At 40.1% G+C, this 144179-nt stretch overlaps 5 protein-coding genes across 14 annotated transcripts in view; 2 read left to right on the top strand and 3 right to left on the bottom strand.

The window, feature by feature from the left end:
• DCLRE1C (DNA cross-link repair 1C) overlaps positions 1 to 38632 on the top strand; it is a 44149-nt gene extending 5517 nt beyond the window's left edge. For 2 of the 10 annotated variants that reach the window (XM_047065303.1, XM_047065304.1), the window contains 12 exons: positions 4449 to 4455; positions 8514 to 8573; positions 11349 to 11404; positions 11956 to 12057; positions 12455 to 12527; positions 12710 to 12850; positions 16508 to 16609; positions 19732 to 19868; positions 20394 to 20448; positions 24949 to 25037; positions 25730 to 25824; positions 36803 to 38632. In XM_047065303.1, the coding sequence (XP_046921259.1) occupies positions 4449 to 4455; positions 8514 to 8573; positions 11349 to 11404; positions 11956 to 12057; positions 12455 to 12527; positions 12710 to 12850; positions 16508 to 16609; positions 19732 to 19868; positions 20394 to 20448; positions 24949 to 25037; positions 25730 to 25824; positions 36803 to 37719 (1834 nt within the window). In that variant the 3' untranslated portion in view covers positions 37720 to 38632. Of the gene's footprint in view, positions 1 to 4448; positions 4534 to 8513; positions 8574 to 11348; positions 11405 to 11955; positions 12058 to 12454; positions 12528 to 12709; positions 12851 to 16507; positions 16610 to 19731; positions 19869 to 20393; positions 20449 to 24948; positions 25038 to 25729; positions 25825 to 36802 lie in introns of those variants that run through there. The other 8 variants (XM_047065299.1, XM_047065302.1, XM_047065300.1 and 5 more) reach the window with 5 other exon arrangements.
• Positions 38633 to 40369: 1737 nt separating this feature from the next.
• SUV39H2 (SUV39H2 histone lysine methyltransferase) lies at positions 40370 to 48242 on the bottom strand. The gene is made up of 4 exons (XM_047067223.1): positions 47580 to 48242; positions 45068 to 45214; positions 43634 to 43763; positions 40370 to 42636 (listed from the first exon to the last, which is right to left on the bottom strand). The coding sequence occupies exons 1-4, from the start codon at positions 48240 to 48242 to the stop codon at positions 42530 to 42532; spliced, it is 1047 nt and encodes a 348-aa protein (XP_046923179.1). The 3' UTR covers positions 40370 to 42529.
• Positions 48243 to 69134: 20892 nt separating this feature from the next.
• HSPA14 (heat shock protein family A (Hsp70) member 14) lies at positions 69135 to 112826 on the bottom strand. The gene is made up of 14 exons (XM_047066489.1): positions 112683 to 112826; positions 111344 to 111424; positions 111188 to 111270; positions 102775 to 102823; positions 102535 to 102640; positions 101413 to 101503; positions 100579 to 100683; positions 98980 to 99141; positions 97903 to 98058; positions 91537 to 91639; positions 75266 to 75478; positions 74691 to 74864; positions 71672 to 71742; positions 69135 to 70812 (listed from the first exon to the last, which is right to left on the bottom strand). Exons 1-14 carry the CDS (start codon positions 112737 to 112739, stop codon positions 70734 to 70736), a joined length of 1530 nt encoding a protein of 509 aa, XP_046922445.1. The 5' UTR covers positions 112740 to 112826; the 3' UTR covers positions 69135 to 70733.
• Positions 104626 to 111272, bottom strand: MSANTD7 (Myb/SANT DNA binding domain containing 7). Its single transcript, XM_047066490.1, has 3 exons — positions 111188 to 111272; positions 108444 to 109172; positions 104626 to 107930 (listed from the first exon to the last, which is right to left on the bottom strand). The coding sequence occupies exons 2-3, from the start codon at positions 109003 to 109005 to the stop codon at positions 107407 to 107409; spliced, it is 1086 nt and encodes a 361-aa protein (XP_046922446.1). The 5' UTR covers positions 109006 to 109172; positions 111188 to 111272; the 3' UTR covers positions 104626 to 107406.
• A 402-nt stretch (positions 112827 to 113228) lies between the features above and the next one.
• On the top strand, positions 113229 to 133551 carry CDNF (cerebral dopamine neurotrophic factor). Its single transcript, XM_047066996.1, has 4 exons — positions 113229 to 113331; positions 125171 to 125298; positions 126602 to 126743; positions 132369 to 133551. Exons 1-4 carry the CDS (start codon positions 113229 to 113231, stop codon positions 132545 to 132547), a joined length of 552 nt encoding a protein of 183 aa, XP_046922952.1. The 3' UTR covers positions 132548 to 133551.
• The last annotated feature ends 10628 nt before the right edge of the window (positions 133552 to 144179 follow it).

Genomic DNA, 144179 nt, shown 5'->3' with positions numbered 1-144179 from the left:
GCTGCGTAATGAATTACTCCAAACAACTAATCATATATTCTGTGGGTCAGGAACTCTGATGGAGTGCAGTGGGGGTTGCTGGTTTCTGCCTGGCAGGGTGTCCTATGGGGGCTGCCATTATCCAGAGGCTTGTTCATTCAATGTCTGACACCCAGGCTGAGAAGAACCAGGCAGCTGGGGCTTTGGGGCATCTCTGTCACTAGCAAAGATCTTCAGCATGGTGGTTTCAAGATAGCTGAACTTCTTAAAGAGAGACTCGGGGCTTAAAAAGTGTATGCGCCCAGGGAAAGTTAGCAGGTAGCCATGTTGCCCAGAAGACATAGCCTCCAACGTCCGTGCAACCTTCCTTCATCACGTTCTGTAGGTTACACAGGCAGGTTGAAGGGGAGGTTAAAACAGACCCCTCCTGTCAGTGGAGGGATTTCCATTTTGGAAAAAAGACCATGTACGGTTGAGATATTTATTAGTGTGGCTGTCTTTGGAAAATATGGTCTACCGCAGACTATAGTTTTCACCTCTGAGCTTTGCTTTCGAATTTTTAAAGTTTATCATGAAATTGATTTTTGCTCCCTAAGAAACAGGCTTATATGAAGTTAAACACGGAAGCCTTCTGTTCCCCACAGCCGTTTCCATTCTTGAGAGGTAGCTTCATTTGATGGGATCTTGCCGGACATATCTGATCATGTACCTTTCACCGAAGAGTGATGGGGAACGGCTTTTGAAGAGGTCGGAGGGCATCATAGTTTCTCATTTGCTGCTTCCCTGTTGTCCCTTTGCACTTTTTTTTTTTTAAACTTCTGAAATAGTTTAATTTAGGGATGACTACTGGTACATTTGGTAATTGGGAGGAATTTCACTTAGTAAGTACATAATGCATGCATAATTAATTTACTTTGTGTTTGCATGCTGGGTTAAGGATCTTAGTTCTCATGAATTTGTGTTCATTAAAATGTTTCATGTTTATTAAAATTTAAAAGAATAGTCTTTTGATTTATTCTTTGGCCATGCACATTCGTTTTATTTTATTTTACTTTATTTTATTATTTTTACTTTATTTTTTTAACTTACATCCAAGTTAGTTAGCATATAGTGCAACAATGATTTCAGGAGTAGATTCCTTAATGCCCCTACTCATTTAGCCCATCCCCCCTGCAACAACCCCTCCAGTAACCCTGTTTGTTCTCCATATTTAAGAGTCTATTATGTTTTGTCCCCCTCCCTGTTTTTATGTTATTTTTGCTTCCTTTCGCTTGTGTTCATCTGTTCTGTGTCTTAAAGTCCTCATATGAGTGAAGTCATATGATATTTGTCTTTCTCTGACTGACTAATTTCGCTTAGCGTAATACCCTCCAGTTCCATCCATGTAGGTGCAAATGGCAAGATTTCATTCTTTTTGATTGCCGAGTAATACTCCATTGTATATATATACCACATTTTCTTTATCCATTCATCCCTGGATGGACATTTGGGCTCTTTCCATACTTTGGCTATTGTTAATAGTGCTGCTATAAACATGGGGGTGTGTGTGCCCCTTTGAAACAGCATCCCTGTATCCCTTGGATAAATACCTAGTAGTGCAATTGCTGGGTTGTAGGGTAGTTCTATTTTTAATTTTTTGAGGAACCTCCATACTGTTTTCCAGAGTGACTGCACCAGCTTGTGTTCCCACCAGCAGTGCAAAAGAGATCCTCTTTCTCCGCATCCTCGCCAACCTCTGTTGTTGCCTGAGTTGTGAATGTTAGCCATTCTGACGGGTGTGAGGTGGTATCTCATTGTGGTTTTGATTTGTATTTCCCTGATGATGAGTGCTGTGGAGCATTTTTTCATGCGTCGGTTGGCCATCTGGATGTCTTCTTTGGAGAAATGTCTATTCATGTCTTTTGCCCATTTCTTCACTGGATTATTTGTTTTTTTGGGTGTTGAGTTTGATAAGTTCTTTATAGATTTTGGATACTAATCCTTTATCTGATAATCCATTTGCAAATATCTTCTCCCATTCTGTCAGTTGCCTTTTAGTTTTGCTGATTGTTTCCTTTGCTGTGCAGAAGATTTTTATTTTGATGAGGTCCCAATAGTTCATTTTTACTTTTGTTTTCCTTGCCTCTGGAGATGTGTTGAGTCAGAAGTTGCTGTGGCCAAGGTCAAAGAGGTTTTTGCCTGCTTTCTTCTTGAGGATTTTGATGGCTTCTTGTCTTACATTGAGGTCTTTCTTCCAATTTTGAGTGTATTTTTGTGTATGGTGTAAAAGTGGTGAAAAAAGTGAAAGTGGTCCAGATTCATTATTCTGCAAGTCGCTGTCCAGTTTCCCCAGCACCTTTTGCTGAAGAGACTGTCTTTATTCCACTGGATATTCTTTCCTGCTTTGTCAAAGATTAGTTGGCCATATGTATATGGGTCCATGTCTGGGTTCTCTATTCTGTTCCATTGATCTGAGTGTCTGTTCTTGTGCCAGTACCATACTGTCTTGATGATTACAGCTTTGTAATACAGCTTGAAGTCTGTGCACTTTTTCTTTTAAAGCTTTTTATTTTATTTTATTTTATTTTATTCTTATTCTATTTATTTATTAATGTTTATTTTAGAGATAGAGACAGCATGTAAGTGGGGGAAGAGCAGAGAGAGAGGGAGATGCAGAATCCAAAGCAGGCTCCAGGCTCTGAGCTGTCAGTACAGAGCCCGACATGAGGCTCGAACTCACAGACTGTGAGATCATGATCTAAGCTGAAGTCGGATGCTTAACAGACTGAGCCACCCAGGTCCCCCTTATTTTGTTATTTAAAAAAAAATTGTTTTTAATGTTTGTTTATTTTTGAGAGAGGGAGGGAGAGAGACAGAGCACGAGTGGGGGAGGGGCAGAGAGAGAGCAAGACTCAGAATCTGCAGCAGGCTCAGAACTGTCAGCACACATATCGGACAAAGGGCTAGTATCCAAAATCTATAAAGAGCTCACCAAACTCCACACCCGAAAAACAAATAACCCAGTGAAGAAATGGGCAGAACACATGAATAGACACTTCTCTAAAGAAGACATCCAGATGGCCAACAGGCACATGAAAAGATGCTCAACGTCGCTCCTCATCAGGGAAATACAAATCAAAACCACACTCAGATATCACCTCATGCCAGTCAGAGTGGCCAAAATGAACAAATCGGGAGACTATAGATGCTGGCGAGGATGTGGAGAAACGGGAACCCTCTTGCACTGTTGGTGGGAATGCAAATTGGTGCAGCCACTCTGGAAAACAGTGTGGAGGTTCCTCAAAAAATTAAAAATAGACCTACCCTATGACCCAGCAGTAGCACTGCTAGGAATTTACCCAAGGATACAGGAGTACTGATGCATAGGGGCACTTGTACCCCAATGTTTATAGCAGCACTCTCAACAATGGCCAAATTATGGAAAGAGCCTAAATGTCCATCAACTGATGAATGGATAAAGAAATTGTGGTTTATATACACAATGGAGTACTTACATGGCAATGAGAAAGAATGGAATATGGCCCTTTGTAGCAACGTGGATAGAACTGGAGAGCGTTATGCTAAGTGAAATAAGCCATACAGAGAAAGACAGATACCATATGGTTTCACTCTTATGTGGATCCTGAGAAACTTAACAGAAACCCATGGAGGAGGGGAAGGAAAAAAAAAGGTTAGAGTGGGAGAGGGCCAAAGCATAAGAGACTCTTAAAAACTGAGAACAAACTGAAGGTTGATGGGGGGTGGGTGATGGGTATTGAGGAGGGCACTTTTTGGGATAAGCACTGGGTGTTGTATGGAAACCAATTTGACAATAAACTTCGTATATTGAAAAAACAAAACAAAACAAAAAACTGTCAGCACAGAGCCCGACGTGGGACTCAAACCCACAGACCGTGAGATCATGACCTGAGCCGAAGTCGGATGCTTAACCGACTGAGCCACCCAAGTGCCCCTAAGATTTTTATTTTTAAATATTCTCTGCACCAGACATGGGTCTCTAACTTATAACCCTAAGATTGAGTCACATGCTGTGCCCACTGAGTTGGCCAGGTGCCCCTTTTGCAGCTGTGATGGGACTGAGATAGTCACAGTTGGTGGGATGTTGGGAATTTCTCTCATGCTTTTTTTTTTTTTTAAGTTTATTTGTTTATTTTTGAGAGAGAGAGAAAGCAGCGGAGGGACAAAGAGAGAGGGAGACAGAATCCCAAGCAGGGTCTGTGCTGTCAGCACAGAGTCCATTGTGGGGCTTGAACTCTTGGAACTGTGGGATCATGACCTGAGCCGAAATCAAGAGTTGGACGCTTAGCCAACTAAACCCCCCAGGTGCCCCTGCTCTGATGCTTTTTAAGCCAGCTTAGTTTCTGAATGATTGGAGATAACTGATAATATGATGAAATGTATTTTCTGGTTACCCAGATGGTTCCTTTTGGATTGTACTGAAACAGCTTTTCTAAATTTCTTCCTTTCAGCTTGAAGGTTTGTTTATACTGTTCACCTGTTACTAAAGAGTTGTTGTTAACTAACCCGAGGTACAGATTTTGGGAGAAACGAATTGTAAGTTTCATTTTTCAAATGGCACTAATTCCTTTTCTCAAGTGGGAAATATTTTTCAAGGTAGATTGAACAACATGTTGGGATTATTCACAGCGCAGTTCCTCCTACACTACATTTATCCGCATTTATTACAATATTGATGTTTAGTCTTAGTAATTCATCAGTTTAGAAGAGGTCGACATTTTATTGTTGCAGATTTGTTTTTCTTATCTCTGAACGGTTTGATCTGGGGTCTTAGTTTTATTGGTTTAGTCTCATTAACTCTTGCTAAGTTGTATTTTATTTATTTATTAAAAACATTTTTTTTAATGTTTATTTATTCTTGAGAGGGAGAGAGACAGAGTGCGAGTGGGGTAAGATCAGAGAGAGAAGGAGACACAGAATCCGAAGCAGGTTCTAGGCTCTGAGCTGTCAGCATAGAGCCTGACGCAGGGCTGGAACTCACAAGACATTAGATCATGATGTGAGTTGAAGTCAGATGCCTAACTGACTGAACCAACCAGGTGCCCCTTGCTGAGTTGTATTTTAATACTTCAAAGTATAAAATGTTTACTGACGCAATTGATAAATCCTTTTATGCAGGTCATGGCATGGTTTAGGAAAAATGAACATAGTTTGTGGGTTATCATAAGGGACGATGACTGGAGTGAAAATAGGACGGGCAACTTTGAATCTGACAGGGTAAATTGGATCTGTCCAATGGAAGGTCGATAGTAAAGGGGGAAGCAAAACAATGGTATGTGGAAAATGTGAAGATGACAGGAAAAGTTCTGTTATAACAGTAATTACTGTAAATATGTCTTCAATTCTTGCTCAAAATACAGTTTTCTCAGTTTGGTTTAACAAAAATAAGCAAGATCCATCAGTGTTAGTCTACAAGAGACTTAGATAAACCAAAAAGATAAATGCAGGTTGAAATGGAAAAAAAAGAAAAGAAAAGATGTGCTAAACAATTAGAAACTAAAAATGCCAGGGTGGCAATTTGTCTATCATACCAAATAGAATCGAAGGCAAAAAAGACCTTAAGTTTCAAGGGGGATGTTATTTGCTGTCACAAGGAACAATGGACCAGGAAGACGTGAGCTTACATGCAATTGACAAAATAGCCTCAAAGTGGATAAAGTCATAACTGATCACCCGGGGCTCGATCTGAGAGAGAGAACCGCAGAGGGGGAGTGCATCCAGGGTTCACTGTATGGATTAAGCCTTAAATAATTGTGGGAGCTCGCAGAGAAGTCTGAACAGATGTCAGCGAGTCTGTTTGATGTTTGTCTGTTGACAGCTCTCAACTCTCACATCCTCTTTCCACGTCTGCCCCCGCAGGCTGATGAAAGCCTGCCCCTCCCTCCGCGCTGACCTGAAGTTGAAACCACGCAAGCCCCGGCACACCCGCTAACCCCAGTAAAAGCAGGGCCACTCACTCCTATCCCCTCTCAGCCTCAAGAGCCACTTCCTCCCAGCTGGGGGCACTGCCGTCCTCTCCCCAAAAAGTGTGTCCACACACTCTTGGTGCAGGCGTGGCATCTTCAGCCTCCACCTCTGACGGTAGCTAGGGTGGGGTCTGTCCCCACTCCGCAGGGGGACACAACAGCAAGGCTGTAACCTTGGCCTGAGTATTAAGCCTGGGGTTGTTGTGGTTCACCCCTGCCAGCTGTGGGGAAGGGGAGCTGAGCAAGCAATGAAGAGCGGAGAGACGCTGGAACCTACAAAGACAAACTGGAACCCCCGTCTGTCTTCCACTCCTCCCAGCCCTGTAGTGTAGCCGCCCCTATTGCCGCCGTGTTGCACACTCCTGACCCGGGCCCCCCAAGAAGCGGAGGATATGGAGCCGAAGGCGGGGGTTGCCGCGGTCCTGCCCTGCGTCTGCGGGTTGAGCCGTCAGATCCTCAGCGTGCATGAGCTGAGTAGAACTTCTGGCAGCTTCAGAGCACGAAGAAATGGTTGCTGCTTCTCTTTGGCCTTCCAGATCTCACGCGGAAGTTTCTTGGGGCCAGCCCCAAGCTGGAGGCGCACATGGAAGGGACTTCTAGGACAGTTCCCACTCAGCTGAGTTGATGTGGTACAAGGGCCGCCTCCCAATCTGGGGAAGACCAGGCGGCCCCACTGTTGTAGCTGGAGCACTTCCCACGCGGCTCCGAGAGACTGGAGATGAAGGAGACAGGAAGACACAAGATTCGAAGGACATGATGAATGGGAACTAATAGCAATCCATAGCTTTACACCCACAGGGAAAACAAGATCTTTGGTGTACGTGGAACATTTACAACAACTGACCACATCCTGTGTCCCAAAAGAAGTAAGAAGTCCTAGCGATCTGTGCTCTGACCACAATGCAGTGATGCTGGGAGTCACAGATAAAAAGGACAGCTGAAATCATCCCACACACATGAGAACTAAATGCATACAATAAACAACCATTAGGTTCAAGAGGAAATTGTAAAGAAAAACATCCAATACTTCGAACTGATGGACAGCGAGAACACGACACATCAAAGTGTGTGGAACACTGCTGAATTAGTGCTTGAAGGGAAATTGATAGCGTCCAGTACATTTCCGAGAAAACAAAGACTAGAATTAAATGAAATAGGACTTCAACTCAATAAGAAGGAAAAGGAGCAACAAAGCAAATGTAGGGATATGTGGAAGAAGGAAATAGTAAAGATGAAAGGACAAGTTAGCGATACAGAGACTGACAACCACCACAGAAAATAAAAGGGAAGATTAACAAAAGTAAACGCTCATCCTTAGAGGAATAGAGAGATATTTCCGCCAAGATTGATTTAAAAAAAGAAGATGCATATACAAATATGATAAAAAGGAAAATAACTATTAATAGCAGTAATGCAGTTTTTGAAAATTAATGACAGTATGATAGTTTAGACAGAGTGGATAAAAATCTAGATAAGCAGGAAAATACCAAATTGAGGCAAGAAAAGTGGAGAACTTGAATAAACATCGAAGAAATTAAAACAACTTACAAAGATCACTTCTTCAAAAAAGCCCCAGGTCCAGATGGTTTTATAGGTGCATTTTGCCAAATGTTCAAAGGACAGACAGTCCCCATACTAGATGAGTTTTTATAGGATATAATAGAGAAGCTGCTCACCTTGCCGGCAAAACTGATAATGATAGTGCATGGGGGAGAAAGGCCATTTGATATATGACCATGTGAGCATCCTAACTAAGGTAATAGCTACCTGAACCTAACAGTAGTAGACAACAGTGCATTGTGGATGCAGCGTGTTTATTCCAGAATGCAAGTATATTCTTAACATCCAAATCTCCCATCACTGTAAGTTTTATGAAAAATTATGTTAATTCATTTGTCAGCTTCTTACTGAATCCCTCTTGTGCTAGTTGCTGTTCTAGTAAACTGTGCAAGGGCACCGTGGAGCCCTCTGCCCTGTGGATTAGGCCAGTACCTCATGGACTGACTTGGGGCTGGCCCCAGGCTGAGTTCGGCAGCACAAAACCTAAACATGTAGAGCACATGACCACATGTTTTACAAAGATTCAAGTTCATAAGGAGTGGGGAACAGGAGTTTAGGGATGGGGAGGTGCAGGGAGAAGAGTTGTATTCTCTAAAAATTTTTATTTTCAATGTTTACTTATTTTTGAGAGAGAGAGAGTGGAGAAGAGGCAGAGAGAGAGGGAGACAGAGAACGCAGGCTCCAGGCTCTGAGCTGTCAGCACAGTGAGAAGAGTTGAATTCATGGAAATAGAATTGCTGCGTCAAAGGATATTTAACTTTATAAGGCATTTAATCCATGTTGCCCTGTGAGCCATGAGAAAGGCAGTGCTTTAGCTCTGTCATTTCCAAGCTGTTAAAATGTTTCGCATAGTGAAATAAATCAGAAATTGTTGTGCAGAGAGGCTTAGGAACTTCTCTTTGTCCCGTTTTTGTGTTTGAGATGTCAAAAAGCCGTGAAAAACTGTGAAAATACTTAGTATGATGTCTGTATGATCTCTTATTTTAATAGATATCAATTGAAATTGAAACTCCTACCCAGATATCGTTAGTCGATGAAGCATCAGGCGAGGTAAGTATATATTAAATACAATTTAAAAAAATTATTGAGTGCTAAAATGATTATCTTCTTCTGTGATTTTGAATGTTCATTTAACTATAAGTAAAAATTACAGCAATTGAATGAGTTTGTAGGGGGAAAAATTTGTGATCTTTTTGTCTTCTCCATCCAAAGCTTTGGACACGACTTGTGTCTGATTCGTTCCTTTCTAGTAGTACCTGCTAATGGTGAAGACTCCAGCTGTTGATATTTCTACGTGATGTCATGGTCACGTTTATTAAGTTGATCATAATATTCAGGATATAAAATGGTGCTTAATGCTTTTGTAGCAAATTTATGTATAGTTTGATTTTTTTTTTTTTTGACTCATTTTGTTATTTAAGAAAGAGACCCTGTCCAGGTGGATCTAATGTATTTTTTTGTCCTTAAATTTAGAAGCAGGTACTTTTGTGTTGTGAATGTATTGTTTTAATAATAAGCACGACTGCAGATGTACTGTTTATTTGTTTATTGACATGCATGTGGGGGAGGCAGAGAGAGAGAGACAGAATCCCAAGCAGGCACCCACTCTGTCACCGAGCCCAACGCGGTACTCAGTCCCACAAACTACAAGATCATGACCTGAGCTGAAATCAAGAATCAACGCTTTGGGGCGCCTGGGTGGCTCAGTTGGTTAAGCGTTTGACTCTTGGTTTCAGCTCAGGTCATGGTCTCTAGATTCATGGGTTCAAGCCCTGCATCGGGCTCTGTGCTGAAAATGTGGAGCCTGCTTGGGATTCTCTCTCTGCCTCTTTCTACCCTGCCCCACTTGCTCTCTGTCTCTCTCTCAAAAAATAAATAAACATTAAAACTATTAAAAAAAAAGAGTCAGCACTTAACTGACTGGGCCACCCAGACACCACCCTTTTATTTATTTATTTTTTACTTCAAATTATTCCTGGGGCCTGGAGGTATTTTCCTCTTTTGTGACAACTCTAATTAATATTCCATTCCATGGTCTGGGTATAACTGCTTTGTTCACACGGGGAACTCTATAGGGTGTCTGTTGTGTGACTACCACCAGGCAGGGGCTGACTTTTCACATTTCCTCTCTGGAGGAGATGGGGCCTGGAAAGTAGTACTCATTGAATTGTTGCCCGAGGGACGACTCTGTGAGACTTAGAAGTCACCAAGATTTGTTTCCTTTCTCGGGCTGAAAGGAGGGAAGAAGGAAAGCCTGAAGGTTCCTAACAACTCGGTTGACTGACACTTTTCCGAGACTCCTCTAATTGCCTCACTGCCTCGCCACTCCTGTGGGTGAGAGGCTTTCTCAAAACGGCACGGGACAGCTCTTGTTGACCAGAGTCTCGCCGTCCCACCCTGGTCTTCTTGTGTGCTGTGGCTTTGCGTATTGTGTCTCCAGCACTCAGCACAGGACCATGCTTTAAAGGGGCCACCAGAGCGAATGATGGTAGACTTCTGATAGCGAGCCGGTGTGTCCAGAGCTCTGCCCAAATAGGACAGTACACTGGACAGTGGTGACCGGGGGCCAGGCTACATCAGGTGTTTTCTATTTCCTTTTTTTTTTTTCAGTTTAGTAATAGCTTTATTGAGATGTAATATACCATACAATTTATTGAGATATCATATACCATCCGATTCACTGGCTTTTTTTTTTTTTCTAACGTTTATTTATTTTTGAGACAGAGAGAGAGACAGAGCATGAACGGGGGAGGGTCAGAGAGAGGGAGACACAGAATCCGAAACAGGCCCCAGGCTCCGAGCTGTCAGCACAGAGCCCGACGGTGGGGCTCGAAGCCCGGACTGCGAGATCAAGACCTGAGCTGAAGTCAGCCGCTTAACCGACTGAGCCACCCAGGTGCCCCTCACTGGCTTTTTTTAAAAGAAGATAGAAGTTCATTACTTTTTTTTTTTTAAGTTTATTTATTTTGAGAGAGATAGAGAGCGAGTGGGGGAGGGGCAGAGAGGGAGGAAGAGAGAGAATCCCAAGCGGGCACCACACTGTCAGCACAGAGCCGGATGCCGGGCTTGATCCCACAAACCATGAGATCATGATCGAAGCCAAAATCAAGAGTCAGACCCCTAACCGATTGAGCCACCCAGGCGCCCCTGTCACTGGCTTTCAGTGTATTCACAGAGTTGTGTATTCATCACCCCAATCAATTTTAGAAAGGAATCCCTGTCCCCATTAGCAGTCATTCCCCATTTCTCCCTCCCCAGCCCATGGCAACCCCTACTCTCCATCTGTTGGATTTGCCTAACCTGAACATTTCATATGAGTGGAATCGTACAATGTGTGGTCTTGTGGTCTCGTGTGACTCACGCCTTTCACTTTGCATGATGGTTTCAGGGTTGACCCATGTTGTGGTATGTATCAGTATTTCGTCTCTTTTTGTGGTCAGATAAGACTCCACTGTGTGGATAGGCCACATTTGGTTTATTTACTCATCGGTTGATCAATATTCAGGCTCCTACTAGTCTTTGGCCAGTATGGATAGTACTGCTGTGAACATTTGTGCGTGGGTTTTCATGTGGGTATAAGTTTTCATTTCTTTCGTGTGTGTACTTGAGAGTGGAATTGCTGGGTCATCCAGTCACTGTATGTTTAACTGTCACTTTGTGGGCAACGATTCCCCTTGTGTCCAGGATTTGGTGCACGAGGAAATCAGAAAAGGCATACCACGTTCTTGAGAACTACTTGAATATATTCTGTTAAGGAGGGCTTTTTTAGGCTGGGTCCTAACACTAACTTCTGTTACTATTATTTTTTCTTTATTTTCTTTTTAGAAGGAAGAGATTGTTGTGACTCTCTTACCAGCTGGTCATTGTCCAGGATCAGTTATGTAAGGGGGCTCATCTACTTCACCATTTTATTTTACGTAGATGTGTGTTGTATTTATGTAAATGAATCTTTAGGGCCCAGAAAATAGTATGTGCAGGGAGATTTCTTGACTTCTTTAAAATGTAGATGGCAATTTCTTTAGTCTTCGTTTCTAAATTGAACTTGGGGGACTGAAGCAAAGATCGAGTTTGAAATGTGGCTTCTTATAATGGAAGTCTTCAATGGCCATTTCTCCGTTGACTTTGCATTTTCCTACCACATGGATTTTTCTCTCTGTGTGCAGGAAAGATCTCCTGTAGTTGAGAGGGCTTACATATTTCAGGGGATTTCTATTGCCACTGCAGTAGTATTCCAGTATGTGCTTTTTTCCTACCCCAGGGGAAAGGTGGCCGCTGAGTGCCTGGTGTGGTTTAGAGCTACTGACATCCCATTAACCCTGTATCGGAGGTGGCTATGTGTGGCAGGAAACATTTGCTATGGATTTAGTGTTTATTTGCTTTATTAGGATTCTGTATGAGACTTAGAAGTCACCAGGATGTATTTCTTTCTCAGGTTTTTATTTCAGGGCAATAACGGAACGGTCTTGTACACGGGAGACTTCCGATTGGCACAGGGGGAAGCTGCCAGAATGGAGCTCCTGCATTCTGGGGGCAGGTACTGGGCTTCACGTAATCCTTGAATGACCGAACCGTCTGCAAAGTCATATTCCTCCTCCCCCCACCCCCCAAATGCAAGCCTTTGTTTCCATTAGAAATCACAGTTTATTATGTGTCACAGTAAAGCAAGTTTTTCTTTTTCGGGTGGGATGATGGCAACATTCTGTGTGTTGATTGGGGTAGTACTTATGTGAACTTGTCAACATTCATTGAACCTTATGTATAAAATCTGTGTATTTTATTGTGTGGCAATCATTTCCCAACATAGTTGATTTAACAGAAAAATTCCAAGTGGAATGGGACACCCTATAAAATAACTGAGAGTTTAAAGTTTACGTATATTTTATTTCACAGTGGATGGTTAATACGAATTGTTGCTGTTGCTGTTTTTCCAGAGTGAAAGACATCCAAAGTGTATACCTAGATACTACTTTCTGTGATCCGAAATTTTACCAGATTCCTAGTCGAGTAAGTCTCCTTGGAGAAGTAGGGTGGTGACTGGACCGTGGCCATTATTTTTAGTAGGAAGTTTGTAGAATAACAAGTCAGATCATAATTGTCCCCGTTGGCCTTAATATCTGTGACTGTTGGGAATGGAAGGGGTGACGATGCTCTTAAAAGTGTCCAGTGCCTTTTAAAATCCCGCCCAGGAGGAGTGTCTGAGTGGAATATTAGAGCTGGTTCGCAGCTGGATCACTCGGAGTCCGTACCATGTCGTGTGGCTGAACTGCAAAGCAGCTTACGGGTATGAGTATCTGTTCACCCATCTGAGCGAGGAATTTGGAATCCAGGTACGGTGACAGCTCTTTCTTTTCTGTTGTTCCTTCCAGCCTCTCCTCTCCTCCCCCAGAGACCAAGCCCAGTAGCAGAGGGAAGCAGCCCGTCACAGGGCGTGTGTGGCGCAAGTTGGAAGCCCCTGTGAAGTAGGATGTCACCTCTGTTTGTCCACCTCCTCAGGGGAGGAGCCTACGGCAGCCCTGGTGGCAGAGAGGAGCCCACAGAGGAAGTATTTTTTTTCAAAACTGTGGGTCACACAATAAATTTCGTGATTGTGATGAGCATTGAAAATAACTTGGGGAGCACCTGGGTGGCTCAGTCGCTTAAGTGTCCAACTTTGGCTTAGGTCGTGATTGTAGTTCGTGGGTTTGAGCTCCGCATCAGGCTCTGTGCTGACAGCTCAGAGCCTGGAGCCTGCTTCCAATTCTGTCCCCCTCTTTCTCTGCCCCTCCCCTGCTCTCACTCTGTCTCTCTCTCTCAAAAATAAATAAACATTAAAAAAAAAAGAAAGAATCTCGAACTAGAAATTATCTGAGTGTATAGCCAGAGTGATTATCGTTTTGTGACAGTTTATGTAGGGAATCAGACACATGCATTTACATGCATTTACATGCATGTCTGTTGTGTGTACTGGGAAATCTATTTCTTACTGAAGGTCACGGTCAAGGTATGTGAAAACCACTGTCCTAGAGCCCCGAATCCTGTGGGTGGATCCGTGTCAGATGAGGCTGGCGGGGAGTTTTCACCTGTCCCCTTGCCCGTGGTTCTGTGTGCCGGGCTCTGGAACCGAGCAACAGAGCCCGGCGTGGGAATGTGGCTGCTAAGCACGCGGCTGGTGCTCTCGTCCCCTCAGAGAAGATGGAGGTTTGGGAAAGGCTCTGAGTAAAACAAAGTGCTGGAGCTAGTTGGACTTTTTTTTTGTTGTTGTTTATTTATTTATTTTGAAAGAGAAGAGAGAAAGAGAGAGCACAAGCGGGGGTGGGGGGGGTGCAGAGGGGGACAGAGGATCCCAAGCAGGCTCCACACTGTCAGCTCAGAGCCCAGTGCAGGGCTCGAACTCACAAACCGTGAGATCGTGACCTGAGCCGAAGTCATTTGCTTAACGGACTGAGCCACCCAGGCGCCCTGGCTAGTTGGACACTGAAGTTCCACTTTGGTTTGGGCCTCGTAACATGGATCCCCCAGCTGACAAACGTGTGCCCGGAACTTAATTATACACAGAGTAATTCAGTAAAATAAAAAAGATCTAGCTTTTCTGCATTTGAGATTTAAAACATTCCTCCTCACTTCCTCTATTAAGTCTTGACTCCCTTAGTCCTTCTTTCCTTAATTTTGTCCTTCCTTAGGTCCTTCTGTCCAAATACATTGGTGTAAAGTTGCCAATTCTCCATTTTGGGAAGGATTTGCTTTCATTCTGAGATTGTCCTTCCTGTTGTTTTGGTGTTAAAGTGTCCCTTCAGATTAATGTTTATTTTTGAGGTAGGGGAGGGGCAGAGAGAGGGAAACACAGAATCCGAAGCGGGCTCCAGATTCCAAGCTGTCAGCACAGAGCCCGACGCAGGGCTCAAACTCACAAACTGTGAGATCATGACCTGAGCTGAAGTCTGACCCTTAACTGAGCGAGCCACCCACGCTTCCCGGCTTTTTAAATTAAAATCACAGCGATAACAGGTTGTGTGTGTACGCACGCACTTATCTATATTATCTGCCGTATATGTCTCCTCGTGTCCTGTCTCGGCCAAATACAGAGATGGCAGCTGCTTCTCAGTCCCTAATTTGTCTCGTACATTTTCGTGCATGTGAAATAGAGGAGGCAGGAAGCTCCTGGTCAGGAGGCTGAGGAGTGGCCAGGGAGGGGGGAGAGCAGCCTCTGGTGGTGACCTGGTGACCTCAGAGTCACCTGGAGTGAGCCCTCTCTTAGGCTCCTTAATCCCTCTGTAGGGGAAGGAAACAGTTTCATACCAGGAATTTAAAAAGGGGCAACAGGGAGGCTTCAGAGATGATCTGTGGCAACTTTTCAGGCCCCTTTATTTTTGTTGAGGATCGAAGTTTCTGTATCTCTGTCTATACATCTCAAAATTTACCCCTTTTAGTCTCCTACTTAGAGAGTCCAGAAAAGCAAATTTGTTGTTACTTCTTGTTAGTCATTAGTAAACAGGGAGGGAGCAGAATAGGCCACAGGATAAGTAAGCAATTGTGCTTGGATTCTTTTTATACTTGTCTTGGTATAAATTACCCACAGTGATTTGACATTATCCTAATCTGTTGTTAATCAGACTTCAAAATGAGAGTACTTTTTTTGCCATTTTGTAGTCCTAATATCAACTGAGGTACATGTTACTTACTTTGAAGAAGAGAATTTTTTTAATGTTTATTTATTTTGAGAGAGTGTGGGGGAAGAAAAGAGAGGGAGAGAGAGAATCCCAAGCAGGCTCTGCGCTTTCGGCATTCAGAACCTGAGGCAGGGCTCGAACTCGTAAACTGAGATTATGACCTGAGCCGAAATCCAGAGTCGGCTTAACCGACTGAGCCACCCAGGCTCACGTGTAGAAGAGTCTTCCACGAAAAACAGACACACTGGTTTAACAATTTAAAACAATAAAGACTACCTTAAAATTCTACAGGTGGCTCAAGTTTTTTTTGTTTTTCTGCATCTGCCCCTCCCCCTGTTAATCCAGTAAAGGGGCGTGTCGTAAGGGGCTTCTGGGTCTCTGCTTCCCACTCCAGCTGTGTTCCCCCCACCAACTGCCCTTACTCACCATGGCATGCGGGGGATGTGTCTTCACAAGTCAGTGATTCTTGTTTTCATCTGCTGTGTTCATGCTATATACCTGATATTTAGAATTAAGCTTGACACATAGTAGGCGTACAATAAATATTATTTGAATGACTCTTGATGGATTGAAGGACAGTAGAGTTGACCTTGAACAGCACAAGTTTGCACTGCACAGGTCCATTGATGCGTGGGTTTTCTTTGGTAAATACAGTATTGTATCCCAAACAGTAATGTATGGTGACAGATGGTAGCTATACTTGTGAACATAGTATAATGTATAGACTCACAGAGTTGTCTAAGCACTTACATTGTACGCCAGAAACTAATGTAACGTTGTGTGTCAACTATACTTCGATAGAAAAATACAGCACGGTACTCTAAGTGTATTTTCTCTTTCTTACAATTTTCTGAATAACGTTTTCTTTTCTCTAGCTTGCTTTATTGTAAGAGTATGGTATGTGATACATATACGAAATGTGTGCTAATGGACAGTTTATGTTACTGGTAAGGCTTCTGCTCAACATCAGCTGTTAGTAGTTAAGTTTTTGGGGAGTAGAAAGGTATGTGGATTTTTGACTGTGGGGGCTGGCGCCCCGACCCCTGTGTTGCTCGGGGTCAGTTGCATCAGCGTGATTCAATGAAGTCCACCAATTGGGCGTCCAGAATTTTTTATTACCACCACCAATAGGCGCTAAGGCTGACTGGTGTGAATATGATGTTTGTACTTTGTTGACGTCCTGACAGGATACCAGGGTGCACTGAAATAGCCAAAAACTAGGTTTCAAGAAAGAAGAGAGAGTTCGCTAAGTGGATAATTTGCCGTAATTAGCCCTGAACAACTTCTTTATAGAAACTACAACTCAAACAACATGCTCATCTGTGTTATTTTCCTCAGGTTCATGTGGACAAATTAGACATGTTTAGGAACATGCCCGACATTCTTCATCACCTCACAACAGACCGGAATACTCAGATCCATGCCTGTCGCCATCCGAAGGTACAGAGTATAAACTGTGTTTCTTATTGTTGGTGTGATGCATGAAAAGCAGAATTTTAGGTCCAGAAGGCACCCCTGAAATCCCATTTTCTAGGCCCTTCAGTTTACACATGTGAAAACTGAGGCAGAGATCCGACGGCGTTAGCCTGAGGCCGTGCACTGAGACATTCCAGTGCTCCTTGCCGTGAACCACGTTAGCAAATAGACACAGACCCAAAGGGTTTTTTTTTTTTTTAATAATGTTTATTTATTTTTGAGAGAGAGAGAGAGAGAGAGAGAGAGAGAGAGAGAGAGAGAGAGAGAGTGGGAGCAGGAGAGGGGCAGACAGAGAGGGAGACACAGAATCTGAAGCAGGCTCCAGGATCTGAGCTGTCAGCACAGAGCCTGATGCGGGGCTCGAACTCACAAACTGTGAGATCATGACCTGAGCTGAAGTCGGACGCTTAACCAACTAAGCCACCTGGGCGCCCCCAGACCCCCAGGGTTCTTAATGAAATATATCCATATACATTTGATACATATTTATTTGTAATGAGTTATGTAGTGACTAATGTATTTATCATGAAATTAATATGTTAGTGCTTATGATTTAAGAAAACATTTATAATCCATTACGATATATGTTTGAGACTCATGACCTATGTGCACATTTGTAAACGACTTTTCTTCTACTCATTTGAGATAAATAGCTAGATATAACTTTGCTTCAGATTTTGAAATAGTTTTATCTCTTACTAGTCCAATTTCAAATTAGCATTTCTAGGTCTTTGCAACTCATTTGTTATTTATTTTTGTTATTTTTTAAATTTTTTTATTTTTTAAAATTTACATCCAAATTAGCATATAGTGCAACAATGATTTCAGGAGTAGATTACTTAGTGCTCCTTAACCATTTAGCCCATCCCCCCTCCCACAATCCTTCCCGTAACCCTCAGTTTGTTCTCCATATTTATGAGTCTCTTCTGTTTTATCCTCCTCCATGTTTTTATATTATTTTTCTTTCCCTTCCCTTATGTTCATCTGTTTTGTCTTATAAAGTCCTCATATGAGTGAAGTCATATGATTTTTATCTGTCTCTGACTAATTTCACTTAGCATAATACCCTCCAGTTCCACGTAGTTGCAAATGGCAAGATTTCATTCTTTTTGATTGCCGAGTAATACTCCATTGTGTGTGTGTGTGTGTGTGTGTGTGTGTGTGTGTGTGTGTGTGTGTGTATACACACACATATATATATATATATATATATATATATATATATATACATATATATATGTATATACTACATCTTCTTTATCCATTCATCCCTGGATGGACATTTGGGCTGTTTCCATACTTTGGCTATTGTCGATAGTGCTGCTATAAACAAGGGGGTGCATATGTCCCTGTGAAACAGCACACTTGTATCCATGGATAAATGCCTAGTAGTGCAATTGCTGGGTCGTAGGGTAGTTCTATTTTTAGTTTTTTGAGGAACCTCCAAACTGTTTTCCAGAGTGGCTGCACCAGCTTGCATTCCCATTTTTGTTATTTATTTTTGAATGCCGCCCTAGAACTCCCTTCATTTATTAAAAGCCCTTCTATTATTAAATGTCAGGTATTAAATTTCGGATTTGCCCTCAACATTTTGTTTCATTTCATTTTATATAGTCATTCAGCATCGCAAATATTAAATCATGATCTTCAGAAGCTGGGGTTTGCATCATCATAATTTTCCCCTAAGATTTCAAATATCTGAGCATTCAGATGCTGAATAATTTTTATTTTAGTAAACACTGCATTTATATACTTACATACTCATTGTGGTAGTAACATTGGCTCCATCACCCGAAAACCTAATGTAAACTTGATCGGCCCTAAAGTAAAGCATAATGTAAAAAAAAAAAGAAAGAATTCTTATCTACAGCATGGAATATTCTACTTCAGACCACTGTAGGATAGCTACAAGGTAAGAGATTATTTTGATAATTGGTAAGCTGCATATTATAACTCGAGTCATCAGTTTCATTCTTTTGTTTGTGTGTCTACACACACACACACACATACTCATTGAATTTACGGATGGATCAAAGTCATGTACATACAGAATAGCAACTATTTTGTCCCTTTTTTTTTTTTTAAGTTTATTTATTTATTTTTTGAGAGTTCACAGGGGAGCGAGATTGAGAGAGACTCCACATTGTCAGAGCAGAGCCCGATGCGGGGCTCAGACTCACGAACCATGAGATCATGACTTGAGCTGAAATCAGCAATCAGGCACTTGACTGACTGAGCCACCCAGATGCCCCTTATTTGTCCCTTTTCTGTTGGACTTGTAGCCTCTGGTCCTTACAAGCCCTGTAAATTGGCATATTTCTCTTTGCTCTGAGTTTTCTTGTATCCCATGAAGTAGCTAAATTGGCAACGGTCACTCCTGCCACTTCCCGCATGGCTACCTGCCTTGAAACACTCCTAGCGGCTTCGTTCTTAGGTCACGCGGCCTCGGGAGTACTGCTCACGGCTCGGGAGTACTGCTCACGGCTCAGGAGTACTGCTCACGGCTCGCAGAGCCCTGGTGCACCCCTGCAGCCCTCCTCCTCCTCAGCACACGCACCAAAGGCCCTTGATGACATTTGGTCTGCACTGAGTGCTAATGGTTTTGCAGGACCCCTGTCTAAACGTGATGTCTTTGGGAAAATAGTCCCATTGTCTTTCAGCTTTTTTTTTTTTTTTTTTTTTTTGCTTTATTCTCTAACTGTATTTTGAAAAAATTGGATGATCGGTAGCCTGTATTCACAGTTCCCCCAGTTGTATAGTAGTGTCCTGTTTTTAGTGTATGGAGGGGGAGCCGGGCACCCCTGGTGAAGGTCACAATGTGCGTTGTGGTTACTGTGGCCTCATTAGTCTCAAGTGTAGATCAAATCTCCCACATTTTGTTTTTCTTTCAGGACATTGACATTTTTGAAGAGTCCAGGCCAGTTCCGCAGAATGTTTCTAAATTTGGAATTATCTGATTATCTCCTCATGTCTGCTTTTTTATTTCATGTCTGTAAACTTATCACAGCGTTTGTTTTTGAGACCCTGCCCACAAACAGATTTGTTGAAAACGTGGAACTGTTTTTCGGTTTTTGAAATCTTTTTAGGCAGAAGAATATTTTCATTGGAATAAATTACCCTGTGGAAATATTTCCAAAAATACAATTCCACTCCACACAATCAGCATTAAGCCATCCACTATGTGGTTTGGAGAAAGGACCAGAAAAACAAATGTAATTGTGAGGTAAGAAAGCAATATCATAGGTCTTTTGAGAGAAACCTTGCTTTTGAGGCAAATTATGTGCTTTATTTTAGTTTAAATGCAAATCTAGCCTAACCCAAAGAGGGGGATGTATTATAATTGTGGAAAATAACTTCTGAAATTTAAACGCTAAAGAGGTTCTGCTTCCAAAACCTGTCTCCTGTCTAAATTTCCTGAGGTCTGCTCCAGTTGGGTGGCTCGAGAGTGAAGGCATCTTGTTTGGCCTCACTTGGGAGTGAGTTGACATTGTGGGGAACTAGAAGCCCTTGGTGGAGCTGAGGGGCATAATGATCAGCATATTGTAGCAACACTTCCTTAATATTGGGTATTCACAATGTCCACAAATCTTTATGTTTCTGGAAAGAGGTCCCTCTTGTCCCAGGGAGAAACCCTTGATTATAGGGTGATTTCATACCGGAATAGTGGAAGATGGGAAGGCATGAAATTTAAAACGTAGCTTAGTTTTGATAAAAGACCTCTAAATTTTGTGTTTTCCTTTCCTTTTAGGACTGGAGAGAGTTCATACAGAGCTTGTTTTTCTTTTCACTCTTCCTACAGTGAGGTAAGAGGATCCCACATCCTCAGAACCCCATTGCCAACTACTTCGGTGGCATTCATGTTGGATGGCAGCAGTCTAACCCCTTGGCTGCCAGAGGGATCTCTTTTTCTGTTGCTTAAGATTTGTTGTGGCTTTTCTGAAGGAAATTTAGGGAAGATATCTCAGTAGATGAGCTGTGTTTACCAAGCACAAAGGAAATTGCTATTAGCACCTGTTTTCAGCCTAAACACAGAAGAATTCGTATGATTAAGGTTTTCTTCCTGTCTTGCTTCCTGCATGTATTTTAACTTCCCCACTTCAATTGTTGTTTTCAGTCGTCATGAGAGGATCATAAATCCTTTTTAATTTTAAAATTTTATTGTTATTTTTTAAAGAGGATCTATAAAGCTTATCCGAAGGAGCACTATAGATAAAACCATTATGGGTGGCCTTAAGGTGCTGTCCAGAGTTTTGGTCTCTTCTAAAATTTGCGCTGGAAAGCTATTTAAAAAATAGTCCTGAACATTCAGCAATTGGGGAAGAATCAAAGTGACTGAGATAAAAACCTTGTCCTTAAGAAGGATGTATATTGTATTAGAATGACTCAGTTGAAGAAGGCCTATTAAATGGTTTTGTTAGGATCCTCTTTATATAGGAAATTGACCTACTACAGTGGAAGTTGATACGTGTGATTTATTTGCAAACTCCTCACGCACTTCCAAAGTAAATGCTAGCGTCTTCTAAGTGCTGAGTTTTAGTAATTTTGTGTATGTGTCAGGAAAAAAAAGGTATATAAAAGCAGACTTTGAATGACACTTTAAGTCACACATGATTTTAGTTTGACCATTGCAGCACTTAAAGATTGATTTCCCTGGGGGCTCCTCGGTGGCTCAGTTGGTTAAGCTCCGACTTTGGCTCGAGTCATGGTTTCACGGTTTGTGGGTTTGAGCCCTGCGTCAGGCTCTGTGCTGACAGCTCAGAGCCTGGAGCCTGCTTCGGATTCTGTGTCTCCTTCTCTCTCTGCCCCTCCCCAACTTGTGCTCTGTCTCTCTCTGTCTCTCAAAAAATAAATAAATGTAAAAAAGAAATTAAAAAAAAATTGATTTCCCTGGTAACTATTATTTTTGTATTTGGGATATGTGGTTACAGCACTGCAGCACTGAGCCGTGGATGTGTTAATGATTTGAACAGGTGGATTCTTCCAGAGCTCCAGGTAGTGGCATTCTTATCAAGTCAGCCATAGTACTGTAAATGACTAGCATATTATCAAAACATCACAGGGGCGTCTATGAAATATCTGACCTTACCTTTCAGGTGCAAATAGGTTATCCAAGAGCAGCTTGGAAGGAATTCACTGTGATGATAGATTTTAGTTAATGTGTTCTTCCCCCATTTTATCCTGAAATCTCATGTTGTTGTCAGAGTCCCCTCCTGGGGATCTGTCTTTGGTTGGCATCGGGCTCAGCATCGGGGTCCCTTCCTGTCCATCCTTCAACGGCTGGTATCCTTGCTGTCTCAGCCACGGGGCAGGTGTCTCGTTGGTGAAGAGTGTAGGCCTTACTTCTCACTCGGGGCTACATCTGGCCCCTTTCACTCCTTCGGTGTAGTTAGCACCCAAGTTGGGAAGCATAAGCATTCCTGGGATTTGATGCAATTACGTCCCAATAAGGAGATATTTCCCTGGTGTGTAAGCAGACACGAAGTGGCTGAACGCCCTCGCCCCTCCCCACTCCCCCTGGGTCAGCACCAGTGATCACACACAGCGGAGGGTCGCTTTGAGCTCTGCGGTGGGGAGACCTGCTTTCCTGAAAACTCTATTCATAAGCCTATATCCTAAGTATAGATCATGCTGAATTAGATTTATAAACATAAATAGATTTAAGGATCATTTCCTGTCAGTTTTGTTGTCTAAATACAGCTGATTCTCCTTATTTGTGGATTATTTCCAGGTTCACCTGTTCACTAAAATTTGTGACCCCAAAATAATAGTCACAGCACTGCATGGCTGTTTGCAGACATGCCTAGCAGAATGGTGGGAAAGGGGTTAACGACATGCATATTCCCAATTTCGGAATTGGGTGGTACTTACCCTCTCCGCTCAGCTCAGGGCTAACAGGTGTCCTTTTGCAGTCGGTTTAGCGCTGTGTTGAACACACTTCTGTGCTTTCTGCTGGGGACTTCCTGTTTAGAACAGCCCCTAAGTGCGAGGCTGGGGTGCTGTGTAGCGTTCCAAAGCATGCACAGAGGCAAGGGTGGGCCTTATGGAGAAAATACGTGTGTTTGATAAGCTTTTACAGACAGGAGTTATGGTGCTGTTGGGTATGAGTTCAATAGTAATGAATCAACAGTACGAATTAAGTAGGTGTCTTTAAACAGAAACCCACAGAAAACAAGGTGATGCACTGATGGGCTCACAGAGACACTGTGACCAGAGGTCCACTGGAACCTTGTCTTTTCCTCAGGAGCGTGGTTCAGTGTTTGCTAATTCTAATGTTTTTTAAGTTTATTTATTTTGAGAGAGAAAGGGGGGAGGGAGAGAGAGAGAGAGGCAGAGAGACAGGGTGAGAATCCCAAGCAGGCTCTGCACTGTCAGCACAGAGCCCAATGTGGGGCTCAAACCCATGAACTGGGAGATCGTGACCTGAGAGGAAGTTGGATGCTTAACCAATTGAGCCACCCAGGTGCCCCTAGTGTTTGCTAATTCTAGACCTCGAGAACATAACCCCTGTAGGTAATGAGAATGGACTGTGTTTGTGAATGGTCTTAAGGCAGGCATCTGATGTGACGACATCAGCTTGTACAGGTGACAAACGGTGGCTCTCTAGTGGGTGTCTCTTGTCTCCTGTGGCCACTTCATTTCTAAGTAGAAGCGAATCATTTCTGGTATAGGTTGACATTACTTTATCCCTGTTGCCTTGACAAGCCTCAGATTTCTGCTAGCCTCAGCTTTGAATTAATTATACAAATCGTAAAAGTTGTGGGCCGGTAAATAATAGTTTCTGTTTGCATGCCTGCTCTGAAAGTGCAGGAGAATTTGCTTATGAAATCTATCTGAAGAATGAATGGGTCTTGTTTTCCTCTCCTGTTTTCAGTAAGGTAGCCACTTTATTTTAATACGGAGTTATTGATAATTCCTAGATTCCTACCTCTTTTGATTTGGTTCTTTATTTGAAAAAGTTGTTCTGGGGTGCCTGAGTGGCTCAGTCAGCTAAGTGTCTGACTTCAGCTTAGGTCACGATCTCACGGTTATGGGTATGTGCTGACAGCTCAGAGCCTGGAGCCTGCTTTGGATTCTGTGTCTCCCTCTCTCTCTGCCCCGCCCAGCTCTCTCTTTCTCTCTCTCAAAAATAAACATTAACATTTTTTAAATAAAAAAAAAAGTTGGGTTCTAATGATTACTTAGAACTCAGTCTCCCCATTTGCAGAAGGGAATAAAAAACCTTTGTGTTGTCATTATAATTTTTTTAATGGATAATTTTTTTTAATGTGCTTTCAGAGTTTTGTTTGTTTTTTTTTTTTTAATGTTCATATGTTTTTGAGAGAGAGACAGAGACAGAGCACAAGCTGGGGAGGGGCAGGGGCAGAAGGAGACACAGAATAGGAAGCAGGCTCCAGGCTCTGAGCTGTCAGCACAGAGCCTGACGCGGGGTTCAAACCCACAGACTGCGAGATCACGACCTGAGCTGAAGTCGGACACTCAACTGACTGACCCACCCAAGGGCCCGTGTAATGGATAATTTCATTGAATGTTAAATATATGCCAGCTTGGTAACAGGCCAAGCACTTGACATGCGTTATCTCATTTATACTTCTAGATGAAGACCCTAACACTTAGAGACTTTCGGTAACTTAACCAAGATCACAAGGTCACCAAGATCTAATAAATGACAAAGCTGAAACTTGTCTGGGTTATGAGGAATAGCGGCAGAGTTTCTCTGTCGAGCATTCTGAGCTTTGCAGAAAATCAAGGTATTCATGAAATTTCTGCATGTAGTTGTCCTCTAGAGAAAAACATTACAACAAATCAAGCATCCTGGAAGATGTAATTTTCTTATTTTATTTGTTGGAGAAAAGAAATGTAATTCGACGAGCTTGCTTTTTTGTGTGTACTGAATACTCCACTTAATTCTAATTTACTTGAAGGGAATTTGTTAATTATGGGTGACTTTCTTAGACAAGGAAACTAATGCACTTTAAAGAAACAGAGAATCTTTGAGTTCCATTAGTCAGTGATTCTTAGTCCTTTCTGTGGAACAGAATCACCTGAAGAACATTTCAATATCCTGAATCCCAGGCCCCACTGTAGCTGAGTATCAAAAGGACTTTTGGGCATGGGGTCTCAGAGTTGGAGATTTCTTTCTCCTCTAATAGAGGCCCCCAGGTGATCCCCATGTGCAGCTAGTAGTGAGAACCACACCATGAGAAAGTTCTGCTCTTTCGCCTGGCCTCCCTTTTGTTTCCGTCTATAATACCCACATTTTTCACTGCAGAGATAATCGATCCATTTTATTTTCCTTCTTCTAGGTTAAAGATTTCTTGAGCTACATCTGTCCTGTGAATGTGTATCCCAATGTCATTCCAATAGGCACAACTATGGATAAAGTTGTAGAAATGTGAGTAATTGCTACTTGTGGAACTTGTGTCGTTGAACACGATGGATGCAGAGGATAGTTTCGGGTCTGAGAACAGGGGCCAGGACATAAGATGGCTGTAAATACGTGTCTGGTTGGGAGCATGATGGCTTTCTTCCAGTGGGTATGTTATAGATAATCCTAAAGGCTGCTGGGAGTCTGGCATAAGGGCACAGTTGGCATTGAGGCCCTCAAGAGAAAGGGCAGGCTGTATTTACACACTCTTGTATTTTATCATCACTGTGCCTTAGCTTCCAAACTCTAGAGTGAAGAGATCAAATTTATGAGATTTTGTAAGAGATAAGTCAACCCCATTAAACAGGTGAGAGTAATCAGCTAGCCATACTGTATTCCCTGAATGCCAGGTGTCACTGTAGTACTTAATAGTCTTGCAGAATAGGGAACTGCTTTTCTGTAAAGCAAGAGCAAATACATGGGTTTTGCTTTCCCTTAATCCTACAATTAGATAGCTATGTACCAGGTTGTATTTAAGTGCTCATATTTACCACTTAATTATAGTGAAGTGGTTTTTTAATTATTAAACATGGCTCTTTGGTTTTTAAAAGTAGTTATATGATTTTTCCCATGGCCAAGTTTTTATAATCTCTATAAAGTATGCTTACATTCCAGTAGCTTTCCCAACAGGAAAAATATAATGTTCATATTCGTTTCAGCTTAAAGCCTTTATGCCGATCTTCCCAAAGTACTGAGCCAAAGTATAAACCACTTGGAAAATTGAAGAGAGCTAGAAAAACTCACCTAGACTCAGGTAAGAAAATGACCCTGGATTCAGAGGTGTGGGTTTCAAGGCTACTCTGGCCTGGTGAAAGCAGCATTGGGCAGGGGTGGGCCTGGGACTGCTGTCACTCAGACTTGTTCCCATGGTCTCAGGAAGTGCTTTGTCTTTCTCCAGCCTGTGAAATCAGGAGTCCAATCTCCTTCACAGGTTTAAAACTGGTGACAGAGAGAACTGTGCCTGTACTGAATGGTGTTCTCAGCTTTCTGAAAGTAGGCCTTGTGGTTTGTATAGGCCATAAAGACAGGCTGGGCTGTTAATCTTGGAGATTTCCTTCAAGATACTAGTAAATGCTGACAGTGGAAACTTTTGCCATTTCCAACCAGATTGACCAGCAGAGCTTATACGAACAGATTTTCTGTACTTTGTCACCTTCTTCCATTGCTACTTTCATTTTCCAGGGAAGAGCAAAGGTAACCTCTGAGGAATTTAGAACTTGAGATTCCAAATAAAGATCTGCTGCTTTACAGCAGCCAGATTTTGTGGTTAGGATTCTGAATTTGCATTGCTTTGGCGGAAAGTCACTTACTGTACCATGTAGCTAATAATACATGACCAAACAGATTAGGTAACAGGATTGTATTTATTAAACAACTACTGTCTATGGCAGGTATTGTGCTAGGTCCTTTACATACACTACAGCTAAACTTCAGCCCACCCAAGGGGTATCATCCCACTTTTTACTAACAAGGAAACTAAAGTTTAGAGGTGAAGGAAGTACCCCCAAGGCCTAGCCAGAAGTAAGTGATGGGGCTGGGATTCGAATCCAGTCCTGTCTTTCCCATCTCCATTTCAGCATTTCCTCTCATTTAGAATCAAATCAAAAACATTTAGATGCAAATTCCAGTACTGATTCTAGAAAACCAGTTGTATTTTTAGATGTTGTATCTATCATGTATGGCATCGTATAATCCTTCTCATATGTAAACTTAATTGTAGGGTTTTTTTTTAAAGCTTTACCAAAGTATAATTGATATACTATAAATTGCATGTTTAAGGTGTCCAATTTGATACTTTTACATATGCATATATGAGAAGCCATCACCATAATTAAGATCAGGAAAATAGCCATTACCCCCAGGTTTCCTTATGGCACTTGGTAATTCCTCCCAGCTGTCCCCCACCCCCTGCTGTCCTCTTCCATGCCAAGGCAACCACCGATCTGCTATCTATCACTGTACATTAGTTAGCATTTTCTAGAATTTTATACTAAATAGAATCATACAATATGTCTGGCTCATTTCACTTAGCACATTTTGAAATTTATTGATATTGTTGGATGTATCAGTAGTTTCTTTTTTACTGATGGGTAGTATTCCACTGTGTGGATATACCAGTTTGCTGATCCATTCACCTCTTGTACATTCGGGTTGTTCGCAGTTTTTGGTCATTACAAATAAAACTATGAACATTCAAGTACAAATCTTTGTATGGATGTATGCTTTCATACCTAGGAGTGGGTCATACGGTAGTTGTATCCTTAAGAAACTGCCAAATTGTTTTCCATAGTGGTTGGACCATTTTCCATTCTTGCCAGTTCTCTTGTTCTACTTTGTTGCCAGTATTTGGTGTGGGTAGACTTTCTAATTTTAGATATCCTAATGTGTGTGCAGTGATATCTCATGGTTTTAATTTGTATTTTTCTAATGTCTAGTGAGGTTGAACATCTTTAATGTTCTTATCTGCCATCCGTGTATTTTCACTGGTGAAGCATCTGTTTAAATCTTTATCCATTTTTTTTTAATTTGTTGCTTTTTTATGGTTGGGTTTTGAGAGTTTCTGGATGTAAATGCTTTATCAGACTCTTAGCAGAGTCTTTTGAAGAGCAGAAATTTTAAATGGTGTTCAATTTACTAATGTTTACCTTTTTTTTTTGTATTGTAGCTAACTAAGAACTCTTTGCCTGACTCATGGTCACAAAGATGATTTTCTCCTCTGTTATCTGGTAGAGGTTTTTGTAGTTTTAGGTTTTACATTTAGGTCTGTGGTCCATTTTCTAGTTATTTTTATGTATACGGTGCTAACTACATATTCAAGGTTTTTTGGTATTTGTTTTTTTCCTACAGACATTCCAGACATTCTAGAACCACTTGTTGAAAAGACTTAATCTTTACTGAATTGTCTTTGACCTTTTCTTGAAAGTCAATTGACAATATATTTTTAATTTTTTAAATGTTTTTATTTTTGAAAGAGAGAAAGAGAGACAGAGTGTGAGTGGGGAAGGGGCAGAGAGAGAGAGACACAGAATCCCAAGCAGGCTCCAGCCTCTGAGCTGTCAGCACAAAGCCTGACGCTGGGCTCAAACTCACTGACCGTGAGATCATGACTTGAGCTGAAGTCGGACACTCAACTGACTGATCCACCCAGGTGCCCCAATTGACAATATATTGAGGGTTTACTTCTGGACTTTTTGTTTGGTTCCATGATTTCTATCTTGACATCAGTACTGCCCTGTCTTGATTATTGTACCTTTATAAATTCTGAAGTTAAGTGATACAAGTGGTTGAACTATTTTGTTAGTTTTCAAAGTTGTTTTGGCTATTCCATGTCCTTCACATTTCCATATGAATTTTAGAGTCCGCTTGCTATTTGTATAAAAATGTCCACTAGACAGAGTTTGGGATTGTATTAAATTTGGGAAGAACTGACAACAACATTGAGTCTTCAGATCCATGAAGATGGTATCTCTCTCCATTTATGTAAGTCTTTGATTTTGCTCAGCATTATTTTCTGGTTTTCAGTGTATAGGTCTTATATGTCTTTTGTTAGATTAATCCCCAGATATTTCATTTTTTGGATATTATTGTACATTATATTCCTTTTCACATTTCAATTTGTTACTGGTATATAGAAATACAATTGATATTTGTATTTTGATCTTGTATCTTCCAACCTTGCTAACCTCACTTACTAGTTCTAGTGATTTTTTGGGTAGATTCTACTTCATTTCTACATAGATTATCATAGTGTGTCTGAATATAGATAATTTTACAGTCTGGATGCTTTTATTTCTTATTCTGATTGAACTAGCTAGACTTCAACTATAATATTTAATAGAAGTGGCAAAGGTTGATGTCATTGCCTAGTTCCCAATCTTGTGGGGACTGGGGGAGAGGGAAGCATTCATTTTTTCACCCTTAAGTGTGATGTTGTGAACTTTTCATTGATGTTTCTCATCACATGGAGGAAGTCCATTCTATCAGTAGTATTCAGAGACTTTATTTAATCAGGAACGGATATTGGATTTTGTCAAATATTTTTCCTGCATTTATTGAGATGATCATACAGTTTTTCTGTTTTAGTCTGTTAATATGGTGAATCACAATGATTGATTTTTAAGTATTAAACCAACCTAGCATTTCTGGAACAAACCCCATTTGGTTGTGATGTATTATCCTTTTTAGCTATTGCTCAACTTGATTTCCTAAACTTGTGTTAAGAATTTTTTTCTTCTGTGTTCAGGAGTGATATTGGTCTAAAGTTGTTTTGTCTTTTTCATGCAATATCTTTTGTGGTTTTGGTATCTTTTGGTATCTGGATACTGTTGGCCTTCTTGTTGTGAATTGTTTCTTCATACTTTATTTTCTGCAACAGTTTATAAAGAATTAGCAGTATATCTTTCTTAAATGATAGGTAGAATTTACCAATGAAGCCATCTGGGCCAGGAGTTTTCTCTGCAGGAAGGTTTTTAACTACAAATTCAATTTGTTTAACAAGTCGAGGGCTATTCAGGTTATTTTTTCTTGAGTAAGCTTTGGTAATTTATATCTTTCAAGGAATTTGTCCATGTCACCTAAGTTGAATTTTTTGGCACAAACTTGTTCACAATACTCCCTTGTTATCCTTTTAATATCTGTAGAATCTGATGATACCAACTGTCTCACTCCTGACATTATTTGTATCTTAGTTTTTCTCGATCAGTCAGAGGTTTGCCAGTTTTACTGAGCTCAAAAACCCAGCTTTTTGTTTCATTGATTTTTTCTTTGTTGTGTTGTTTTCAGTTTCACTGATTCCCACTCTGATCTTTGTTTCTTTCATCTGCTTGCTTTTGGTTTATTTTGCTCTTTATTTCTAAATTTCTTAATGTGGAAGCTGAGGTTATTGCTTTGAGACTTTTTTTGTCCCTTAACACAGGCACTTAGTGCTATAAGTTTCTCTCTTTAGTTGTTATCTCACAGATTTGACTTGTGTTTTCATTCAATTCAAAATATTTTGATTTTTCTTTTGATTTCTTCTTTGCATGGATTATTTAGAATAAATGGGTTACTGAGTTTCTGAATTTTGGAGGATTTTCCTGAGATAATTTTGTTGTCTGATTTAATTTTGGGGTTAGAGAAAATGCTGTTATGATTTTTACTGAGATTTGTGGTCTGGAATAATGGTCTGTCTTGGTAAATGTTTCACTGTACTTGAAAGAACTATATATACTGCCGTTGGGTGGAGTGGTGTACAAATATCGGTTAGGTCAAGTTAGCTGATAATGTTCAAATCTTCCATATCCTTGCTGATTTCCCTGGTCTACTTTGCCCTGCAAATTATTGAGGGAAAGTTGTTGAAATCTCCCGTTACAGTTGTGGGTTTGTTATTCCTTGTAATTCGATCACTTTTCGCTTCATCAGTTTGAAGCACTGCTATCAGGGACACACATGTTTAAGATTGTTAAGTCCTCTTATATTTAGGAAATGACTCTTAATCCTGGTAATATTCCTACCTTTGAAATATACTTCACCAGATGTTAATATAGCTACTAAACTTTCTTCTGATTAGTTAGTATATGTTTTTCCATCTCTGTATTTTTAATTTGTCTTTATATTTAAAGATGGGTTTCTTATAGGCAGCATTTTGGGTCTTGTTTTCTATAGCCAATCGGGTAACTTCTGTCTTTTTATTGGAGTGCTCGGTCGGACCATTTATGCTTAATGAGATTACTAATATGGGCAGCTTTAAATATACCATCTTGCTGTTTGTTCCCTCTACATTTCTTCTTTCTTTCTGCCTTCCTTTGGATGGAGTAACGATAGATTATATTTAATTTCTTGTTGGTTACTGGCAGTAACTATTTTAGTAGTGTATAGTATACATCTTTAACTTACCAGAGTGAAAAGTTAGGACAAGTCTTATTCTAGTATCATACAGTATAAGAAACTTAAGACACTGGTCCCACTTCCTCCTCACAGTCTGTGCCATTATTGCCATACATCTTATTGTTAAAAACCCCACAATACTTATTTTTTCTTCAACCTGCCAGTTTTTTAAAGCTTTATTGCAGTATAATTTATATACCATAAATTTCACTCTTTTTTGGTGAACACTTCCATGATTATTACTAGCAGACTTGTGCAGCCATTTGCCACTAATTTCAGAGCATTTCCATTACTCCAAAAAGAAACTGCCCATTTCAAGTTACTCCGCATTACTACCTCCCGCTTTAGGCAACCACTAAATCTATAGATTTGTCTCTTCTGGACATTTCAGGTAAATGGAACCATACAACATTTGGTCTTCTCTGCCTGGCTTCTTAGCATGTTTCCAGAGCCCATCTGTCTTATAGTATGTATCATTACTTTTTTTTTTTTGGTCACATTTTATTTATCCATCCACCAGTTGATGGACATTTGGGTTGTTTCTGCTTTTTTAGTTATAAATGATGCTGCTTTGAATATTTGCAGACACGTCTTTGTGTGGACATATGATTTATTTTATTTGGGGTAAATAACATGGGAGTAGAATTTCTAGGTTATGGTGAGTGTGGGGAGGGTGGTCTCAGTCTGCCTGAGCTGCCATCACAAATACCTCAAACTGGGTGTCTTAAATAACAGACATTTCTCATAATTCAGGAGGCTAGAAGTCCAAGATCAACGTGCTGGCAAAGTGGGTTTCATTCTGAGGCCTCTTCTCTCGCTTGGCTTATTGGCCACTGTCCTGGTGCTGTGTGCTGACATGCCGTTTCCTGGGGAAAGGCATGTGCTGGAGGCAGAGGGCGGTAGGGGGAGAGGGCTCTCTGATGTCGCTTATAAGGACACTAATCCTATTGGATCAGGGACCCATCCCTATGAACTTACTTTAATTACTTCCTTAGAGTCCCCATTTCCAAATACAACCACACTGGGAGTTAGGGTTTCAACACAGGAATTTGGGGGCAGGCACATTTATTCTGTAACATACACACAATAAATCTGTTTTAGCATTTTTTTAACAAGGAGAAATTATTTTCCAAACTGAACACACTTTTTGCTCCCACCATCTATAAGGATTCCAATTTCTCTGCATTGTAGCTCGTACTTTTCAATTATAGCCATTCTAGTGGATATAAAGTTGCATCTCCTTGTAGTTTTGATTTGCATTTCACTCCGGATTTCAGCTTAAGTCATGTGCTTTGATGCTCTTGGCTGAAATGTCCATTTCACATCTTTTGTCCATTTTTAAATTGGATTATTGGTCTTATTACATTGTAAGATTTCTTTATATCCTCTGGGTATATCCCCTTTGTCAGATAGGATTTGCACATATTCTTTTCCAGTCTACACCTTGTCTTCACTTTCTTGATGGCGTCTGTTGAAGTGTGAAAATTTAAGTTTTGATTAAGTCCAATTTATTTCATTTTTGTCTTGCTGCATGAACTTTTGCTGTCCTAAGAAACTACTGCTCAATCCAAGATCATGAAGATTTATTCCCATGTTTTCTTGATCATTTCAGGATTTTGGCTTTTTTCTTATTGACTGTATTTTCTCCCCTTTCTGCTTGTCTGGTAATATTCTGTTGGATGCCATATTTTCTGAAGTTTACCTTGTTAGGTTCTGCATAATTTTGGATTTCTAAGAATATTCATGCACTTTGTTCTGGCATGTAGTTAACTGGCTTGGAAGCTTGGAACAGTTTGATCCTTTTGTCTTGCTTTTTATCTTTGTTAGGTAGGAGCAGGGCAGCATTTAGTCTGGAATGAACTCTCCCCACTCCTAAGGCAAGGCCCTTTTAGTACCCTTACAGACACCCTGTGAATCGAGGGGTTCCACTCTGGCTGTTGGGAACAGGCACCCTGGCCTCAAGTAGTTACCTCAGTAGGATGCACCGATCAGTCTGCCGAATGCTAGAGGGCCTCTCCGGGCCTCTGCTCTGTAGACTCCAACCACCTTGGCTTCCTGACTCCCAGTCACCTCCTCGACTAAAGTGCCCATGGGCTCTATCTGGGTGTACCCTTCCTGCCTGGAAACAGTCACCAAGTGAACCGGGGCAGTCTTAGAACTCACGTCATTTGTTTCCCACGCTCAGGTGTCATTGTCCTTCACTGCCTGAGGTCTACTTTCTTGAGAGCCTTTGCTATATTTTGTCTGGTTTTTTAGTTGTTTCAGGGGGGAGGTAAAACGTAGTTCCTGCTATTCTTTCTTGGCTGAAAACAAAATCATTTTTAGCTTAACATTTTGTCCCTTTATGCACCTACCCAGATGACACATTTTTGTTGAGTATGTATTTTTTTTTTTGATTGGGCCACTAGTTTGAGTTTTCAAATTGATGTTTGTTTTTCCATTTTACTGTTTTAGCTTTTTTCCTTTTGTTCCTTGTTGCTTCCTTAGTGTTTTTATTCCTTGTTAATATAGTAATTTTTATAGCTTTTATTTCTACAGGTCTAGGTCTCTGGGCAACTCTTTGGCATCAGTCCCTCTAGTAGGTGTTTGCAGATGTATTTTGTAAGCCACTGGGGCCATGTTCGCTTCAGTCCACATGTGTCACTGACTTTGGAATTCCATCCTGAGTGCTTTAAGGTCTGCGGTGCTCTCTAGTGTGCTGACCAGTTTTTCCAGTTTCTTTACTTTCAAATCTTGGGGCAAACCCAGGAGTCCTTGTCAGCCTCTTTGAAAAGCATTTCAATAAAGCGCTTCGTGCTATTTTTTAAATCTTTACATAATTTAGTAGTTATCAGCTATTACAATTATTCCCCTAGACCAGTTTTATAAAATCAGTTTTTGTTCTTATAAATTAGCAGCTACCCATGGCAGCTAATTGAGAAAATAGTTATATAGAACCTCACAACTCTAAGTTACTTTGAATAGTGTTTTAATGTATTTCCTCCCCCTCCTTCATATATATAAATATCTACAGAACTCAGAGGGACATTAAAAATGCTTAAAAATGGGGCACCTGGGGGGCTCAATCTGTTAAGCACCTGACTTTGGCTCAGGTCATGATCTCAGGGTTTGAGTTTGAGCCCTGCATCGGGCTCTGTCAGCATGGAGCCTGCTTGGGAGTCTCTGTCTCACCCCCTGCCCCCCCACCCCCACCTCTCTTTCCCTCCCCTGTTTGCACTCTCAAAAAAAATTTTTTTTATGTGTTTAAAAAGAGGTGGACAGCAGTCCTGAAGTCGGGACCAGGGCAGCTTACGCAAGGGCTGTCTACCACCTTCTGTAAGAGCAGATAGATGCACATAGGCTGAAATAAACTTTTTTTAAAAAATTTTTTTAATGTTTATTTAGAGAGAGAGAGTGAAACAGAGCTCGAGTGGGGGAGGGCCAGAGAGAGGGAGACACAGAATCTGAAGCAGGCTCCAGGCTCTGAGCTGTCAGCACAGAGCCCGACGAGGGGCTCGAATCACGAACCGTGAGAATGTGACCTGAGCCGAAGCTGGACGCCCAACCGACTGAGCCACCCAGGCGCCCCTGAAAAACTTTTCATTGGGAAATTTTTGTTATTGTTCAAAAACAATTTAACAGCTGCATACTTTGCATTATGGCTATATAATGATGTATCGGATCTTTGTACGCTTAGGTTAACAACCTATTTTTAACTTTTACAAATATTGTGATGAACAACATTGTACATAAATCTGTTTCACACTTCTCATTGGGTTAAATGGTAGAAATTAAGGTGCTTGCGAGATGATGTCCAGTTCTCCAATATGGTTATACCAAGTTATACACAGATAGATACTATCTGTGAATTATAACATTTGTCCTTTTTAACATTGGGTTTAAGTGTGTTTATCAGCTTGTATAAATACTACTAAGGATTTTAACACTTCTTAGTGTTCTATACCTTTCCGATTTCACAGAGAAATCATTGTGTCAGAATTAACTTGATAGTATAGTATAGAAACTTGCTTTTCAATACATACAGATGGATTGATGGTAAAAATGTACAGATTACCTTACAGCTGAAACACACCGTGATACTGTTAAACTTAGGATACAAAAATATTTCCTAAAAAGTTAACTTTGGCTAAAACAGATCTATAATCTGTATGTTGCAATGAAGCCCCCTATCTTAGAGATCAGGCTGATTCCAAATACAGTACTAGACATCTTAGTCACTTTAAGTCTTTCAGAAAAGGAGAGCAATAGTTGCTTAAGAATTACACAGAGCCAGGAACCATACTGATCTGGTTTTGACCTAGTGTATGTTGACCCGTCTTCTCCAGACCTGTCTCCTTCGGAACATGGGAGCAAGATGATCCATGGGAGCAGGACTACTCTGTGGTCCATTTTTTAAAAACCAGCTCTTAAAAATGTAGTGTTTAGCTACATCCTTGTATCACTGGGAACACTTATCTTTTTAGGTGGGTAGTTATAAGACAATACTAGAACAATTAAGTTGCCATAGACTGTCTCATGAGCATTTAATCTCCTTCTCAGGTGCCATTAAAGACCAAGAAAATACTTGTTTTCCCCCGTTATAAGCCTTCTCAATTTATGGTAATTTCACTCTCCAAGTAAGGTTTCCTGACTTTAAGATTTTAAGTGGAGGGGTACCTTTGGTGCCTCACTCGATTGGGCATCCGACTCCTGATTTTGGCTCAGGACGTGATCTCACACTTTGTGGGACTGAGCTCCATGTGGGGCTCTGGGCTGAGCAGGGAGCCTGATTCCCTTTCTCTCCTTTGGCCCCTCTCCCTCCTTTCTCACTAAAAAATAAAAATAAGTAAAGAAAGTAAGTGAATTGGGCTCATTATATTGCTAATGCAACATGCTTTAAAAAAAAAAGTACATTTGTTGACTTTGTTCATGACACTAAATGTGCCTTATTCAAAGTAAACCCCATTTGGCACATTTAGTTGAAGTTGATCTAATCCGCATTCCCCTCAAGTATCTGTCACCCAGCAGTGTGCACTTAGCCGACTCAGGCTGCTATGACAAATACTAGAGGCTGGGTGACTTAGCAAGACATTTCGCACAGTTCTGGAGACTGGGATGTCCAAGGTCAGCGTGCCAGCAGATTTTGGTTCTTGGAAAGGGCCCACTTCCGGGGTTGCAGACAGTCTCTCCTCCTCAGTACACACTCAGGAGCCTTTCCACAGGCTGTCCATGCATGAAGAAGGAAAGTGAGAAGTTGGTCTTCCTCTTCTTACAAAGATACTAATCCCATCTTATATGCAGTCTCCAAATACCATGACATTGGGGCCAGCGCTTCAAATTAGGAACTTTGGAGGACACAGCCCATGACATGTACCAAGTAGATATCAGTAAAAACTAGAAAATGACTTTTTATTAAATCAGCCAACTCATGATCTACTTTTTGCAGAGCATACAGTTTGCAAACCTGGCTGATGAACAGAATCACATACAGAACTTAAAGTGAAAATTAAATTACTGGGTCCCACCTTTAGGGATTCAGTAGATCTGGAATGGGATAGAAAGCTGTGTTTTTTTTTTTAAAAAAGCTTTCCAGATGATGCTAATGTTCAGCCAAGTTTAAGAAACACTGTTACAGGCATTGTGGCCTTATTTGGGGAACACAGATCAATATTCTCAACCTTAAAGTCCGGCATTAGTTGAAGGGTGGTAAATTGTTCAGATTACGCTAAGAATAAGGGGCCTTTTTCTTAGAAGAGGGACACGTTATTTGCAGCTCCACCAATTGAAACTACAGCTACGTGCTACAAATTGGATTTTAAATTAAAAGCACAAATTGATTCCCTTTGCATTCTGTGTTTCCCATACATCTGTTGTGTTTTTTCCCACAGAGGAGGATGACGACCTCTTTGATGATCCTGTGCCGTTACCGCTAAGGCACAAGGTTCCATACCAGCTAACTCTTCACCCTGACGTGTATCTGATGACTGCAGCTTCCCCAAGCCAGCCTGAACAAGAGAGACAAAGCACAGGGTACAAAGAGAGTATGCACACCTTTCCTTTGGCAAACTTTATAGAATGTGAAGAATCCAACAGCGAAGGTGAAGAAGAAGTACAAACCCCAGCTTCATCTCAAGAAGACCTGGGTGCTCTCACACATCACCAGCAAAAGGCTGATGTAGAAGTACCACAGTGGGAAGTGTTCTTTAAAAGAAATGATGAAATCACAGATGACAGTTTGGAAAACCTCCCTTCTTCCACAGAGGCAGGGGGCTCTCAGTCGCCAAAGATTTTTAGTGACTCTGATGGAGAGTCAACTCACATCTCTTCCCAGAATTCTTCTCAGTCAACACACATATCCGAACAAGGGAGTCAAGGCTGGGACAGCCAATCGGACACTGTTTTGTTATCATCCCAAGAGAGAAACAGTGGGGATATTACCTTCTTGAACAAAGGTAGCTATAGACCAAGAATCAAAGAGAATATTCCTGCCTCTCAGATGGAACAAAATGTACTTTGCCCAAAGGATACTTATTCTGACTTGAAAAGCAGAAATCAAGATGCAAATATGGCTCCTAGTGTTGGAGAAATAACCACTCTAAGCAGTGGGAAACACATACCTCAGGAAAAAAGGCTACTAAATTTTAGCACCAATGCAGATTCCCAGAGCTCCTCTGATTTTGAAATTCCCTCCACACCAGAAGCTGAGCTACCTAAAGGAGAGCATTTACAGTATTTATATGAGAAGCTGGCAACAGGGGAGAATATAGTCACTGAAAAAAGAAAAAGCTCCTTCTCAGATACTTAAAAATGAAAAACCTTGCATTCTAGAGCAACCAGTAGAAAACCTACACAAAGAGGTAATGGTCAGAATCATAATGGACACGTCAGAATGGAATATTTAAAAATGTTCATGTAACCTAAAACAAGGCAGTAAAGGGGAAAAAGAACGAAAAATAGAGGTAAAAAGCAGAAAATAAGGTAGAACTAAATCCAAACATCAATAATTACATTAAGTGAAAGTGGTCAACACACACCAGAAAAAACCCAGGGAAAGAAACAGAACGTTTTTATATGCTGTCTCTAAGAAACTCAATGCAAATGATGCAGGCAGGTTAAAAGTAAAGCCTGGAAAAATATATCTAAATACTTCCACTACTTAAAGCTGGAACGACTATATTACCATCAGACAAATTTCTCACAAAAGGTCCAGTTCACTAAGAAGACACAATCCTACATGTGTATGTTGCTGCAACAGCTTCAAAAGAGACAAAGCAAAACCAAAGGAGAAACACTAATGCACAGTCGAGCTGGGAACTCTACCTGTTCCTCTATCGGTAATAGAATTAGCACACAGGAAGTGAGCAAGGCTATGGAAGAACTCCATGGCACCATTAATCAACTGCAACTGACACAGAACATTCCACCCAACAGAGAATGTTCTCAAGCGCCATGGCACATTCACCCTGATAGATGGCTGCATCCTGGGTCATAAAAACTCTTAAAAACAATCAGCCCCTTATTTATCTCAAAAGGTCACTTCTGAATGCTGGTTTGAACACAAAGGTAAAATGAAAAGGAGAGAAATTAGGACCCAAAAGAATGAAATGGCAAAAGTGTGTGTTCTAGTTGTTGGATTTCCTTAAAGTCTGTCAATGGATTATGTTTTTATACAGCTATATATGTGGTTTAATAAAGTTCTATTAACAAATATTCATCAACACTTTGGGTATGCTGACATTTTATAGATTAAGGAAGCAAAGGCACAGATTTTCCTTAAAACAAATTTAAGTTGGAGTCTCTAAATCAATTTGCAGGTCAATTAAACCAACAATGATATGCATTATCACCCTGCTGCACTGACCCCTTATTTCTAACGCCACAGATACTCCCAGTTTTTGATTAAGTATTCTCCAGACTGTGTGAGACTGGCGTAGAAATACAGTTATCCCATTTTACCCATCTCTCCTACGAGTTCTACAGCCTGAAAGCAAAGTGAATATAAAATCACTAAAGAGACCAGTAGAGATTACAGATCACTGAGTTTCCAGTCGTAACTACAACAGGCCTAATACACAAGCCCAGAGACTTCATTTTTAATCTGTAGTTCTAAAAATTAGTTACACTTCATTAATAAGTCATGTAATCAAATATAACTAATTTCACTGACACTGAAGACCTCATCTTAATAGTATAGCTTATAATCCAAGGTGGGGACTCAATACATGCCTGTAAACATCCTTCTGAATATATTAGCACTGTATAATCACATCATCCATTTAATATTACATACTGCCATATTTTGTGTTATGAGAACCTGGCACAATAAACGCCAGGTGAATGAATTTAAGCACTAGAACAGACTTTTGATTAAAAAAAAAAAAACTTGCAGGGATCACCAAAGACTACAAAAGTACAGGTTTACAGTACAGAATTACAGCAGATACTTACATGTGGTGCTTACTCTGTGATGATAGTTCTTTTACACACTGGATATTAACTCCTTCAATGCTCATCACCACCTTTTGAGGCAGGTTAAGTTTATTCTTCCCACTCACAAATGAGGAGGCTGAGGCACAGAGAGGTTAGTTCACATAGCTGAGAAGGAGTGAAGTCAGGACTGAAAATACAGGCAATTCAAGCTCGAGAATCCATGCTCTTAGCCACTATGCAATAATGCCTCTCAAAAAGAGCACAGGTAGGGGTAGGATTAATTATAGTGGCTACTCGATTTTTACTCTAAGAACTGTAAAGTATAAAGGAAAAAGTGAAAACAAGTTTCAAAATGCCAAGATACATGACAGAAGAAATGCAGTGGCTAGCCACATTTGCCTGAGAGAGGAATCCAAGACTTACGGTTTGTTTAAACTAGCAGTACGAAATAGAGTCCAGTATAAATAGGTGGTTTACTGCCCCCGAGCCACGTGATCTTGGGTATGTTCATGTTACCTAACCAGTCCTGACCCCTTCCCTTTGCTGCGCTGTACGGCTGGCAGCACCGGCCTCATGGGTTTATGAGACGCACAGGAACGCAGATAAAGGGCCTGAGACTTGCTCCAAGAATAGGAGCTTCAAGTCTAACATTCCCCTGTGGTTCCAGGCAGTGTTTACTTATTTAGCATAATGTGTTTAAGTAACCTGGTGACTCATAATGCTCAAAATATTTTAGAAGTATCCATCCACATTATGCTATGTAAAATTCTTTAATATTCAAATGGACCAACCATGACAATAATAAACTTTCTTAAAAGGCAAATAACATTTAAAGTGATGGTATAATAACCTTTGGTTAATCTCAAAAGCAAGTAGTCAGGAATACATTGGTTATCTTTTTGCCCCTTTTGTAGCTTACTGGTAAGGAAAATAAAATATTCAATAACAAAGCTAAACCACCATAAATAGAAAATCAAATGCCAAACTAAATTTATTTTGCTAAAGAAAATTGAACTGTAAAAAAAAAAAAAGTGCAGTCTAGATTTTGCACATATGGGGGAAAAAAACCCTGAGATTACAACTGTATCATGATCCTCAAGTAGATCTTGAAAACAATGGTATTAATACAACTTGCAGAGTAGATTAACTTACGGTTTAAACTTCATGTAAACATGGCCGTTGAACATAGGCTTCATATTGAGAGAACAAATTCTGACAGCTTGAGAAACCAAAGAAGCTAAATGTTGACTTAAAATGGTTAAAAGCTCCTAACAGCCTCATGTAGAGAGCTTCTATTTTGCTGATTTAAGTTCAGCTTTGTAATCAAACAAGGGTAACACAGGTAACTAAAATCTCAAAGACCCATTAAATGTCTATTACTAAGGACAGTACAAAACAAGTTTTGTGAAAATAGCCATTCTTCCCTTTGCTGTCCTGTTTTACATTTTTTTACCACAAAAAGACAAGATCAAAAAACTGGACAGTAAAACATTAACTTTTTAAGAAGAATATTAGTTACATTTTTTAAACCTGTGAGAATCAGAATTCAAAGTAAGCTTGGCCATTGGGAGCACCTGTAAATCTGTGATGCTTTCTCACCACTGACACCATGTGACTATTTCCTCATAAAGAAAACATAAGAAACGGCACTAAGAAATGTATTTTTCCGTGACACCTTCTGCAGATTTTGGTTAATACGCTGTGAGACTCCAAACATGTAAAGAATTTATCCCATATTATGAAAGAGCAAATCATGTGGTAGCAATATAATGCATAATAAAGTGTAGCTTCTCCCAAAAAAGAGGTTAAGGATTAAGAAGGTATTTGAAGTGCTGGATTCTTGCCATCAGTGCAATTTTACTCAAACTTATTTTAGGTCAGTAAAGCAATGGGGCAATCAGCTTAGGTAAAATTTAATTAGGAATACTGAAAGCTAGATTTACTTGCTGCATTTACCTTCATGTTGGACACCATGATTACAAATCCCAAAATCACAGAGATGAAAACATAGTTGTTCCCAACTGAGGTTTTACTATGCAGAAAAACAGAAACAAAAACCAAACAACTGTATTCCATTTCAGTGTTCATGGTTCAAGTAAAAATGTTCTCATAATTCAGAAACACACTTTGGCCAAGCCAAGTTTAACTTTATCACATTTAAAAAATTCATGTATAAAAAATAAGTATCAGTTCAAAATATAGATTATTTCAAGAAGAGCTTGCGGGGAATATAAAAATAATTAAATTTGGTGGAAATGTTAAAACCGCCCGAAATTCAGAAGATGTAATATTCGTGTATTGTATGAAACACTGTTAGGTGCAGATGCACTCAGGAGTATCTTGTTTTGCTGTTTCTGTTTAGACCAGGTATGCAACATGGATCTCTTAATTTGTGTTATTAAGAGGGGCCCTGAAAGTGCTCCATTTCCCCACTTCCAAGAAACCCTCCCGGTCCGAGTGCCCCACCCTTTCAAAGCAGCATAATGGCCATCCGTTCCAGAATTTTAGAGCTTTTTGGAAATTATTCTTTTACAAGGTTAAAAATCTTTTAAGAATTACTGATTCAGACATACATGCCTCATAACAGTCTGGATTGCTTCAAAATATGAAATCAAGCTGTAATTAAACCTATTTACACTGAATTTTAGACCTTAAATTTCTGTATCATTAAGATCCCAGTATTTTAATGAAAGTAGAAAATAGAGTATAATTCCGTATCACCTATTTTTCTTAAATACAAGTACAGTGAGTAATTAACGGGAATGACAACATAACAAAAATAGCACTTGTATGTATTTGACCAAATTAACTCTTTCTCTAAATTCAAGGTGTATGGCAGGTTGAATATTTGATCTTAGTGACGGTTACGTTATCAGTTTAACGCTTAAACACTGAAGGAGGCATTTCTCTATTCACACAGACTTCTTATGTATGTATATGCTGATCTGTCAGTTTTCCTTTCATGTTTGGTGTCTAATCACTAAATACGTGTATTTTAAATTAGTCTCTGTGACCCTGTGTTCTCTTCAGAAGCATCAGTAATGCATTTGGCCAATAGTTTGAAACATGAATTGTAAATTAACATAGTATATAATCCTGATAATATGAAAAGAGTCCCAAATACTTTTTTTAAAGGTTAACATTAGAAAAAAACAAACTACAATCATCAGCTGTTTCCTGAAAATTCAGTTGAGGTAACCTCTGCAAGTCACAGCTCCACACTTGCACACAGTTCTGACCCTCTTTTTGGCTGGGCTGTGGTCAACAGAATCTGAAGATACATCTCCAGAACCTGAGTACACAGAAAAAGAAATACACAAGAAAAAGTTAAGACCATTCAGAATGAAGTTCAAATCTCTTATTAGTTTTAAATCAATGTGAATGTTCAGAGACAAATTATGAATTATCTTGAAAGGATGGTGTGGAGCTAGTAAGAGACAAAAGCATATGCTATTAGCCATACTTCCAAGAACAGCTTTGCGAAATGATGAAACTTAGTGGGAAAATCAGATACACATTCAATTTCATACATTATTTAAGGGCCATAAAGTCAGGCCAAATAGTAACAAACTATAATTAACACTTAGAAAAACAAAGGAAAGAAAAAAACATATGGTCCCAACAAAGCAAATAAAATTGATGTGTTTTTTAAAAAAAACCAAATCCAAGTAGGAATGGAATAATAAGTTCAGATGTGATTTAAATATTTTCAATCCTCTGAATATACATCTCTTTAAATTTTTTAATGTTTATTTATTTTTTAGAGAGAGACAGAGTGTGAGCGGGGGAAGGGCAGAGAGAGAGGAAGACACAGAATCTGAAGCAGGCTCCAGGCTCTGAGCAGTCAGCACAGAGCCCGAAGCGGGGCTTGAACCCACAAACCGTGAGACCATGACCTAAGCAAGCTGGACACTTAAAAGAGCCACCCAGGCACCCTGAATATACATCTCTTGGTAAATTTTCAGGAATGTATGCCTTACAATTTTAAAATACAAGTAGTATTGAGAAAAGATGTAGAACAAACTTTGATAATGGAAATTATGAAAGAAAGCAGGTGACAGCGTGATGCTGAGAAAAGAGCATTACTCAGCTCAAGGTCAGGCAGATTTTAGTTTTACCTCTGGCAGAGTAGCTTTGTGACCTTGAGTAAAAAGACCAACTCTTATAGCCTCATTTTTTTTCTTCTTTAATATTGTTTGGTTCAGATGATCTAAGGTCTCTTCCTACTCTGATTACAGTCTTCATATGCAAATAACTGAAATCAATCAAACCTTACTTGAAAACCGTACCTTTCATTTGATAATCAAAAGTGAGCTCTTCTCCAGCATTTATGGTTCTTGTGGAAAACAATGCTATTCGGGGAAGACGGGTGTCGAGATTATCAATGAAAACATTAAACACCTGAAGATTTGGGTCGCACTAAAAAGGAACATTAGAACCCATTTAAGTAAAAATGTAATGGACAGGCTCTTCTACATGCCATATGAAATCTTTAATTCCCCAAACTATGATTTTTTAAGTTTCATTGGAAATTAAGTTGTTTACTGTTTAGAGGTCTCTGAGGCATTCAAATTTAAAAATACTATTTTCATTTACAGAAAATCTCAGACATACATTAACACTAGAAAAAATAATAAATCCACATTTACCCTGCAGCTCAACAATTAACATTTTCACCAATCCCATTTCATCTATCTCAACTTTTTAATTTTTCTGGAGAATTATAATGCAAGTTTTATATAACATTATCATTTCACCTGTACATAGTTCAGTAAGGCATAAAGAAAGAGAAAAACTGTATTTAAAAAATCAAATTAGCATTATACAACTCAAATTTCATACTGCATGGAGGTTTCATTGCTGTAACTTCTGATTGGTTTTAATATTTTGAGATTTCTACATTAAGTTCTGGACTATGCAAGAAGAAAGAGCTAAGAAACCAAAATCATTGTTTTAAGTGCCCTTGAATAGAATACATCTATTTTGAGAGTATTTCAAATTTATCACTAAGAAAAAAATTAAAGTAAAAGTTTAAATCAGAAAACTAACAAGGAGTCAGAAGGTCTCTGACATTTCACTACTCAACATAAACTAGTTTCTTGGAATAAAACCCATCAAAAGCTTAGCATAGTCTACACTTCCTTATATGGTCAGGTATATAATACTCTCTGGAGACACATTTTCCTTGTAATCTATAAGATGGAGGAAACATCAATCTCACAAGCCTAATACTATTGTATTTAGAGTATAATTTAGAATTGTATTTTAGAATTTTAATTTACAATTGTAATTTAGGAAAATGGCCCTCAATACTTCAATACTCTATGAATTCTTAAATTCTGTAAATATGTTAACATATTTACATTTTAAGAAAATATAGCTATGTTTAGCTGCATATCCTAAAATTCAGCTGTTAACTTCTGTAAGAAACCTCTACAGTTGTATGTAATTCTTAACCTTGCTACCTCTTAATTCCTCTTCTACAAGAAGATAATACCTAAAGGGTTCTGGAAAGATTAAATGAACGTATGTAAAAACTCTTGCAAAATGCATGGTATTTGGTAGGCACCTCAATGGATTTTCCTAATATGGCAATAATACAATAATCTAACCAAAGAGGTCTCTGTATTACAATACTTTGGAAATATTAAAAGGCTAAGTCATTTAAAGATAATTATTCCTCAACTATGGAAAATCATTAAAAACAGTGTAATCACACTTACACTGTGATTCACAAAATGAGAGACATTTCCATATCGGGCTGCATCCACTGTGAATTCATCAGATTCATAATCCAGATCAAAGAGATATGTGATTCCTTTGTTGTCATATAACTGCCCCCGTCTTTCAGCTTCTTCACTGGTGATTACCTAAAAAGAAAAAACTATAGTATATTATATAGCTATTGTTGAACTAAAGAAACACTCATCCATAAAACTATTATTATTGTTTTAGTGCCTCCAGAGGTTTAAAAAGTAACAAGTCAATGTGTCATCAAAACATTCACACAAACTACTCTACACACAGAAGCAAAGACATGGGAAGCTAAGGGGAGATACGAGTGCAGGACAATCATGGCTGCTTAGGAATCAGGACAGCCCACAATCAACAAGGGGAGACAGCACTACGTTTATTCTCATTTATTCACATGTTCAAAAAGCTACCCAAATATAGCTTCCTATAGGACCTACCTGGAATGTAAAGGAAGAAATTTACAGTAAAAATGCTCTAAAAACTTATTTTTCCTGTAACTCATCTATGCAGTTAGTTACAAGGTGGAAATTTGTTACAAATACAGGAAAGAAGGTACGTTAAATTTGCAGTCAATTGTATGCAAAGTTTAGTTTTGCAGACCAGGTTGTTTTCATGAAATTCTGTGGATCAAAACCATCCTCTGCAGTTCTAAGAACACAGCTTTACCAGATGCTCAGCTTAAGAAACCAAAAATGTCTAAAGCAATTCATGGTGTCAACCAGATATAAATAACTACTGCATTCAGTAAGTCAAAACAGAGAAGAGTTTGATCATACAAGACCTAGTATCCTGAACAGTGATTTATAATAATCTGCTATTGTCTAAAAATTTAAGGATCAAAACAGGGCTCCAATTTAATCTCAGAATTCCAGATGAATAGATAATTATATGTGGCCTAATTCCATAGCACTTTTGCATTTTTCAAAATGTTTATTCATTTTTTGAGAGAGAGAGCACAAGCAGGGGAAAGGGAGAGACAGAGAGAGGGAGACAAAGAATCTGAAGCAGGATCCAGGCTATCAGCACAGAGCCCAACAAGGGGCTTGAACCCACGAACGGCAAGATTACGACCTGGGCCCAAGTGAGATAGATGCTTAACCGACTGAGCCACCCAGGCGCCCTCCACATAACTTCTAAAATGTTAGATTTGACAGCCCAAGATATGCGGTCACACTTGTATTTTTCTAGTCACAGATTAATATACCACTCAGTTTGAGGAAGTGTAGTACAGCAGCAAAGTGCACTCATTTTGGAGCCTTGGTTTTGAATCCTGGCTCCTCTTCACTACAATGGGACCTTGATGAATTTTTCTGTGCCTGTTTCCTCAATGATAAAGAATGGACCTAACACTGCTACCTCAGAGTTACTCAAGGATTAATGAGTTAGCACATAAGGTGCTTAGAATAGTATGTGGTACATGGTAAATACTATTTTTTGTATATATACGTTATATGTATAAAAATAAATTTGCTCGGGGGCGAATGTGTCGCTCATTCAGTTGAGCATCCTGATTTCAGCTCGAGTCATAATCTCAGGGTTGTGGGATCGAGCCCCACGTCGGACTCTGCTCTGAGCGTGGAGCCTGTTTGGTTTCTCTTTCTCTCTCTCTCTCTCTCTCTCTCCCTCGCTTGCACTCTCTAAAAAATAAAAGTTAAAAAATAAATAAATACATAAATTTGCACAGTCAATGGTAATTTAGAGACAGTCTCCAGCTGAGCTACAAAGAATTTGGATTTTTTCATGGATGCAATAAATGGTTTTATGTATTGTATTTTCTAACACTTGCTCAGAAAGCATGCCTACTCTATAGTACTTCTCATGTTGATACAGTAATTGAGTTCTGCCAACTACAGTTAACCATATTTAATCAAATGGATGAATTACAATCTAAAGGTTCCAAAGTCAGCATGCGTTTAGATCTGATTTTCTTCTTAGAACTTTTATGTCATTCTTCACTCACATGAGGAAGGGAAGCAAAAATAATATACAAACAGGGCAGGGGACAAAAACATGAGACTCTTAAATATGGAGAACAAACAGAGGGTTACTGGAGGGGTGTCGAGAGGGTGGATGGACTAAAGGGGTAAGGGGCATTAAGGAATCTACTCCTGAAATCACTGTTGCACTATATGCTAACTAACCTGAATGTAAGGTAAAAAAAACACATTAAATAAAAATTAACAAAAAAGAACGTTTACGTCATAATAGCTGCCATATTTTACAAATGCCAGTTTCAATGACTATAAATGGCTGTTTGTTGAAAACAGGACTATTTCATTTATAATTATACGTATTTTTTTGTTCATATACAAGTTTATATTTCTAACTATGCCCGTGAAACCTTTTTCCCAAGCCAGAAATTTCTACATACTTGCAAACGATAATATAAATATGTACCAATATCTGTTACTGCTGTACAATGTTAACTTTTCAAAAAGCATAAACCTCCCACACACATTACTTGTTATATGTTGAACATACCTCCCCAACATATTCCATGACAAAACTCATTCTTTTAATCTTCACAAGGGTTTTTACACCCCAGCCACAGCCATTGCTAGTTCGAAAGATGCAAAGTGAATACTGGGTGCCTTTTTGTACAATCCTATTGGGACAATCGGGTCCACACTGACACCTCGAGTTGCATTCATAAATGGGGGTACCAGGTGGGATTTTAATTTGTTGGTTTTTATTATAAGCCAAAAGAACTCCAGCTTCAGCAGGACAACATTTCTCAAAGAAGCAATCTGTACACGAACAACCAAAGGTAGCTTCATTGACTAAGCTGATTCCAGGAGCTGGTTTGTATTCATTAATGTAGTAGAAGTCTGAAGGTGGGCCCTCTAAGTCAACAGTATTTTCAACAAATATCATTCCTTTATGATTCTTTCTTCTGTTGAGTTCGTCTTGCCATCTCTGCAGAGCTAGCCTCTGTTTAGCCTTCTTTACAATGTACTCGGCAATGGCAGGTTTCAAAGCTTTGTTATTGTCTTTTATTGCTTTGCCTTTCTTTACCTGAGATAAATAATTATGCTTGTCATTAGAAAACTGCTGGAGGAGTAATGGGCACTTGAGATTTTGCAAAGGTTCCCAAGTATTTGTAGAATCTGGCCATCCTTTCCATTTTACAAGATAATATTCCATATCCTTAAAATATAAAAGAAAATTGAAATTAGAGGACAGTCCCCATTAAAATAATTCACTATCTTAAAGAGTTAAGGCAGCTGTTATCATTCTAAATAAAGTTCAGAATATATTAAGAGGCAGAGGTTTCTAGATGAACTACAAAACATAAAAAAATATAAAACCATTTTTTCTTTGCATTACATAAAATATATACAGAATTTAGTTGTAGCACAGTATGTTTGAGCATAGGTAAAAGAATTGCACCTGAAGACAAAAGTACTGAAACTCATATTTTACCAGTGACTGTTAAACAAAAAAAAAAGTATTGTATCTTAACCATAGAAACAGGGAGTCTTCAAACTAACAATTTATGACCTAGGTTAGCGCTTTACTTGGCCAGCACTGATGTAAGCATCCCCTGAGGTAGGTAATTTTAGTATTTTACACTGACAGAAGGCAAACACTATTTCTCAGTATCATGGGCACACATCCCTTCGATGTTCTAGGGACATAACGTCCAATATAGTTATTCCTAGATGCATGTAGCTATCGAGCACCTGAAATGTGGTGGGCCCAAACTGAGATGTGCTTTAAGTGTGTAGTACATACTGAGTTACAAATATCAAACACATACACAAAAAAGTAAAATATTTCTTCACATATGACACATATTGATTACATATTGAAATATTTTGGTTTTACTAAATATATTATTTTTTAAAGATTTATTTATTTGCTCATTTATTTATAGTAATCTATGCCCAATGTGGGGCTCAAACTCACAATCTTGATATCCAGAGTCCCATGCTCTACTGCCTGAGCCAGCCAGGTGTGCAATCTCACTTGTTTCATTTTACTTGTTTAATATGGTTACTAAAAAATTTAAAATGACATATATGTAGCTTACATTGTTTTTATTAGACATCACGATTCCAGAGAATTCTCACCTTATTTAGACTCACCCATGAATGGATTAGGAAGCAGGCACTGAAGCCACCAAAGATCAAATATTTTGATTTATCCCTCAGACTGCTGTTGTGGCCACCATGGTACCTAGAATTTTGCCTTCTTACCCCAGTGACTTGACTCTGTTTTCTTTCCTTAAAATTGGGGAATGCCATGTTAAGTTTCTCTTAAAAAAGGTAGTCAAATGTGCATAATAAAAAAAACTTCGATGGGCACCTGGGTGTCTCAGTGGGTTAAACATCCGACTCTTGATTTCGGCTCAGGTCATGATCCCAGGGTTGTGAGACTGAGCCCCGTGTCTGGCTACAAGCTGAAAGCAGAGCCTGCTGAAGATTCTCTCTCCCTCTGCCCTTCCCCCACCTGTGCTCTTTCACACACTCTCTCAAAAATAAAACAAAAAATTCTAAAGTCCTTCAATTTTTTTTGTCCTCTGGAGTATGTCCACACTCTAAAATATGAAAGTGATTAAATTGTATTCTCCAGTTTTTAGTTATTTTAAATCATCGATATGGATTAAATTTGCTTTTCCTTGAAAAAAATTTTTTTTTCAACGTTTATTTATTTTTGGGACAGAGAGAGACAGAGCATGAACGGGGGAGGGGCAGAGAGAGAGGGAGACACAGAATTGGAAACAGGCTCCAGGCTCTGAGCCATCAGCCCAGAGCCTGACGCGGGGCTCGAACCCACGGACCGCGAGATCGTGACCTGGCTGAAGTCAGACGCTTAACCGACTGCGCCACCCAGGCACCCCTTCCTCGAAATTTTTAACAAAGTTTTTACTATAAAAGGGTGCATATGCCACCTTGTTTTACTATCCATAATTTATTAATGCCAAATAACCTGGATGGCCTAGGAAATGTTGCAGAGGCACAAACTGGGGTGAGGACCACTGAGGCAGCTTTGCAGGAGCAAGTTGCTTAGCCAGTGAGTAAGCAAATTTTCTCCCCATTGAGTCGTTTCAATGTTTTATTACATTCTACTCGGTAAGCAATACTGCTGGTGAATTAAAAGAACTTTCCTTCTTATGAAAATGGTCAAAATATGCTTTACCTGTTTAAAAAATGTGGTTAAAGTGTGAGGATATGCACAAAAACTGTACTTTCATGGAAATACATATTGTGATTTCAGGGAAAAAAGAAAAGCTTAGACACATATTTAAGTGTTAGTCGAACTGGCAAAGTGTAACACAGATTTCTCCCTCCTGCCAGGTAACTTTTACAATTTAGGATTTACGTTGGCAGATATCCTCTCGACAATGATGGGATCCACGTGGCAGTAGCTAACGTATATCTATTTTCCTTATTAATTAGGAAAGCTTTTAATTTTTCTGACTCCAGAATAAAGCAATGCAACTCTGGTCCTCTTTTTTTTCTACTACACTTTTTCCTACAATAACCCTGGAAGTTGTCAGCAAATGATGAAAGAAACAGAAACACTGGCTTCAAATCAGATGATTAAGCTCAATTATCATTCAGCAAAACTAGTAACACCATGCCACTGAAGTGGGCTCCAAATTAACATATTGTATTGTTTAATAATGAGCCAGATGCATTGTTAGTGATTAAGTTTTGCATGTTAATCACATTGATACTTACTTAATTTATAGATGGTAAAGATGTTTATAAAACAAAAGTGCCTTTGGCAAAATAGTAGAGAAATATTAGTGATATTTTATTTCTACTTCATACTTATTTTAGTAAGTATATTTTACTTTGCAATCCAAAAAAGATATTTGTTTTGAAGAACTGATAAATTTTACACAGAAAAATTAGTATGTATGGCTTAACAAATTTAATTCAATATGCTAAAGTTCCAAATAAAAGCCCAAAAGTTCATTAAGCCTCATATATTGTATCAGTATCTTATTCTGACACGCAATCAACTCTTGATTACCCATAGAAATGGAGTACGGTTGTAAAAATGATACATAAATTGCTCCTGTATAATTTAGAATGCATCATATGAATTTTTTCTTAAAGACATTTTCCCCCACTATGTTTGGCTTAGGTTAAATTCATTCGAGTATTTTAGTATTTAAAATAAGTATGTGCAAGTTCAGCCACCAGGGGGTATGATGAGACGTAAGGTAGTGCTAGCCTTTAGGAGTAAAAGCTCACTGGGAAAAGAAGGCAGTAATATGTCAAGTAAGTAGCAATGCAAGGCAGTACAATTTTAAATGCCAAAACAAGACAATAATTACCACTAGAATATAGAGAGGGAAATCAATATAGTCAGAAAAGAGCACAGAGCAAACAGAACTAAACTGTGAAAGACTGATAGGATTTGTTGGGTAGGGAACAGGGCAGGCAGGATGAAAACCACCAGCAAAAACTAGGAGCTAAGATCTGTATGAAGTATTCAGAAAGCAGTGAAGAGATGGATTTGGCTAGCTTTAAAGTTCAGAATATTGAAGTGAGAGATTAAACTGTAATGGCAAGGTGAGAACAAATCTTAGCCTTGAATATTTGATGGAGGCATTTGAACTTTTTTGGTAGGCCAATAGTTTTTACAATTCTTAGAAAACATGGTGTTTCTGTGGGGAGTTTCATTACATACAAATACATTTGGTTTCCATCGTGTTTATTAGGAACAATTTATCAGTCTTCTCAGTGCCAAGCCAAAGACTCTACAAGCCCTCATGTTACTTGACTTAGGCTTTGATACCACATTTCTCTCTTCACTATTGTTCCTTTTCTGCCTTCTCTGCTGAGACTATTGTCCCCGCCCATCACTTAGTGCAGATACTTGAGGCTCTGTCCTTGGCCCCTTTTCACACCAAGTAAGCGTTTGTCCCTTTTGAAAATCTGAAGAAAGCGATGGACCTTCCCCTAACAAAGTCACATATGCAATATTTTGGATAATTGAGGATATGTGGATTCCAGATTTAAGGTTAAGAATCCTTGCTCCAAATGCTCTCTGGGCAACCTCATCACTCCGACAGTTTTAATTACATGCTAATAACTCCCAAAATTTTTCCTGCACCTCCATATATCCAATAGCCTACTGGATGCCCAACAGCTTCTTAAATCCATCTATTTCATGGAACCCACCACTGTTCTTTCAAATGGATTTTTTTCTTTTCCTCATCAAGGGTAATCTTATCATCTACCCAGTCACACGAGTTGCAAACTAGGAGCTCAATCTAGATTGTTCTCAATCCATCATCAAGTTTCTTCAGATACTTGTTCCTGTCCATCTCTTTACCATAGCTCTAGTTACTTAAGGTCTTCAATTCTTGCTGGGATTATTACATTAATCTCCTAACTGGTTTCTCTGCCTCCAGACTGACAACATCCCAATTTATCATTACTGAAGTTTTCTTACAAAAATAAGAAATCCACAGTACCAGTCATTCTGTTACTTTCTTCCTTAAAAATTTTAATTGCTCCTCCACTGCCTAAAGAATGAAGTTCACACTTCCTATTACAGCAAAGAAGATCATTCTTGACTGAGTCCCTGATATCTCTCTGACAGTCTTCCATTATAACCCCATTTACATACCACCCTCTAGCCATACTAACTGCAGCTAGTACTTGAACATGCCAGTCCTCTTCACCCCTTTCTGCTTTGTTCACAAAGTTCTGATTACAATGACCTCTTCCATTTCCATAATGAGCGTATTTTGGTTTCATTTTTTATGTGTAGAAAAATCTACTCATCTTTAGAAGTCAGCTCAAATGTCCCCCTGTCCCTGCCCATGAAGTCTTTCCTTCCTCTCTTGCCCAAGAAGAACTGATCACTGCCAATCTCCTTGTGTTTCCATTTCTAATCTTAACCAGAAACCATGAGGGATGAAATCTTCTTCGTAGCCACAGAACCAAGCACAATTGCTTGCTGTATCTTAAGCTCTATTAAATGTTTCTGAATGCATAACAAAAAGTAGGACTATCAACATGTATGCAATTAAAAAAAAATCACAACAGTAACTACATATGAATCTTTAAAAGGAATAAAAGCTGCTAAATTTAATCTGGGTTGTTTTTCAAATGTATATATTGGAGGACAAAAAACAAAAGCTATTCTCCCATTAGCTACTTTCTTCTGCAAGTTTTGAAATCATCATATTCAATGTTAGTGGTAGAATAGCCTGAGTCTAATTATGAAAACACTAGTGTTCCATGGAAACTCAGTGGCTTTTCATGCCAGTAACTGACCAAGTAGCAATTCTCAGACCTGGGTTAGTGGTCGAAGATGGACACAACTGAGCAACACAACCCTGGAAAAGTCCTTTCCTGGAGCTTTGTTTTCCTGATCTCCAAAATATGGGTGTTAGTCAAATGATTTCTATGTTATTCCCGCTCTTAACACACCACTCTAAGTGAATCAGTCCTTTAGGAATATTAATTTAATGCTCAATGTGGAAAATTCTGTCAGTATGTGCCATGAAGTGTAGTGATGGTTCGTTAGACATAGAACTACCTGGATATTTTATGAAGTCAAAGCTTTGGTAATATTTCCTTCTTAATCTATGCTTGCTGAGAGAGAAGTCTTACCAATGTGCATGGGGGTGGTGAATTCTTCACTGATGAGCTAAGGATGTTAACAAAGAGTATTCAGTTTTGTCATAATTTTTTCTGTATGAAAGGATAACGTGGCAAGAACATGCAGCAGCAAATGGCATTATTACTATTTGCTGAATGGGACCCTGACATGAACTCGTAACAGTAACAGATCTGTTGTGTTGTTCCTCCAGTGAGCATTCATTCCGTTTCCCCAAACTGCCTACTTCAGAACTCCTCCACCTTGTTCAAGGTCACTATCCCACTACCTCCCCCATTATTTTCAGTAGCAACACACCTCCCTGTTCCTAATGCAGAGAGAAAACAGAAACTCTCTCATTTGCACCCTCCCCTGGACACATCATTAGAGAAAAGGCAGATGCAGATACGAGGAGATGCACTTCCTCTATCAGTTACCCTACCTCTCGCCTCTCCAGTCTCTCCCTCTCTACTTGTTCTCACCAGCATTTAAACCTCCTGCAGTTTTTATTTTTTTAAACTTCCCTTTGCATTTGAAAAAGCAAAATGAAACCAAACCTCCTTTGAGATACAAATGCTAGAATATGTAAGGAATCTCAAAAAAGATGTGATAAATTACTAGTTGAGGGACGGGAGACTAAGGTGACAAGAGTGGAAGATTTCTTTTCAGTATAAGAACATCCAACTTTTATAACATTCAGTTTTGAAAATCACATGCATATATTACCTATTGAGATTTAATAAAAAACAAAATTATAAACACCCTTAAAACCTACATAGCACTTTATCCCTTTCTTCAAAGCTAGAATTCTTTAAAGAGTTGTCCATACTGCTTGACTCTTTCTCATCTCCAATTTATTCTTTAATTCATTCTATTTAGGCTTCTATCCACGCACAGACACTGCTCTGAAGGCATCAATGACCCTTCCATTGCTCGGTCCAGTGGGTACTTCTCGGTTCTTCTTTGACCCACTGGCCTCTTCTCTATTTTGCTGACATTATCTCTCCCTTAGGCTTCAAGATTCATTCTTCCGGTTTTCCTCCTACCTTTCTTGCCAGTTTGTATCAGTTTCTTTGATAGCTCTTCCCATGAGACCCTCCCCCCCACCCCCCCCCCACCCCCCCCAACTACTCCTCCATCCTTGTTCTCTTCACACATTTTCTTTGTGTGAATTACTGTAATACCCTCGAACCACTTTCAAACCATTCATGGCACAACAGCCGGAATGCTATCTTCAACACACCCACTGCATCAAGTCACTCCCCTGCTCACAACTACTCAATGTTTCCCTAAGGCCCTAGAGTCCAAATTCTTTTCTTGGGCTGCACGGATCTGTGCTTTCTGGGTCCTATCCATCCTTCTAGCCTTCTTTTGATCCCTCTTGCTGACTACATTCCACTCACACTTTCTGTTCCTTAAAGAAGTCAGGCTCTCTTCTCCTTCAAGACTCCCCTATTTATCTTTTCATCCTTTAGCACTGAGTTTAAACACCATTCCTCAGGGACAGCTGCCTAGTTTGTCTATAAGTTAGACCCTTCCGTTACATTAGGACTCACCTCAACTATAAGCATGCTGTACAATTTTATTTAAGGGTTTTCTACCCTCACCAAAAGATAAACTCCATGTGCCAGGGATCATACCTCTGTGTCACTCATTGCTGAGATCCCTAGTGTCAAGCATACAACATGAGAGATGACAAGAAATATCTGTTAATTAGTGGGTAACCATACCCATTCCCGGAGCCTCAAATGCCATCTTTTTGCCAATTACTTCAAGATCTGTTTCCAGTTCTCACTCCTGACTTGGGGCCACATTTCCAACTATCTACTGATCATCTTACACTTAAATGTTCTCAACCTAATCTAGTCTTCCTATCCTAATCCTCCTATATTCCTGGGTCTTGGTGAGGAGTATTATCCACACCAGCACAAGTCAGAAACCCATGTTTTCATATATGTGAAATATGTGTGATCCCACACTGCTGGATCCCTACCCAATCCTCTCTCTGACCACTCAACCACACTTGTACATTTTGTAACCATGAGAATAAAAAAAATTACTTATTTCTCTTCACCTCCATTATTACTACTTTAAGCACCACTATTTCTTGCCTAGACTACTGTAACAGCTTTTCAGAATGTTTAAGTGTGTGTGCCATTCCCCTCCTACATTCCTCACTGCAGAAAGTTCTCTGAATTACGTATCTGATTGTATCCCTCTTTTTAAAACCTTGCATATGACTACCCATTGCTGTAGAATGCTGAAAGTTCTTCACTCATCTCATTCTTTCCCAATCCCACATTCTAGCACTCCATTCTGTGTGCGAAAACTGTGAGTTACCGTACCTGTCTTTTCAGGCCTCAGTGGGATATCCCTTCTGGGAAGCCTTCTGTGGCCTAGCCCAGGTGCACCTCCCCCTGCACTTATTATGCTATATTGCCATGGTTTACTTCTCAATCTTTCCAATAGGCTGTGAGTTCAAGATGAGAGACAGTTTCTGATTAATCTTTTATTTTTCCCAGTGCCTAATATAGTATCCACACACAGAAGAAACTCAAATATTTACTGAGACTATAGCAAGATGATATAGGAGCTATTAATCAACAGACTGCTGCTATAATCTGAGCATGAAGCTAAAAGGGTCTAGTCTATTGGTGACTGTGAAGAGTGGAGAAATCACTAATGCAGAAGCCAGTTAAATTCATTAGCCACTAACTTAATACCCACTTTGTACTAGAGACTACAGTAAGACATAGTCCTGGCCCTAAATAGTTGACAATTTAGCACAGAAGGTATGAAACCAAGCTATAAAATATGTCAAGTTCTAGACTAATAACAAGAACAGTGCTTTCTAGGTCCTGAATATAAAGCAATTAATTTTAGGGATATGGAGGAAGGCTCAGTAATAGGTGGTAACCTTTCAGCTGAACCTTGTAGGCCAAAGAGAATTTTGTCAAGGAGGGAAACAATAGTATTTTAAAGAGGGAACAAGACAAGAACAGCAAAAGGGCACAAGGGTACATAATGTGTTCAACGAATTGGAATATAAGCTATATTCCCAATGCTTAGAAGAGTGCCCAGCTCATAGTAGGTGCTCAGTAAACCTTAGCTAAATCAAAGAGCTTAGGAGTATTGCAGTGTGGATAGAAAGCATGATATGTGACAAGCGATGAGGCTGGAAAGGTAGTTGGTGGCCAGATAATAAAGGACCTTAGTTCAAAGGGTCTCGTCTTAGATTGGTAGACAAGTCATTAAAAGGTCTAAAGCAAGGCCCTACCTAAAGCAACCAGAACTGTGTTTTAGAAAAACTGTTAATGGCTTTGAGGAATATGGCAGTGAAATAGTGTCTCTGATGAGCTAAATGGAGGGTTACACACAATAAAAGGACAGTGTCATGAGATCTTTCACTCGCCCTGAACAGGAGTGGGGAGACAGAGAAAAAAAAAGTAGAGGTATGATGAAATAATACTGTCCTATAGATTAAACAATTTGTGCTAGAAAGGAGAAGAAATGAGGGATGTAAGTGGCATAGTGAGGACCTAAGTGTGCAAGTAAGGTTGCTTATTCCTAAACAAAAAACCAAAAGAATTGATGAGAAGGACAAAGGAGAAACCAAAGCGCAAAAACTATCCAAAATCTAACAACACTCAGAATCCTGTATAAGAATAACGGTAGTTCCTTCAATCTCAATACAGACCCCTAGGAAACTAGCTTTGTGAAAGTACAGTTGAACAGGAAAAGAATGAACAAGAAAAGACAAATAGAGACGATATAATCTGATGACCTACGAGTGGGTAGGGAGGAGGGAGGAATTAAAAATGTATAAAATTACAAGGTTAGGTAACTGGAAGTATTCTGGTTTTGTTAATCTAGATAGGGAATCCTAGCTCAGGGTACAGATTTGAGGGAGGAAAATTGGTACAGTTTAAATATGCTGAATTTGGGTACCTGTATAGTGTCTACTTTGAAATGAAGTCCATAAAGAGGTCAATGCCTCACAAAGATTTGGGAGTCATGAATCAAACAGATAGAAGTAGAAAGCACTGGGAAAGAGGGCATCTACAGAGCCACTTCAAGGTGAGAAGAGGGCCAAGGACACAGCTATGGAGATTATCTACATTTCCGAGAAAGGACAGACAAGAGACAACAAGGAGATTCCGGAAGAGTAGTAAGAAAAATAGGTGGAGACAGAGGTGAACAACAATGACAGAAAACATTTCTTCAATATGAACATCATAGGTCAGTCTCTGTTGTAAGGATATACTTACATCCACTCATTTAACCCTATGGTGGTCCCCGCCATTATGAGTTGGGTACCATAACTATCCTCATTTTACAGGTGAAGAAGTGGAAAGACAGGGAGGCTAAGTAATTTGCTAAAAGTCACTCAACTAATAAATGGTAGAGCCAGAGTGTGAACCTAGGCAGTCTCTCCATGGACAAGAAAATTTCAAAGAAGGAAAGGAAGGTCAACAGTGTTAGATGTTGCTATGAAGGAGAGTAAGATTTGAGGTGCTCATATTGGCAATTAGTTAATGAGAAGTGAAGAGACAATTCCCAGGAGAAAATATTTACAAACTGTGTATCTCATGAGGGACTATCTAGCATATATAAAGAACTATTATGACTCAATAATAAAAAAAAAAAAAGCCAACCCAATTTTTAAAAATGGGCAAAGGCTCTGAATAGACAGTTCTCCAAAGATATACAAATGACTAAAAACCAGATGAAAAGATGTTCAGCATCATTAGCCATCAGAGAAATGCAAATCAAAACCATAAGGAGGTACTGCTCCATTCCCACTAGGATAGCAATAATCAAAAGCGTCAGATAATAAAACATGCAGGTGAGGGGTAGAGAAATTCAAATACTTGTAACACTGCTAGTTCGATGTAAAATGGTGCTGTCCCTCTGGAAAAGGTTGGCAGTTCCTCAAATGGTTAATCACAGAGAAACTATATGACTCAACAATTCAACTCCTAGGTATGTATCAAGAGAAGTGAAAACACATCCATGCAAAAACCTGTACATGCATGTTCATAACAGCATTATTTATAATAACCCCCAAACAAAAACAACCAAAATGTCTAAGTGATCAATAGGTAAATTAAAAGTGATAGTCCTATAGTGGAATATTTGGCAATAAAAAGGAATGATGTATTGATACATACTACAACATAGACGAACCTTGAAAACACCACCTTGAAAACACCACGCTAAGTTAAAGAAACCAATTACAAAGAAACACATACAGATTGTAATGTTCTATTTACATGAATTGCCCAAACAGGGAATCTATAGAGACAGAAAGTAGATGAGGGGTTGCCTAGGGCTAGGGCTAGTGGGGTAAGGAGACTGGGAAGGATTAGGGAATGATGAGTGAGCAGAGTGGAGTTCCTTTTCAGGATAATGAGAATGTGTAACCATCACCACAGTCAACTTCAGAAGAACTCTGAGAGCGTGCTAAAAGCTATGAATTGTATACTTCAAATTAATGAATTGTATGCTTGGTGAATTACATCTCAACAAAGCTGTTTTTAAAAGTTAATGGAAAATGAGGTAGAAGCAAAGACAGGAAATGCGTGAGTAGGGACACGAGGTCAAAGAGAGGTTGGGGAAGACCTGAATAGGTTTTACTGATTGAGAGAGGTCAGTGGAAAAAGAGCTTAATAAGGGGGAAGGGGGGCAGAAAAACACACACACACAAACAAAAACATCACAGATTAAGCAAAGTCCTTTAAAGGGGATGGAAAGGACTAAAAAAGGAAAAACAGTACCAGCAAAGTTACAGAGAACTTGTGTGAAGCTAAGTTGAGAATTCATACTTGCAGGATCCTATTTTTCACTGAAGTGAAAGATTAACTGAGGTAGAAGAGGTCTGTGGCTGAATATGAAGGTGAAGGATAGAGTAAGAAGTCCAGAAAAGTAATAAAAGTTGGAAAAACTGCTGACAAGAAAACGAAAAGAAAGCAACAGACAAAAGGCTTTAGTAGAACGGAGCGGAGTGAGACTAGAAACAGACATTACTGGCACCAATATGTGTGACTATAGGATACTCTTGGGTAGATTGTTCAGACCACCATTTAAACACTGAGATGGAAGATGACTGGGCTGTTTTTGGGTTGAAGGTTGCCAAGAGTATAGGTGAAATGCTTGATCATAAAATCCCACTGAGCGGGAAAGGCAGTTACATGAAAAGATGGCGGATGTTGCAAAGGAAGAACTAGATTTAATGACTGAATGGGTATGGAAGATGGAGGAGGAGGAGTCCTAATTCATTTGTCTGGAAGAACTGACAAACGACCAAAAAAGAGTTCCACACAGGGAGCAGGCTACTCTGGAGAAAAATGAATTACTCAAAAATATATCGTAAGGTTTAGATTGAAGAAGGTTCTTAAGAAAACAACCCTGTCATTTGAGAGAAACAGGAATCAAGTGAGGCCCAGAGAAGCGAAATGACTTTGATGAAGCCACAAGGTACCAATCGAAGACTAGAAATGACTTTGAACTCCAGGCCATTCTATTAGACCACAGAGCCTCACTAATATCTGGAGTTTGACACAATACAGGACATATACGATGGTGATGCTTCATGAGGAGATTCAACAGCACTAAAATTGGGTTTGAATTTCTCTGTTTATTTCAGGTGATAGTGGGGAAATATGATTCAGGAACAAAATGAATGACAGGAAAAGCCAATATGAGATAAAACATTTGCTCTGGTAATCCACACGGAGATAATCAAGAGTTGGATGTAGAATGATATAAGCACCTTAAAATATTCTAATGCAAGAACATTTAATGCTTCAAAATCCTCTCAATGTTATTTGGCAATATAGATGATAGGACATATAAATTTATTATGGCTTAGAATTTTTAACATTAAGAAGAGCTTTTGCTTACTTTTAAGGTCTTTTTATGTTACAGAAATATGAAATACTGAATTGAAGTCTGATTAGGTCTCTTTTAAGGGGCTAGATATTTGCCTTACCTTTACTACCTTGTAGTCACACAAGTATTCCACCTCATAATTGTTTAGATTCCTTTTGGTGATTCCAATCGATTTACATGTGAGTTTTTCTTTTCTACATAATTCCTGAAGAGTATCAAGTGAAACTAGGCAAGGCACACACCAAGCTACAATAAGAAAATAGAATTCTTTACTAATGAAATAGCTACTCAATTAAAACCAAAAAAAAAAAAAAAAAAAAAAAGGAAAAACTTAAGACCTCCATATCCCCACCCTTCAACTGGCAATTTTACAGGACTAAAAATTCATATGACAAGAAACCATTTATGTGTCTTCCAGAAAAGTTAAGCATTAAAGAACTGTTTTTGATAAATTGGTCTTCTTGGATTTTCTCATGGATCTCTATTCTACTATGCTTAACTAATGTCAATTCATTTCTACTAAGCCACCTGAACGAACAGTTTCAAGTCTGTAAGCTTTCCTAAAATTACATATAGATACAAAGGACAACAGAGATAATGTTTTTGACTTTTCCATTATATTCTACATAGAATTGCTGGTTTAACAAAATGTAGATACCTAAGACAAACTTATTGTTAGTAAAAATATCTTAAATAGATTTTAAAGCAGCCTTATAAGTTGTTAAAAAGAACTAGTCCCCTTTACCTTAGCTGGACAATAAGAACTGAAATCTAATTGAAATATAGTTCCATAGTCACATACTCATACATCACATGTCCTACTTTCCCCATTCTGGAAACCTGCATGAAATTTTAACTCCATTTATTACTTTGCCTCTGCTGTAGTGTATTATTATCAAGGTAAATAAGCCCTAGAGTTATAATAAATAATGGGGAATATATTTTCATAATACTCATTTCCTGTGTTGTTTTTAAAGCCAAGGTTTACAAAACAGTGTATTCAATTTACATAATCCATATACCAAGCTTAAAGAAAATCAGACACACTCATAATTAACCTTACAGAAGCCAGTAACTAAATGTGCTGCAGAAGATTTTACTCCGAAATTTCTGTAAACAGTGTGCTACCATACGGCATGTAAAATACGTTAACACAAGTGGATGTTTAGAAATATATAATAAACTTGGTTTTACGACTAGTGTTACGGTAAGCACTAGAAACAATCAAGGGTGCTCTGCCCCTGCCACACGAGAGTCCCATCTTTCTGGATTTCAGACTCACTGGAAAAATGTGAGGGTTGGAGTAAATCGGAATTAACCAAACAAAATCTATCAATAAACTCAAGCTTTCTTTGGTAGCTCTCCAAGGTAGTTGTGATAACCTTTTGTTTTGAGGTAATTTCCAAGGAAGAGAGAACACAGCTGCTCTCACCACAGCCTTCCCTCACCCTCCCCAACTCACACAGGGGCTTCATTGTCAGAAACCTTGAAGCAGGATTTCCACCACCCCGCTTCCTACAAAAGGTTCGTAATTCGAGACCAAGAAAATGAAAGGTATTTCTCCCCCCCAACCCCCCAAGATTGGCGGAGAGATTGCTTGCTGCGGAGTGGCGGTTTGAGGGTGCAAGAGTGGTTTAACACAAATGACCACTTACAAGTCTTCCATTTAAAAAACTTCGGGGTGTTTTGTGTAAAGTTAACCTCACTATGCTGATCACGTGCAAAGGAGGTTCCTGTTGGATATCGACCCAAGGTGTGTATGTCTGTTGTTCCTACCATTTTTATCTAGTTTAAGTAACTTGAGGATTCAAGACAACTCTCGACGGAAATGCTATTTTTGAGAAACAAACAAACAACACCCTGGAACCTAAAAAACCGCAAATCCCTGGTAACAATTCTATTATCTACAATAATGTAGAAAATAATTCATTTGCAAGATTTAACATTTCATTACCACTACAAAAACCTCACACTAGGTTCACACTAATCCCTAGTGGAAGAAAAGTTGGGGGATAAAGACATGATAATCTAGGTGGAGAGGAGTGCTGGAAAACACCTCTACATTCTAGAATGTCTTGAAAATTCCCGTCTTTCAGACACGCGCGCGCGCACACTCACACGCACACACAGACACACACACATACACACACACGCGCGCGCGCGGCTCAGCACCTAGTTCTCTGGCGTCCACGTAAATAACACGCAAGTTCCCGGTGGGTAGAACAATCACCGTAAGCCAGAGGCTACGTCTTCAAATACCCACTTACTGGGATATTATTCTCCGACAGGAAATTTACCCTACCAGTGCGTCCAAACTGGGGTGCACGCTCCCTCATTTCCTTAGCGTTTATACTCCAGCCCCAATTTCTTTCTTTCCTCCGCTATCGAGGTCACGTTTACACCACCGGGTACTTCCCGCTTCCCAGTTAAAAGGCCAGCCGGAACACACAACGTCCCGCCCAAACCACCACAAAGGAGTAAACCACACGCGTGCCCACAGGCCCTCGAGCCCCCCTCCTCCCCCAGGGATTACCAGGAGCCGCGGCGGCCGCCCGAATGCCTCCACACGGCGACCAGGCGGGGAGGGGCCTCGGGCCCAACGGGCAGCGGGGGTCGGGCCACGGAGTCCGCGGGACGTCCGCGGAGCGAGAGACAGCCGACCTCGGAGCAGGGCGTGCGGGCCGGGCCCCGCGGAAGCGGGGCGCAGAAGACTGCGGGGAGCGAGCGGGCCGTGCCGCGAGAAGGGTCAGGGGCCGGGGGATAGATGAAGCCCGCGGCGCGCCTTTGGGGGCCAAGGTGTCAGCAGGGCGGGAGGCGGCGTCTCGCCGCGTCGCGCTCTGGCGGGTCCGCGGGTCCCGGCCCCGCTTCCCGGGCCTCGGGAGTTTGCCTGGAGAACGGGGGATAGTGAGGGACGCCGCTCTCCAGCCCTCACCTCCTCGCGCCTCGGCCCCGGCCGCCGCCATCTTAGGGAGCTTTCATTCAAACTGGCGCGGTCTGACGGGATAGCTCAGCTGGCCCGACGCCCCGCCCCCGCCCGGCCGGCGCGGGAGTCGGGGGCCCGGGCTGGGGGCTGGTGCCCGCGAGGCGTCCTGACGTCACCGAAGATCGACCCCAGCCACGGCGAGCGCGCATGCGCCCCACGTCGCATCCCGACGCACAGGAGGTTGCGGGAGTCGCTGGGGGAGGTGGGCGGGGCGCGTACGCGGTTCGGGTTCGGGTTCGGGTTCGGGTTCGGGCGCTCCTCCTGGTTAAGCTGCCAGCCTCCTTCGACCGCGCGGGGTAACTCCTAATTGAGGAGTGCGCAACGTCAGGCCTTCCCACGGTTTTTCGTGCTTTCACATGACCACTGCTTGTATGTTGTGCAAAATCCAAAACATAGAGCGGAGCTGTATGGTGCAGAGTAGGTTTACCTTCGGTGCCTTTTCTTCGGCCACCTGAGTCCCAGTAACCATTGTTTTCTTCCACGCTACACCCCTAGATAAAGGTTTTCTTTTTGACTGCATGTTGGGATCGCTTGGAGACGTTTTGGTTTTTGGTACCACTCGCTGAGATTGGTTTATTTGGTATGGGGGTGTGACCCGAGCATTGGAATTTTTTAGAGCTCCCCAGGTGATTCTCGTGTGCAGGAGTTTGAAACCACCAGTCTGCATCTGTGCTTCGCACACTTGATTGGCATAGGAATCCTCTGGGGAGCTTGTTAAAATGCAGATTCAAATTAGGTCGGTCTGGGTTGGGACATGAGGTTCTGTTCTTTCTAATAAGCTCCCAGGTAGTCTGCGCACAGCTTGGTTGAAAGGCTGCAGGACTCGAGGTTCTCTGAATTGGATGACTAAGAGCTCTTAACCGGTCCCCCGTCCCCCCCTTCCATCTTCCATTCTTCACACCGCATCCATGGTGATTACTCTAAACAATCTAACGCAGCGGGCAAGATACCTGAGTGGCTCAGTCCGGTAAACATTGGACTTGGCTCAGGTCATGATTTCATGGTTTGTGGGTTAGAGCTCGTATAGGGCCCTACGCTGGCAGTGTGGAGCCTGCTTTGGATTCTCTTTCCCTCTCTCTCTGTCCCTCTCCCACATGTGCTTTCTCTCTCTCAAAAATGAAATAAACAATCTAATGCAGAAATCTTAGAAGAGTCAATTGGGAAAACAGGAAGAAAGTCGTTTGACATCGACCAAGGATTTTTAAAAGAAATTTGTCTTAAATTATAAAAATACTTCAAAGCATCATGTATAACTTCGAACTACTGTAAACATAGAACATTAAAGAAATTAATGTATTTGATTCCGTTCTGAAACACTGTCTAGCCATCTAATCAGGTGTTTATGAAGCCTTTAGTATCATGGGGGAAGCAAAAAAGCAACAACAGAAACCTATAAAAGTTTCAACTAGGTAAAAATATATAGGAAGATAAATATAAAATCTCTGGGGAGTGGTTTCCTTTTTGATTTATCGTTTTTCACATATTTAACTATTTTCTATAACGAGCATCTTATTACCTTGATAAGGAATAAAAGGTCCTATCCAGCCCTATAACATGGAAGCCCCTTTGCCACATGGTGGTTCCTGTCTGCTTCTCAAGCCTCACTGCTCATCACTCCTGCCTATATTAGTTTGTGACCTCCTCAAATATTCCTTGTCCCCAGGACTTCGATTCTGCTCTTGATGCTAGAAAATGCCTCCTTTCCTCCATCTTTGCTAGATTTACTCCTAGAGACCCTTTAAGTCTTAGATACAGCCACATTGCCTGCCTTCCTTCCCTCCCCAAGTGTATTCACTGCCTGTCCTGTGTTTTTACAACACCCCAGGAGCATCCATCCTGACTCAGTTTCTTTCTTGGTTTTCTTGACCTCTCTTCACTCCCATTTTTGGCTCCCGTTAACTAACCTAAACTGCTAGGGTTGCTCAGGGCTTGGCCCCAAGACCTCTCTTAGGTTCTCTCCCTAAGGGACTACCTCGGTTCCCATGAATTTATATACCATCTTTATACTTAAGATTCTCAACTGTTTGTCTCCAGCCTTGACCTCTTCCCTGAACTCCAGATTTGAATATCCACAGTGCCTAGCTGACATATCCTCTGAGGTTTTGCACAAACATCTCAAATTGAACACGCTCGTAAAAAGGCCCTTGATTTTTGCTTCCAGACCTGATCCTTTCCACTGCAGGCCCCCCAAACTTTCTTAATACACTGGCACTATGATTGACTCAGGGGTCCAAGAAGGAAATCTAGGTGTCATCTTGATTTACCCTCCCCTCATTCCATAATTTCATTAGCACGTCCTGTCAATGCGATGTCCAAAATACACATTGATTCTGCCCCTTTTCTCCATCGCTGCTATGACTTTAGTACAGGCTGTCATTCCTACCTGCAGTCCTGCAAAAGACTGACTACCTGGTTTAACTTCTACTATTGCTTCCCCTCTAATCCTTTTTCCATACAGCCGGCAGAATGACCATAAGGTCATGAAGCAGAACATGTCCTCCTGCTCTAAATACTGCCCAGTGTACCTAGAATAAAATCCAAAACTTAAATAGTTTACCAAGCCTTAAATGACTGGAACGCTGCCACCCTAACCTTACTTTGTGCCACTCTCACTGTTCTCTAGGACTTTTTCCACCCATGAAGAGATCTTTTATGGTGCATCTCCTATGTGCCAGGCACCGTCTGAGGTACCAAAAATAGGTAAGAAAGAAAGACTCTGTCTTCATAGAATTTATATCCTAGTGGGAGAAGCAGATAATAAGTAAGTATCTTAAGGCAACTCTAAATTACTTTCTAGAGGACAAGCTCTTGTCTCTCTTCACATGGCTACCTTCTTATCGCTTGGGTCTTAACTTCTTCCACTTCTTCAGAGGCCTCTCCTGGTTGCCCTATCTAAAGCAGTTAACTCTTGCCTTCCATTCTCTCCTATGCACTAAATGCACTTCCCACATTTTATAGTTACCTTGTCTGGTTTTGGATCTCGATCAATTTCAGACCCAAATTTATAGAATGCATTAGACTTTTTTGTAAATCATGTTTCCTTTATTTTTTCGTCTTCAATCCCACTAACTGCAGGGGACAGATTAGACCTTTTCTATTCAAGAGGTACCACCGTGTCTACTATTTTAGGAACAGCTCTTCAGGGGCCTAGTAAGTTCAAAACTTCTCATAATAACAGCACAATGTTACCTGCCTTCTTTACTCTCCTCTCACAAGTATATAGTGAAGTTTCTCAGAGGATACACAACTCAGATACTGCAACAGACTCAATGAAGAAACAGAGGATCTTCTCAAGGCGACATCAAGGAGATTTGAAAAAACATAGGGCAGCTGGGTGGCACCTGGGTCAGTTAAGCGTTTGACTCTTGATTTTGGCTCAGGTCATGATCTCATGGTTGTGAGATGGAGCCCCGTGTTGGGCTCCACATAAGATTCTCTCCCCCTCTTCCTCTGCCCCTCCCACACGCAAGCAAGAAAACCTCCACACTTGGCCCTTCATCTTTTGTAAAAGTTATCTTTCATAAAAATGTTACTTACGTTAACATGTAATTTTAATTTAAAAATGATTATTTTTAAATCTTTAGGTTTTAACTTCCATATGGTAAATATAACTAAAACTACACATATGTAAATCCAATGTAAATAGAAGCTTTACATTCTCAATAATTTTTAAGAGTGTAGAAGAGTTGAGACTAAAAAGTTTGAGGATCTTGGTAAATTCTGGCTATAAATGGAGAGGGAAATCAAAAGCCAGAGGCCTACATCCATGTTCTCAAGGAAAACAGACAGAATTATGCCAACCCCCCTGTCTTTTTTCATGAAGACCACTGCAAACATAGTATCTGGAGACCCATGGGCTGTCTTCTGTTTCATTTGAATGTTCTTCAAGAGGCAGAAAATAGAATGGACAGTGGAAAATGTAAATTTAAATGAAATAATGCACATAAAGTGTTTAGAATAAGAAGCAGTCAAGAAAAATTAAGTTTACCAAAAAAGCATTATGAATATGAGTTCAAAATTCACATTCACTGAGACCTTGGATAAATTATTTTAACTTCTCTGAATCTTTTCCCACATGTAGAACACAGAAATAATAGAGGCAATATTGCTCTGTGCATTTTGCAACTACTCAGGGAGTTATGGTGAGGTCACAATTAAAAAATGAGATAACGGGGGCGCCTGGGTGGCTCAGTCGGTTAAGTGGCCAACTTCAGCTCAGGTCATGATCCCGCGGTCCGTGAGTTCAAGGCCTGGGTCGGGCTCTGTGCTGACAGCTCCGAGCCTGGAGCCTGTTTCAGATTCTGTGTCTCCCTCTCTCTGACCCTCCCCCGTTCATGCTCTGTCTCTGTCTCAAAAATAAATAAACGTTAAAAAAATTAAAAAATGAGATAATGAATTAAAGCAGACAATGATATTGTTTGTGACATGGTTACTCACTGTTATTTTAGAAATCCTGATATTTTACCACACTTTGTTTTGTGCTGATCCTTTTTTATTTTAATCCTTAAAAATTCCGACATATAAAAGCTTTCAGTTTGTGATGAAGTATGTTGTGTCCTCTCAAGACTTTCACAGTATTATATATTGGCATTTATTTCTATTTGTATACTTGGCTCTGTCCTTTAGACAGTATCAGACACGTAGATAGGCAAAATTATAATTTGACATAACCTCTTGCTTTACTGGTAAAAGTGCTCATGTTTTTAAATATACGTGATACTGGTAAGTGCGTGAAAAGATTATCAAGATGTTCATCAAAAATATCTTAATGGGGGTGCCTGGGTGGCGCAGTCGGTTAAGCGTCCGACTTCAGCCAGGTCACGATCTCGCGGTCCGTGAGTTCGAGCCCCGCGTCGGGCTCTGGGCTGATGGCTCAGAGCCTGGAGCCTGTTTCCGATTCTGTGTCTCCCTCTCTCTCTGCCCCTCCCCCATTCATGTTCTGTCTCTCTCTGTCCCAAAAATAAATAAACGTTGAAAAAAAAAAAATATCTTAATGGTTGTTACTCTGGGTTGTAGAATATAGGATGTTTTAGATTTTCTTCTTTTGCAATTTGAATTTTATAATGGATGTGTATCATTTTAGAATTAGAAGAATGCTAAAGCTATTTTTACCTTGAAAAAGTGAAACACAAGAGAAGTTAATTGGCAGACCTTCCCTCACTCAGAAGAAAAAAATCCTGTCACATGAGGACGCAAGGAAATTTGGAGTACATTCATTAGCCAGAGCACCATTGGTGACAATTTCAAATCTTATATGTTTCGGGAAGAAAATCATGCAAAGCTGACTAATAAAGCCGGAAGCAGTGGTATTCCTTTCCTTTTTTATGTTTCTAAACAAGCCATAAAATATGTAAAAGATGTACTTACTGGCCATTGTCCTATAGAATACAAAGATGACTTATTGTTTTCTTCCATGTAATTCACTTATTCAGTAGACCTTTACTTAACACCTCTATGTTCAGGTAGTGACCTAGGGGCTGGGACATAATAGTGACTAAGATGGTCTTTGCTCTCACAATACTTACTAATCTAGTAAAGAAAGCAAATAAGTAAATTATTCCATGGATATGGAAGAAAAGAAAACTCTTGAATAAATCTTTATGATATTTTATTCTACAGGTTTCATTAATCTACTTCAGGCGTTGACAAACATTTTCCGTAAAGAGCCAGACAGTAAGTATTTTAGAGTTTGTGGGCCACACAGTCTCTGTTGCAACTATTCAATCTGCCATGATAGTGTGAAGACAGCCACCAACAATACATATACCATTAAGCCTGGCTATATTTTAATAAAATTTTATTTACAAAAATAGGAATGGCATAGAATTGACACACTGGCCACAGTTTGCCAGTGCCTGATCTAGTTGAAAGAGCTAACAGTAACTACAAAATAAAATCCTAAAGCACTTTCCAAAGCATAACTGAAAGCATAGACTTAGCAGTTCAACTAGTTCAGATGCTATTTTCCTATTTTCTGAAAATAATTTATATTTATTTATTTGATTTCAAAGTTTTTATAACTTTGGAAAAGATCCTAAAAAATAACTAAGTACTCATCCTTAATCAAAAGTGTATGCCTTTGAGCCTGCTTCTTTGTGGACTCAGAATCGTATCTGAATTCTTTTTCTGTCAATAATTTGATACAGAATAAATGAAAAACCTTGAGTTTGGTTTCTGTATCTTTAGAAATAGAATATTACCGCCACGTAAGTCCATAGAAATAAACTATAATGAAAAAGCACCTCCACAGTTTGAAAAAGATAAAAACAGCACAATTTTTAAATTTGACCACTGAGTAAAGATATTTCCTCTTCTCAAATCTTCTGGGAACCAAGGAAAAAAATGAATGGAAAATTCTCTCTTGATAATAGAGTCTGATGTGCACTGCTCACCTTCTAGTTCTTTTTTCAATATTCACAGGTTAGTTGTCTTGTTTTACTTAGTGAATGAATGACCTTCTCATTAGTAACCCAGTGAGTATCTCAATGCACTAGTGAATGTTCTCTATTGAACAGAATGTGGCTAGCCGTCTCTTCAAAAACAAACAACCTTTTAATTTCAAAAGAAAAACATATTTGTTAGAGAGAAAAATCAAATTAAACAAAACTGTAAAAAGTAAAAGTGCCACCCTATAATATTTCTGTCCACAGAAAGGCCACTGTTAGAGGAGTTTGATGGGTAGCCTTCTAGACTTTGTATTCTATGCTTGTCACACACATATCTATACACAATTGTTGAGTTTATGAATTTACTTGTTTAAGCAAAAATGGTATCTTACTTTGCACATGGTTCTCCAACTTTTTTCATCTACTATCAAAGACTTTTAAATTGTTCTTAATTCATGATCTAGTAAGAATAAAAGACTTCTTCAAACTTGAAGTTATAGAAACAAAAGTTTTTAAAAAACACAATGTTAAATTTCCAGTAAAATTTCCTGCAATCCACTCAATTTAATTCTAAATAGCTTCATGATAGAAAAAGGTCCTTGTATTTCTCACTACTAAAGGTCCTTATATTTCCCATCGTAAGTGGAAAACAAAAAAAGGTTGCAACACTTACCAATATATTGTATTTTAATAGAAACATATATAGTTCATTCAAAAAAGTATTTTAATATAAACATCGCTTATAGACAAAACCAAATAATAACGATATTCTAGTTCTAAAAAATTCCTGGTTTCTCTAAAACACTAAGATGCCACTTCAATAGTGATTGCTTCGCATTTTCCAGTCTCTTGATCTGTGCATGTCACATGTAAAGATCCATCCCTAAAACAAACAAACAAACAAAAAATAACATTTCATAAGCTCATTTCATAAAAGCAGAAAGCTCTTAAGAAATTATTTGAGGACTTTGAGTAAACAAGAGATAATTTTAATTTTAGAAAGAAGAGTATTGAGATCAAGAAGAAACAATTTCAGAGTCTAAACTTAGTGTCATATGCTATAATTACGTAGCTGTTCTTAAAAATTTCTTCCTACACCACTGAGACAGAAGTTGTATTCTTTGAAAACCACAATGATAACTATCTTAAGTTTAAGACTTTATGCAAACTGAGAAGACGCATCATGCCATTTTCAAGCACAGGCCAAGGCAAACCTACCCTAATGAATTTGACATGCTTGCTAAATAAGTATGCTCATGGAATGAACTGTCTGTTCCTAATGTTAATTTGGAAACAATTTACTTGCAAGACATATTGTTATGGATGGTCAGTTGTTAGTGAAACGGTAATAGCTGGATTTAATAAGTAATTTATTTCCTAGAGATTTTCTGTAGCAATACTGAAATAAACTTATCCTTTCATAGGACAAATAATATGAATCATGTAAACCTTAGAAAATTATATTTAAAATTGATAAAAATTATATCTCAAACTTGCATGGACCAGTTTTTAGGTCCACCACACCAAAACAGAATTCATAAAAAATTCAGAATGCAAATGATTTGAGATACACTTCTTTTTGTAAAATACAGTCATTGTGCAGGGCAAAAAATATAATTCACTGATAAAATCTTTGTAAGCTTCTAATACATGATGTTCCTGGTGGAGAATCAATAAATGAACAAAAAAGGTCAAGCCCCAAAGTAAATTTTCTTAATATCAGAAGTAGTTTAATTTTGTACCTTTTCATAGTAAGAACAGCCAATATATCACGTAATCCATTTTCTTTTTTATCTAGATCCTGGAGTACAACCTGTTTATGTAAAAATAATACAAAGATGATTTAGTACTTTGATATATTAGTAAATTGATGCATCAATTATTCCAACAGACCAAATTTTACTCATTACTGGAACAAACCTTTTCAAATAGGGCAGTTCTCAATTTTTCTACCATTTACCAGAATCTGAAAAAAGGATTAAGCTTTCCTAACTGGAAATGTCTCCTCTAGAAGGACAACATATATATCTGTTCCTCTTAAATGTCATGTCCTAGACTAAAATGATTGTTTCTATGAAATATTCTTTGTCTCAGAAAATAAAGACTGCTTTTCCTTTTTGATAATTAAGCCATTTCCAGTAACATGTAAGTTATATTTTGGTATATACTCCTTTTTTAAATATAAGTTTATTTAATTTTTTTGAGAGAGAGCAGGGGAGGGGCAGAGAGAGGGGGAGAAAAAGAATCCCAAGCAGGTTCTGCACTGTCAGCACAGAGCCCGACACAAGGCTCGAACCCACGAACCGCATGATCATGACCTGAGCCAAAATTGAGAGTCAAACGCTTAACCAACTGAGCCACCCAGGTGCCGATATTTTGGTGTACACTTACTACATGTACTTTTAAAAATTCAAATATTTTAAATACACTTGGAAAACCAATTTAAAGAAACACACGGCAAATTCTTTTGTACAACTAAGATTACACTTGTACATTTGTACAAACGAGATATTAATGAATTTACTATAAAATGCTTTGGTTTCCTAAAAAAAAGGTATACCAATAAACCAAGTTTGGAAGTGACTTTTCAGATTTGCCAATATCAAGTTTTATGACCTTAGGCAAGCACCATGTACCTTGATTTACTCATTTGTAAAATGAGGAGGTTAGAACAGATGGGATCTCTAAAAGAACATCTTCCAAATTCAGTATTAGGTGACTAACTCTGCTCCTGGCATCTGTAAGTTAGGATACGGTGACAACAGCTGCAGCCTTGGAGGAGTGTACGAAGGGAAATAAATGCACAGGAGAAAGAAGCTGAGGGAATACTAAGACAGCCAAATGAGTTTAGAAATACAGTACACAGGGGCACCTGGGTGGCTCAGTCAGCTGAGCGTCTGACTTCGGCTCAGGTCATGATCTCGCGGCTCATGAGTTCAAGCCCCGCGTCGGGCTCTGTGCTGACAGCTCAGAGCCTGGAGCCTGTTTCCGATTCTGTGTCTCCCTCTCTCTCTGCCCCCCCCCCCACATGTACTCTGTCTCTCTCTGCCTCTCAAAAATAAAGAAAACTAATAAAAAATTTTTTAAAAATACAGTACACAGGAAAGTGCTTGTAGAGTAATTCACATCAGAAACATCTGGATGAGCTTTTGAAAGCTTGACTAGTCGAAGGAGCCCCACTCCACTAGATTCTAAGATGTATGAGGTGCAGCCCAGATATGTTATGTATGTGTGTGTGTGTTTTCATCATTCTTTCGTTGAAATCAGAGAATAGATATAATGCTGAAGACACTACACGTTCTCTTCAGTTACCCACATTTGTTTTTCACTATAGAACTATTTCATGCTCAGGTCCTGTGCTGCTTGTTAAAGACTCAGTACAAAGTGGTAACAAGTAAAAAAAGAAAAAAGAAACCCTCTTGGTACCTTCAAATCTACCCACTGTTAGATTTCCTAAATATAGTTGAAATGCTTATAGATATTTTCTCTATCTATGCTTGGATATTTATACACACACCTTCACAAACACCACCTCCCTCACACACACTCATGCTCTCAAACTTTTTATTTAAACACAAATGACATCATACTGTAAATAAAGCTCTGCCGTCTTTGTATGTGTGTTTTAATGTAATTATATTTTGGGGGCATGTTTCTAAGCAGATAATGTGGCTCCATTTCATTCCTATTAAAGGATGCAGAGGACTCTATAGTATGAAATATGAACGTGGTATTTTGAAAAAGCAAAGGTGTCTGTATCACAGGCAGAAGGGTAATAATGGCAAGAGCAAGCGCCCAGGAATAAAACCAACTGAGGATAAATTTTAGCTCAACCAGGAAAAGAACAAGGTATTTATTGCCATGAGCTTGTTTTTCAGTCATCTATAAAATGACCATAATAATGTCTATCTCACAGCACTTTGAGATTAGGTTTGTAAATTGCCTAATCAGCACGTGGCACGTAGTAAACAAAAAAAGTCATTTTCCCTACTGCTTACATTTTACCAAGGAGGGCCAAGAGTACAAAGATAAACAGAAAAAAATACATATTGTATTTTATTTTCTTGTGACTTTTTGAAATTAAAATTGCTTATTTCTTCTCTAGGTAGTGGGGCTCCTGGGTGGCTCGGTAGGTTAGGCACCCAACTCTTGGTTTCAGCTCAGGTCACGATGTCACAGTTCCCAGTTTGTGAGTTTGAGCCCTATGTGGGGCTCTGCACCGACAATGCAGAGCCTGCTTGGGATTCTCTCTCTCTCTCTCTCTCTCTCTCTCTCTCTCTCTCTCTCTCTCTCTCTCTCTCCCTCCCTCCCTCCCTCCCTCCCTCCCTCCCCACTCACGCTCCTTCTCTCTCAAAATAAATAAATAAAATTTTTAAAAAAGTAAGTAGGGGCTCCTGGGTGGCTCAGTCGTTTGAGCATTAGACTCTTCTTTTCGGCTCAGGTCATGATCTCCCAATTTCGTGGGTTCAAGCCCCACGTTGGGCTCCACGCTGGTAGTGCAGAGTGTGCTTGAGATCCTATCTCTGCCCTTCCCCTACTGGTGCTGTCTCTGTCTCTCTCTCAAAATAAATAAACTTAAAAAAAACCTAAAATATTAAAAAAATTAAAAATAAAAATTTTAAAAAGTAAGAATTCATTCATAAAAATGTGTTAGATACCCTATATACATTTTATGTTAATAGATATTAAGTTGAGTTAATGCAGAAGGAAAAGTTAAGCAGCTTCACATGACTAATTCATTGTCTAATTTTATGTATTCACCTGTGCGAACTTGTCTTCCTCTTTTGCAGAGTTCTTCCCCTCAGACTCATAGAGTTCAAGGCATACTGAAGATATACTTCCGGGGGCTTGTAATGTGTGTTGTCTTCGAGCCGGCAAAGGAGTCCCTGATGGGAACAGTACTGTGAAGCTTTTGGCTCCTGATTCATCGACTCCCTAATAAGCAGAAAAATAATATACGTATCCTTTGATATTTACCATTACAATTATAAAGCCATTCCTATTATAAATGTAATACTTATTCCTGACTGACAACATAGGCAAAGAACACAGAAATGATCCTGAATCCCAACCTACTTCACTTAACAATAAATTGAAACATGTATCCCTCTATCTGTATGTGAAGCTTCTGATTAAAATTACAATTAAGAAATTAACATGTTAGGTAAATGCTAACTTAAAGAACATAAGAAACTCATTAAACGTAAAATTATAAATCTAAATTTAAAATTTTTACCAGTATACAAGGTTTTACTGTAAAAATATGGTATATATAAATAACTATGGCAATAAATTTATACTACTTTTATGGAAAAGTAAAGAAAAGCTAAACATACCTTAACTAAAATATCTTTGGCTGAACACTCTATCTTAAGAGACTCTTCGACTAAAAGGTTTTCTTTGCCAGTAAGAATCCCTGCTTCTATAGCTGCACCTATAGGGATGACTTCATCAGGAGGGACAGAATTCAGAAGCTCAACATTTGGGAAAAGATCTTTAATCAGCTGCTGTAGCCTTGGGATGCGAGAAGACCCTCCACAAAGAACAACCTAGAAAATTAAAAATAATTTTTAGGTTTTTACTTTTAGAACAATGGTTGTTTCTCAGAATTAAGTGTTATAGGTTCAGCCATCTTTACCACATATAATGGTAAATACAAGCCCTATTTTATCATACATTATATTGTGCTTAAAATATATATAAATATATATTTAATACATTGTTGGTATTTAACAAATTCTTTACTCATAAACCACAAAATTTAAAAAGGAGCAATCTCACCACACATTAGAAGTACAGTACAGCCACATACACGTGGCTCGTGATTAATTTTCGGCATATGAGGCTTAACCATTAAATCTCATTTAAACAGGAAATATATTAATACTTTGTATTATTCCAATACTTCTAAAAGAAATGTTTTGTGGGGTGCCTGGGTGGTTCAGTCAGTTAAGCGTCCGACTTTGGCCCAGATCACGATCTCACAGTCTGTGAGTTCGAGCCCCACGTCGGGCTCTGTGCTGACAGCTTAGAGCCTGGAGCCTACTTCGGATTCTGTGTGTCTCTCTCTCTCTCTGCCCCTCCCCTGCTCATGCTCTGTCTCTCCCTGTCTCAAAAATAAATAAAAACATTAAAAAATTAAAAAAAAAATGTTTGCATAAATCTTACAGCATTTTTGTGACAATCTGTCTTCACCATGGAAGAATACTAAATTTTCTTGAGGAAAAAGATGTTTTATACAAATACATTTTAAGCTCTTGGTGCCATCTGATTAAATACGTTGTCTCTAAAGAACTTTATATAAAATTGCTCCTTTATGAGCTTGTCCACACATCCAGCACCCCAACTTTTATGGCTGTCATGTGAGGGGATGGGGCTCCAAATCACCCAGCTCTGCCAGTCAGAGGGGCTGGCATTCATGAGTCCCACAGGACTATCCAAAACAAAGAAGCAGTTTTTAAATCAGTGAAGCAGCACCCTGTGCCCAGTGGCTAGATACCTGGGCTCAGCACAGACAGAGCCAGGCAAAAATACCCATTTTCCAATTTCTCCCTGGAAGAGGTTTAACTGCATACTTCCCAGGTGCCACCTGAGAGTTTGGCTTCCAATCAGCCGGTATGGAGGTCCTGACTACGATCCTCCTCTTTGGGACACTTACAGTGGTTGGCACAATGTCAACCACTGAGAGCCGCTAAGAACAGGGATGGCAGCTTAGGCATAAAGGTTTGAGAGGCAACCAGGAACTTAGGCTGGGCTGATGGACAAAGTTCATTTCCTATGTAAGTCCAGTGTACCTAGGTTGGAAGAGATGACGGTTTTATGTAATGCACAGAAACCAACATAGAGAGTCAATATATGTATTCCAAACAAAGTAACAAAAGAATTCTATTCAGAAACCTATCTTAATAAAACAAAAGTAAGTGATTTTCCCAACAGAGTTAAAAATAAGAGTAATAAAGATGATCACTAAGGTCAGGAGAGTGATGCATAAATAAAATGAGAATTTTAACAAAAAGACAGAAAATGTTAACAAAATACCAAACAGAAATCACAGAGCTGAAGAATACAATAACTGAACTGAAAAATTCCATACAGGGGTTCAACAGCAGACTATACCAAATGAAAGAAAGGATCTGTGAACTCAGACAGGATAGAGGAATTCATCTAAACAGAGGAGCAAAAAGAAAAAAAAAATGAAAAAGAATTAAGATAGCTTAAGGGACTTACAGGATCAATAGTTAGCACACTAACACACATATTATAGGGGCCCCAGAAGAAAAAAACAAAGAAAAAGGAGCAGAAAGCTTATTAAAAAGGGTGAAAACTTACCTAACCTGGGGAAAGAAAGATGCAGATCCAATAGGCACAAAAATTACCAAATAAGATGAATAAAGAGATCCACAATGAGACACATTATAATGAAAGTGTCAAAAGTTAAAGACAAAGAGAGACTCTTAAAAGCCCCAAGAGAAAAGCAACTTGTTACAAGGGAACTCCTGTAAGATGATAAGCAGATATTTCAACAGAAATCTAGGAGACCAGGAGGGATATATTCAAAGTGCTGAAAGAGAAAAACCTGTCAGCCAAGAATAATCTACCCAGCAAAGCTGTCCTTCAAAGAATGTTGATTAATAACATGAAAGCATATGAAACTATAAAACCACTGGTAATGGTAAATATATACAGTTGACCTTGAACAATTAGAGAGTCAGGGACACCCATCCCATGCATAGTTGAAAATCCATGTACAACATCCGACTAACCCAAAACTTAACTATTAATTGCCTACTGTTGGCCAGAAGCCTTACCATTAACACAGTCGGTAAACACATGTTTTGTATATGTATTACATACTATATTCTTACAATAAAGTAAGCCTGAGAAAAGAAAATGTTATTAAGAAAATCATGAAGAGGGGCGCCTGGGTGGCTCAGTCGGTTGAGCGTCCGACTTCGGCTCAGGTCATGATCTCGCGGTGTGTGAGTTCAAGCCCTGCATTGGGCTCTGGGCTGACAGCTCGGAGCCTGGAGCCTGCTTTGGATTCTGAGTCTCCCTCTCTCTCTGCCCCTCCCCTGCTCATGCTCTGTCTCTCTCTGTCTCAAAAATAAATAGAAACATTAAAAAAAATTAAAAAAAAAATCATGAAGAAGAGAAAATACACTTACAGTACTGCACTGTGTGTATTGAAAAAAAATCCACCTATGAGTGGATCTGTGCAATTCAAACCTGTGTTGTTCAAGGAAGGGCCAACTGTGGTTAAATTCAGAATACTCTAATATTGTAATGGTAAAGGATAAGTCAGTTGTAACTCTAGTATGAAGGTTAAAAAACAAAGACAAAAATAACGGTAACTACAATAATTTGATAATGGACAAGTAATATAAAAAGATGTAAACGGTGATGTCAAAAACATAAAATGTGAAGGAGTGCAAGAATGTAGAGATTTCACATGTGTTGAAGTTATTATCAGCTTCAAATAGGCTATTATAACTACAAGATGTTTTATGTAAGTCTCATGGTAACCACAAAGCAAAACTTATAATAGATACAACAAAAGATAAAGATATCAAAGCATACCAATAAAACCAAAGTCATCAAATCACAAAGAAAGAACAAAAGGAAGAAAGGAACAAATGAGCTACAAAATAGAAAACAATTAACAAATGGCAATAGTAAGTTTATAGTTATCAAAAATTAAATTATTTTCTGTACACTAACAACAAATTATTGGAAAGAGAAATTAAGAAGACAATCCCATTCACAAAAGCAATAAAAAGAATAAAGTATTTAGGAATAAATTTAACCAAGGAAGTGAATGATCTGTACACTGAAAACTATAAGGATATTGATGAAAGAAATTGAAGAAGACACAAATAAGTTGAAAGATATTCCATGTTTATGGATTGGAAGAATTAATATTATTAAAATATTTGTATTTGTCCATTTGTATTTGTATTATTTGTCCATACTACACAAAGTGATCTACAGATTCGATGCAATCTCTATCAAAATTTCAATAGCATTTTTCACAGAAATAGAAGAAACAATCCTAGAATTCACATGGAACCACAAAAGACCCGAAACAGCCAAAGCAATCCTGAGAAAGAACAAAGCTGGAGCATCACACTTCCTCATTTCAAAATATATTACAAAGCCACAGTAATCAGAACAGAATGGTATTGGCATAGAAGCAGACACACAGATCAACAGAAAAGAACAGTGAGCCCAGTAAAAAACCTACGCATATATGGTCAATTAATTTTCAACAAAGGAACCAAGAATATACAACAGAGAAAGGACAGTCTCCTTAATAAATGGAATGTGGAAAAGTAGACATCTACATGCAAGAAAATAAAACTGGACCACTATGTTACACCACACACAAAAATTAACTCAAATTGAAGACTGGAATTATGACCTGAAACTATAAAACTCTCAGAAAAAAATATAGGGAGGAAGGTCCTTGAAACTGGTCTTTGCAATGAGATTTTTGGATTTGACAGCTAAAGCCAAGGCAATAAAACCAAAAATAAACAGGTAGGACTATACCAAACTGAAAAGCTCCTGAATAACAAAAGAAACCATCAACAAAATGAAAAGGTAACCCATAAAAAGGGAAGAAATATTTCCAAACCACTTATCTGGAAAAGGGTTAATATGCAAAATATACCAGGAAGTCACAAAGTCAACAGCAAAAAAGCAACTTGATCAAAAAAAATAAATGGGCAAAGGACCTGAAGAGACATTTTTCTGAAGAAGATATACAGGTAGCTAAGAGACACATGAAAAGATGCTCAACATCACGAATCATCAGGCAAATGAAAATCAAAACCACAATGAGGTATCACCTCACACTTGTTATGGTGACTCTCATCAAAAACACAAAAGATAGGGGCGCCTGGGTGGCTCAGTCGGTTGTGTCCGACTTTGGCTCAGGTCATGATCTCGCGGTCCGTGAGTTCGAGCCCTGTGTCGGGCTCTGGGCTGATGGCTCAGAGCCTGGAGCCTGCTTCCGATTCTGTGTTTCCCTCTCTCTCTGCCCCTCCCCCGTTCATTCTGTGTCTCTCTCTGTCTCAAAAATAAATAAACGTTAAAAAAAAAAAAAACTTAAAAAAAAAACACAAAAGATAAGTACTGACAAAAATATAGACAAAAGGGAACCCCTGTACACTGCTGGGAATGTAAACTGATAGAACCACTATGGAAAACAGTTTGCAAATTCCTCAAGAAATAAAAAAATAGAATTACCATATGATGCAGCTATCTTACTTATGAGTATATGTTCAAAGGAAATGAAATCACTACCTCAAAGAGATATTTGTACTCTCACGTTGATTACAGCATTATTCACAATAGCCAAGGTAGAGAAATATCCTAAGTGTCCGTTGATGGATGAATGGGTAAAGATGTGGTATATATATAAATACAATGCAATATCATTCAGCTAAAAAAAAAAAAAAAAAAGAAATCCTGTCATTTGCAACAACATGAGTGAACATGGAAGGCAGTATGTGAGGTGAAATAAGCCAGACAGAGAAAGACAAATACTGCATGGTGTCAACTCGTATGTGGAATCTGAAAAACAAAAAGTCAAACTCATAAAGAAGGCAGAAAAGTGGTTGGAACTGGAGCATGGGGGAAATAGGGAGAGGTTAGTAGAAGGGTACAAAATTTCAGTTGTAAGTGAATAAGGTTTGAGGATCTAATGTATAACATGGTGACTATAGTTGATAATAATCATACTACTCAACTGAGATTTGCTAAGAAAGCAAACTTAAGTGTTTTCACCCCTGACTCAAAAAGGTAAAAATATGGTGTGAGATATGTGTTAATTAACTCCACAGTGGGAATCCTTTCACACTGTATACATCTAACAAATCTCACACTGTTTGCTAGGAATATCTTACGATTGTTTTTGTCAATCACACCTCAGTAGAGCTGAATAAAATTACTCCTTTATAAATAACTTTAATTTCCTTATTAGTTCATACATTTAACACTTACAACTCCAGAAGCATTCAGAATATTGAATAAATAGGTAGCCCCAAGAAGGGAAATCATCAATAACCACTTCTGACTTCGAAGTCTTTTTAGACAAAAGGATCCACTGATGAAAACCAGGTCTCTTTAACACTAGGTGTGAATTGATGAATAATACCATATTGATCTCCAGGTGAGGGCATGAGGAACATCAGCTGAATGATACCAAGAAAAAAAGAAAAGCAGGGTTGCCTTGGCAAAGTTCCCTAAGACTTCCCTAAAAGTTTGGGAGATAAGTAAACATAAAAGTCTTCTCTAAAATGTTATGATCCCAGATAAACACTATGAGAATAAAAATGTAAAATATGCCCTTTCAAATTTCTCATAGTCAATTTCAAAAAGCCTTATTAATAAGCAATTAAGTGATGCTATGCAAAAAAAAAAATCAAACTAGAAAATCTTGGCTTTTGGAATTTTCATTTAAAAAAGTAAAAAATATTACCCTATGACCCAGCAATTGCACTACTAGGTATTTATCCAAAGGATACAGGAAGGCTGTTTCGAAGGGGCACATGTACTCCAATGTTTATAGCACCACTATCAACAATAGCCAGAGTATGGAAAGAGCCCAAATGTCCACTGACCAATGAATGAATAAAGAAGATGTGGTATATATATACAATGGAGTATTACTCTGTGATCAAAAAGAATGGAATCTTGCCATTTGCAACAACATGGAGGGAACTAGAGTGTATTATGCTAAGGAAAATTAGTCAAAGAAAGACAAATATATGACTTCACTCATATGTGGAATTTAAGATACAAAACAGATGAACATAAGGGAAGGGAAACAAAAACAATATAAAAACAGGGAGGGAGACAAACCCATAAGAGATTCTTAAATACAGAGAAAAAAATGAGGGTGCCTGGAGAGGTTTTGGGTGGGGGGGGGTTGGGCTAAATGGGAAAGGGGCATTAAGGAGGGTGTTATATATAAGTGATAGATCACTAAATTCTATTCCTGAAATCATTATTATACTATATGTTAACTAACTTGGATGTAAATTAATTTAAAAAATAATAAAAACAAAAAAGTAACAAATATTAACAATGTGTTATTATTAATGCTGATGGTAACCAGCAAGTTTTAATTTAAATAAATTCTTTAAATACCTAGTCTGTAAATTTCTTTTGTGACTTAAATTTTAGTACAAAATACATACATTCGGAACATAAATAACTTCTCTTACCAAAAGCTTTTCAAATATAATTTTCACAGTAATTTCATAAAACTGCTGTTAAGGAAAATCAAACTACCTTAACTACTTGGGTATTAAAAACATGAATTTAAACAACAAAGAAGAAAATAAAAAATATTACAGATTATTCTGAAAATATGAAAACAACAAAATCTGTCAAAGCCTGTGGAATAAAAACAAAGCTATTAAGTAGTAAAACTGTAGTTAACTTTTTTATTAGGGAAAAGAATAAATGAAAAAAATAAATTAGCATTCAGTATAGGAATTTAGGAAAATAATACAAGTGTCCTAAAAGGACTGGAAGAAATAGGAAAAAATCAGAAATAAACCAATTAGAGAAGAGAAAAACATGACCTGAAAAAATCTAAAGAAGTTTTTCTGGGGATAGTAGTAACAGAAGTTTGAGCAAAAAACAAACAAACAAACACACACAACAAATTATCTGTCAAATCTAGTAAAGGAAAAACAGAAACACTCAAAAAGCAAAAAATAAAAAATAGAGAAACTGGCTGGTTTTAATTTCAAAAACTTCTGTATACTCTTAAATTTCAGTATCAAGGGGCGCCTGGGTGGTTCAGTTGGTTAAGCGTCCCACTCTTGGTTTTGACTCAGGTCATGATCTCATGATTTGTGAATTCAAGCCCGACATCAGGCTCTGCACTGACAACTCAGAGCCTGCTTGGGATTCTGACTGTCTGTCTCTCTCTCTTTCTGCTTCTCCCCTGCTCAATGTCTCTGTCAAAAATAAATAAACATTAAAAAAATAAATTTTAATATCAAAAGATACATAAAAATAAAAAAATCATAAGATTATACAAAGTCAGGGACACCTGGGTGGCTCAGTTGGTGGGCGATCAACTTTGGCTCAGGTCATGATCTTGCAGTTCGTGGGTTCGAGCCCCGTGTCGGGCTCTGTGCTGACAGCTCAGAGCCTGGAGCCTGCTTCCAATTCTGTGTCTCCCCTCTCTCTGCCCCTCCCCTGCTCACGCTCTGTGTCTCTCTGTCTCTCAATAATAAGCGTTAAAAAAAATTAAAAAAAAAAAAGATTATACAAAGTCATATGTTAAAAACTTAAGAAATAAATCATCATGAAATAGGTCTATAAAACATGTAAATTAAAAATTGAAGCATCTGGGTGGCTCAATCAGTTACGCGCCCAGGTTAGGCTCAGGTCATGATCTCGCAGTTTGTGAGCTCAAGCCCCACATAGGGCTCAGTGCTAACAGGCTTGGAACCTGGAGCCTGCTTCAGATTCCCTGTCTCCCTCTCTCTGCCCCTCCCCCGCTCGTGATCTGTGTGTCTCTCTCTCAAAAATAAATAAAAATCAAACCCATTTTTCAATCTAGTAGAAAGATGAAAGAAAGACCATGAGGATTACAGGTTTCAAGAAAAATGGTGGGGAACGCATTTCCTTTTGAAGAATGGTATGGTACAGTCAACCTGCTATTCTATGTGGCCGTCAGGCAGCTTAACTGTGGTATATATAGAACTTAAAAGATATTCATATAGTTTATGTGTAGAAAGAATGGACTTTTTTCATACCATCTGTGAGAGAAATCTCAGCACTGGTGCATCAGGTATGATACATCAAAGGTCTTTCTAACTGACATATTCTACATAAACACTACCAATACTTCTGTTCCCTATAAAAGATTCAATTTGCTGGCTCCTAGAGAAATGAATACTTTGGACTACTCACTTTGCAAGAGACGTGACACACTTTCTTGTGTTGAACTTAATTTACAGATATGAAAATGACAACGTAAAATCATATTCCCCACATTATGTGGTTAAAGATTGATTCAATGATTCATTCATTTATTCAGTAGGCTTCATGCCCAGCACAGAGCCCAAGGTGGGGCTTGAACTCATGACCCTGGGATCAAGATCTGAGCTGAGATCAAGAGTTGGATACTTGGGGCGCCTGGATGGCTCAGTTGGTTAAGCGTCCAACTCTTGGTTTTGGCTCAGATCATGATTTCATGGTTCCTGAGTTTGAGCCCCACGCTGGGCTCTGCATTAACAGTGCAGGGCCTGCTTGGGATTCTCTTTCTCTCTCTCTCTCTTTAAAAAAAGAGTCAGATGCTTAACTGACTAAGCCATCCAGATGCCTCAAAGATTGATTTTAGAATTCTACATATATCTTTGGAGTAGTTATGCTAATTATATATTTAAAAAACACTGTACAAAGGTTCTGTCCTTGTTTAGAGAAACCTATTTTGTGAGTAGATATTTTTCATGATGAAAATGAAAAAAATTGAAATATTACTTCTAGTTAAAGGATCTAACGTTGAGTTCCATATCAAACATTAACTCAAAATGTAAGATCTGACACTGACATCGTGGAACAGAAGAAAAGGGGTTTCAGGTTCCAAATCTGGAGAAATTTGTTGTGAAAGAAGAAGCATTAATTATTAAATATTTCTATTTGTCAATTTGCTATGTTTTTCAAGCTGGAATTTAAAATGTAACCTTGTATTTTTGACCTGCTCCGTTTCCGACCTGGGCCGGTTCACCCCTCCTTAGGCAACCTGGTGGTCCCCCGCTCCCGGGAGGTCACCATATTGATGCCGAACTTAGTACGGACACCCGATCGGCATAGCGCACTACAGCCCAGAACTCCTGGGCTCAAGCGATCCTCCTGCCTCAGCCTCCCGAGTAGCTGGGACTACAGGCGCGCGCCACCGCGCCCGGCTGTAACCTTGTATTTTTATACTGAGTTCAGATTGATAATTTCTGGCAGCTGTCTTTTCCTATACCTGACAACGTGACTCACTTTCACTCCTGGCCCCTACAACTGCTTGAGCGGGTAACCTCTCCCACACAGTGCCTCAGGCTATGAATTAAAGGAAAGTAATATTAGCCTCTTTCCTGAAGAACACTGTGTAGGATTGTATTACTTTGGCATAAAAGGGAGCTAAAGTGCTGGAAGTTTTGGCTTAGAAGGTATTATGTTGAGTAAATGAATCAGATATATCGTGGTATTTTGTCATTCTAAGCAAGCACTTGAGCCAAAAGGATTAAACTTACAGATATTAAAGTGGCAACCTAAAGTCACATTCCAATACACCCATATTGAGCGTCTCTTGGGAGTATTATTTATTTTTATTTTATTTTTTCATTTTTGAGAGAGAGAGAGAGAGAGAAAGACAGCATGAACAGGGAGCAGCAGAGGAAGAGGGAGAGACTCTTAAGCAGGCTCCCTATGCAGGGCTCAAACTCACAAACTGTGAGATTATGACCTGAGCTGAAATCAGGGGTCAGACGCTTAACTGACTGAGCCACCCTGGTGCCACTCTCAGGAGTTCTGTTTTTTAAAAAAAATTTTTTACACTTATTTATTTTTGAGAAACAGAATAAGACAGTGTGAGCGGGGGAGGGGCAGAGAGAGAAGGAGACACAGAATCTGAGCAGGCTCCAGGCTCTGAGCAAGCACAGAGCCTGATGCAGGGCTTGAACCCACAAACTGTGAGATCATGACCTGAGCCGAAGTCGGATGCTCAACCGACTTGAGCCACCCAAGCGCCTGCTAACTTCACCTAAAGTGAAAATAATAAATACATTATCACAGGAAAGTAAGTAATATATTAAAAGAAGAATTCTCCATAATCAAATGAGGTCTGTCCCAGGAATACAATGACAGATCCACATTAGAAAATTATCAGTAATATATCATATAACTTTAAGACAAATGTAAAAGAAGCCATAAGATTGTTTTGCAGGTATCCAAAAATACATTTGTAAGGACTCACCACCTATTAAAACTCTTTTAAAAATAGGAAGAAAAATACTTACTATGAGAAAGAGAATCTATTTCAACCCAATTATCAATAATCACATTTTTTGTTAAAAAGACTAATAATAATATCCCTAATAAAAAGAGAACAAAAGAAGAACGTTCTGACCAAGGCAACCAAATTAAAAAAAAAAAAAAAAAAAGTGAGGGGGGGCACCTGGGTGGCTCAGCCGGTTGGTTGAGTGCTCTTTGATTTTGGCTCAGGTCATGATCCCAAGGTCATGGGATCAAGCCCCACACTGGGCTCTGCACTGAGTGTGGAACCTGCTTAAGATTCTCTCTCTCTCTCTCTCTCTCTCTCTCTCTCTCTCTCTCTCTCCATCTGCCCCTTCCCCGCTTGCACACACTCTCATTCTCTCTCTCTCAAATTAATAAAAAAGAGTGAGGGATACATATTTGTGAGAGAAAAGTATTACCACTCCTGTACAGCCCTTTCCCAGAACTCTCAGCCTACCCCAGCTACCGCCCATTTTCCTGCTGCCCTTATAGCAAAACTTCTCGAGAGTTCTCTGTACTTGACCGTCCGTGATCTTGCCTTCTATTCTATATTAAACTCACTCCAGTAACGTGTTTCTCTCCATAACTCCACTAAAACCACCTGCACCAGTCACTTGTATATTGTCAAGCCCAGTCAGTGGTCAATCCTCGGGCCTCACCTGCTGGACCTCCAGCAGCACAGGACAGTTGATGTTTTGCTCCCTTACCCAGTTTTACTTGTCTCTTGGTCTCATGCTTCCTCACTGGCTAGTCCTAAAGCCGCTACCATTAGGTCCCTTTTAGGCTTGTAAATGTCCAGAGCCCCTGGACCCTGTCCTGAGGTGTCTTCTCTGTTGGGGCTCTATATCATAGGTCATTTCATCCAGTCATGGCTCTAAGTGCACACGGACACTGATAAGTATGTCTCCAGCTCAGAACTCTCTCTTAAAATCCAGATTCGTATGTCCAGCCACACTGCACTCTTTACGTTGAAGCCAGAGGCATCCGAACTGTGATGTGATCCCGGTCTCTATCTCCCTTACCACTTGGTTCACTCAGTTCCACCCGCTACCCTCACTGCTGCTCCTCAAACACAAGCTTGCTCTCGCCTTGCTGTTCCCTCTGCTTGTAAAACTGGCAGATATGCACACAACCGGTTTCTCCACTTCATTCAGGTCTCTCATCAAAAGCCACCTCTTTAGGGGGTCCTGGGTAGCTCAGTCGGTTAAACGTCCAATTTTGGCTCAGGTCATGATCTCACGGCTTGTGAGATCGAGCCCTGTGTCAGGCTCTGTGCTGACAGCTCAGAGCCTGGAGCCTGCTTCAGATTCTGTGTCTCCCTCCCTCTGTCCCCCTTTCCCACTCGCTCGTGCGTGCTGGCTCTCTCTCTCTCTCTCTCTCAAAATTAAATAAACATTAAAAATTTAAAAAAAAAGTCACCTCCTTAGATGGAGCTCTTATCTGAAAAATCACCCTTTGCCAATAGCTATGCCTTTATCCTGCTTTATTTTTCTTCACAGCAGTTATCCCAACTGGGCACTCTTTTCTTTAAAAAAAGAAACAAACCTTTTTTTTTAACCTTTATTCACGTTTGAGAGACAGAGCACAAGTGGAGCAGGGGCAGAGAGAGAGGGAGGTACAGAATCTGAAGCAGACTCCAGGCTCTGAGCTGTCAGCACAAAGCCCGACGCAGGACTCAAACCCATGAACTGTGAGATCATGACCTAAACTGAAGTTAGACACTCAACTGACTGAGCCACCCAGGCGCCCCTAGACATTATTTTCTTTATATGTTCCTTTACGTATTACCAGAATATCCCTACTAGCATGTTAAGTTCTACTTCGGCAAAGACTTTCTTACGTTTACTGCTATATCTTAAGAGCCTAAAACCTGCTTGCCCAGAATAGGTGTGCTCAATAATTAGTTGGAGATTAATTAGAAAATTGAATTTAAATGTATGCTGAGGAAATTTAGAAGACGTTGTGAAAACAGAAATATCAAGAGTTCATGACATGGCAAAATATAAGATAAATAAGGAAAATCCAATTAAGTATTCTGTTTATAGCAAAAACAAATTAGAAAATAAAAATACAGAAGACCTCTCATACACAATAGCCATAAATTCCACAGCACACATAGTGATAACTTAATGTAAGTATTGAGAAATGTAAAATTTAAGAAGATCTGAACAGAGGAAGAGATCAACTTCATGGTTAGGAAAACAAAATACCATGAAGTTACACCACCATCCCAAATAATTTTAAAGACTTAATGAAACTAACGCAATCACAGTGGGATTTTACATAAGAAGCTAAAAAATAACTCTAAAGCTCTTTCAAGAAAGTATGAATAAATGGAGTTTTGAAAAATTGCAATATTAATAATGAATGTTTACACCTACTCAGAAAGTAAATTGTTTTTTGGTGAGCAATTTGGTAATGAATATTAAAAGTTTTAAAATTTGGGATTTATTCCTAAATTTTATTCTGCAGGAGTTAAGGATGCTCACAGAGCCACAAAGAGCACTGTTTATAAAACCAAAGTAACCTACATAGCCAAAATAAACAATTGGTTTTATATATTAAGGTATGTCAATACCAAAAAATACTATGTAGCTATTAAAGTTGCAGCTGTAGAATGTGGGAGCTTGGTTAAAATGGAAGGATTAACTACATCAAAGTACTCTTCCATAAGCCCACAAAACCGACCACAAAGAAATCGAAGATATAAGTGTATAATGGCAAAATAAATGAGAGCGAGATCTTGAGTTTGGGATTTCAACAAGATCTGGAAGCTGGAAAAAAGAGGTAACTGTCTTAGACTAGATGAAGTTTGAGAAAACCAGAGAAAGCAAGATGGTTTGACTCTCAGAATCCCTAAGTGGCTCAGGACTTGGGAACAGCGAGCACCACGGAAAGTGAGGGGGAAGCACAGGTGTGAAAGCAGGAGGACCCGTAGGGAGGACACACACGCAGTGAGTCCCCAAGCCCCTCCCCTAAGCCAGAAGGGGGCCACCGGCACCTCCTCCCACACTCAGAGAGGGGGGGCCTGGACCAGGTATGGGTCCGGCCGGGCAGGAGGGGACACCGAAACAGGGTCAGTAAGGGGAAGTGTCCACACTAAAGGACAGGCCAGAAACCAGGCACGTCCTGCTCAAGCAAGAGATCAGAAGAGTGCTCTGACAGAAACAAATCCTGCTGGGAAGAGACCTGCAGACAGGAGGATGAGAAAGGCGATGGGCGCAATGAGGAGTGAAGAAAGAGCTCGGGTCACAGAGGCAGACTGCCTGAGCTCCAGCCCCGGTTTCACGGCGGCTCCACCACTCACGTGCTTAACCTCTTGGGAAACCACGGTTTCCTCATCTGAACACAGAGACGATGATGCCTACCTCGTGGTGCTGCTGTGAGCATTCACTGTTTTAAGGCATGGAAAAGTCCAGTCAATGCCTCCTCCCTCTCCATAGGAGGATTTTCCCTCCACACCCACTGCTACTGCCCTGGCGCTGCAGCCCTCTCCGCAGCTGGGGTACGTGTCCCGGCCCCGCTGTCAGGCCTGGCCATGTGTCTAGCTGTGGCCAACGGAATGGGAGTCCACTGAAGCGCACTGTATCTAAGCAGAAGCTTTTTAAAAGCCGTGCATGTTCTCGCAAGCTCTCTCCTTTCCCCTCTGCCATGAGAAATGCCCGTCCCAGATAGCCGCTCCTTCAGCCTGGGGTCACGGAATGAGAAGCCCGTTTTAGAAAACAGCTGTAGCAACAGACCTACAGTCACCTTCAGCTGCCCACCTGCAGCTGGGGGTTGTTTGTTACTGTAAGGTCAACAAACTAGAGACAACTCCCTTTTGAAGTTCTCGAAAACTTATATTTTAGAAATATCTGGTGAGTGAATCTTTAACAGCATTCTTTATCCAAGGAATGTATTTGATCTGAATTCAGGCAGTTGAGAACTGTACCATTTGTGATATCGTGATATCTAAATGTCAGGGCTCTATGACCAGTTAATGAAGGGAGAGAACTTAGGTTAACCGATCACTTATTATGGTACACACGATATTTCACTTAACCCTCACAACAACCCTAAAGAAGACTGTAGTATATTACTACATAATTCTGTATATTACAGTTAATATTCTGATTATGTAAAGCATTTGTATAAATACGTTTTTTAAAAACCACAAAGATTTAAATAAATACGCAAAGAAAATGAAGTATTTAGGCAAAAGGAAACACAAAATTAAACATTTAAGAGAAAATCCTCTGGTATCAATAAAATACTCAGACTATCTTTCTTCAACAATTCTTTCTTTAAATGATAAGACTCAGAGTCAGGGAGGGAAAATGCCTGTCTTTAGGTACTGCTGATAATGAGTATTAGTTAATGCAACTTTTTCTTTTTAAATTTAAATCCAAGTTATTTACATATGATGCAACTCTGTTAGAAAGTAACTGAAGGTAAAGGTAGTCTTACACTATTTATACTCTTCAACCCAATAATTTTACGTTAGGAATCCACCCCAAATATGGTAAAAGCCGATGTTCAAAGGTGGGCATCACTTTTGGGTGATGAGGGGGAGACCCAATCTAGTGTCCACAATAGATCAATGAAATAATCTATGGTGCCTTTCCCTACCTAGCATATTAAGAATCTATTTAAAATTGTGTTATGAATATTCTACAGTAATATGGGGAAGGAATTGGTTATAATATTATATAAAGAAAATAAAATTCAAAATCGTACAGATTGGATTAGTTAGAAATGTTCCAAAATACAACAGTGGTTGCCTTTTGGTATTGCCTGCATTTTCTTTTATGAGTATTTTTTTTAAAGGAGTAGAAACAATCTTGGGGGAAAAGGAAATATTAACGATTTGAATATTTTTGAAAGTCTCAAAATACTTTCTTATGCGAGCAGAGAAAAGCGGTCTGGTGTACTGTTAACAGCAAACTTGGGAACTATGCGGTGTAAAATCCTGGCTCAACCGCTAACTACATGATCGCCCAGAAGTTACTCATCATTCTGTACCTCAGTGTGTTCACTGAAAAAATGGGGCTAAATACAAGCACCTGCCTCATAGTGTTGTTGGTGACGATTCAATGAGTTAATCCATGTAAAATACTTAGAAACCGTGCTTGGCACATAGAAAACATGCAAATACCTGTCAGCTTTTGCTTACATATTAAAAAATATTCTGTAGGGGTGCCTGGGTGACTCGGTCAGTTAAGTATCTGACTTCAGCTTGGGTCATGATCTCACAGTTCCTAGGGTCAAGCCCACATCCGGCTCTCTGCTCTCAGCATTGAGCCTGCTTCGGATCCTCTGTGTCCCTCGCTATCTGCCCCAACCCCGCTCTCAAAAATAAATAAACATTGAAAAAAATATATACATATTGGAAAGGAACTATTCTTTTTTGCTAGGAAACTGGTAAATATTTACCACTGGAGCCAATAATAAAAAATTCAATTTTCCTTGCTCATTAACACAAGCTCAGAAAATATTTAAATTAACAAAAATATTATCTTAGTACCAAGGGGCCATTTCCTAAATCCCAAGTCTGAAACTACTCCTAAAATAAATAAGAAAAATATAAAAGTATTACCTTATTGATATCATCTGCTGTAAATCCACTTTGTTCTAAGAGTTCTCTGATTGCTTCTATACATTTATTAAAAAGTGGAGAACAGAGAAGTTCAAATCTTGCTCTGTAAACATACACACACACACACAGAGGAAAAAGCAAGGAGAAAGGCTTAATACAATGAAACAAGTTTTCTTGTGAAGGGTAATGCCAAAGCCTAATGTGATGTTTTAAGAACAAGTTTGTAGGGGCACTTGGGTGGCTCAGTCGGCTGATCTTCTGACTCTTGATTTCGGCTCAGGTCACGATCTCACGGTTTGTGGATTCGAGCTCTACATCAGCGCAGAGCCTGCTTGGGATTCTCTCTCTCCCTCTCTCTGCCTCTCCCCACCCCCTCGCACCCATATATTCTTTCCCTCGCTCAAAATAAATAAATAAACTTAAAAAAAAAAAAAAAGAACAGGTTTGTGAACAGAACAAGATATTTAACACCTAGCAGTGAATTCCACAGGGAGAAAACATCTGAATTATTCATCTACAAATGTATGAAGGCATTCAATGTCAAATTCAGTTGGAAGATTCTTACCCATGGCTTACTTGTAAGCTTTCAAAAAAACCTAAAAATAAATAAATACTCAGTGTATGGCATTCCCAACAAAGCCACAGATTCAAATCAAACCATCATTTACAAGCTTTTGCTATTTTTGTATGTTAAAAGTTTAAAAGATTATTTCTCATTATTTTTTTTTTTTTATAATCTGAGACTATGCTGTACATAAACTTAGTTCTCTTGCTCTGAGAAGCTCGAATGCTAGCATATAATTTTAAGAAAGATCTATGTTTGGGGCGCCTGGGTGGCTCAATTGGTTAAGCGTCTGACTTCAGCTCAGGTCATGATCTTGTGGTCCATGAGTTCGAGCCCTGCATCGGTCTCTGTACTGACAGCTCAGAGCCTGGAGCCTGCTTTGGATTCTGTGTCTCCCTCACTCTCTGTCCCTCCCTCCCCTCACTAGTACTCTGTCTCTGTCTCTCAAAAATAAATAAAAACATTTAAAAAAATTTTTAAAAATCTATGTTTATGAAAAACGCACTCCTTAATTTCATGCTAAGCTTAAATGCAGATGACTGATTTTTATTTTTTGTGCTATCTGCAGATACTGAAATATACTTTACCATTGAAATCTTTGTGATAAAGGCAAAATTTCTTTAATGAAACATTACAAATTCTATTTCATTCCTAATAGATAAGCAGTAATAAACAAACATACACTGAGAACTTGGACTAACTCAGTACTAAGTTAGAAATTCTAGAAACAGAAAAAATACACAACATTCTGCCCACAAAGAGATTTCTGTTCAATTTAATACCTTTCTATCCTTGGGGCTATAGTTTAAAATCTCTCTTAAAAGAGCTAGTGCAGTGCTAATAGAACTTTCTATGAGCCACCAGCCATGTCAGGCTATTGAACACTTGAACTGTGGCTAGTGCTACTGAGGACCTGAATTTTTACTGCTCTTCCTTTTCCCCCTGTGATTTATTTCTAATTAATTAAAATTTAAATAGCCACTGGCTACTGGTTATAGTGCTGGGCACACAGATCTAGAATCTTCAGGAAAGCCCAGGAGGGTGAAGAAGCTAAGCTCTAAGGGCCAGATGAGGAGTAAATTTAACCAAATACAGTCAGTAGAATCCTAAAAATAATACTGTAATTCTGGAAATTTTCACTATGTTTCCAAGTTACCTATTAGGTTGTTGAGAGGTCTGAATAGTGAACCACTGGTAGGTATTACTACTGTTAATAACATGCCAGGCAAAATGATAGGGCAATGTGCTCTCACTCTCTCCGGGTAAAGGCATAGTCACTTGAAACCAATATTTTGGGTTCTATAAAAGATAAGGGAATTTAGGGGCGCCTGGGTGGCGCAGTCGGTTAAGCGTCCGACTTCAGCCAGGTCACGATCTCGCGGTCCGTGAGTTCGAGCCCCACGTCAGGCTCTGGGCTGATGGCTCAGAGCCTGGAGCCTGTTTCTGATTCTGTGTCTCCCTCTCTCTCTGCCCCTCCCCCGTTCATGCTCTGTCTCTCTCTGTCCCAAAAATAAATAAACATTGAAAAAAAAAAAAATTTTTTAAAAAAAAAGATAAGGGAATTTAAAACAATTTTACGTACATTAAACCTGTGTTCACTAAATATCATGAACACCATCGAAACTTAAAAAGGTTGCCAATGGATGACCAGAGCCAACAAAACCAAGACCGACATGAATCTTCACTAGAGTATGACAGTGACAGTATGGACATCGGGAGTCAAACTAGCTGGGTTTGAACACCCAGTCCGTAGCCAACACTACACATTCTTACTCTGGAGCCCTGGGCAAGAATGAGACATCTGTTTCAGCTTCCTCATGTGTAAAATACGGAAAAGACCACTACTTACTTCATGGGCTGTTACCAGGATTTGAGGAGTTAACACGTACTACTACTTAGACTCCTGCTACACTGTGTTCACTAGTAAGTTAAATACCATTGAAACACGTGCAAGCCCCACATCAAATTTAAGCAACAATTTAAGCCTTTCTTTCAAAGACCTAGGATGCTTTTTCACACACTACTCTTTGTAGCTGTAAATAGCAGCGCAAGCAATCACAACTGATGTCATTACTTTGGGAACGTTGGGAACGGTTATTTAGTCTGACAAGAACTACACCTCACAAGTAAACACGGGAGAGCTCTCCTTCTACTGATGGCTGATAAATCTCAAAAGGACGAACAAAAAAACCCAAGGTGAGAAAATTACACCTAAATATAAATGTATTTGGAATTTTGTTCTTGTTGTTATTTTAATTCTCCATTTTCTCAGCATTAACCCTAATAATTCTCAGGAACCCTCTATAAATTAACAGCAGGGTGCAGCCCAGTGGTTATTAAGGCTTCTTCACAGCATTTTATTACAACTAATTTCTGTCCCCAAGCGACTGATTCAGGGCCCATCTTTCAGCCTAGCCCCGCTGCTGATTCTTTTACAGAACCTGAAAATGACTGTATAACATAACCGCGGCCAACACCACAGCTGACGGAGTTCTGAGGCCAGACAACCACCACTCTGCTCCACGGGGTTCAGGCCCTGTGCCTCCCCGGGAACAGCCGTGCTGCTATGTGGGGACAGCATACTTGCGATGCACTTCACCAGTCGGCTTCGAAACTGTGGGAGATTTCATCACATATTTTTACTCCAGGAGGAGGCATAAAGTTACGTAGAGACGTTATTAATAATTTTTATACCTCAGTATCTTACATTTGCTTGATCCATTATTTTAACTTAGAAAAGAAAAACCTAAATATGGTAAAGAAACTACTGTTCTTCATCTTTCATTGTAGGGAGTCAATAGAGTACATGTAAATTTCATGAATCAGGGTGAAAATCTCTCATTTAGAAATACGGAGACAACTCTAAGGAACCAAAAACAGTAAGTTAAAAATGGCTGCCTCTGAATCACATAAAGAAATAAAATATTGATATGTACTGCAACATAAACGATCCTTAAAAACATGCTAAGTGATGGAAACCAAACATGGAAGGTCATATACCGTATGATTTCCTTTATGTGAAATGTCCAGTGTAGACAAAAACATAAAGAAAGTACATAGGTGGTTGCCAGAGGTTGAGAGTGGTGGGAACAGGAAGTGACTGCTAATGGGTATAGAATTTCTTTTGGGAACGAAAATGTTCTAGAAGCAGAACCAGAAACAGATACTGGTTGGTAATAGTTTCATAAGTCTGTGAATATACAAAAGTCCACAGAACTATACACTTTTATGGTATTTGAATATTTTAATAAAGTCATTAAAACAGTTTGTTTTTCTTAAATGGGTGCCTCTAATGAAGAGGCTGGGCAGGAGAAAAGTGAGATGACACCAGTCCAGTATCATCAACTCTGCTATCCTATTTCCTACCACCTTTTCCATATCATCTCTGCTGTCATATCCCTCTCAGGACCCATCCTCACGCCCTTACAGTCTCAAAGTTCCCCTGCGTCGACTCCCTTACACCTCCAAGGTCTTGCTCCCGGGCCCTGGTCACACTGACACCTGAAATGCTAGCCTGCTTCCCATGGCCCCCTTCCCCCCACACTCCTGCCAGAGACACCGTGCCAGCCACATTTTAGACAATGGCGCCTCCTGCTCCCTGCACTTAGGAAGCTCTTTATTACCACCAGGATGGGGCCCTGGCTCCGCAGCAGGCATTCAGGGCCTGGCTGGGTTCATCCTGGCCTCTCCATCCTGAATTCTAATTAGGGTCAGCCTTCACCCAGATGCCGGTCGTGCAGCGCCCCCACCTCCACCCAACACACATGGACGGTGCCACAAAAGGTCAGACCCCTGCTTACAGACCGGTGCAGCCCCCTCACCTCTTGGAGCAAGTGCGTCATCTCTCCCGGACAGTGTCCCTCCCCAGAGCGGAAGGACTCCAGCTGCTCTGTGCCCCAGGGACTCTGTGCAGACTGTCTCCCACTTCTCCAGGACTTAGTTGGGCTCAGCTCCCCCAAGGCTTGGAGCCTCCCTAAGCATCTCAGGCCCGTGTCCTGAACCACAGGCGCAGCACCCGCAGGCCATGAGGCCTCGGTAGCTGACGGAACCACCTTGGAAAGGGGACTGAGAATTCCTCGGGACCAGGGCTTGAACTTGTCCACATTCCCTGCCCAGCAAGCACACAGCTCACAGGACAGCATCAACCTGAACCAGGCACTGAATACATGAGGTAAGGTGGGAGGAGGAAGGGGGGGTGCTGCCGGCCAAAGGGGCTGCCCCTCTTCCACCTAAACAACACATGGCATCGCCGGGGCTCAGTACTGCGATCAGGCTGGTCGATAATGTGGCTCCAAGTCATAGAAAACTGTCTGAATTCTCCTTGTCTGTGCCCTGAAAGCCTTAAATTTCTGGCCGATTCTTTCTTTATGCAAAGTCTAGCTGCTATAAACTGAGGAACACAAAGCTAGGATGGCAGGAGACAACCTGGTCACCCCAGGGAACAGGACAGTCCTTCAGGAAAAAGCAGAGGCCCACCTCACCTGGACCTGGGCTGTGGGGAGCCCAGTGACCATCAGAGCTCTCTTCCACAGGCCAGGCAGAGACCTGAGCCCAGAAGGCCCATGGGAATGGCCCAGCTACCATTCCTTAGGACTGATCCGTAAGGACACTCCAGGAGGCCCACGGCAGATGGCTGCCATCCCACAGGATCAGTAGAGCAGGTGCCTGCCCAGAAGCACTGGATTTGGGTGATTCACCCACAAGTGCAATACTATCCAGGCCCAAGTCTGTCAGTTTCCTGATGTGGAGCCCAGACCACAAAGCCCCTAGGTTCCGCATCTTTGTGCAAGTCCTGAGATCTCTCTGAGGGTACCAAGGCCAACTGGTAGATTCTGTGGATTCCTGGGAGTGCGTCTAAAGCACCAGGATGCCCACTGGGCCCCAAGAACACTGGGAACTGCGCCCAAACTCAAAGTAGGCAAACGATTCCGCACGTTGTTTGCAACTTAACAAAGCCCGCCATCAGTGCATGCTTAAGGGAAGCGGGGATTGTTCCCCTCCCACGGTCCAGGTCGTCCTTCAGTGCCTCAGGGGAACTTGTGCAGACCAGAAACACTCTGGTTCGCAGCTCCCGGCCTCCCACCGGCAGGCCTCCCACCCCTGCAGGCTGGTCCCCTCCGCTCTAGGCTGGCGACTTAGCAAGCTCAGGAGCGCCTCCGTTGGGGGGGGGGGGGTTTGTTTTGCTCCAAAGTTCTGCCTGGCGGTAGGCTCGCTGTGGGGCAGGAGAAACAAAGGCGTGCTGGGCCAGAGGCCCAACCCAATGCCAGGCACGGCGACCCAGTGCCAGGCCTGTCCTGCAGGGCTCACCAGGGCCGTCCAGCTGGCCCAACGTGGCCAGGAGCCCAGAGGCAGGAGGCGGGAGGGTCGCAGAACCAAGGGGAACGGGGGCGCGAAGCAGATGCAGAAGGGGCAGGTGCGGGATCTGCCCTGATTGCAGGTGCCATGGGCTTCCCGCTCCTTCTCCCAACCCTCCTGGCACTGGAGGGAGGCAGCAGCGGCCCCACCGCCTGGGCATTGCCTCACCCCAGCCTGGAATTTTTTTTGTTTGTTTGTTTAAATGTTTACTTATTTTTGAGAGAGACAGAGAGAGACAGAGTATGAGTCGGGGAGGGGCAGAAACGGAGGGCCACAGAGAATTGGAAGCAGGCTCTGAGCTGTCAGCACAGAGCCCAACTCGGGGCTCGAACTCACCAACTGTGAGATCATCACCTGAGCCGAAGTCAGAGGCTTAACCAACCCAACCGTCCAGGCGCCCCTGGAATTTTGTTTTTTAAAGTTCTTTGGACTTCATTCAGTTTTACCTGGACACATTGCAGTCAAAATCTTGACCTTCATATAATGAGTCAAGGAAACAATTGGCACTTCCCAAGGTTGACAAAGAATGCTTTGCAATGTCAGCACTGTTCATCAGCTTCATCATGGCTCGGGCATTCCCTCTCACATCATGTTTGAAGGATCTAGATTAAAAATATAGTCTCTGAAGTTTAAAAATTACTAGGCCATTTAGAATTATGTAGATAATGCCTACTAGGACAATAAGCCCATACATTAATATTAATATCAGATGTTACTACAGGCTTCAAACCCTCCAAAATCTCTGAAGAAAATTCTTTGCAATTAAAAGAAGGGCCTCCTTAAAAAAAAATGAGTAACAAATATATTTGATACTTAGAACTGCTCAATTCTGTGGCCATAATAATAACCAATTGAGCCACCCAGGCACCCCAGTATAGGTCTTTTTGAAACAAGTAAGTAATTACCTCTTTTTCAACACTTTTTTTACCTAGTCAGTTTAGTGAAACTGATGAAAATACTATTTCAGCCAAATATTTTTTAAGAGTGGCAATGTCCGAAATAGAACCTTTATCTATTTGACTCTTGATTTTGAATGGAATAATTACATCTAGTAACAAAACCAAAATGCTGCTTGTGATAGCAGATTAGTAATTAAATAAGCACTCCATAAGACACTAATTCACTGGGATGTGACTGTAACATAAGGTAACTTTCATCAGATCTAAACTTTTAAAAATTGTTCAGAAGGTATTGAGCCCTCAAGTGCTTGTACACTCCTTTATCTAGACATAATAGCAGCACCCGAGGTATTAAGAAATTTAACTGAGACCCACGTTCATGAAGTTCAACATCTGGCAGGCCCTCACACTAAATGAGAAATCCAAGCCCACTGCACTGGACAATTTGCCCTCTGCTTCCCTGCAAATGCCTGGAGAGGACATTGTAACTCTAGACACAAAAATATCCAAAGCACTGAAAAAAAAAACCCACATCCTCCTTTGAAGCAAGGCAATTTAAAACAGTACAAAAACCCAGAAGAGAAACTTCAATTAAAATATATCACGAAGTCCATTAATATTTACCTCTGAAACTCTGAAGCCAGATACTGTGCTAAGGTTTCTGTGAAATGTGTACCTCCTATGTTATCATCAGTGTTTGTTGAAAGAACACGATATATTCCACTGTTCACTTCCATGACACTGACAGATAAGGATGTTCCTCCAAGTTTAAACACCAAAATATTGCTTAAAAGAAAGAAAACGTAAGTAAGTTATGAGAGAATCACAAAACTTTAAAGGCAGGTTGGACATTGGAAGTCACTTAGTTTAATCCCTTTATGTCACAAATAGTTGATTAGTGGGGCGCCTGGGTGGCTCAGTCGGTTAAGCGGCCGACTTCGGCTCAGGTCATGATCCCACAGTCCGTGAGTTCGAGCCCCGCGTCGGGCTCTGGGCTGACAGCTCAGAGCCTGGAGCCTGTTTCAGATTCTGTGTCTCCCTCTCTCTGACCCTCCCCTGTTCATGCTCTGTCTCTGCCTGTCTCAAAAATAAATAAAACGTTAAAAAAAAAACAAAAAACAAACAAAAAAAAACAACAAATAGTTGATTAGTGCTGAATTAAGCCTGGAACCCCTATATTCTGAATCAAAACCAAAGTCTGTTTTTATTTAGTTGCATATGTAAACTGGATTCTTTTGAGTAACTGGAGTTCAAAACACTAACTTTTCTTTTCGTGGTTATAATGAATCATAACAGAATTAAATACAGAAACTTTATGTGCTAATATTATCCAAGTTACTACTACAATGACACATTCTGTAAAAATCAAACATATGCAAAACTAGAAGCTCATTTCTGATATTCTACATAAACTAATTTCCTACTGATTTATACACACTAACTTCTTTAACTGTGAAATAGTAGTAAGGTGAAACAACTAGGGAAAATAAACACATCAGAATTAATCTCCCTAAAGGTGTCTGTGTCAGATATATTAGAAGTTTCAACAACTAAATTAGGAGCATGTCTTACTATTTCATTATCAAAAAACACCTTAAATCCCATGCTGGATTCCCCCCATCTCCTGCCAAGAAAAATGTATATAAAAGACTGTTTCTAAACATGTTTAATAATTGGAATTGGTAGAAAAATTAACAGTGCCTTGGCTTGAGTTGGAATTTGGCTGGGCTTATAAATTTCAAATCCTCCTCCAATAAAGACAAATAATATGAGAGGGGCGCCTGGGTGGCTCAGTCGGTTGAGCGTCTGACTTTGGCTCAACCATGATTTCATGGTTCGTGGATTCGAGCCCCGCATCGGGCTCTTTGCTGACAGCTCAGAGCCTGGAGCCTGTTTCAGATTCTGTGTCTCCCTTTCTCTCTGCCCCTCCCCCACTCGCGCTATGTTTCCCTCTGTCTCAGAAATAAACAAACATTAAAAAAAAAAAGACAAATAATATGAGTAGTAAGAGGACAGCAAAGTTCAATCTTCCCTTCTGTTATGTCCTTTCTCTGCTCTCCTAGGAAGTCTTTCTCATCTATTTGAAAAACGCCAGGTGAGAGTTTCAATGTCATTTCATCCATAAAGGCTTGGAACCCACTGCTTTATATAATGATCCCCACTGCTATAATCTAAAAATGTTTTCTGCACTGAAAAACTTAAAGGTGCAAATATGGTTTTTACCTTTTTCCAGTGGGGCAGTCTTGTCCAATTCCATAAGCCAGAAGAGCTGCAGATGGTTCATGGATTAACCGCAAAACATTAAACCCAGCAGCTCTGGCTGCTTCCCTGTGGACAATTTGCTTTCAATGAATTTAATATCACAACACGTTCAAGTATTTTCTTGACAAAAAAAAAAAATAACGTGCTTATAACGAATAAAGTCTCAAAAATGTCCATGCTTATAAATGTTAGAAAGAGATTAAGACAAATTGATAATACATTTTGGAATTTTCCAGTTTCTTTAATTTAGGGTCAGTTTTTAACATCCCACAAGTTCAAGTAAATAAAGCAATTATCTGTCCCACAAGCAACTCAGATGACTGCCAAAGTGCAGGATGAAACTCTATCCTCAAAACAAAGGTATACATGCTCATCAATTACATTTTCATAATGACCTATAAAAAATAAACGCAACTTTTTGTTTAGATGTGAAGATCTAATTGCAAATATATCTAAAACTGTATATATTTTTATATAATTCCAACATAAACCTTGATTATATGAAAGTAAGGCAAAGCAACTTATAAACATGAACTTAACCCGGTAATTAAAAATATTTCCAATCAAAACAGCTTAATAAGGTACATCTAATTTTATGTTCTCTTGGTATTACAGATAGGAAATATTAATGATCATTACTATACTTTTTACCATACTAATTACATATGTAAATATATACATCTGTTTACAAATACAATTTTATTGCCTAAGGTACTTTCAATTACAGTTTTACCTTTTACTACATTGTGATATTATAAAATCTATATTTGCTCTAAGCAAACAAGATAAACTTACCCAAGAGCATTTTTTTGCTTTTCTCCAAAATCAAATGGAACAGTAATGACTACATCATTTGCATCTGAGCCCAATACAGAATGTGCTGTTTCTGTATTAAAAAATAAATAAAAATAAATTCTAATGACACAAGAAAAATGTCATGATACTTTGTGGTTTATTAATTTGTACCATGATCTTCTCACTGTAAAGATTTTCCATTTCACTTATTTGACCACCCCATTCATGTTCTTCTCTGGCTCTCTTAAATTTGTTAAGTTTACTTACTAATTTTGGGAGCAATAGAGACAGCATGAGTGGGAGAGGGGCAGAGAAAAAGGAAGAGAGAAAGAGTCCCAAGGAGGTTGCACACTGCCAGCCGAGAGCCCGAAGGAGGGCTTGAACTCACAAAAACTGTGAGATCATGACCTAGCCAAAACCAAGAGTCTGATGCTTAACTGACTGAGCTGCCCAGGCGCCCCTCTTCTCTGGCTTTCTTAAATCGTGCAGAATTTTTTGTGGATTTGGAAATCTGTGGACACAGAACCAGGTACTTTCCAAAAAGCCTGGCTCTTAGGCTTCAAAGTTTCAACCATCTCCCAAATTAGACTGCTTCCATTAACAGTGAGTCTTTCATGTGTCCATGTGAAGACAAAACAGCATGTTAGTTCAACACACTAGAAGAATGCCTTCCATCCCACAAATTCGTAACAATTCCAGAGCTGAAGTGAGTCTTATCACCTGCTCCCGAATTTCCCAAATTGTTCCACAGCACTGCCACTCGGTTTTGAGTCTTCCTTGGAAGTGTTAATGAGCCAGACCTACTTAATCTACCTAAAGAACTGTTCAAAGAGCACTGTCAATCTTGAGTAGAGAAAGAAACTCTTCACACTTATTTGGCCACTTCAATTTAAGAAGCTGTGAAAATGTGAGCCTGGCCCAACCCATTTACATTACTTCTAAGGAAACCAAAGTCAGGGAAGGTTAGTCAAATAACCAAGGTCACATGGACAGTTAGTGGCACAGTCAGGTCTAGTGTTAGGTCTCCTTAATCTGCTCAATCACCCTGCTTCTCTCCAGATCAAGAAACACCTCTAACGTTTCTTTAAGGTCAACTTTTAAAAGGTCTCTTTTGCTCAATACCTTTCATTTTACTAAATATCAGTCTGGCAACATCTTCTGGGTTAACAAACTTTGTTTCTTCTCCAGTATCTATTTCGTATCGTAACTTTCCATTCTTTTCAATGACCTATAAAGGAAATTGTAGGTGTGTTACATAAGGAATGATTTTAATAAAGATAGAAAGTTTCAAAATAATATAATTGGTTATGACCTTGGCAACGACTTTGTGTAACGGAGAGGTAATAATAGAACCATACTCACTAAACATTTACTTTCCGTGATGTATTTCTGAGCCTGCGGATCATCAGAGCTGTCCGTAAAGATAAAGATAATTATTAAAATCAGTATTGTTGATGAGTAATATTTAAAGAAGACTATATTTTTAATATCACTAAACAAATATAAAAATATAAACAAAATCATGAAGTTGCTTAATATTAACAAATCATGATATAAGTGATAGGATTAAATGGACACAATTATTTAGTGGTTATAGTAATCCTATTAAAGTGTTATCCTGCGTGCACACGCACGCACACGCGCACACACAAACACACGTGTTAACCTTCATGTTTGGAAGTAAATAGCTCTTATTTGTTCTGATCTTGCTATTAACAGATGCTATACATCTGAGGGTAATTTTTCAGAATATCAATGATTTTATGTCATATATACTCCCATCTGTGATGGTGAAGACTCATCACGGACAATCACTGAGATAAAAAGGACGAAAAGAAAGATGTCAAAATAAGGGCAGACCAGAATACCTAACACCATCTTTGTTCCTTGGCTCGTGAACATGAATCAACACCCAAAGCAAAAAACAAAAAACAAAAAAACAAAAAACTGAGCTGAAGTATGAATGTTCTATGTGGAAAGGTGCAGCGTACTGCAAGTAGACAGATCTATAACGTCCTACCCAAAGTAGGTATTAGATAAATGTGTACGGCAATGAAAAATTAGAACAATGGATATGATGTTGCTCAAAATACCAATTTGTGCAGACTAAAAAATGTTTTCACGTGTATTACCTCACTTGCTCTTCACCACACCTCAGTGGGGTTAATTTGGCAGGTATTATTTTGGAGGTAATAGTTCATAGAGAGTCAATGCCTTACAAGTTAATAAGGAACAGTTGGTACTTGATTCCAGGCTTCTCTATCAGGCTGGTGTTGTTTACATCTAACCGGCTGCCTCCCAGTTACAAGGTAAATGACTAAAGTACCTCTGCCTCTTTGGGCAGTGACAGGAGTCCTTGATTCTTGCTATAATTTCATCTAGAAATTAAAGGAAACCCTTCCACTTTAACCCTTCTTCCAAGGGGTTGCAACCATTCCATTCAGAGACCAGTCTTTAAAAAGAGGAGTTGAAAATTAATAGCGACTAACTGCTGAAGTTATTGGGCATCCAAAGACCCTAACCTGCGTAAATAAGAGGAAGACAGAAGGGTTTAAGTGACTAATTCAGCTTAGAACTGTCTAGAACACTTGCAGATTCCTCACACTTCTTCTCTACCACCTAAAAACTGCTAAGAGAGGAAACAGGTTAAGTAAGTAGCTTGCCCAAAGTCCCATGGTTAATTCATGGCAGAACTGACTGGAATCCAGATCTTTAATACAAAGTTTAGTATTCTTTTCACTAAGCCCTCTTTTCCTCCCTTTCTCTAAATCCGGTATTTCGACTGGATCCTGGATAACTATTTTAAGAGTACGCCAAAAAAAAAGATGAAGTGTGCCCATACTTATTTATTTGCACCAATACCATTTCAGCATGACACTTACCAGTTGTTCTCTTTAGAACAAGCGTTGTGGTCAACCAGGACAATTTATCCTGTTATCTATCCATCCTGTAAGCTACCCAAGTCAAGATAGTTCGTTGCCAAAAAGCCTATATTATGGAATTTATAGACATTTTAGAAATGGAAAATTATTTCTCAACTCCCCTGCGAAGAGGGCCCCTCTCATGTGAGGACAGAAAGCACACGAAGCTCTCAGGGTCGTATGAAGGCGAGACCCTGGAGATTAGCTAGTAGAGAAGCAGAAAGCAGAGAGTGGAGGTGACGACAAATGGTCGTGGATATCGCCAGAAAGTAGCGGACTGACCACAAGTACATACAAGTAAAAACTTTATTTGTCCACACCAGGATTAAATCACTTAACAGAAACACAAAGGGTGGTGGGAGGTTGGCATACACAGCACCTCATTTACATCACGGTCTTCAGGAGGCAGAGTGTTAACCCCACCGTCGTACCACAACCTTTACAAGCACTGCCGCTTTCTCTTCCTCGTCCTTCCTTAAATGTCTCTTGCACCATCAGCAGACTGTCGGAGCTGGCACACAGCAGCACTAATGTGCTCCAGGGCGGTCTTCCCCATCACTGTCACAAGACAGTGCCTTCCACATCTGAAAGCGTTTTTACATTCATCTGTTCATCTGGCCCTCACCACACTCCCGCGAGGTAGGTAGGAGGGTTGTTTGTCTCTCCCTCTGTGGGTGAGGAATGGGAGTCACAGAGCGGTAAGGTGACCTGCCTAAGGGTGGGCAGGCACGAACGGCGGGGCCCAGAGCCTAGGCAGGGTTTCTGAGCTTGTTCTCTTTCAATGAGAATGGCCTCCTCTTAACAGTATTTTCTTTTTCTGTTTATTTCATTAAGAACTTTCCTTTTCTTCTCACATTAAAGTTATTTCACCCAAAAGATTTTCACAGTACTACCTCCTAAGTTTAGCTCCACTTCTGTTCTGTAGCACTTATCTCAAATAAAGCCCTGCCTACGTACTTTGCTACCATTAACAGGTTAATAGAGTACAGGCCTAACTCTCCTTTGAGTACTCCCCTGTTTTTCCAGAAAGTCTACGTACTTATATTAGTGTTACCCAGTTAAAACAGACACATACAAAGGCCTAAAACAATGGAGAAAATGCACACACATATATATCCGTTTCACTGCCTTAATATGGGCTTCTTTAAAGCAAGGAACCTATGTCTGGTGTGGTGCTTATGTAAGTGGAGTATATTAATAAATATTAATACCGTAGAATGCTCTCTTAAAATACAACTGTTACCAGTATTTCAAACATACAATATGCTACTGTGACTGAAAATATTACAATTAAAAGTTTACTTTGCCTTTTTCTTGTTATGTCACTTATAGAATTGTTTTAGAACTAGAAGGTACTAGAAAAGTCATCTAGTACAAATCATTTTAAAGAAATTGAGGCACCAAAAGGGCAAGTCACCTGCCCGAGGTCACACACCGTGACAGGGTTAGAATCCAGTGCTCTAGCACATCAGCTGCCTTCTATACGCATCACCCGTTCGTCAGTGCAGCTTGCCTGCCTCCGACTCATGCTCTGGCTATATTCCTAGTGTTGTTTTGACTCTTTCTCCACCCACCTGCATTTCCAGCACATAGGTAAGCACCCAAGCCTACAAAATATAAAACAAAACCTCTTCAAATATGCCTGCACTTGTTTTTTTCAGCCTGTAGACTGGAGAAAAGCCTTTTAAATTCCAAGGCTCTTATTTGTATTTCCTGAAAGTACTAAGCAAACCACTTAAAAGCTTTGAAGTTTGTTGGTTTCATGACGGCCAATAATGGCATTCTTTCTAAGGTAAATTGGAAGTATGGCTCAACATCTTCGTATATCCTAAAGGAAGCGTGGATGTTTTGGGGGAAAGGAGGACGTATTTATTGAGGGCTTTGTGCTTAAAAGGAGTCATCTACTGCAGGCGGTCTTTATCCACACCATCCTCAGTTGTTCCCGCTGTCCTCTTCCACCACAGGCCATTAACATGGTGAACTTTTGTCTACACTGTATGAGAAAAAGTGACTTTGCAAAGTTCCCCAGAAGCAAAGTCTTCTAGGGCTTGCCTCTGTAACATACTAGACAGAAAAAAGGCTAAAAGAAAGGAATGAAATTAGCTGAAAGCACTTGGAAAACAGATTCCAAATTGTTTCCACATGTTGTTCCAAGTGACACCCTAAACCTGAAGACATGTAATTATGTATATTAGGGACCCAAATAATATGGAATGCAAAGAATTTACTTACATTTAATATTTTATAAAACAGCCAATACCTCATCATATCGAAGACCATATGAATCGTAACACACAACTGTAGCTCCCTGTCCGTTCTGATTTATATCCTTAGAGTGGTAAGACACTAAAAACCAGTGAAAGGGAAGGAAAGCTGGTTTGACCATTGAGTGCTTACTAGTAAGTATGTCATAGACACAGCAGTGAAAATATAAGAGATAAAGGTATAAACACATGGATCTAGATCAGTCTAATGAGCCAGAGAGGGATTTAAAAAATGAAAACCTTACACTTCTAAGAAGCAGTCAAGTTAAACTGGTAAAGATTCAAGCAATGAGGTCACGGCAGACACAATTCTTTGTCAACTAACGTGCCTCACCCTAGCCATACCTCGGCCAAGGTCATATGCATTAATAACTTACATGTATATAGTGTGTAGTGCTTTTAAACTTTCAAACCCTTTCACATCTACTAACCATTGGGTCCTCACAACAACCCTGTGAGGTAGGCAGGTCAGGAGTTATTACCGGGCCCCCATACAGATGAGGAAACTGGTGTCGAGGTAAACTAAACTGCCCCACACTAGCAGCGAGGCCGCAGCTAACCCCCTCTCTGGTCTCGACTCCATCTGTTCTGTCAGACCACTCCTCGCATACCCGAGAGGTCTTCCAATTCGTGAAGAAGCCTGGAAAAGCAACTAGCTCATACGTTCCCGCTACTCTGCATATTAATGGTTCATCCGCTTTTTCTTTCCTTTATTCCTAAGGACGTGTAAAAGGAGCCAGGGTACCAAAAGGCAGGTGTTGGAACTGGGCTTCTACCAGTCTAGGAAACAGCCTCTTTGTAATCAATTCTTAACTTTTGGTATTCGAAATTAACCTCTGAAGCAATTTTTCGAGCCCTAGCTGAAAAGCACCGGTGGCCTCTTCCACCGCCGTGGCCAAGCGTCTGACTGCGATCACGGCATCCCTGCGGAGCTCGTTGGCAGTGTCTTGCTGAGCACTGGCCTCCTCACCAATAGCAATCAGCCTGTCCAATTTTTCTTCCTCACGCTTTGAAAGTTCTCGTGCCAACCTCCTGTTTTCTGCCAACTCGGCCGCAATAGTCCTGGCCACTGACCGCCTTCTTCGCCTCGCCCACCGTGGAGGGGGCTCACCGGTCAAAGGCCTATCCCCACCAGAAACAAAAGGAACTGTGGAGGAGGAGACCGGAGGCCGCGGTGCGGAGGCCACCCCAGGAGTGTTTCGGCTGGTGCTGGCGCATGGACTGGGCTCACCGGACACACCCAGGCGGGTCATGGGGCTGCTCTGACAGGGAGCAACCGCACCTCTGAAAAGGTGGTGGGAGCTGCTGTAGCTGGGGGTCCCTTGAGAGCACCCTGAAAAACAAAGCAACAACGTTGCAAAGAGGACATTCCTGCTAGGGGAATGCTTGGAGCCAGCAGCGGAGTTGAGAAGACAGTTACAAAACTAAGGCTGGAAAGGCCTCTTTCCACCAGGGACTGGGAAGATCTCAATTCCTTAATCTGGACACTTTGGCCAATTGCAGTCTTACCTCTAAAACCTCCCTGTTGCCTTCCTGAACCCTTTTCCACACAGCCAGCCAGCCCCATCTCTAGTCACGAACTCCTACACACCCACTATAAATAATGGCAAAACTAGTCTGGTTCTAAAGAATACTTCGTCCACATTTAAAAAGTTCTAATACCTTAGATACTTAAGGTCATTGCTTTTAAAAACCTGGAGCCCTTTATCTGACCACGAGGCTTAAAAAATAAGAGGGCATGGGGCAGAAATGGAGACAATGTTGAAGAGAACACCATCCAAACATATCCTGCTGTTTAGAACCGAGTGACTCTGGCACCCCGATCCTTCACATGCTTGGGAGTTACCTGCACCCGAGGATTCATCCCAGGAGTCCTCAAGGTCACTGGTTTCTCGCATCTGGTCACTGATTCTCAGTTGACAATCCTCATCTGATTCCTTAACTGTTTTCAAGATAGGCTGATGATCTGCTGCCTGAGTCCTTTTTGTTCTGAGAATGCTGGGTCCCTCTTCCCCTGGGGTGTCAGAGGCCACTAAGTTCTGATCACAGTGCTTGGCCCAAGTAGTGTCCTCCATTAAGTTGTCTGGGTCAGTCACTATCTGATTTCGGAGAAGCTGATCCAATGTATCATAAAACGGACAGTGCGGCGGATCCCCCACACTCGTGGCATGGGCAACGTACGCCTTTAAATATAACGCCTTCAGAACTTTAAACTTGGAGCGGCACTGACGTTCGGTGCGGCGGAAGCCTTCCTGCTGCATTCGCTTAGACACAGCCTGATAGACATCTGCATTATGATGCACAGTCTGGAGGCGCTGAATATACTCTGCCTCGCCTAGTATGGAGAGAAGCGTTCGTGTCTCCTGTCTGGACCACCGGATGCCCGCACTGCTATTGGAACTGGCCATAGTGGACTGGGAAGGAAGATTAGCTGTGGGAAGCTCCTGGGCAGCAAGGTGCAAATCTGAAGGTGTGGGGAAGCTCTGTGTGCTCTCAGTGTATTTCCAGGAGCCAGCCGATTCTTCCCTCTCAGGGCTAATTGTTGAGAAGCCAGGTCCAAGGACCGCATTTCTGGCTGGAAGGCCACAGGGGAATGAGAGTTACAGAGAGGGTCGTGAGGATAATCGTGGCAGCAAGTTAAGTGGTGCTCCCTGTAAGTACGGTGCAAACAGGCAGGATGCCAAGACTAAGAAAGCCCAACTTTGGGAGTTTGCCCAGGACAGGTACCGGACCAGGGGCTTCAAGGGGTCTTATTGGCTTGATAAAAGGGGACTGGCTCCTCCACAAAAGACAGAGTGCTTCTAAGGCCAAGACCTGGTACAAGTGCATATCTGTAAAAATCACCTTGTGTTCTAAGTAGACTGAGGGCAGAACATGTGGACCAGGACGCAGCTCACTCTAGAGAAGTGCGCGCAGATCATGGTGTAACAGCAGGTCTGAAGAGCGCTCATCCTTTACTAGCCCTGGGGCTATATAATACCCATCTGACTGTCACCACTGCACTTTGTTAAAAGGTTAACTTTGGGGGCGAGAAAAGTACACTTAAGTTGTTCCGGACCATACAAAGATGTTGCATGATATGGCAGAAGATAACCATATCATTACTCTGATCATCTGCCCTAAAAAAGGGCTACCAGGACAAAGATCTACTGAAATGTTCTGTATCTGGATCGTATCAATGTCAGTATCCTGGTTGTGCCCCTGTACTATAGTTTTCCAAGATGTTACCATCGAGAGAAAGTGGTAAATTCAGTAATATATTGGATTTCTTTGTTATTACTTCCTACAACAGTATGTAAATCTACAATGATCTCAAAATAAAAAGTTTAATAGAAAAAAAAAGCCCTATTTTGGCTGCTTATAGCGAATCTAGCTTCAAGGCCCATGTACGGCTCCCCGCCTTTTTAGAGGTTTTTTTTTAACTTGCAAATTTTTGACACCAGCTAATTTATTTTCAATATGCTCAATACTAAGTTTTATCAACACATAAATGGATATGGGAATATATTTATCATCACAAAAATTTTAATTCTCTCTAAAATATTATCATTTTTGACTTCGTGCATAAATACCCTAAGGGGGAAAAATAATTATCAAGTTCAGCTTAAATACGTGTAAGGGATAATAAAAAAAAATACCTATACATATAAAAGAAATAAATATTAGATTTAATCCATAACCCTCGAATCCTAAGATCAACACAGGACATTTCTACTTAAACTCTCAGAAGCAGAAAGAACCTGAGGCTAAGTTAGAAGTCCTGAACCACAGTCCTATCTAGCTCACCCCTCTAACTGAGTAATACTGTAACTTCTACGTGTCTTGATTTTCTCATCTACAAATGGGAAGAAATAAAACCTGCCCTTCCAATCTTTTAGGGATTTGAGAGGATTAAATAATAGATGTGAAAGCACTTTGAAAATTTAAAAACACTGTATCAAGTATTACTACTCCAGTGAAAATGAAAACCTCTAATTATTATGTCAATCTATAATTCGAGGAGACAGAAGTCTGGAGAAGCAAGCCTCTTTAATCTTTTAATTAAAGTTACAACAGATGATTAACCTGATTCTTAAGATGTTAATTAAACTGTTTCTTTAATGATTAAATTCATAATGCAGCTGGAAAAGTTAGTTCCCAGAGAGTGTCACAAAAGGACCCAAGGAAGAAAATCAATAGCTTCTATATACATTATGACCAACTCTAATAGATTTTGCAAAATTCGACTTCAGTACAGAAAAATCTTCAAATTCCCACAAAATCTTTCAAATTCTTTCAGTGACGTAAAAAGGTGAAAAGTCCAAATTACCACTTCTAAATGACACAAATTATCAAACTATATGAATGTTGGCATTCATCAGTAAGAACAGACCCGTCAGCAAGAAACAAATATCTGAGTGAATCCCATCCTTGATAAGATTCAACACTAATTATCAAAAGAAAGAGCCTACTTGGGATAATCTCTGAAATGACTCAATCATAAAAAGCAACAGAAAACCAAACTGGTGTTTCCAGTTTCATTGCACATTATGTTTAGAATGTATAAACACATTTTCTTCCCATATGTAAGATTATTATTTTATTCCGTACCTTCTGCCAAGGATCTGCTTTACTTTCATTACTGTATTTGAAATATTTCTTATTCTACTTTGTTTTGCTGCCAATCCAACAACCTGAAAAAGAGCAGTATATTACAATGCATGTAATTCTGCTTATTTCAAAATACAAAAATGAGGGAAATAGTACCTCTTCATTTTCTGTGTAAGCAACTACAGCTGGAGTAACTCTGTCACCTGCATCATTTGCAACCACATCAGCCCGGCCATCCTGGAAAAAAAAAAAATAGAACTCTATTAGGTCTTTTGAAAACAAAACACATATAGACATATACAGATAGATAGATAGTCCCATCAGACATATGTGGACCAGTGTTATCTTGCCACATGCGTAGACAGAAAAATCATTACATCAATATTTTAAATTTGTAGATTCAATGGCCGTTATTAATTTCCTAGATTTTATACAAGGTCAATGTTCCACAAAGAACTGCCTCATTTTTTGTATACAGTCGATAAATGGATCAAACATAATAATCTTTCTATATACAATAACAAGCCTTATGACATCACCCTTTCTAGTTTTCGTTCTTCCCCGACAGGTACATCTTTCTTCCTTTTTCTACGTACGATGAAGTAGCACTAAATCTCTTTGGTTTTCCTTCCAAGTTACTTGACATTTACGTGCGAGACTAGTATTAGGGGAGTTGGTTATTATTGTTCCTCTCGCCTCCCCACTGATGCCAAGAAGCTACAACTCCTTGTTAAGCTCTCTCATTCAAGAAAGGTCAAGTAGAGCATGCCACCAACTCGATTCACACGCTTCGAGGGATTAGCAATTCCATTTTCAGATCGCGACCACCCGGTCCTTTCGCGGCAAACATTCAGAAGCCGCCGGTGTCGGACGTTCAGGCCCACCTCCGGGCCTCCAGTGTCCTGGAGATCCTCGAGACCCCTCCCGGCCTCCGGCAGCCCTGAGGTCTCTGGGACGGCCCCTCTCCGGCTTCCCTGCAGCCCTGATGTCCCCGAGACCTCCCAGGCCTCAGCTGCCCAGACGTCCCCGGGACCTCCCCCTCCGGGTCTCCGGCGGCCCTGACGTCTCCAGGACCGCCCCTCTCCGCGCCTCCTGTGGTCCTGATGTCCCCGAGACCCTCCGGGCCACCTGCGGGCCTGACGCCCCGGGGACCAGCCGTCCCCGAGATCCCTCTGGGCCTCCAACGGCCCTTACGTCCCCAGGACCGCCCCCCACCAGGCCTTTTGCGGCCGGGACGTTTCCAGACCCTGCGCGCCCACGTCGTCACAACCGTCCGCCAGGACGCAGTGGACTTTCCGGAGGAGCTGCGGATGACGAGGCCGGTCCGCCCGGCGCTTCGCCTCCAAACTTGCCCCCAGTAATGTCTCTCCACGCGACATTCCTAGGCCGGCGACACGCCGTTCACAAACCCCGCAGGAGATCAAAGGACTTGGCTCCGCACCGGGAGAACTGGGTGGCCGACATTAATCACAAACCAGCTCCCCCAGGCCCTCACCTTATAGACGGCCACACAGGCTGAAGTGCAGCCCAGGTGAACTCCGATGGCCGCCATGAGGCGGCAGATACGGCGGCAGCAGTAACGAGGGGTCCCCCTGTGCCAACAGCTCCCGGCCTCCGAACAGCCCCATCAGGCACCGCGGAAATTTCACGTTCCCGCCCGCCCACTGCGTCCCGTCCATCCGCCCCGGCCTCCCGCGTCGCCGCCAATCAGCGTGAAGGTTTAGCCTTTTCTCTCGGACTGTCTGCGAATAGCTTCAGTGCGTCCCCCAATCCCCCGCCCTACCGGAAAGGCACAGCGTGGGCGATAGTGCGCATGCTCCAGTGAGGGAGGGACTGGAAGGGGCGCGGACTCTTTCTAGGCCCTTTCCTGGAAGCCAATGGAAATTGCCGATTGAGTTGCGTCACTTGTCCTAGCAACTCCGGGCAGATTTTTTTCCCAACGACTAGCCGGGCTCTTCTGCGTACTGTAACAGCCCGGGCCGACAGCAGCGTGGCTGTTGGTGGACGCAGGTGGCGAGGCGTTTGGAGCGGCTGGCTCAGCATGCGGTGCGCGGGCCCAGCCGCGATGGTGGCCTTTTATGCCGGGCTTTGGGTCTCTAACCTGGGGCCGGTGCTGGGCCAGGAGGCCGGGGCCGACTGTGAAGGTGAGCGGTGTGAGACCTGCTTGCATGGCGGTGGCACCGCGCTGCAGCGCAGCTGTTGTCGGCTTTGGCTTCTCCCGGCCTGGGCTATAAATAACATTTAACTCCGGAAATGTAGGCCCAGTTCCTGGTTTCCCATCGCCTTCTCCCAAGCCTAAGCAAAACTTCGATCCTGGCCCAGTGATACCTTGAGGCCGCGTTCTGGTTTTGAGGTTATTGAACTGCGGTCAAAGGTGGAGGGTTTGGATTTGGATTAGATCTTGTGCAGACCCCCTAGCTTCCGAAGACCCTGACGCTGCATTGATTCTGCTGCAGCTGACGGGCGCGACTGGCCTCTCCCTGCACAGATGTCTTTCAAATTTAAATGTCTGATTCCCAAAAGAAAAATAAAACGCTAAATTGTCTGTAATTGAGTTGAGGTGGCCTAAACCAGAGAACATAACTAACGTTTGTTTAGGGCTTTACAGAGAAAAGTTGCTTTACAAAGGAGTACATTAACTCCTTAAGAGGAATACCCAGCAATGATTCCTTTTCTGTTGGCAGAACCTCAGCTGTGCACTTGCAGTCTGAACACGTGAATCTAGGTTGCACCCCCCGCCCCCCATGCCTCTCCCTTGCAAAATCAGAGCGCTAATACCTACTTCAGAGGGTGGTTAACAAGATCAAAGATAATAGCTATGCTAGCTATGCTAGCCCCTTGCTTCGGGTCTACTGTAACACTTCCATTTTTCATTCACTGAAATAATTTATATAAGTGTATATCCTCCTCACTCGTTTATGACCTTGGAACTCTATCCCTACTTACCAGGAAATTATAGGGTCACAGTATACACTGAATACTGGATGACCGTAGTTTGTATAGTAACTTAAGTCTTAAGGGTTGGAGTCCAGTTTTATGTCGGCCCTGCAATGATTAAACTTCTCTTCAGAAATTTAAAATATCTACACGATGTTATTTTAAAACTTTGTATAGATACAGATAATTGTTCGGCTAGGTTATAATTTTGCTTAAAGATCTCTTATAACTGTGTCCTGTACATTTAAAGCAGAATTTGTGAGACATTAACAACTGATTTGATTACTTACCAATTTAATTTCTGGAGTGTCTACCTGAAAACATTTCAGATAAGCCAGAGCATCTGGACTTATTAAATGTGAAGCTTATGCCATCTTTCCTGGATTTATTAAAGCATATTGTGATTATTGTGTGTCTGACTAGACCTCATTTTCTACTGTCTTTGCCCCTCTTGCTCAGTCTGCTTCCACCAGTCTGGTGCCCTGACTGTTCTTGGACCCACCCAGATCACTCCTGCAGTAAAGCCTTTGCACTGCGCTGCCTGGAGAGTTCTACCCCAGGCAGTCCACTAATTTTCTCTCTCCCTTTCTTAACTAAGGTCTCTGCTCAAATAGTTTATCTAAGAGGTTTTCTTTGGCCATCCCATTTAGGATAATAGTATGACTTTGTCACCCTCTATCCTCATTACCATGTTTCTTTTTCTTCGCAGCCACAAGATACTTTTATTTATTCCCCCAGAATGTAATCCTTGAGGGTAAGGACTTTGTTTTCCAACAGCCTAGACCACCGTCTGGTACTTAATAATTGCTCAATGAATATTTGTTAAAAGCATGAATGAGAGGCTGTTATATTTAATGTTCTGTTCCTGTTAACAGCATTAAGAACAAGTAGGACTTCAAGCTCTAAAAGAGAACATGACTGTTCCTTTAGCTGAAAACACTGGATAAAATAAAAATGTAAAAATATTTTTTAAGTGTACCTTAGTAAGGCATACCCAGAGGCCAAAGCCAAGGTGGAAGTGGAAACTAAAAGAAGGAAAAGGAGCAGAAAGATGGCTTTTGCCATGAGGGCATTTGTTACCTAGACAATCTTAATTTAGGTTTTCATGGCTTTGGTAAAATAAAGAGAATGAAAACAAAGCTCAGGACCTTCCCAAGGTAGGAATGTAATAGTAGGTTCTCCCCCAATTCATTTGGAACCCCAAAGAGTTAGACCTTCATTTTAAAAGGTGACCTGGAAATAACCACAACTCTACCCCCATGATTAGAGACTAAAAGGACTTGTGGTTCTTGAACTTTGTACCAAAAGGGAAAACAAAAATGTGTCCAGATAACTCATAATCACAACACAGCCTGCAAATGCATGGAGGCCCAAATGCACACAACCTGAGTAGTCTGAAGCATCTCAAACTGAAATTTTACTTTAAAGGGGTGTTAAGCAGGCATCGGCAGATGTTGCTCTTACCTGTAGGAATCCACCTTTAGCCCAGTCTGCAAATAATTCTGAGAGTCAAAGTCTAAAAAATAAAGCTCACATTCAGAAAAGTGGAGACTAGTGGGAGACACAACGCAGAGACTAGTGGAAAGGCTTCAGGTACTGGAATTATCAGGCACAGAATAGAAAATACATTTATGATGTTTAAAGAAAGAAAGGAAGGGACTGAACATATGAATAAAGGGTAAAAGACTATTTAAAATGTCCACCCATATTTGGAAAAATACCAGATTAAACATCTACAAATAGAAATTGAAGGGATTAACAGCAGATGAAATATAGCTGATAAAAGAATTAGTAAGAAGATTGAAGAAATCGTCTCCAAATGAATCATTGGGAGAGAAAGAAGGAAAAAAAGAGAAAATCTCAAACACAGCCGGAGAAAAAAAGACCGATGACCCTCATAGGAATGGCAATGAGATTGTCAGATGATTCAACAGTGAAAGACCCAAAGCCACACAGCTAGTAATTAGTAAAGCCAGGATTTGGACCCAGCGGGTCTGGCTTCCGAGCCCCATGCACTGAATTACTACCTATACTCCTTTCTGGTGTGGTGTTGGGAACTAAATTATTTAAGGAAATTTTACAAATAAAATTGGAACAATGAAGTTGTATACAAATTATTTAGGAAGTTCTGGCGATTCTTAAAACTCTTAACTCCTCATAACATGTGTTATGTTTGTAGATAGTAATTCCCCCTTAGCCTTGCACCAAGACTAATCTGGTGTCTTTTTAATTTTTTCCCCTCCCAAATCAAGCAAATAATGTGGGATTGACTTCAGTTTTAGAAGGTGTGGATGGAACTGTTGAAAATAATGTTTCTAGCCCACTGGTAGTTTAATTATTCCACTAAACTGACTCTAAACATTTATCATTATCTTTCTGAAAAAATTGTAGCTCTTTTCCTGCAGGTGGCATTATGCTATTTTTAAAATACTGTTTTTTCCTTTTGGGCCCTGACTGATAATTGCTTAATTGATGTGTGATGACACTTTAAAATTCTAAATTCAATTTCATTAATACTACCAAATGGTTTTAATAATTAAAAATTTTTTTAATGTTTATTTATTTTTGAGAGAGAGAGAGAGACAGAGCATGAACGGGGGAGAAGCAGCCAGAGAGGGAAACACAGAATTTGAAGCAGGCTCCAGGCTCTGAGCTGTCAGCACAGAGCCTGATGCAGGGTTCGAACTCATGAACTGTGAGATCACGACCGGAGCTGAAGTGGGACGCTTAATCGACTGAGCCACACAGGTGTCCCGATATTACCAGATATTGTATTGAGCATGTTGGGGATTTTTGTGAGAGTCAAAGATATTGTGGTGAGTTTTTAACATAAATTCAGAAATATTTCAAACATACAGAAAACATTTTATATAACATATACTTAGTATCTAGATTGATTAAATGTTAATATTTCGCTACATTTGCTACCATTCTCTGTCTTTAAAAAAATAAAATACAATGGCTTTAGCTACCGTTTTCTTTCCATCCTTTCCAGGAGAAATGTCTGTTCTGAACTTAATGTGACTTTCTTTCCCATTTTTAAAGAGCTTTTACTATAAATGTATGTATCCACAAATAATCTATGTAATTTTTTATGATCTTACATGTATATGATTGTACATTGTACATACTTATCTGCAACTTTTTTCACTCAACATTATTTTGGGGCAGTTATGTACATTAATAACTATAGATGTGGTTCATTCTTTTTAACTTGTCTCTAGAATTCCACTTTTTGAGTGAAATACAGTTTGTGTAACTATTCTCTCTCTGAGGTTCTGTTAGGTTCTTCCCACTTTTACATAATTTTAAGCAACGGTGCTCTGAATATTCTTATACATGTCTCCCTGAGCACATATGTGATGATTTCTCTAGGTCACAGAACAAGAATTGCTGGGTGATAAGTTATATGCATTTCCAACTTAACTTTTCCCTACTGGACTGTGTTTTTCTTACAGATATGCAGGACCTCTTTTATTCACCCAAAAAATACATGCCTCACATCCAGTTAAGTGCTTCACTGAGGACAGAGCAATATGGCGTCAGTGGGAGAGGTGACAGAAGCTGAGGGGTGAGAAGCAGTAGAAAGTCGGGTCATCAGGGCCCGCGGGACAATCTAAAGACTGGATTAGACTCTGAGTGATATGGAAAACCATAGGAAGGTTTTGAGTGGATGCAGTAGCATAATTTGACTTATATTTTTAAAGAATCTGGTTAGAATGCTGGGAATTCAGTGGGTCAGATTATAGCAATCCTCCGGCCAAGAAATGCAGGAGAAAATATAAAAATATCATAAAGGAACCAAGAGCTGACAAGATAAAAAGACTTGCTAGGGCAAAATTAAAGGGGAAGAAGCAATCCTGAATGGTAAACGGAGTTTATGGTCATTTTGCCTGGATGACACTGGCCAAAGTAAAGCTAATCTTTGGTATGAGGAGGACAGAAGTCAAAGCCCAAGACTTGTTTTAAAGGGGGAGTCTACTGGGATGTTCTTCTCTGTTAATCTGGGGTTCCCAAAGCGTTACTCCCTCAGACAAACAATAAATCTAACCCATCCCTGCCCACAGAGACTGTAAGGAAAATTTCCTTGACACTGACCAGAAGAGAAGAAAGGAATAAATATATTTCTGAGAGATTATAATCACAAGATGTTCTCCGTTGGGTTTACAGCTAAAATTCACATGGATGGTTCAGTCGGTTAAGCGTCCGACTTCGGCTTAACTCGTGATCTCGTGGTTCGGGGTTTCGAGCCCCATGTCAGGCTCTGTGCTGATAGCTTGGAGCCTGGAGCCTGCTTCGGATTCTGTGTTTCCGTCTCCCTCTGCCCCTCCCCTGCTTGCGCTCTCTTTCTGTTTCAAAAATAAGTAAACATTAAAAAAATTCACATCAGGGGTCCAAAAAATTATCAAGCTATCCATTTAGTTTAAAGTATTCCCCAGCTAGTGGCTCCTAAGCCTGATAAATATGAACACAATCCCTTTATGGACATAAGGCATCTTCCTTTTTGGTCTCAAATAATCTCCACAAATACATTTCAAGTGACTCTAAGTGTCATGCAGGACAAAATAAGCAGCAAAGAAATAATCAAGTATGAAGGGGAGGTCAAGGACTCTGTTGTTCACAACAAACCTTTTATAACTCATTGACTTTCAACTAGGTGTGGGGAGTGTCAGGGAGAGGAAGAGAGGAGAGACTTGGAAACCACAAACACTCTTTAAGCGTTTTTGTTAAAGACAAGTGGGGGAATCGGGTGGTATTTGGTGGTGACGGGGGATGTGGTGTTGGGAGAGTTTTTTGTTGTTTCTAAGATGTGAGAAGTAACAGCATGTCGTGGGCCAATGGGAAAGGAGACCGGAGGGAGAGGCCAGAACGCAGGAGCAGGGAGTTGATAGGATCTCCTCGGCAAGTAGCAGGTTTGGCAAAGTTCATTCACAGAATTAAGATAGACCATGCAAGGACAGGTGTGGTAGGTGTGGTGGCAGAAGCAGGAGAGTTCCCTCCTGTTGCTTTTGTCCTCTCAGAGAAATAGGATGTAGGATCATGAGGTGGAGTGGAGGTATCAGACAAGGTTTGAGGAGAGAGAAGCTTTGCAATCATCCCTTGGGGTGTGGGATGTAGTGTGAGAATGGTCAATGGAGTAGGGTTGTTGAGTAGCTCTGATGGCTCACTGGAAGTTAGTGGTCATGAATTTAAAGCAAGACCAGTGGGCACCACTGTGTTATTTCCTCCAGCCACGTGCAGCCAGCATAGGTACAAACTGGGTGGAGAGATGGTTTGAACCAGGGTTGGGGTTTTGCTGGGTGCATACAGCAAGGGAGGGAGATGCAAGGGAGTTGAATTTGTGTGCAAAGGAGCAATTACACTGTTGAACATAGAACCTAAGCTGGGTAAGGAAGCGTGGTGACAAGGCGGAAAAATCAATGGATTGTATGTGTGGGTGGGTGTTGGGTGTTAGAGGACATGAGCTGGGAGGATAGGAGGTGATGGTCAGACAACGGGACGCTTCAGCTGAGATTATAGAGGTTATACTCATTGGTAATGACTGGACCTAAGAATACGACCATAGGGATTTTTCATGTCTTCTAGATAATAATCTTTAGTCAGTTATGGAAGTTGTAAATATCTTCCTCCAGCTGGTGGCCTGTCTTATCTTTTGTTTATGATTTTTTTGGCATTACAAAAGTGTTCACTTTTGCTGTCACCAAATGTGTGATCTGTGTTTTGGGACTTTTAAGAAATCTTTCTCCATGCTAATGTCATGAAGATGCTTCCCTGGTTTTTCTTCTAGAGGTTTTGTAGTGTTGCTCTTCCCATATAAATCTCTATTCATTCACCTGGGGTTCAGGTTCGTGTGTCATTTTAGGTAGAGATCTAAGTCTTATCTTTTTCCGCAGTAAGTTGTCTTAATATCATTTATTGACTAGTCCATTTTTTCCATCCATTGATTTTTAGCATCACTTCCATCCTATACCAACCTCCTCTAAAGGTGTCTATTTGTTTCTAGACTCTTTTTGTGCATCTGTTTCTATACTAATTCTCTTGGTCTGTTTCTGTGCCATTCCCACAGTGTTTTCAGTGCTGTAGCTCTAGAAATGAATCTTGATATCTGATAACGTCTACTCCACCAACTCCCCCCTTTTTTTCTTCTTCAAACACTTCTTGGCTTTGATTTGCTCTTGTTTCTTCGTATGTATTTTTGGACCAGGTTGTCAAATCTATAAAAGTCCTATTGGGGTTTTGATTGGAATAACGTGAAATGTACAGATTTATTTAAAAGTAATTATCCTCTAAGGGCGCCTGGGTGGCTCAGTTGGTGGAGCATCTGATTCTTGATTTCGGCTCAGGTCATGATCTTGTGGCTGTGAGATTGAGCCCTGCATTGGGCTCCTTGCTGAGCATGGAGCTTGGGATTCTCTCTCTCCCTCTCTCTCTGCCCCTTCCCTGCTGGTGTGCGTGTGCTCTCTCTCTCTCTCTCTCTCTCTCCAAATAAATAAACATTAAAAAAATGATTATCCTCCATAATATTGAATCTTTCCATCCATGAACAACAAGTCTTTATCTTCTCATTTCTGAGGTCTACTTTAAAGTTTTGATCAAGTTTTGTAATTTTTCCCCTAAAGCTTTGATACATTTCATTAAATTTATTCCTGGTTACACTAGAATTTTTATCATGATTGTAAATTATACCTTATTTTAAATTTGCAGTTTCCTCATCATGTCTTCTTATCACTCTGAAATTCAGCGATTTTGCATAATGTTCTCCTTATTAAGAATGTTTTTCTACAGAGACAATCATATAATTTGCAAATGATAAAATTTTTTTCCTTTCTAAATAAACATTTGTTCTGTGAGCTAAGACATCCAGTTCTATATTGAATACAAGTGTTGATAAAGGATCATTTTATTGCTAAGTAGGACACTTGCTGTAGAGTTTTTGTGGACATACTTTGTCAACTTAATGCAGTTTTTTTCTAGTCTGAGTTTGCTATGTGTCTGTATGTGTCATACTTTAATCATGAGCCAAAACTGGATTTAATCAAACACATACACATCTATTGAGATGATCATATAATAAATTGCATTACTATTCTAATTTTATTATTTTTTATTTTTTAAAGTTTATTTATTTAGTTGGGGGCGGGGGAGGGGCAGAAGAGAGGGAGAAAGAGAATCCCAAGCAGGCTGTGTCCTGACATGGGGCTCGAACTCACAAACTGTGAGATCATGACCTGAGCTGAGATCAAGAGTCGGATGCTTAACAGATTGAGCCACCCAGTTGTCCCTGACACATATCTTTATTAATCTAACTAAACTGCTTAAAGTGTTCTTTTTCAGGTTTGCAGTTTTAGTTACCTATGGAAAATGAAGTTTTAGATCTATTATACCCACCCACGTCTGTCTCCTGCACACCCATTCCCCCATTTTATATACATTTCTTAAATGTTTATTTATTTTGAGAGAGAGAGAGAGACAGAGAGAGAGAGAGAGAGAGAGAAAGAGAAATGGTGGGTGGAAGAGGCCAGAGGGAGAGAGAGAGAGAATCCCAAGGAGGCTCTGTGCTGTCAGTGAGGAGCTTGATTCAGGGCTCAATCCCACAAACCATGAGATCATGACCTGAGCTGAAATTAAGAGTTGGACACTTAACCGACTGAACCACCCAAGTGCCCCCATTTTACATACATTTATATCACCATTTTGGATAAAAATAAATCTCAGGGTTTATATTGTTGTGCCCATGTAAATATCATTCACAGGTGAGTTATCTAGTGCACCACGATTTCATCTTTCATGAACATCTTTCTCCCCTTGAATTGAAACTAGCCTCAATTTTTCTTTGAATAATTTTTATTTCAATCATTAATTTATCTTCACATTTTTTTTTCCTGATAGAACTGAAAATCATCTCTGAACATGTTAACTACATCAGGTATTCTATTGGTTTGGTTTTCTTTTAAAAACTTAAGTTGAATGCTTACTCATTAATTTTCCATTTTTTTTTTACTGAACGATACATACTTTATATTATGAATTTCCTTAGAAGTACTGACTTAACTATAGTCCTTAAGTTTTATATACAGCATTTTTATTGGAATTAAGTACTAAAAATTGGACATTCCTATCACTACTTTTTCTCTGACCCATGGGTTAGTTAGAAGTGTGTATTTAAAAAATTTCCAGGCATACAAGAGGATGGACACTGAGTTGTATCATGTTATTTTTGTTACTGATTTCTAATTATATTCAGGGAAAGTGGCCTGCTTGGTACAGAGTTTTTGGTACTTGTTGAGACCTGCTTTTTGGCTTACTGCCTGGCAAATTAATGTGAATATTGCATATTTTCTTAATAAGAATTTCTCTAATTTGGGGGAGTAGAGTTCTATATGTTATAAGGTCAAATTTGTGAATAGTGCTCAAATGTTTAATGTCTTATTAACTTTTGGTCGATTTGATCAAATAATTGCTGAGACAGTGTTCAACCATCTATTTTTATTGTGAATTTGTCAATTTCTTCTTATAATTCTATAAGGATTTTCTATATTATTAGGCTATGTTATTGGCTGTCCATTAGTTCAGAACTTTTTTTTTTTTGGTATTTCTGGTAAGTGCTTCATTTTCTGATTAGTAGTGACTGTTGTTATTCTCAAAAAGTGCTTTACAGAGCTAAAGTAGATTTTGGTTAGCCTTTTTCAGGCATATCTTTTTATTTTTAAAGTTTCTTCAATTTTGTTGTTTTTTTTTTTTTCAAACTCTTTGCTGTAGCCTCATACTTTTTACGTGACTCTTATATTCAGCATATAATTGAATTTTTAATAGTTTTACTCTGAAAAATCCTGTTCTATAAAGGAGAGTTTAATACATTCATACTTATTGTAATCAGTGATATATTTGGATGTATTTCTCCTACTTAATTTTGTGAGTGTTTAAAAACTTATTGTGCTTCTTTCTCTCTTCCTTCCTTCCTTCCTTCCTTCCTTCCTTCCTTCCTTCCTTTCTTTCTTCTTTCTCTTTCCTGCCTTCTAGTGGACTGATAAATGTTTTAACAATCCTTTCCCATGCCCTGCACCAATACTGATCTGAAAGTAATCTTTATATTACTTATACTTTTAGTTATTACCCTTACATTGTTAACATGATTAGTTGGCTAAAAATTATTCTGAGTTAACAAGAATGTTTCTCTACCCTCTTCCTGGGTGGTAAAGGATCTTAGGAAGTTTCGCATGAATTCTCCTTTATTTTCCATCTTATGTGTTGGGATTGTCCTGCATTTGGATTTTACCCTATGTTTATACCCCTACATGTTCATTATTATTGTTTACATAGTTAATCTTGATTTAGATTTTTCTCCCACTTGCCATTCTCTTTTCTCACATTACTTCTTGTGATGTGTTTCTCCTTTCTGGATTTTGCCTCCTTCTTCCTGCATTTTATCTTTTAGCGGGGCTCTTAAAGTGCTTTGTATATAGGATGCTCAATAAATATTTATTAAATAAACTAACTTAATCAAATGCAATAGTTTAAACTACACTAGGTGTCTAGTTTGTATATTAGGGTGATCGGTAGATCTTGCCTCATTTACCAGGCTGCTAGATAATCAGACACTTGATTATTAGGGATGGGGGACAGAGCACATTACCTGGTTTTTGTTAATACCATGAATCAAGAGTGGGATAGAGAGCACCCAGGGCCTTAGCGCTCTCCTCTCTTCCTTAGTATGTTTCTCTAGAATTCTCTTTTTTTTTTTTTAATTTTCTTTTTTAACATTTATTTATTTTTGAGACAGAGAGAGGTAGAGAATGAGCAGGGGAGGGGGAGAGAGAGAGAGATACAGAATCTGAAGCAGGCTCCAGGCTCTGAGCTGTTTGTTAGCACAGAGCCCGACGGGGAGCTTGAACTCACAAACTGCAAAGCCATGACCTGAATTGAAGTTGGACGCTCAACCGGCTGAGCCACCCAGGTGCCCCTCTCTAGAATTCTTTCTAAATCTAGTGCCACTGTTTTCCAGCATAAGCTTCTGGCCTCCATTTTCTTCTTTCCTACTTGGACCAGACACTTGCCCCACCTGAGAAAGCCACATGGAAAGCAGCTTCCTCCTAGGGCAGAGGTACCTACTGGCTAAGTGTGTAGGGCCCAGGTCAGATGAACAGGGATTTCATTCCCTCTCTAGCACTTATTAGGCAAGTTAACTGACCACTCTTTGACTCAGCTATCTCATCTGTAAAATAAGGATAGTAATGCAATTATATCCACACTTTGTTGTGAGACTTGAATGGGTTAATAACATACATTCGAACAGCGCTAACACCTGTTAAGTACAACGTTAAGTACGGTTGTTGTTGTTGCTTGTGCCACTTCTCAGCTCCCTCCACCCCTTCGCTGGCTCTGGATGCTGGGATTGAATATGATTGTTCAGTTTGGAGTCTCATGTAGGTCCATGATGATAGAACATACAGACATATGCAGACGCCCAAGGGGTTTCATATGAGATATGTATTCAGGTTTTCCTCTGTGCTTTAAACAAAGCTGTCCCAAGCATCATATCCTACATAAAGCTATATTTTCTTTTAGGGTTAAATTTTGAGGGAAAATTCTCATTTTAGGCTCAACTTGATTCCAAAGATTGATTCATTTATTGATTGATTCAGTAAGTATTATTCAAGGCCCAATACTAAGTTAATAGCTATAGGCCCCAAACCATTCTTTTTTTTTTTTTTAATGGTTATTTATTTATTTTGAGAGAAAGAGAGAGAGCACACAAACAGGGGAGGGGCAGAGAGAGGAAGAGAGAGAATCCCAAGCAGGCTCTGTGCTGAGAGTGGTGCTTGATTCCATGAACTATGAGATCATGACCTGAGGCAAAATCCAGACACTTAACTGACTGAGCCACCAAGGTGCCCCTGGCCCCAAACCATTCTTACTTATAATTTGAATCCATTGTCATAATGTGTTGAATCATATTTAACTTTTTTATTTGATGAGTGGGACACCCACATAGGTGTGCTAATATTTATATTAAACATAAATACATAATTTCTTTGATTCTTCTAGTATGTAAAGAATTCCTGAACCGATTCTATAACTCCCTAATAGCCAGAGGAGTCAACTTTTCCCTGGACACCATAGAAAAGGAATTGGTCAGCTTTTGCTTGGATGTCAAAGGAAAAGAAAACCGCCTGGTATGGTACATTTTCACCTTTCATTTTTCCCTTATGCTTGAAGAAAAGTGTTAATGGCTTCATTTCTCATCTTAGTCTTAATGTCTCCTGCTTAGATGCTTGCCTCAAGGATGTTCACTGTAGATAGCAAGCAGAAATTGATCTTCCAGTGAAGTGTACTCATGTATTTTCATCTAGAACATATCTGGTTTCATTTTGCTTTCTGAATAAACCATAGGCAACCAGTTCCACGTTTTAAGTAAATTCACACAAATTCCTAATGACAAATTTCTGTCCTGGGTTGAGTGGGTAGACTTTCTCTTTCTTATCAAGACTATTACAGGGGTGCCTGGGTGGCTCAGTCGGTTGGGCGTCCGACTTCGGCTCAGGTCATGGTCTCACAGTTTGTGGGTTCGAGCCCCGTGTCAGGCTCTGTGCTGCCAGCTTGGAGCCTGGAGCCTGCTTCGGATTCTGTGTCCCCCTCCCTCTCTGTTCCTCCCCTGCTCACGCTCTGTCTTTCTCCCTCCTTCAAAAATAAATAAAAAAATTTTTAAAAATTGAAAAAAAAAGACTATTAGTGAAACCTATCAAAACATTTTTATAACATCATTCATAACTAATTCTTTATATTATTTTATAATGGTGTTTTCTGAGTATACAAAGATGACTTATTTCAACATAGTGTTTCACTTCACTACAGATAATTGTAGGCCAATCCATTTCGCCTAGAATTTTCGTGTTCAATTTGTCAGTTAAATCTGCATTATTGACTGTTCACCACTAACACATTGTAAACCTCTCAGCATTTATTTGTACCATTAAGTTTCATATTTTTAAATGAAAGTGCTTAAGTTGGGCAGCTGGGAAGGCAGCGTAGCATGATGGGGAAGGGTATGGACTCTAGAGCCAAAATGGTAGATTTTTCCATTCTGTCTCTTCTGCTTGCCAGCTGGGTGACCTTCAGTTGGCTTGGGTGTAAAATGGAGATAATTATAGTACTTACTTCACAGGATCGTTGTGAGAATTCACTAAGTTAAGACCTTTAAAGCCCCGAGAGCAGTGAGAGCAGCAGCACCTGACACAGAGAAAACACTTAGCAAGTGTCAGCCCTTATTAGTCTTTGAGCATCGTGTGAATCGCAGGGCACTTCTAATTAACATGATCACGGGGATGGAATCATTTGTTTTCTGGTGTCTTAGTCAGCAGGGGTTAAAATTTAATAGCTGGGCCATGAAAACTAGGTTAACCTCTCTCTCACTTCTCTGAACTATATTAACTTTTTTCCATCACCCAGCGACACTAAATTATCTTTGTTCTCCGTCAGTGCTATTATCTGGGAGCGACGAAGGATGCAGCCACAAAGATCCTAAGTGAGGTCGCTCGCCCAATGAGCGTGCATATGCCTGCAACAAAGATTTGTGAGAAGCTTAAGAAGATGGACAGCCAGATCTGTGAGCTGAAATATGGTATAATGGAGTCAAATGTATTTTTCCACTATGTCCAGAGCATTGCCAATTCTCTACACCGAGGGCCCTGTTTCTAAAACGTGAATGTGGGAAGAGAAGGCATTCTCCACTGGCCAGTAGGTCGCTGGGCTGCTGAATGGTGCCAAGCGACATCCGAGCTCCTTTGGGGGAACAGAAAGGAGTAAAACGCAATCAGCACTAGGTAGAACCGCCAACCCAGATAGCAACGTTTAATCTCTTACATCACCAAGGCAAGGCCAACTATGTCTGTCAAGGAAAAATTCAAAATGTAAAGGGAGCAGCTACTTATGGTGATTTAGCTCTTGGTAACCTATTAAGGCAAAACGTTGCATCGATTCCAAGGTGATGTCAGGACTTTTCGGTTTTAAATATGACTGTGACTTGTTCCCCTAGATTTGTCTGCCATTCTGCCGGGTTTACATTTTAGGAAATAGGTTATTCACATCAAGTCAGGTTTTGCTTGATGAAGTAACCTTATCGAGGGTGCCTAAAATAAACAGTGAAGAACAGAAGAAGATGTCCTATTTAAAACAGTATCCTTGGCCTTATGAATTCCACAGATATAGATCTATTCTTACACAGTACTGAGGATTTGTATCTGGGCCAGCCTTTTGGGTAGACTGAATAGGTGTGATAAAAGCCATCCCTCCCTTAGTCTATCCTTAACACCTGAGATTCTACCAGGCGAGACTCATTTCTTTTGCTTAAGTCATTTTTTTTATGTTGCATATCCACTGTAGTATTGTAAACTACCTAAGTAATTAGCATTCAACTCTGAATTACCTTAGTCTTATTTTCCAAGATAGCTGTGTAATATGCCTATGCACCATAGCAACATAGCTGGCTTTAACTAGGTTTAAGGTCGGAAGATACCAAAGGCAACCTATTTCTCAATTTTTTTGCCAAGGACAGTCTCTCATCTCCAAGGTAGTGATTATGGGGAAGGCATCTATTTTTATTGGCTTCCAAGTAATGAAGTAGAGGCAGGAATCATTGAGTCCATATAAACAATATTCACAGAAGGGACAAACTATGCTGATTTTTTCATTTGCCAGATGTATTTTGAACAATGTCTGCTATATTCAAGGGATCCTACTTGGCTCCTTGAATAATAGAAAAATCAATCAGATATTATTGAGAAGAAACACATACTAATGTTTTGGCAGTGATGGCCACTAGAGGCCCTTGGGGAGCCATAAACTAGCTTTAATTTTGGTATCAACATTTTCCTTACTGTTTTAGGGTTACAGAGTTTTTCCTGTTTTAAAATTAATGTCAGAAGCCAAGTTCTCTAGAAAAACTCAAAGATACTACTGACACTAGCAAGAAAGTTTTTTCTCCCCCTCAGTCATTTATTTATTTATTTTTTCAATCATTTATTTTGACTGGACTACTAGTTCTAAATTCTCTTTCCCAGCTTATTGTTGTCAGGAAAGTTGAGATTGAACAGGGTCTTTGAATTGTGGGATATTAATAATTTGACCTATCAAAGCTTCTATGTTTAAAGGTATTTTGTTAAGTCAGCCATGAAATTAACAAACAAGGTAAGTGTAGAGTGGATTATGTTTTCAATTAGAAAGGTGTCATTTGGTTTTTAACCCGAAAGAAGGTTTTTGCTAGTTCTCTCTCTCTCTTTTTTTTTTTTTTTAAGAATGGGGATCACTATAAAAATATAAGCGTTCTCGGGAGCACAGAGTGTAGCTGACCCTCCAATTAAAAAAAAGTTTGAAAATGTCAGCTTTTATTATTTTATTTTTATTTATTTTTTCCACATTTATTGAGACTTAATTGACATAAACATTGTGTAAGTTTAAGGCATATACCATGTTGATTTGAAACACTTATATATTGCAGTATCACCACTGTGTTAGCTAACACCTCCATCATGCCTTACGATAACCATACCTTTTTTGTAATGAGAACATTGAAGATGCACTCTCTTAGTAACTTTCAAGTGTATAATACAATGTTATTAACATAATTACCACGATGTACATTTTAGATCCCCAGAGTCTGTACCCTTTGGCCAGCCTCTTCGGCCAATTTCTCCACCCCCCAGCCCCTGGTAACCACCATTCTACTCTCTGTTTCTGTTAGTCTGGCTTTTTGACATTCTGTGTATAAGTGATACCACAGAGTATTTGTCTTTCTCTGTCTTATTTCACCTAGCATAATGTCCTCAAAGTCCATTCATATTGTTGCAAGTAGCAGCATTTCTTTTCTCGTGGCTGAATAACACTTCATTGTATGTATATACGTTTGTATCAAACACAGACACAGAGCACATCTTCTTTATCCATTCATCTATTGACACTTAGGTTGTTTCCATATCTTCGTTACTCTGAAAAATGCTGCAACGAACATGAGAGTGCAGATCTGTCTTTCATATCCTGTTTTCATTTCCTTTTGATATATACCTAGAAGTGGGATTGCTGAGTCACTTGGTAGTTCTACTTTTAATTTTTAAAGGAACCACCGTACCATTTTCCATAGTGACTGTACTAACTTACACTATCACCAACGGTGATTTTTTCCAAATCATTTCCAATACTTGCTGTCTCTTAGGTTTTTGATGACAGCCATTTTAACAGGTGTGAGGTGAAATCCCATTGTAGTGTTGTTCTGCATGTCCCTTATGATTAGTGACGTTGAGCACCTTATCATGTACCTGTTGGCCATTTGTATGTCTTCTTTGGGAAAACTGTCCATGTCTATTCAGTTCCTCTGCCAATTTTTTTGATCAGATTGTTTAAATTTTTTTTGCTGTAGAGTTGTATGAGTTCTTTATATATTTTGGATAGTCACCCCTTATCACATATATGATTTTCAAATATTTTCTCTCATTCCGTAACTTGCTATTTATTTTGTTGATGGCTTCTTGGCTGTGCAGAAACTTTTTAGTTTGATATGGTCCCACTTACTGATTTTTGCTTTTGTTGTTGTGCTTTGGTGTCATATCCAAAAAATCGCTGCCAAGACCAATATCAAGGAGACTTTCCCTAGGTTTTCTTCCAGGATTTTTATAGTTTCAGATCTGATGTTTAATTCTTCAATCCATTTCAAGTTAATATTCATGAGTGGTGAAAGCCAAGGGTCCAGTTTCATTTTTCTTCATGTGGTTATCCAGTTTTCCAAACACCATTTATCGAAGAGACTATTCTTTCCCCATTGCATATTCTTGGCCCCTTTGTCAAATCTTAGTTGACCGTATATGCAAGGGCTTATTTCTGGGCTTTTGATACTGATGGGATTTTGGAGTGATGGTGGGGATCAGGAGCCAATGGCCCAGAAAGAATTCTTGAGACATCTTTGGTGCAAAAAGGTGATTTTATTAAAGCATGGGGACAGGACCTGTGGGCAGATAGAGCTGCTTTGGGGTTGTGAAGAGTGACTGGTTATATACTATGAAGATGGGGGAGGTAAAGTCAAAAGGGAGGCCTCCAGAAAGACGTTGATATGCTAAAGAGGACTCCTAAGATACCTGAGGCTTTGCTATTGTCAAGCTAAGGTTATTTTCCCTCTAGTAAGGCATTAACATTAAGACAGCAGGGAGTTCCTGGAGAAATGTTCTACTCTGTATTTGCTTCAAGTATTTGTCAATGGGCTGCAGGTTATAAAGAAATTTAATGTCATTTATATTTTCTTCTTCTTTGTTCCCCATATCACTGCGGAGGGGAGGGTGATGTTAATGCTCCAGGAAACGGAGTCAGTCTATGGGTTTCTGGAGGCTAAGCTATTGATAAGATTACCTTTTTCTTCTAATTTACTAAGACATCTATAAACTGATGGAGACTCCTGTCCTGTGTCGCATGACTGTGAACTCTATCAGTTAACCACTTTTTTTTTTTTTTTTTTTTTTTTTTGCCTTTGTTCTTGGGCAGCCAGGAGTGCCTGAGGAATATCACGCATATCCCACCTGGGGGGAGGGGGTATTGTTAGGTAGTGCCCAGCCCTCAGCTTGCCTTATGCTCTCTCATCAATACTACTCCACTGGTATGTGTATGTGTCTGCTTTTATGCCGGTACCACCCTGCTTTATTATAGCTTTGTAGTATGGTTTGGAATCAGGAAGTGTGATGCTTCCAGCTTTGTTCTTTCTGAGGATTGCTTTGGCTAATCTAGGTCTTTAGTGTCTCCGTACAAATTGAGTTTCTTTCTTTCTTTCTTTCTTTCTTTCTTTCTTTCTTTCTTTCTTTTTCTTTCTTTCTTTTGTGAAAAATGCCAGTGGAATTTTGACAGGGATTGCATTAAATCTGTAGATGGCTTGGGGTAGGATGGGCATTGTAACAATATTAATCTTCTGATCCATGAACATGGGATGTCTTTCCATTTGTGTCCTCTTTAATTTGTTTCATCAAAGTACTGTAGTTTTCAGTGTATAGATCTTTCACCTCCTTGGTTAAATTAATTCCTAAGTATAAAGTCCCACTTTTACACTTGAGCACACTTACTGGAAATTTTTGATAAATCACTTGACCACTATGTTAGGTTGTTAAAAGGCTTTTAAATGCTGTGTTTATTATGCAGGGAAAAAGGAAAGGGCTACTCAAGAGAAGTCAAGCTGTAAAACTCCTGTGCTGCTACCAATTGTTTAATAAGCAAGCTTAAATGTTGTATCCATGTTCAAGCACATGCCTGTCATGGGGCAGGGGGAAGGGGATTTGCCGCTGGAAGGAAAGAATTTCCTCTTTCTGATGGGGAAATTATGAGTATGTCATAGATGAGCTTATTTTTTTTTCTTTTTCTTTTTGAGTTTGGCAATAGAGAAGTAGTTGAGTTCTTGACATTCTCTGCAGATAGTCTGTAAATGAAAACAGTAGTCTTTCTCCAGGAGTTAGTTGTTAACAAGAGTCGATAGCAAGAAGGTAAGGAACCAGATTGGCCGGCACTAAGGCACTAGCATGGCAGAAGTGGGTATATCCCAAAGGACTGGAAAGGAATGCTGTGATGATTTTGTAATCCCAGTAGGGGCAGAGGACCAGGTGAGTTCAAGCAGAGAACCGAAACAATTAAAGATCAATGAGAATGTTCTTAATTTTATTCACGCGTTTTGGTTTCTTTGCATTCGTATTTAAAAACTCTTGACAGTGCTTTGTAATAGGTGTGCCCGTCTGTTTTAATGCAGACATATCTTCGTACAGAAAGTGAACCGTCACTTTCTAGTTAATTACGACGGAGGGCTTTCGATCGGCCACACTCAAGGCCACCCCAAGGCATTGCAGTTTATCAATCCCCTTCTTTTTTCCTGGGGAAGAACAGTTAGGAGGCAGCACAGTGGTTTTAGTAATTACGATCTTGAGAAGCCATGGAGTGGTTGCAAATACTGCAAATCTACCCACGCCCCTGTCTTGGAGCAAGTTATAATTTCCTGGAGAGCAAGTTTAATAGAACGCAAATGATGCCACTAGCTTTGTAGATAACATATTTTCCTTAGGTAGAACTTGGTTTCCATAGAAATCGGAAGTGTTTCCCACTTTGGAACAAAGGGTAGTCGGCACCAAGATAAGTAACACCACTGGCCTTTCTAGGTGTTTCACAGTTGTTTTGGTTTTTTAAAAACTGTGCTTCCCCCCACCCCCACCCCCCATCCCTTTCTGTCGTTTAGAAAAGCAGCTGGACCTGGCATCAGTGGACCTCTCAAAGATGAGAGTAGCAGAGCTGAAACAGATACTGCGCAGCTGGGGCGAGGAGTGCAGAGCCTGTGCGGAAAAAACCGACTATGTGGATCTGATCACAGAACTGGCCCCCAAGTATGCAGCGGCGCCCCCCAAATCAGAGCTCTGACCCTCGGGCGCCGCCGATGTGCCCTTGATGGGAGACACAGTGACTCTCCAGGATACGGACATGTGGGTTAGGAGTAACCGGGAGCTGCGCTGTATGTGGTCTCATACTTTTCGTTTTGCTAATACAATCAATCAAGACTTGCTTACGGGGGTTGTAATTAAAATGTAATATCAGTGGCATCTTACATTTGCAGTGTGCGAAAACCTGAAAGTGCCTTTCTCATAATGTTTGGGAGGATTGTATGTATGTCATCGTCCGTTTCCTTAAAATTGGGAAACGCGAACGACTGAAAAATGGATGAAGTGGAGTCCAAGAAGGAAGACAGTGCCCAGACGTCCCCCCTCTGTGCACTAATTTTTAATTAAATATATTGGTTTAGGGTAAAAGAACAATGTTTGGTTTACCTAACTCCCACCTTCAACCCTAAGCAGTAACACGGCATAATCAAAAGGTTTTAAAGAGTAAACTGTGTATTTTCAACTGCACATCAGTCTACATTCTGGCTCTGTTTGGTATCAGATGTGGGAGGGCAGGAGGCACTACTTGAAATGAGGGTTTCCCAAAAGAATACCTATTTAAACCTACCGAAAGAAAATAGATGGAGAATCCAAGCAAGTATAGCCAACGTTTCAGCAAACCGTATCAACGCTCAGGCTGTTGATTGAACCAAGCTCAAGGTGTTTTCTACTCCTTTCTACCACGTGTTAGACAAGCTTTTGCCAGAGGGCTAAAGCCTGGGAAAAGGGCCTGCAGGCAACATAGAGCTCTATGGTTCTTTATCAGCTGTCAATTGTAAAATCGTTCTTGGCTCTATTTTCTGGCCACTAAGAGCAAGAACCCCAGCGTACAGAGGCTGACCCCTGCGTGGAAGGTGGAGGCAGGAAAGGCCTGCACAGCAGCTCAAGGGAACTTTCTGGGGTGACGGGAATGTCGTATATCTTGACTGGGGTGGTGGTGACATGGATGAATATGACTGTGAAACTCATCCAGTAGTATAATTAAGATCTGGACATTTTATTGTATATAAATTTTATCTAAAATACTGCTTTAAAAAAGTATTTGAAAATTCCCTGGACTTACTGATTCAAAACGTCTCGCTCATTTAAAGAATTGGGCTTACAGGGGTGCCTGGGTGGCTCAAGTCGGTTGGGCCTTGGACTTCAGCTCAGGTCATGATCTCATGGTCCATGAGTTTGAGTCCCGCATCGGGTTCTGTGCTGACAGCTTGGAGCCTGGAGCCTGCTTCGGGTTCTGTGTCTCCCTCTCTCTCTGCCTCTCCCCATCTCATGCTCTCTCTCTCAAAAATAAATAAAACTGGAAAAAAATTTTAAAAAATAAATAAAGAATTGCACTTACTGGGAGTCATTTTGGTGAGTGGAGGAGAAATTTTCCAGACTGAATGTATATGTTGAAAGTATAATTTTCAGGTTCAAGTGCTGCACAGCTAAACAAATTTTCAGTTGGGCAGCTAGGACATAACCGAACTTGTCAGAGAAATGGTGGTTAGTAACTTAAAGTTGAGAATAAAAAAACTTTAGTGTAATAAATGGCCAAAAGAGTTGCTGTTTCTGAATTTCGGCAGCTTGATCATTATGTGTAAATGACTCTACCTTATTATGAATTACATTTTTAAAAAGCCCAAATTTAGGTGTTTACTTTTTGTAACATTTATATTTGTTTTTCTTTAGTGCATTTTGAGAAACTTATCACTTGAAAACAGAAACTTATCATTTGAAAGCAGTTTGATGTCTGAATTCAAAATCAGGGCATATTTTTCAGTGTCATTTTTTCAGGATATAAATCTAGGTAATCAGAACATGGCCCAGCAGTTCATTCAAATCCATGATGTTTGGTCTGGCTTTTCAAAGAGCATTTACTCTATGTTAGTGCCACTGAAACTTTCCAACTGTGCACAGAAGTCACCTGGGGGGGATCTTGTTAAAATGTGGACTCTGATTCAGGAGGCCTGGGCATGGGGTGGGGGGGGGGAGCTGAGACTGCTTCTCTTTCTTTAAAAAAAAAAATTTTTTTTTAACATTTATTCATTTTAGAGAGAGCACAAGTAGGGGAGGGGCAGAGAGAGAGGAAGGAAGACAGAATCCAAAGCAGGCTCCAGGCTGTGAGCTGTCAGCATAGAGCCCAATGTGGGGCTTGAACTCAGCAACTGCAAGATCATGACCTGAGCCGAAGTCAGATGTTTAACTGACTGAGCCACCCAGCTGCCCCTAGACTTTGCTTTTCTAACAAGCCCCTAAGTGATGCCTGTGCTGCTCTGTCACACTGAGTGGACTCTGCCGTTGATTTATTGTCTCCAACCGCCAACCTCAATCAGTTAGGTTTTTGACAGAGCTGAATATAACAACAACAACAACAACAACACAAATGACAATAAATGCACAAGAGTTGATTCTCTTATGTGGAAGCCCAGAGATAGCTGGTCTAAGTAAACACGGCAGTGCCACGAAGTTATTAGGGATTTAGTTCTTACCTTTTTGCTTTACATCAGAGGGGCATGTTCCATTCTTAACCCATGGTCCGAGTTGGCTCTGGAGCTCCTTTTTCCAGAAGGGAGAAGGCTGCAAAAACTGCCTTTAAGCTGAGCCAGACTTTTGAGGGCAGCCTTCAGCCCTTCCCTTCCTCTCACCCCTTCCCCACCCGAAGGTCCACTTCCATTCAGCACTTTGCTTATAGGTGATTGATCAGAACTTAAGCACTTGCCAAACCTAGCTGCAAGGGAGTTTGGGAAATAACATCCTTTGGTTGAGTTCATGGCTGCCCAAGTAAAATCAGGATTCTTTTTTCACTGAGGAAGAAGAAATAGTTTGTGGCCACAAGCCATCTCTGCCACACAGCATAAATATTTTGTTCCCATGAATCTTGGTTGTAATTCCTGGTTATTAGACCCTGAATAACTCTTCCTCCTTACTATTTGCTTCTTTTGTAAATGTAGGCAATTATGTCTTTCTTTCTCTTTCTGGTGTGACAAGAAGCAACTACTGTTTTTCTATTGTATTTTCACTTTTTTTTTTAAAACATTTTTTGTTAAAGTTTATTTATTTATTTTGAAAGAGACAGCGCATGAGCAGGGGAGGGGCAGAGAGGGAAAGACAGAGAGTCCCAAGCAGGTTCCGCGTTGTAAGTGCAGAGCCTGATGGGGGGCTCAAACCCATGACACTTGGAGATCATGACCTGAACTGAAACCAAGAGTCATATGCTCAACTGACTGAGCCTCCCTGGTGCCCCTATTTTCATTTTAAATTGCTTCCTCTCTCATTGTGTGTGTATACATGTGCAATTTTTGTTGTTTTTAGCTATAATCAATAAACACACAAGATTTTTTTTTTTTTTTGAGAGAGAGAGGGTGCGAGTGAGGGGCAGAGAGAGAGAGAGAGAGAGGGAGACAGAAGCGGGGCTCACTTAGATTGGGGCATGAGTTCTTCCATGTGGGACTCGAACTCAGGAAGCATGAGATCACAACCTGAGCTGAAGTCAGATGCTTAAAGACTGAGCCACCCAGGCGTGTCCCCCCCCACCCCCCACAAAATCTACAAATCGGGCATTCTGACAAAAGTGACAAAACTCTGGACTAAAAACGTTCGTTTAAACAGCAGCAGTCTGGGGCAGACATTATTCCTGATCTATTCTGGATTTCAAAATGTCCAAGCAGATGACCCTTTAATTTGATGGCTAAATACACATGGGAGACGAGATCTAACATTTATAAGGTGTAGTTTCTTGAGTACGGATATTTGTCATCCACACTCCACTAAAGACTGTTAAATTTAGAACAAATTAGATTGGTGTATAGGATAAGAAAATATTTGATTATCAGATCCTTAAAAAACAGCAGAGCCTGTTGTGATCCAGAAGCTCCATCTACGGGTTTGAGCAGCTCTTTGGAAGTGTCTTTTCTAAGCAGACGGCTCAGTTTGTTATCTTCCAGACTCATCCAGAAGAAGTGACTGTCAAGTGCCTATCCTTTCACAGGGTATTTGAAATAAAACAGTTCCACCAAACATGAAACAGAACAGGGGGATTAGCAGCATCTACTGCGTTTTGGGGTTGTTTTCAGTATGCTTTTCACTGATAAAAATTTTCAGAATTTGGCATTGTGCAGGCACTCCTGGTGCTGAGTTTGTAAAGCTCACCAGGATTTGAATGAAAGCTGTAACGTGCGAGACAGAAAAATTAAAAATTAAACTGTGAGAATTGACAGAGGTAAGGTTGTTACTTGCCACTGAGGTGGATCAGTTTTAGGGCAGTGTTTTTTGTTTTTGTTTTTTTGTTTTTTTGTTTTTTTTAAATTTTTAAATGTTATTTAAATCCAAGTTAGTTAATTTATAGTGTCATAATGATTTCAGGAGTAGAACCCAGTGATTCATCACCTACCTATAAAACCCAGTGCTCATCCCAACAACATGCTCTCCTCTTAATCCCCGTCACCCATTTAGCCCATGCCCACCTGCCTCCCCTCCAGCAACCCTCAGTTTGTTCTCTGAATTTAAGAGTCTCTAATGGTTTGCCTCCCTCTCTCCTTATCTTACGTTTCCTTCTTCAGGGCACTATTTTTTTTTTTTTTTTTTAAACTTCTCAGGTAAGATTTCCCTGTGAGGCTGTCGTAGGTACTTTACAGATAATTCTGGCAGTTCCCTCCCAGCCGGGGTGGTGTGGGACACTCACCCCGTGCAGAGGGGCTCTTCCTCAAGTTGACCTTGCAAGCTACCATACCTGGGAACATATAGCTGCTTATTAAGATACTGTGCATTAGTTGGTTATACTAATTAGTTGGTTATAGACATAGATTGATCTGCATTTAGAACAAAAGAAGGAAAAAAAAAAGAACACATAAAGACGTATCAATACAGGTCCTCAATCCATTACCGAAATACTTGGAGCTAGGTGTTCTTGGAATCCACCATTTGTCAGATTTTGGAAAGACAGTATGGGGCATATGCTAATTATTTCATAATCATCTAGGGGCTTGGGGCAGCACCCACAAAACCCTCTCATAGACCCAGGTCGGGCTTTGTCATCTGAAGGAGATGAATCAGGTGCTGCTTGTCAAATGAGGTATGAAAAAGTACCTTTTATTTTCACAGCCTTTTTACTGGATCTTGGATGAGAGATTGTGGCACAGTAATTCTGTGGTGACTCCAATCTAGGTGTTATCAATCATTAATTAAGACTTTGGGTCTTCTCTGATAAAACCTCTACCTCCCATAGACTAGTCTCTCTCGGACAGAACTTCTTTCTCCTAGGAAGGAGTTGCAAAGCACCTGAGAGCCTCACAAAATTAGGACTCCAGGTGCTTTGCTTCCTTTTGCTTTTTCTTTTTCTTTTTTGTAGCGATAGAGACAGCACAAGCTGGGGAGGGGCAGAGAGAGGGAGACACAGAATCAGAAGCAGGCTCCAGGATCTGAGCTGTCAGCACAGAGCCCGACACGGGGCTCGAACTCACAAATGCAAGATCATGACTGACTGAGCCACCCAGGTGCCCCAAGCCTTGCTTCCTTCTTTTGGCCACACGCCTTTCTGGACCATGGCACAGGGTCAGCATTAAATAGCCATCGAGGAAATTCGCTCACCGTGTTGTCCTTCCAAACAGGTGGGTCAGCTGTGGTTTCTCCTCCTCAGGTTGCGATAGCCAGGAAGCCTAAAGAAGCCGCTCCTCCTTTCTGCAGCCCCCACCCTCAAGACCTCTCTCTCCTCAGACTGCAAGTCTGTTCACACTTTGCACGCCACTGGCCGCGATCCTCTGTGGCGGCAGTGTTTACAACTGGGTGCAGAGACGTTGTTTACAGGGCTCTTGCCTTTTTCCTTCTGAATTTTTTAAAACCTATTTTGGAAAGAACAGATCAAGTGTTGGCGCCTTAGTGACGGAGCAGCTATAAATACATTGCGAGGGATCCGGGCTGTGCGGTTTCTAGCAGGTGGCAAGCTTGCTCACCTGCCGGATATTAGCTAAGAATGTCTCTCCCAGGAATTCAGCTGTTCCTAAGTCTTTTCTGAGTCTTTGACTCAGTCTCAGTCGTTTCTGAGTCTTCCACTGCCAGCCATATATTTCCTTCTCCTGTATCTCTATTCTTCCTCAATCCTAAATTCATAAATTCCTTGTTTGTTTCAGAAAGGACTCTGGAGTTTTCTCCTTTCCAGGTTATAGGTATATATATTTGCCTCCCCAATATCTATGTATTTGACCTCGGCCTGTAAGTGCTCAAAAGCCTGGTTCAGACCCAAACTTTGCAAATGAGTTTTGCAGTCTCCTTTTCTTTCTCTAATACAATTTATTGGTGGTTCCTAAAAATTTCATTCTACTGAGAAATCTTTATTTTTATTTTTTAGAGAGAGAGAGAGAGAGAGAGAGTGAGAGAGCGAGTGTACAAGTGGGGGAGGCGCTTGTGAGGGACAGAGAATCTCAAGCAGCCTTCATGCCCAGCACAGAGCCTGACATGGCGCTCAATCCCACAATTGTGAGATCATGACCTGAGCTGAAGTCAAGAGTAGGAAGCTTAACTGACTGAGCCACCCAGGTGCCCCTGGAAATTCTTATTACTGTAATACTATCTTGACTATAAAAACATAGAAGTAGAAATAGTAAGAAGGAAAGAGCACCAGATTGGAATTTGATTCCTGGATTCGCCTAGGGTTAGTTGTACTGAGAAGAGTAATTCACCTTGTCTGGCCCTCGTGGTTTTTGTTTTGTTTTGCTTTTTGTGTTTTTGTTTTTTTTTTTAATCTTAGGTTGTAGCTAATAATGTCTATCTACCTAAGTGGGCTACTGTGAGGATTAAATGGAAAAATATAAGTAAAATATATAACAGATGCCCAGTTCAGGGTAGATATCCCAGTAGATATTAGTTGAGTCTGAATGGCACTTTTCTTCTAAAGATTTCATGTCACAGAGTTCTAAATGGAGGCATCATGTGCACTGGGCCATTCTACTGATGAGGAAGTAAAAGCAAAGGGGACACTTAATGACTTGCTCACCATGGCCAGGAAATGAATTCAGGTCACTTGACTTCTGGATTGGATGTAACTTCTAGGCTGAGAAATGCAGGGTGAGAGAGTTTGATGATCTGGAAACTAGGACTTTAAAGTGATCTTTGAGAAGCAGGCACATTCACATGACACACTTCTGGGTTTGAAGATGTTGCAAGGAATCGTCAAATAGAAATGACCGGAAGTGATTGCACTTCAATCAGTCATGGCCATAATGTGTTCTAGAATGGCACCTGCGATCAGTAGTGAGCTATCTCTTCTGTGTGGGGTGACTCGATGTTTCTGAAGCATCCTGTAATTCTGTACACCTCCATGATGCTATTGCTTCATGTGAAATGCAGAAGAATTTAGGCCAACTGTCTTGTCAGACAACAAAAAGCCAGATGAATACGTTCCTGGATCTTTTTATTACAGCCACATGGACCAGTTGTCTGGAAACGCCTGAGAAATTTACTCGTCAGCATGTCTCTGGAATGCCTATTAACACTCTTGAAACCCAGCCATCTCAGATGAAGCACCTTTGAGTTGTGCTTTCTTTGAACTAGTTTGACTATTAGTAATTGTCCTGTCTTCCCTTTTCTATTAGACAAAAAAATAATATACTATAATGTGATATTTTATTGTGCTGTTTTGAAGAGTTGCTTCTCACTTGTTTCAACTGTTCAAAAATATAGGGTTGATTTCCTTTTCCTGTTTTCTTAGTAGTATCAATTATTTTCATCTAACCTATGCTTATTGGAACAGACTCTATACAACTCTCTTCTGGAGGTAGGGGGAAATAGGTAATATAGTGCTTGGGAAAATCAGTGAGTATCTATGAATGTGCTTTGGTTAAAAAGCCTACCTGTGCCTTAATTTTCAGCCTAAAACTTCATGAGTCAATACTATAGTTAACAGACAAGGACACTTAAGTGCTTTTACTAATCAGTGCAGTTAACATGAATCAAATTTTTACCCCAGCTGTAAGAATGATGATGAATTGAAAATTCAATATTTTTAAAGTGACCATCATGTGTGGCTTAAGTGGAAGGATGACTGTGGCAGTGACACTTATAGACTTTTCACTCCTAAGAACTTGAGTCTTCGATGACAGTGTCACTTCTTAGGAAATGGAAGCAAGCAGGAAGGACTCCTAGGATACCCTTTCTCTTAGCTTCACTAGCCCCATTGAACAAAATCAAAAGCCTCACAAAAATAACCACACAGAAGCTTACTTTCTGTTTATGCACAGAGATCCTACCTTGTATTTCCAGCAATTCCCCAGTGTTTTGGGTGTCAGTTTTGCAAGAGAAATGTCCAAGGCTCTGAATCCTCATCCTGGGCCAAGCTCTCTGCTTCTGTTGTATTTAATGTTCCCCCCAGGATGTTGGCAGGGTGGTGGTGGTTTGGATATGTCTGACCCAACCCTATCTTGCTTTGAGAAACTTACATTCTTTCAGGGATGCCCCCCCACCACCACTTCCCTCTTCTAATTAGGGAATAATGACATGTATGCAGAAACTGCCATCCCCAACAAGTGTATCAAGAAAGAATCATTCTTTAGTGACAAACAAATACAGCAGACAAAATGGTTTCCTCTGATTCTGGTTTTTTTTTTCTTCTTGCTGATTACCAATACGTCTGAATAATTTCACATGTGCAGGCGTTCTGGAAAATGCTTATAGCTGTAGGATAAGGGAAGAAATTGCAACACCCATTCCTAAGAAGACTGACAAAGAGGCCTCCTAAATCAAAGTAAAATCAAAACACTTGCTTTTTTTTTTTCAAAAAAATTTTTTTAACGTTTATTTATTTTTGAGACAGAGAGAGACAGAGCATGAACTGGGGAGGAGCAGAGAGAGAGGGAGACACAGAATCGGAAGCAGGCTCCAGGCTCTGAGCTGTCAGCACAGAGCCCGACGGGGGGCTTGAACTCACGGACCGTGAGATCATGACCTGAGCCGAAGTCGGACGCCCAACCGATCAAGCCACCCAGGCGCCCCAAAACACTTGCTTTTAAAAGAAAGAAATAAGATGAGGGAGACCCCTTGAAAATTTTCCAGATGCACTGCTAGAGAGTGGGCATATGGGAAATTCAGGCCCCACTGAAGGGTCTTAATGATTTGTCCATTGGCACTAACCTTGCCTTGAATTTAACATTACTTTTGAATACTTGCATGACAAGTCTGAGGCTTTTTTTTTTCCTTCTATGACATGCAGTAGTTCACATATTGATTTTAAACATGTGATCTTATTTGGTAGTAAAAGTGTAAAAAGGAAATAAATGTTTTAAAGGATACTAGGTAGCGACTTGAATATCTGCCGATGGGGAATTGGCTTAAAAATGATGGACGAGCGATATAAAGAAATTTTATGCAATAATTTAAAAAAAGACTGAGGTAGATTTATCTACACTGATATGGAAAGATTGCTAACATATATTTCTAAGTAAAAAAAGCAAGTTGCATTTGTTCAATACAATCCTATTTTTAAAAACATCAATAAAGCCCCATGTATGTACATAAACATAGAAAATTGTCTCAAATAATGACTCTCTAGAGCTTTCTCTGTATCTGTGTCTGTCTTGGTCTGTCTCTTTCTTCTTTACATGTATTATTTATTTCGTTTGCTAACTCAAAGTTGGTGTTGAATTTTATCATACACTTTTTTGGGGAAATTTTAATTTTTTTTAATGTTTTATTAATTTTTGAGACAGAGAGAGACAGCATGAGCAGGGGAGGGGCAGAGAGAGAGGAAGACACAGAATCCAAAGCAGACCTCAGGCTCTTAGCTGTCAGCACAGAGCCCGACGCGGGGCTCAAACTCACAAACCGCGAGATCATGACCTGAGCCGAAGTCGGACGCTTAACCGACCGAGCCACCCAGACACCCTGGGAACTTTTACTTTAAAATAGTTTTAAACCTAGAAAAAAATTCAATTTCAAGAATAGACTACAGAAGCGCTATATATCCTTCCCCAGAGTCACCAATTGCTGATACTCCACCATATTTTTCATTTCTCCATTTTCATCTCAACCATTTGAAATTAAGTTGCAAATGGCACAGTGCTCCATTACCTCTAAATGCTTCAATGTGTGTGTCCTTAAAACAAGAACATTCCCTACATAGCCACAGGACACTTATCAAAATCAGGAAATGGAGGGGCGCCTGGGTGGCGCAGTCGGTTGGGCGTCCGACTTCAGCCAGGTCACGATCTCGCGTCCGTGAGTTCGAGCCCCGCGTCAGGCTCTGGGCTGATGGCTCGGAGCCTGGAGCCTGTTTCCGATTCTGTGTCTCCCTCTCTCTCTGCCCCTCCCCCGTTCATGCTCTGTCTCTCTCTGTCCCAAAAATAAATAAAACGTTGAAAAAAAATTAAAAAAAAAATCAGGAAATGGAGACTGATACTGTACTATCTTCTAATTCACAAATCCCTGCTGAAATTTCCCCAATTGTACCAGTGATGTCCTTTATAGTTCCAGAATCATGCCCTGCATGTCGTTAGCGTGTCTCTTCAGTTGTCTTCAATCTGGAACAAGCTATTCAGTCTTATGTTTTGTGACTTTGACAGTTTTGAAGTGTCCCAGTCCGTTACTTTGAAGAATATCCTTCAATTTGGACATTGTTTTGTCATGATTAGGTTCAAATGTAACTCGAGAGCACCACAGAAATGACTGTATGTTCTTCTCAGTGCACATTATCAGCAGGTATGTGATGTTGATTTAACCTATTACTGGTGACACTGACTTTTGTCATTTGGTTAAGATGGTGTCTATCAGGTTTCTCCATAGTAAAGTTAATTAATGAGTACTTTGTGATGGGGTATTAATAAGTATTGTTAAGTATTCATTAAGATGTTAATACGTATTTTGTGGGGAGATACCTCAAGACTGTATAAATACCTGGTTCCTCATTACACCTTTCTCCATTATTTGTGGCATCCACAGATGCTTATGTCTGCCCAAATTATTATTAATATTATGGACAAGTAATTATGTAATGGTACCATTTCTTCTACACATATTAGTTGGCATAAGGTAGAGCTTCCTCTTCCTTGTTTACATCAGCATGGATGCATGGATTCCTCTTTTATTAAATGAGTTAGAATCCATTACTAGTATTATTTACTGTGATGCTCAAGCTGACCCAGATTTGGCCAATGAGTGCCTTTACAAACTCCTGTGACTTTTGATAGTTACATGATTCTTGGAGAACTTCCTCATTTCTGCAATAAGAGATTTCGGGCTCATCTGATGCTTTAGCCATGTCTGCCAGGAGCCCTAGTTCTTTTTAGTTGAGAATGGTATTTAGAAATCAGGATTTAGGCATTAAAAGTGCTCAGTGCTACCAGACTGTCATCGAATCTGGGTCCTCTCAGTGGGTAGAGGTACACACACACACACACACACGCACACACGTTATCTATATCTGTAGCAATATCTTTTAGAAACCCTATGTTCATGCCAATGACCCTAATTACAATCCAATATCACATGGGTCTTGCCTTTTCCATATTTGTACCTCCCTTCTTCAATGGTGAGAAGACTGACTTCCATTATCCTCAATGTATTTGATTAATTCTTTTGGATGTGACCAATCTCCCATTCATGCTATCTTCTTATCTCTAGTGCTTCTGACTCACATTGGCCAGTGCAGG

This window comes from Lynx rufus, unplaced genomic scaffold, assembly GCF_022079265.1.
Source record: "Lynx rufus isolate CCGP_SWC_20201006 ecotype Redwood Valley unplaced genomic scaffold, mLynRuf1.p SCAF_7, whole genome shotgun sequence".
NCBI classification, from domain to species: Eukaryota; Metazoa; Chordata; class Mammalia; order Carnivora; family Felidae; genus Lynx; species Lynx rufus.
This window is presented reverse-complemented; position numbering and strand designations above follow the sequence as displayed.

Bases quoted from the DNA above. Each gene is read 5' to 3' on its own strand.
- CDNF (XM_047066996.1), top strand. From the start codon at position 113,229: ATGCGGTGCGCGGGCCCAGCCGCGATGGTGGCCTTTTATGCCGGGCTT. The intron at 113,332-125,170 runs GTGAGCGGTGTG...TGATTCTTCTAG, and splicing joins GGCCGGGGCCGACTGTGAAG to TATGTAAAGAATTCCTGAAC. The intron at 125,299-126,601 runs GTATGGTACATT...GTTCTCCGTCAG, and splicing joins AAGGAAAAGAAAACCGCCTG to TGCTATTATCTGGGAGCGAC.
- MSANTD7 (XM_047066490.1), bottom strand. From the start codon at position 109,005: ATGGCCAGTTCCAATAGCAGTGCGGGCATCCGGTGGTCCAGACAGGAG. The intron at 107,931-108,443 runs GTAACTCCCAAG...TTTGTTTTTCAG, and splicing joins GGATGAATCCTCGGGTGCAG to GGTGCTCTCAAGGGACCCCC.
- HSPA14 (XM_047066489.1), bottom strand. From the start codon at position 112,739: ATGGCGGCCATCGGAGTTCACCTGGGCTGCACTTCAGCCTGTGTGGCC. The intron at 100,684-101,412 runs GTAAGTTTATCT...AATTGTCCACAG, and splicing joins AAGCAAAAAAATGCTCTTGG to GGAAGCAGCCAGAGCTGCTG. The intron at 75,479-91,536 runs GTAATACTTTTA...TTAATTTTCTAG, and splicing joins CAGCAGATGATATCAATAAG to GTTGTTCTTTGTGGAGGGTC.
- SUV39H2 (XM_047067223.1), bottom strand. From the start codon at position 48,242: ATGGAATATTATCTTGTAAAATGGAAAGGATGGCCAGATTCTACAAAT. The intron at 45,215-47,579 runs GTATGTTCAACA...TTTTCTTTTTAG, and splicing joins TCATGGAATATGTTGGGGAG to GTAATCACCAGTGAAGAAGC. The intron at 42,637-43,633 runs GTACGGTTTTCA...CTGTGTACTCAG, and splicing joins TTTTGATTATCAAATGAAAG to GTTCTGGAGATGTATCTTCA.